Below are 143,573 nucleotides of genomic sequence, written 5' to 3' on the forward strand. Positions count from 1 at the left end.
CTTCTCTGCACTCTTTCTAGAGTCTCAACATATTTTTTTATATCGTGGTAACCAAAACTGGATGGCATATTCCAAGGGTGGCCTTACCAAGGCATTATAAAATGGTATCAACACTTCACGTGATCTCGATTCCATCCCTCTGTTGATGCAGCTTAGAACTGTGTTGGTTTTTTTTAGCAGCTGCCGCACACAACTGGCTCATATTTAAATGATTAATACAATACAATACAATAGCAGAGTTGGAAGGGGCCTTGGAGGTCTTCTAGTCCAACCCCCTGCCTAAGCAGGAAACCCTGTACTGTTTCAGATGAATGGCTATCCAACATCTTAAAGTGTTGGGGCATTCATATCTTCTGGAGGCAAGCTGTTCCATTGATTAATTATTCTGTCAGGAAATTTTCTCCTCAGTTCTAAGTTGCTTCTCTCCTTGATTAGTTTCCACCCATTGCTTCTTGTTCTGCCCTTCTGATTGTCCACTAGGACTTCAAGATCTCTCTCACAGTTACTACTATTGAGCAAGGTACCACCTATACTGTACCTGTGCATTTTGTTTTCCTTACCTAAATGTGGAACCTAATTTTTTCACCATTGAATTTCATTTTGTTAGTTTTGTGGTTATCTGTCCTTGGAAGAGTTGACAGCCGCTATGAGGCTTCAACTGACCCGGGAATGTAGATGCACCATTTGTTGAGATAAAACAACTTGGCCCCTACTCAAAATTAACAAGGGAGGATTCCTTGTGAGTACAAATAGCAAAGTCCTGTTTTCACAACTTCAGCCACCAAGGCAATGTTCTTATCTCAACGAAGGGACGTGCCCTGCCTTCTGATGAACAGGGAATAAAGGAGACCCATGAATTCCTGATACACCTCAAGGTTGTGTGGGAAGTAGACATTAGAAAGAGGCCCACGAGACAGAATGACTGATCCGTGCAGGCCAAGGTAAGGAGGAGTGAAGTCACCAGATATTCTAGTCGTCTTTGGAGCAGCCCGTCCTGTTGAGACAAGGAGGTAGGAGACCATCAACGGAGCCATAGATGATCCCAAGAAGGAAGTCAAGAGGAAGCACGTCATTACTCAAGGGTGGAAGAAAAATAAAACATGACGGCAGACAAAGCGATGTGTCAATTTGTGGGCCTCCCTCCCTGCCCCACGGAAGCTTTCGGCTGGTCTGAAAAGTCTCCCCAAGTCTCGACAGCTTCCTCCAGGCTTACACGAAGAAGACTTCTCTTTCTTGCTTAGATTAGCTCCCATTGTGTGAGACGCTAGCCAGGTTTTCCTGAAAGTGACACAAAAGCCAGGCCAATAATAAGACAGAAGGACGCAATCCTCAGAGGTGGCAAAGCTGTACGGATCACAAAAATTAGATCCTCATGGATTATGACTATATTTCTCTAAAGGTCTCTGTTCATGGAGTCCAAACTGTACATCGGATATTAATACGATTGAGCGAGTCCAGAGGTATTTCACGAGAAGAGTCCTCCACTCCCCTGCTCACAACAGAATCAGTTATGCCACCAGGCTTGAAATTTTGGGCTTAAACAATCTGGAACTACGCTGATTATTGTCTGTCCCAGTGGTGGGTTTCAAAAATTGTTCGAACCTACTCTGTGGGTCTGGCCTCCTTTGTGGGAGTGGCTTGCCACCCATGTGACTGGATATGGAGATGCCGACGACACTTGTCAGAACCACCTTAAATTACCTCACACACAGCACTGGCATGCATAAGAATATGATGTAAACTTGTTTTTTAAAAGGCATCTTTGGTTTGCGTTAAAACAACTTCAACACATGCAATGTTCTGATTGCACCACAAATGCAGTAGTCATCCTTACCTTTCACAGAGGCACTGAGTTTTATAAATATGAGCATGATAGTGTAGAATAATCATATCTAAGGACCAGTGGTGGGTTTCAAAAAATTTTGGAACCTCTTCTGTAAGTGTGGCCTGCTTTCCGGGTCCACTGGTGGAACCTCTTCTAACCAGTTCGGTAGATTTGACGAACCGGTTCTACCGAATAGGTGCGAACTGGTAGGAACCCACCTCTGGTGTGACCTAAGCGTAGTACGCAAAATTGTCTGTTACAATGTCCTACCTGTCAACGACTACTTCAGCTTCAACCGCAATAATACACGGGCAAACTATCGATACAAACTCAAGGTAAACCGCTCCAAACTCGATTGTGGAAAATACGACTTCAGCAACAGAATGGTCAACGCCTGGAATGCTCTACCTGACTCCGTTGTTACATCCTCAAACCCCCCACAGCTTCAACCTTAAAACTGTTTGTTGGTTGCTGGGCTAGAAGACCTCCAAGGTCCCTTCCAAGCCTATTATTCTATGTTTGAACAGTCCTTGCAGAACTGCCTGTAAGGTGATGGTGTGGGTGGGTGGGGGGCTTCTTAGGAATTTAAATATGACTGCAAAACCCATCTGGAACTTTTCTCGCTAACCTTGGCAGGCTTTGCAAGCGAGAAGAGGGGAAATTGCAGCTCCACAGAGGAAGGAAACGTGGAGGTGTTTTTTCTTTTCTCTTTCCCCGTGACTTGTAGAAAAAGCCCAACTGGGTAAAAAACAATGGAGGGGAGAGAAAAAAAACCTGTCCACACCCGGTTGTGATTTATGGGGCTGTAAAAACGAGATATGGAGTTTTGGCTGCAAGTCCTGGTTGGTTGATGAAAGTCTGCCAGAAAATAAGCAAGCTCAGAGGAGAATTCCACAGTCCTCTTCCTCCTCCTCCTGTCTCTTCTAATCATAATGATGTTACCTAGTTTGGTAATGAAACGTTCATTAGAAGACAAGCAAGCTCAGAGAACACCAAGGACCCCACAGTCCTCTTCCTCTTGTCCCTTCTAGTCCTGATAATGTTACCTAGTTGGGTAATGAAATGTCCACCAGAAAACAAGCAAGCTGAGAAAGGGACCCCACAATCCTCCTCCTCCTCCAGAAAACCGAGTCAGCACTGATGATGTTACCTAGTTAGGCTAATGAAATGTCCACAAGAAAACAAGCAAGGTCAGAGAGCACCAAGGACCGCTTAAACTAAAACTAAACTAAAAATAAACTAAAAGTAAACTACTAAAAGTAAACTACTAAAAGTAAACTACTAAAAGTAAACTACTAAAAGTAAACTACTATAAGTAAACAACTAAAACTAAACAAAAACTAAACTAAAATTAAACTAAAACAACTAAACTAAACCTAAACTAAAACAACTAAACTAAAACTAAACTTTCTCTCTAAATATTTCTTTCCTCTACTTGGCATGAAAAAAATGATGCTGTCTGTCTGTCTCTCCCATAAGTATGTCAAAAAAACAGTCTACCCTTACGGACTAATGTGTTTATTGGGCGATGAGGCTCATCTATCCCCAAATTGCTGCGATATACCTCTTCCTCGGAATGAATTCTCCTTCGGGAAACTGGCACTCATCCATCTCCCTGTATCTCTGCCACAAACAATGCAGAGTGCCCTGTCAGAACAAGAATGGTTCTCCCTTCTTCCCATCCTCCTGGCTAGATCTTTTTATTACTATTTGTTTCTTTTCTTATCAGGTTCTTCACTTTCTGACTGATGCAATCCCATTCTGGAAACTTCCCTTTGGGGCTTGATGCGCCAGCAGCCTCCTGGATGAATTTTCTGCCCTCTGATATGCCAGATCTTGCCTCTATCGGAAGCTAGGCTGGCAACGCTTGAAAGATTGGATTATTTTTTTTAAAAAATATGTGTATATATCGGCATATTGTATATACACAGATAGTCCTTGACTTACGACCACAATAGAGCCCAAAATTTCTCTTGTTCAATGAGGCAATGGTTGAGTGAGTTTTTTGCCCCGTTTTACGACATTTCTTGCCACACGTGAATCATTTTGTAGTTAGTAACACGGTTGTTAAGTCAGTCTGGCTTTCCCATTAACTTTGCTTGTCCGGAGAGGGGATCACGTCACCTCCCCCGCCCCCCGCCGGGCTACTGCAATCATAGTAAATACGAATCAGCGGCCTAGCGTTCGAATTTTGATCGCATGACCATGAGGAAGCTACAACAGTCGTAAGTGTGTGAAAACAGAAGTTGCTTTTTTGAGTGCTTTTGTAACTTCAAGCAATCACTAAATGAACTGTTGTGTATCAAGGGAGAGAGAGAGAGAGAGAAACAGAAATAGATCGGATAGGATAAGAGATAGATATAGAGATAGACAGACAGACAGATATGATAAAGTGATAGACAGACAGACCTAGCTAGATATGATAGATAATAGATAGAAATATAATAGAAAGATAGATAATAGATAGACAGATAGAGATAGATAGACAGACAGACAGACAGATAGGATAAAGATAGACAGAGATAGATACATGATAGATATTACAGATTTGATAGATATAATAGATAGATAGATAGATAGATAGATAGATAGATAGATAGATAGATAGATAGATAGATAGATAGATAGATGTGTGCATATTATATAATTAGAGGGATGGATGGATAAAGATAGATAGATAGATAGATAGATAGATAGATAGATAGATAGATAGGAGAGAGACAGAAAGACGGGGGAGAGAGAGAAAGAAAAGAGAAAGGGAGAAACAAGGATAGAGAGAAGATAGAGAGCAAGAGAGATAGGATAAAGAGATATAGACAAACAGAAATAGATAGGATAGGCTAGAATAAGAGATAGATAGAAATAGATAGAAACAGACAGACAGATATGAAAAAGTGATATACAGACAGAGCTAGCTAGATATGATAGGTAGGTAGGTAGGTAGGTAGGTAGGTAGGTAGGTAGGTAGGATAAAGAGATAGACAGACAGATAGATGAGATAGATAGATGGATGGATATAGGATAGATATGATAGAGATAGATGGGTGAAAGATTTGATAGATATGATAGACAGATAGACAGACAGTGATAGAGATACAGTATAGGCATCGATATAGATATAATTCCTGGGTTGGACTAGTTCTGTGTTCTTCAAACTTGGCAAAATTAAGAGGTATGGATCTCAATTCCATGCTCTCTGGGGAATTCATTTTTCAATGCTGTTGTAACTTAAACTGTTTTAAGTTGAGGACTCCCCGTGCACGGGAATGAAGGTAGCTCAACCGAATGCCTAACGCCGCCAGGCAGCCCCATGTTCCCCGCTGCCTGCTGCAAACGGGGCAGAATATGAGCCGCAAAGAGGCGCTGAAGGGGACATCTCCAGCGGCCCATCATTAAACCATGATGTTAGAGGATTAAGAGGAATAATAGCTGACAATGTTGACTTAAGACAGGGCACAATAGAGCCACAATTAACTCCCTGACATCTGGCAGACAGGTTTTCAGGTTTGATCAAGTAATTACATCAACTTCTGTCCCGGTTGTCATCCCGAGGGGCGGGTGTGGGCCAGTGTGTTTTTTAAACAGTGCCTCTAAGTCATCTTCTCATGAAGATTTCTCGTCGTTGACTGCTGAAAAAATTTCAAGAAAGTGATGGGACTAAGTGAGACAGTAGAAATGGATGAGAGAGACAAATCCAGTTTATATCGATCTGTCACATGGTGGCTCAGTGGCTAAGACACTCAGCTTGTCGATCAGAAGATCGGCAGTTCGGCGGTTCAAATCCCTAGCGCCGCGTAACGGAGGGAGCTCCCGTGGTTTGTCCCAGCTTCTGCCAACCTAGCAGTTCGAAAGCACATAAATGCAAGTAGACAAATAGGAACCCCCTTTAGTTGGGAAGGGAACAGTGTTCCGTGCGCCTTCGGAGTTGAGTCATGCCAGTCATATGACCACGGAGACGTCTTCGGACAGCACTGGTTCTTTGGCTTTGAAACAGAGATGAGCACCGCCCTCTAGAGTCGGGAACGACTAGCACATATGTGCAAGGGGAACCTTTACCTATCATAGACAGAGCTTGGTCTAGGTACTAGTTAGCTAGGTACTAGGTTAAAGTATTCGGCTAGAAAGCGAGAGGCCCTGAATTCTAGTCCCGCCTTAGGCACGAAAGCCAACTGGATGACTTTGGGCTACTCACCAGGAGACTGGAAGTTCTAGTCTCATCTTAGTCATGAAAGCCGGCTAGGTGGCTTTGGGCCAATCAGTAGGAGGCTGGGAGTTCTAGTTCTACCTTAGTCATGAAAGGCTAGGTGGCTTTGGGCCAATCACTAGGAAGCCTGGGAGTCCTAGTTCTACCTTAGTCATGAAAGCGGGCTGGGTGGCTTTAGGCCAATCACCAGGAGACTGGAAGTTCTAGTTCTACCTTAGTCATGAAAGCGAGCTGGGTGACTTTGGGGCCAATCACCAGGAGACTGGAAGTTCTAGTTCTACCTTAGTCATGAAAGCGAGCTGGGTGACTTTGGGGCCAATCACCAGGAGACTGGAAGTTCTAGTTCCACCTTAGTCATGAAAGCTGGCTGGGAGGCTTTGGGTCAATCACCAGGAGACTGGAAGTTCTAGTTCTACCTTAGTCATGAAAGCGGGCTGGATGGCTTTGGGCCAATCACCAGGAGACTGGAAGTTCTAGTTCCACCTTAGTCATGAAAGCTGGCAGGGTGGCTTTGGGTCAATCACTAGGAGACTGGAAGTTCTAGTTCTACCTTAGTCATGAAAGCGGGCTGGGCGGCTTTGGGCCAATCACCAGGAGACTGGAAGTTCTAGTTCCACCTTAGTCATGAAAGCTGGCTGGGAGGCTTTGGGTCAATCACCAGGAGACTGGGAGTATAATATATAATGAAATTTGCAGTATGGCAACAAATGATAACAACGGAAATTTAATTTTAAAAAAAGGGATGATCAAAGCAAGCAATGAAAATGAAATATGGGATGGATTTTATAAAATCAGTGTTGGTGGAAGGCAAAGGGAATAAACCTACTCAAGAATATGTTGCTTTGGAGGGGATAAGACATAATTGGAATATATTGTATATCTTTTAGTTGTTATAGACAAAAAATATAAGGGGGGAAAAACAGGGTCACCAGGGAGGAGGAGTGCACTATAATATTAGGTTTTTTCCCTTTTTCTTTCCTTTTTTTTGTATTTATCATGTTTCCCTGAAAATAAGACAGGGTGTTATTTTCTTTTGCCCCCCGAAATAAGCGCTTGGCCTTATTTTCGGGGAGGTCTTACTATTTTTGAGGTGCAGGAGGCAGCAAGCGTGGTCACCTCATGGCTGCTCCTGGGTTGCAATATTTTCAGGGAGGGCCTATTTCAGCTCATGCGCCCCGTTGGGCTTATTCTCTGGGGAGGTCTTATTTTCTGGGAAACAGGGTAGATGTATATGTGCTATATTTGTATTATTTGCATTTTTAAAAAAATGTATTTTTTTTTTTTTAAAGAGAGACGATGGTCAACAAAATCCCTCTCCCTTAGATTTATGGAAGGAGTTTCTCATCTTTTAAAATGCCAGACTTTCTCTCCCAAGATTTGCACCCAGGGAAATTAGGCTGGCCTTTGATCTTCCTTTCAAAACGCCGGGCGCTCCACTTCTTCGCTTCACGGGTCAGGTAAAGCCAGGTGTCAAGGCTGAAGCGAGCTTTTTTTCATCGAGCGTGACAATGTGGGCGATGGAGAGAGTTCATTCGAACCGTCGACAAAGCGATTTAAAGACGGCGAAAACCACACCGGATCTTCTGGTCTGTGGCTTTCCCATCTAAAAAAAAAGAGTGTGTTTTTTTTGTCGTCGCTTAAATGGTACTGTGATAATCGAAACACACACACCACACAAACAATGATCCTGTGAGATTGGACAAGCTTTCAGATCCCTTTGATTACAGATCTCAGAAGGAGATTGACACTCTTGGGAATTCAGGTTATATGTTTATCCTGCCTTTTATTGTTTTTATAAATAACTCAAGGCGGTGAATACATCCAGCATATCTTCCTGACCTTCCTCCTTCTCCTCTTTTCCCCACAACAACAATCCTATGAGGTGGGATGGGCTGAGGGAGAGGGGCTGGCCCAAAGTCACCTAGATGGGTTTCATGCCTTAGTCAGGACTAGAACTCCCAGTCTGTTGGTGATTGGCCCAAAGTCACCCAGCTGGCTTTCATACCTAAGGTGGGATTTGAACTCACCATCTCCTGGTGATTGGTCCAAGTCATCCAGCAGGCTTTCATACCTAAGGTGGGACTAGAACTCACCGTTTCCTGGTGATTGGCCCAAAGTCATCCAGCAGGCTTTCATACCTAAGATGGGACTAGAACTCACCGTTTCCTGGTGATTGGTCCAAAGTCACCCAGCGGGCTTTCATACCTAAGATGGGACTAGAACTCACCCAAAGACACCCAGCCGGCTTTCATACCCAAGGTGGGACTAGAACTCACCGTCTCCTGGTGATTGGTCCAAAGTCACCCAGCTGGCTTTCATACCTAAGGTGGGACTAGAACTCACCGTCTCCTGGTGATTGGCCCAAAGTCACCCAGCTGGCTTTCATACCTAAGGTGGGACTAGAAAAACTGTTGGCTTACCTGAATGGTCGTTCTCTAGGCGCTGCGGAGTGTCCAAGCACGGTTCCACTGCCCCGGGGTGGAGAGCACAGACGCCTTTAGATCCCGCCGTCTCCTGGTGATTGGCCCAAAGTCACCCAGCTGGCTTTCATACCTAAGGTGGGACTAGAACTCACCGTCACCTGGTGATTGGCCCAAAGTCACCCAGCTGGCTTTCATACCTAAGGTGGGACTAGAACTCACCGTCACCTGGTGATTGGCCCAAAGTCACCCAACCAGTTTTCGGGCCCAAGGCAGGACTAGAACTCACCATCTCCCACCTCCTAGCCTGGTACCTTAACCACTAGACCAAACGTCCTCTCGCTTTGGTGGTGATACAGCATTTCCTTAGGTGGAGGCTGGTCTTTCAGGACAATCAACTAATGCCAAATTTTAACTTTAGCCGAAAACTTTAGCAAGTATTCTACACTCCTGGCAAGGGAGCTGTAAGGTTCTGCTGAATATTTGCAGACACAAGCTAATAATAAAATCAAGATGGAAAGGACCAATTCTCATTCCCATGGTTTAGTTTTTTTGCTGCCCTACAGTACTGGAAGGGATGTGGTGGCTCAGTGGCTAAGATGCTGAGTTTGTTGATCAGAAAGGTCGGCAGTTTGGCAGTTCGAATCCCTAGCGTCACGTAACTGAGGGAGCTCCCGTTATTTGTCCCAGCTTTTGCTAACCTAGCAGTTCGAAAGGACGTAAAAATGCAAGTAGAAAAATAGGAACCACCTTTGGTGGGAAGGTAACAGCGTTCCGTGAGCCTTCGGTGTTTAGTCATGCCGGCCATATGACTACAGAAACTTCTTTGGACAGCGCTGGCTCTTCGGCTTTGAAACAGAGATGAGCACGCCCCCTAGAGTCAGGAACGACTAACAGATTTGTGGGACATGTACCTTTACCTTACAGTACTGGGGGAAAAATATCAAGCAGACATGGGAGAGACAAAGGGAAAAAACTGGAAGAGGAAAACAAATTGAAATCTACTTTAGATTTTTTTGGGGGGGGAAGGAAAAGTTATCCCAAATCAACCACAGCTTCTACAAATTCAACCGAAAACTATTTTTTTAATCCTTCTACGAACTTGTCTACCATCCATTCCAACGTCATTCCTTCTTGTCAATAAGGAACCAGCAAGCATCAGACCTGTCTACTCCAGCGAGTGGTTTTATACACAAGTCGTCATCAGCCGGTGTCCCGTGATTTTGTGCGGATTCCTGAAACGCGCAAAATATCTGCGCCCCCGGGAGATCTTTTGCGACGTTGGTTGGGTTTTTGGCATTGAAACGAGGCTGCTTGAGGTGGTTGTTGGAAACCAGCCACCCCTGGAAGGCACAAGGCAGAAGTTCTCAGAAAAAGACCAGATATTTTTGGTGACCATCTATACCCTGCTTTGACACCAGTTCCAGCTCATCAACGTTCATTTAGATGTCGTCCTCCGATGTAATAAACAGCAAGAGTGAAGATTCCAGAAGTGGGGCCGGTTGGCAGAAGGCTTCCACTGGAGTTGGTTTGGTGACTCTAAAAAGATATATATATTGGCAAGCGTAAGGACACTGACTTCAATGGGAAACTTGGGTAGAGGGAATGTAGGTTCATTTCAGAGACACCAGGTAATTAGAGAGGTCTATGGAGATTCTCAGTCATCCTGTTGTGGTTGCCCCAAAGGCATTTTTTTCAAGAGGCAACTGGAGAAGAAAGAAAGAGAGAGACAAAGAAAGAAAGAAAGAAAGAAAGAAAGAAAGAAAGAAGGTAAGTAAGTAAGTAAGTAAGTTGTGGCCCGCCAGCAGCCAACAAACCTGGAAGCAGATTCGGACAGTGAGGAGGTTGGGGAGGAACATGGGCCAGTCCTGGAGTCTGGGGAAGGCTGTGTGTCAGAGGCAGAGAGGGGGGCAGGGCCATCTGCCAGTTATCAGCTGCCTTCAGAGTCAGACATCAGTGAGGCAGAAGAACAGCTGGAGCCTGTTCCCAGTGTGCGCATGCACAGAGTTGCCAGACAAAGGGAAGAGCTAAAGAACAGGGGTCGACTTCAGAGTAAAGCCACAGAGGGACGGTGAATGTTCCCTCCCAGAGGAAATAAAAGAGGAGCGAAAGGGGAGTGGAGTTTGCAGGAGACAATTAGTTCGCTTCATTGGTTCGTGACTCTCCGAGGCTCCTTGCCAAGTTCTGCAGATATCGGCCTGGCAGCTCTCCAAGCCAGATGAGGCCTGTGACTGCAAATCCTCCCTCGAAAGACTTTGCTGGATGTGAATGAGCAGAATTCACAGTCAATTAATAAAAGGGATTTTTTGTCGGGACAATGAGTTTGCTTCATGCTCTTGGGACGCCTTGGTCAGAACAAAAAGAAAGGAAGGGAGGAAGGGAGCGAGGGAGGAAGGGAAGGGAGGAAGGAAAAAAGAAGAAAGAAAGAAAGAAAGAAAGAAAGAAAGAAAGAAAGAAAGAAAGAAAGAAAGAAAGAAAGCCTATGAAGATTCTCAGTCATCCAGGTCCTGGTTGTCCCAAAGGTGCTTTTTCAAGAGGCAGCTATACTTTGCTTTTTTCCTTAAAGACGTTTCGTTTCTCATCCAAGAAGCTTCTTCAGTTCTAATGGAAGAATCCTTCACACTCCACCATTCAGTCAGAACTGAAGATGCTTTTCTTGGATGAGAAGGGAAACGTTGCCAAGCAAAACACAAGGAAGTCCAGTTGCCTCTTGAAAAAGCACCTTTGGGGTCATTGCAGATGGTTTTCTGAAGAGTTGGCATGGCCAAAAATTCCGTTGACGTTCCAAACCAAGAGTGGGGATTCTTCCAAGCTACAGAGGAATGATTGAATCTGTCATTTGCATCTCTATCACTGTCTGGTTTGGCTTCAACCAGACTTCAAGGGATAATTAGAACTGCAGAAAAAAACAATGGCTACCAACCTGCCTTCCATTGAGGACCTGCACGCTGCACGAGTCAAAAAGAGGGCTGTGAAAATATCTACAGATCCCTCGCATCCTGGACATCAATTGTTTCAACTTCTGCCCTCTAAACGAAATTATAGGGCACTGTACACCAGGATAGCTAGACACAAGGACAGTTTTTCTCCGCATGCCATCACTCTGCTAAACAATTAATTCCCACAACATTGTCAAACTATTTACTAAGACTGCATTACTATTCTTCTTCTCATCCTTCTAATACCTATCTCTTCTCACTTATGACTATAACTATGTTGCTTGTATCTTTACAATTTATATTGTTTTATTTGTTTCCTAGTATGATTTGATTGCTTATTAGTAACCTACGACTATCCCTAAGTGTTGTATCTTATGATTCTTGATGAGTGTATTTTATTCTATTTTTCTTTATGTACACTGAGAGCCTATTATGCACCAAAGAGAAATTCCTTGTGGGTCCAATCACTTTTGGCCGATAAAGAATTCTATTCTATTCTAGTGCAGTATATAAAGCGATACACACTTTGGGGTTGAGCAGAGATGCATTTCCAGATAACCTTTGAATCGTGCTGGAAATAAACAGAGTCGAAATTCAATCATCCTGATGAAATTGCTAAGCATAGAAATTGCCGTGGATGGCAATGTGTTGGCATTTTGCTAGCAATGCTGCTGGTTTTATTATCATTTGATATCACTTAACTCCTGGGCTAATCTCTTAGCCAGCATCTCCACCTTCTGGCTGAGATGAAAATATGAAGCCATTCCTAGAAAATAAGAATAATCTCTTCTACAATCAGCAAAATGAGAAACATGCAGGGAGTCCTCGAATTACAAGAGTCCATTTAGTGACAGTTCAAAGTTTCAACGGCACTGGAAAAAGTGACTTACTGTACGACCATTTTTCATGGTTACGACCTTTGAAGCATGCCCACAATCACATGGTCAAAATTCAGGCGCTGGGCGACTGGTTCGCATTTATGACGGTTGTAGTGTCCTGGGGTCACGTGATCCGCATTTGCGACCTTCTGAAAAGCAAAGTCAATGGGGAAGCCAGATTCACTTAACAACTGACTTACTAACTTATCCACTGCAGTGGTTCGCTTATCCACTGGGGCAAGAAAGATTTGTAAAATGGGACAAAACTCACTGAACAAATGTCTCACTGAACAACAGAAATCTTGGGCTCCGTTGTGGTCGTAAATTGAGGACTTCCTGTACGTTCTTTTAAATATTCCGTTCTGTTTTTCCACCTGTAGCTCCTTCTCAACCAGTCCTGTCAAATTCCCATCAATAGGAACCTTGAGAGACAACAGATATGATTACCGGATGACAATTGTTCTTGATTTATGGTCTCACAACTGGGACTAGAATTTCTGTTGTTAAGCGAGTCAAATGCAAAGAAGTTAGTTGTTAAGTGATCCGGGTCCGATTTTGAAATCTTATGCCCCCCCCCCCCATGGTTTTAAGCCAATCACCATGGTTGTTCAGTGAATCAGGAAGTCCTTAAGGGAATCTGGGTTATCCCATCCACTTTGCTCGGGGGAAGCTATTTGAGAAGGTCACAACTGACCATCATTTTGTCCTGGGATGCTACAATCATCATAAATATATGCACTTGTCAAGCCCCTGAATTTTGATCACGTGATTAGGAGGATGTTGCAAGAGTTGTAAGTACGAGGACCAGTTGTAAGTTACTTTTTTTCCATTATTGTTTTTAATAATAATTCAAGGATTATCCAAATGTTAATAATAATTCAAGGATTATCTGAATTTTAATAATAATTCAAGGATTATCCGAATTTTAATAATAATTCAAGGATTATCTGAATTTTAATAATAATTCAAGGATTATCCAAATTTTAATAATAATTCAAGGATTATCCGAATTTTAATAATAATTCAAGGATTATCCGAATTTTAATAATAATTCAAGGATTATCCGAATTTTAATAATAATTCAAGGATTATCCGAATTTTAATAATAATTCAAGGATTATCCGAATTTTAATAATAATTTGAGGATTATCCGAATTTTAATAATAATTCGAGGATTATCTGAATTTTAATAATAATTCGAGGATTATCTGAATTTTAATAATAATTCAAGGATTATCCGAATTTTAATAATAATTCAAGGATTATCCGAATTTTAATAATAATTCAAGGATTATCTGAATTTTAATAATAATTCAATGATTATCCGAATTTTAATAATAATTCAAGGATTATCTGAATTTTAATAATAATTCAAGGATTATCCGAATTTTAATAATAATTCGAGGATTATCCGAATTTTAATAATAATTCAAGGATTATCCGAATTTTAATAATAATTCGAGGATTATCCGAATTTTAATAATAATTCGAGGATTATCCGAATTTTAATAATAATTCGAGGATTATCTGAATTTTAATAATAATTTGAGGGTTATCCGAATTTTAATAATAATTCGAGGATTATCCGAATTTTAATAATAATTTGAGGATTATCCGAATTTTAATAATAATTCAAGGATTATCTGAATTTTAATAATAATTCAAGGATTATCCAAATTTTAATAATAATTCAAGGATTATCTGAAATTTAATAATAATTCAAGGATTATCCAAATTTTAATAATAATTCAAGGATTATCCGAATTTTAATAATAACTCAAGGATTATCTGAATTTTAATAATAATTCAAGGATTATCTGAATTTTGATCGCATGACTATGGAGAGCTTGCAAGAATTCTAAGTGCAAGGACCATTTGTAAGTTACTTTTTTTCCAGTGGTGTTGTAACTTTGAACAATCACTAAATGAACCGTGATAATTCAAGGACTTCCTGCATCCCATTTTGGGGTTGGGTGAAAGGCGTTGTGAAGAGACCAATGAAAGAATGGAAACAATAGACCTCTAGATGTTGACGTGCTCCTTCCTTCTCTTCTGGAGGCTTCTGCCCAGCCTGGTTGACCAGGGATGGCGCTTAACCTCAGCAGCCTGTGACGGTCGGATCCAACCCTGACCTCTTGGTGATGTGCAATTTAGCCACTTCTTCGGCGCAGGTGGGGTGAATCCCAACCGTCCGCATCATTTGAGAATAAGTAGCACCGCATCTGCAGAAGACAAGTGGAGAGCAAAAGAGAAGGAAATGAAGGAAAGGAATCTTTATGTGTTATCTGGTGGAGTTTGTTCCAATCCCAGCCATTTTTCTCCAGAATTAACTTGGTTCCTTCAGTAAGAAAGTCCACCACCTTAAAAGGTTGACTAGAAGACCTCTAGGGCGTGACCCGTCAAAACCGCGTTCCACAAAAGCGCGGTCGACGAAAGCGCGTATGTGACGTCATCACAGCGCGACGAAAAAGATCGAAAAATTGAAATAAAAATTAAATTACAGCAAGCCGATTCACATAAAGGTAAGGGTTAGGTTTAGGTTTAGGGTTAGGTTAAGGGTTAGGGTTAGGTTTAGAGCGTTAGCGTTACGTTTAGCGTTAGGTTAAGGGTTAGCGTTAGGTTTTTCGTTAGGTTTAGGGTTAGGTTAAGGGTTAGGTTTAGGGTTAGGTTTGGGGGCGTTAGGGTAAGGTTTTCGCTTTATTTTTACATTTTTCGATCTTTTTCATCGCGCTGTGATGACGTCACATACGCGCTTTCGTCGACCGCGCTTTTGTCTACCGCGGTTTTGTGGTGGAACCCCTCTAGGGTCCTTTCCATTCCTATGATTCTATGTTCTGTATAGATCTCTTTCCCTTCCTCTCAATTCTCAACCAATGGTCAACCTTGGTTCCCCTTTGCTCCTCTTTTACTCCCTATGGGAGGTTCCATTCACCGTCCACTTGTGGACTTACTCCCAAGTTGACTCCTGTTCTTTAGCTGTTCCCTTTGTCCGGCAACTCTGTGCATGCGCACACTGGGAACAGGCTCCAGCTGTTCTTCTGCCTCACTGATGTCTGACTCTGAAGGCAGCTGATAACTGGCATACGGCTTTGGCCCCTTCTCTGCCTCCGACATAGAGCCCTCATCAGCGCCTTCCCCAGACTCTAGGACTGGCCCACGTTCCTCCCCAACCTCCTCACTGTCTGAATCTGCTGCCAGCTCTCCTGGCGGGCCACAACACCTCTGAATCTTAAAGTAAGAATTGTTTATTGTATCGCTGTTTCCTGATTCTTTTATTGGAATGTTTTTATAACAATCTGAAGAATAGCAAAATGCTGAATTTTTCCCCCCACTCCAAAGCTCTAGTGATTCCCTCTTTGTCAAAAGAGAAACGTAATCAAAACAAGGTTTTAGTCTTCAGCCTTTGAAAGAAAAGCTTCTGGATGATCATTTATTATCCCGAGAATAGGAAAGAAGAAGAAAAAAATAACAAAGGAAACCCCTTTTCCCCTTTGTTACACTTTGAAGAGTCAGCAACAGCTGGTCTGCAAAGCAAATTTTTCATTATTTTTTTTCCAGAACAGGGAAGGGATTAAAAAAAAGGGGGGCAGGTTTTGCCAAGAAGCCTATTTTGTAAACATAAAACCCAAAAGCCGATACGTCCTTTCCAAAGCGGCACTTTTATTAATAAAGGATGCCCCTATTTTTTCGTCGAACTACAGGAAATAAAAAAATAAAAGAAACCCCAAACACCGGATATGATTTAGTCTGGCTAAAATGGCAATCACTATCTTTTTTTATTATCTTGGAAAGATTTGAAAGAGGAGGATTAAGAAACAAGGCAGCTGGAAGAGGGGTAGGATAGGGTGGAACGGGGGGGGGGGGCTGGCATGCTTTAGAATAGAATAGAATAACAGAGTTGGAAGGGACCTTGGAGGTCTTCTAGTCCAACCCCTGCTTAGGCAGGAAACCCTACACCCCTTCAGACAAATAACTGTCCAATCTCTTCTTAAAAACCTCCAGTGTTGGAGCATTCACAACTTCTGGAGGCAAGTTGTTCCACTGATGAATTGTTTTCACTGTCAGGAAATTTCCCTTTAGTTCTAAGTTGCTTCTCTCCTTGATTAGTTTCCACCCATTGCTTCTTGTCCTGCCCTCAGGTGCTTTGGAGAATAGCTTGACTCTCTGTTCTTTGGGGCAACTCCTGAGATATTGGGAGACTGCTATCATGCCTCCCCTAGTCTTTCTTTTCATTAAACTAGACATACCCAGTTCCTGCAACCGTTCTTCATATGTTTTAGCCACCAGTCCTCTAATTCTCTTTGTGGCTCTTCTCTGCACTCTTTCTAGAGTCTCAACATCTAAACTTAAACTTACTTGATTCCAAGAGCGAAGCCTTGGATAACTTCACCTGCATTTGGGCCAATGAAATGAAGGCCCAGGATCCGCTGATCTTTTTCACGCAGGCACACCATCTGCAAAGAATTCACAAAGAACACGGAGTTTCCAACTAGCTGGGATTAGAGAGAATTAATAGAGTAGAATAGAATAGAAACAGAACAGTAACATTAAAATAAGAATAGAATAGAGAATAGAATAGAATTAGAATAGAACAGAATATAGAATAAGAATAGATAATAGAATAGAATTAGAGTAGAACAGAATAGAATATAGAATAAGAATAGAATAGCCTATAGAATAGCCTATAGAATAGAATTAGAATAAGAATAGAATAGATTTAGAATAAGAATAGAGAATAGAATAGAATTAGAATAGAACAGAATAGAATATAGAATAAGAATAGAATATTGAATAAGAATAGAACAGAATTAGAATAAGAATAGAATAGAGAATAGAATAGAGAATAGAATAGAATTAGAATTAGAATAGACTAGAGAAGAGAGAATAGAATAGAACAGAATTAGAATAGAATAAGAATAGAATATAGAATATAGAATAGAATAGAATAAGAATAGAATAAGAATAGAATAGATGAGACAAGGAGGAGGAGGAGAGATTGTAATATTTGTCTCCTTTGGGGAGGAAGGAAGATGGAAGGGTCAGGAAAAAAGCTTTGAGGCACCATGTGTGAGTAGGCAGCAATATACATTTTCTAAATAAATAAAATAAATAAATAAAAGAAAAAGGTGCTTTATGTTTTTTATTTTTAAGAAAACCCTTGTACGATCCCAGAGACCATAAGCCCCTTGAACTGAAGGAAACATTATGAAGGCCAACTTACTTTTATGTAACACTGAGTAGCATCTCTTTCGGCCACAACAAATTCCAAGGGTTTATAAAATGCGTGGTATACCTGAAAGAAAGTTGTTATTCCATTACAAAGGCTAAAAATGCATTGAGATTGGGAATAATAACAGAAATTTGCAGATCTGAATCTTTCTCTCTTAATTCTCTCTCTCTCTCTTTTTCTTTCTCTCTCTAAATCTTTCTTTTTTTCTCTCTCTCTGTCCGTTTTCTCTCTCTCAGTCTCTCTCTATCTCTGTTTTCTCTCTCTCTCAATCACCCGCTTTCTCAATCTCTCTCAATCTCTCTATTTTCTCTCTCTCAATCTCTCTCTCTTTCTCTCAATCTGTCTCTCTCTCTCAATCTGTCTCTCTGTTTTCTCTCTCTCAATCTCTCTCAAGTTCTCTCTCAGTTTTCTCTCAATCTTTCTCTCTCAGTTTTCTCTCAATCTCTCTGTCTGTCTGTCTGTCTGTCTCTCACTCTCTCAGCTTCTCACAATCTCTGTTTCAATCTCTCTCTGTCTCATTCTACATTATTCCACCAACCTCTATGTTATCTGGACTGTATCGGTGGACAGCAGCTTCTTCTGAGATGCCAACGCTACCATATTCTAGGGGGGTGAACACAGTTGTAGGCACCTACAGGTAGAAGTTGAAACCACACCGTTAGTTATTAACCAAAGAGGTTGGGTCTTCCAGCATCTTGCATTTTCAGCAATGTAAGCCTGCAGGATCTACTACCATGTTTTCCCGAAAATAAGACAGGGTCTTATTTTCTTTGGACCTCCGAAATAAGAGCTTGGCTTTATTTTCAGGGAGGTCATATCATTTTTGAGGTGCAGGAGGCAGCGAGTATGGTCACCTCATGGCTGCTGCTTTGTTGCAATATTTTGGGGGAGGGCTTATTTTTGGGGAAACAAGGTATTTCCAGATACGGGTAAATCCTCACATTTCGACCACAATCGAGCCCAAAACTTCCACTGCTAATCAAGGCCGTTGCCAAGAGGATTTTGTCCCCTTTCAAGACGGTTCTTGCCACGAATCTGGCTTCCCCCTTGGCTTGTCAGAAGGTCGCAAAAGGGGATCATGTGACCCCCTGCAACCGTCATAAATATGAGTCAGTTGCCAAGTGTCTGAATACTGATCACTTGATAGAATAGTTAGACCATGTATAATTGACAGACTAGATTTTATCATACATTTTATCTGTTACTTATTATTTTATTCTAGAATTGTATATTTATTGAGTGTTTTTATTTGGTCGATGACTGTAATAAAATTTCTGAAAAATTGTTACAGATCATGTAACAATGGGGATGTAAGTGTGAAAAATGGTCACAAGACACTTTTTTCAGTGCTGTTGTAACTTTGAATGGTCAGTAAATGAACTGTTTTAAATCAAGGACTACCTGTAATTTCCTTAAGGTAAAGGTAAAGGTTCCCCTCGCACATGTGTGCCAATCGTTCCCGACTCTAGGGGGCAGTGCTCATCTCCGTTTCAAAGCCGAAGAGCCAGCGCTGTCCAAAGACGTCTCTGTGGTCATGTGGCCGAAGGCGCATGGAACATTGTTCCCTTCCCACCAAAGGTGGTTCCTATTTTTCTACTTGCATTTTTTAATGTGCTTTCAAACTGCTAGGTTGGCAGAATCTGGGACAAGGAGCTCACTCCATTATGCAGCACTAGGGATTCGAACCGCCGACCTTTCTGATTGACAAGCTCAGCGTCTTAGCCATTGAGCCACCGCATTCCCTCATATAAGATCCTTGGGGATCCTTTTTAATCATAAAAAAAATATTTTCACCCCCAAAATGAAGGGAACGCTTCCTGGTCCCCTCAGCCGCCATTTTGTCAACGACCAAATCCTACTCACATTGTCATAATCCATGAGTTCAGTAGAGAGGCCGAACAACCGTTGAGCCAATAACTTTCCTGAGGCAATTGCAGTGGGCGTTAGTTCAGGGCGGCCCTTTGAAGGAATGAGAACATTAGAAGAAGATATTTTTACAAATATATTTTTCTTTAAAGAAATTGATGTCTCAAGATTTCACCAACCATTTGGGTTAACTATTTGTCATTTTAGGACTTCCCTTTTCTAAATTCATTTCCCATGGTCCATTCTTTAAAAAAAAAAATTTAAAAATTCTAGGTAATCGATCCTAGGTAGAGGCAGATATTTCTCTCTCTGGGCACTCAGAATATATCTGCGGAACAAAACTCCGTATCGGTGACAAGTAGGGCATCCGGCCATTAAAACACTCTGCTATTGTAGTCAGTTGCCCAGACACTATCCTGTAAGGAATTATGATGATGATGATAATAATCTGCAGGTAGTCTTGGGAGTGGTGCGGTGGCCTAGAGGTGGAGTTCTCGCCTCACAATCGGGAGGCTGTGAGTTCGATCCTAGGTAGAGGCAGATATTTTTCTCTCTGGGCACAATGAGAATGTATTTACCGAACAAAACTCCGCCCTGGTGACAAGAAAGGCATCTGGCCATTAAAACACTCTGCTAGCTCCATTCAGTTGCCCAGACCCCCCCCCCCCGCAAGGGATTACAGGGTCGCTAAAAGAAAATGATGACATAAGCCTAAATGCTGAGTGGTGTGGTGGCCTAGGGGTGGAGCACTCGCCTCACATTCAGGAGGCTGTGAGTTCGATCCTAGGTAGATATTTCTCTCTTTGGGTACAATGAGAATATATATATATATCTGCTGAACAAGACTCTGCCCTGGCGACAGGAAAGGCATCTGGCCATTAAAAAACATTCTGCTAGCTCTATTGAGTTGCCCAAGACTCCACCCCGCAAGGGATTATGGGGTCATTAAAAGAAGGAAAGGCAAAAAGGATGCCCCTCGGTCTGACAATGGCCTTAGGCAAATATTGCAATATGGATTCATGCCAATCCACACCGTATGTCAGTGACTATCTGATACGCCTTGTTATGATCTCTCAAACATCATTCCTGTCGGTAGAATAAATAGGTTTTAACAGAAGAGAGGATGAATGGGAAGATTAAAAGAGAAAGATCTCTTTTAATCAGAAGAGAAGGGATGAACTGTGGGGCTTTTGGTGCTCTCTCTCCACAGAAAATTCCCTGGGACATTCAAAGCATTTATACCTCAGTGATGTCCCCAATTGCAAAAATATGGGGGATCGAAGTGGCTTCAGCTGGATCTACAAGGATTTTCCCCGTTTCCGGATTGGTTTTCACACCCACGCGCTCCAGTTTAAGGGCTGCAGTGTCCGGAGCTCGGCCTTTAGGGAAGGGGAAGCAAAAAGGAGAGGAAAGGAAAAGAGAAAGGGGACAGGAGAGGAGGAGGGAAAGAGGAGGAGCAGGAGTTAAAGGAGAAGGAAGAGGAGCAAAGGCAGGAGGAGAAGCAGGAGGAGGAGGAGAATGTGGAGAAGGAAGAGGAGAAAGAGGAAAAAGAGGAGTAGAAGGAAAAGCAGGAAGAGGAGTAGTAGAAAGAGAAAGCAGAGGGGGGGAAAGAGGAGGAGTTAAAGGAGGAGTAGAAGGTGAAGCAGGACGAGGAGGAGAAGGAGGAGGTGGTAGAAGAGGAGGAGGAGTTAAAGGAGAAGGAGTAGTAGAAGGGGCAGCAGGAAGAAGAGGAGGATAGAAAGGAGGAGGAGGAGGAGAGGAAAAGAATGTGGAGAAGGAAGAGGAGAAAGAGGAAAAAGAATAGAAGGAAAAGCAGGAGAAGGAAGAGTAGTAGTAGTAGGAGAAAGAGGAAGAAGAGGAAGTGGTGGTGGAAGAGGAGGACAAGTAGGAAAGAGAGAGAGACAGAATTATGGTTAAATCCCAACTATCCGATCCGGTCAGAGTTTGCAAGTTTGCAAATTTTACACACTTACTTATTATAACAAAACCACAACGAGAAACAGAATGACTTACAAAGTAATGGCAACCCCACCACTACCAATGGCTCTGCAGATTGTTATTTCTAATTTTACAATAATATCACCCTTTAATATGTTTATTTATTCAAGACATTCATACCGCTGCCCGAGTCCATTGTGACTTTGGGCAGCATTGAAAATCCATTAATCAAAACCCCCAAAGAAAAACAGCACACCCCATTAAAACTAACACAATTAAACAGAGATTGATTCATCCATTAAAATCGATTGCATCCCATCAATCTGGAACTCAACTTAACTTGACCTATGGACCAGCAAAGTCAAGGCTAACTGAGAACATGATAAATACCACCCTGGGTTGTAGATTATTGGCAGGCTGTAAATCTCACAACAATAATATTAGTTGTATATTTGTGTGTGGATGGGAGAGGCAACCCCATAGAATGCCACTGCCAGTTATTTGTGGAACAACCTAATCAAGAGATTGATTGATTGAATTCTCTTAGCCAGGATTGTCTTGCTCCAATATTATAATTGCTTTAAAAAAAATAAAATTCAACGCTTAAATTACAGTGACTATATTTTTTTTGGGGGGGGGGATAATCACTCTTTTCAGTGTCATTGTAAGTTCAAACAGTCATTAAACAAACGGTTATAAATCAAGAACTACCGTTGTATGCTATCTGAAGTCACGTATGGGGGGATCAGTGGTCGTATAATTATACTGAAATAAATAAATTTTTAGTTGCAAAGCAAAGTTGCAATCATGAACAATGATTATTGTTATTTTACCCTTGTGAATTGTTTTCGCATTAACCCCATTTTCAGGTTTGCAAAATTTCTTGAGTTTGAGCTCTTCCCTGTGTCAACCCTGAAGCAAACATGGCTGAGGCTATTTTGAAGGCTTCAGGGTTGCCACAGTGCAAAAAAGGGAGAGGGACCATAGTTAGATGGGGGTTTGTAGCCAAAACAAAATTGTTTCCTGTGGGAACCAAGGACATTCCATCTGGTGGGTGGAGAAAGGAGGAGCACATTGTTGTTGTTTTTTAAATTGTGCCAATATGATATCTCCAATAAAATTGGTTTTTTTTAAAAGTATTATTATTATTCTTATTGATTTTCTATTAAATACATTTCTTAGTGTTGTCGGAGTATTTAATTTGCTTAACAATACAAATTACAAATTAATCTTCACCCCCTTTTTTCCAACCATTGGCAAAATAAATTCCATGTTTGATAATATTCTACATCAGGGGTGTCAAACTCAATTGCATTGAGAGCCGCATCAGGGTTGTGTTTGATGTCCGGGGGGCGGGGGCGTGGCCAGAGGGGCATGGCTAACTCAGTGTTATTTGTGTCAAGAGCGCTTGTGGTGGCCAGAGTGCTCTGGGCTCCCCAGCTCCATTTTCGGCTGCGACAGCCTCCTGCAACCCTCTGCCAGTGAAAACGGAACTCGGCCGAGCCGCATGGAGCCCTCTTGAGCTCCACTTTTGCTGGCAAAGGCACCACAGGCCAGTCATTCACTGTTTCCAGGGTGGCCCCGCAGGCCAGATCTAAGCACCCCGTAGGGCAGATCCAGCCCATGGGCCTTGAGTTTGACACCCCTGTTCTACATCCTTTTTCTGCTTAATTTTCAAATCTCCATCTATTCCTTTTTTGCACAATTGCGTATCTTCTTAACCATTTCTTCATCTCGTGGCACATCTTCATCTTTCCGGTATTGTACAAATAAAATTGTTCTTCCGAAGGAACTTATCTGCCTCGGAGTTCTTCTTTCTATGGCGGTGTTACATGGAACCCTGACCCCCTGCACATAAGGAGTGACTAGCTTGTGTTGGGAAAAAAAACCAGTAATAAGGGATATAGAACCATATATAGAATAGCAGAGTTGGAAGGGGCCTTGGAGGTCCTCTAGTCCAACCCCCTGCCTAGGCAGGAAACCCTATACCGTTTCAGACAAATGGTGATCCATCATCTTTTTAAAAACTTCCAATGTTGGAGCATCCACAACTTCTGGAGGCTAACTGTCCCACTGGTTAATTGTTCTCACTGTCAGGAAATTTCTCCTCCGTTCTAAGTTGCTTCTCTCCTTGATAAATTTCCATCCATTGATTCTTGTTCTGCCCTCAGGTGCTTTGGAGAACAGTTTGACCCCCTCTTCTTTGGGGAAATCCCTGAAATATTGGAACACTGCTATGTCACCCCTGGTCCTTCTTTTCATTAAACTAGGCATACTCAGTTCCTGCAACCGTTCTTTGTATGTTTTAGCCTCCAGTTCCCTAATCTTCTTTGTTACTCTTCTCTGCATTCTTTCTAGAGTCTCCACATCCTTTTTACATCATGGCGACCAAAACTGAATGCCGTATTCCAAGTGTGGCCTTACCAAGGACTTAAAAAGTGGTATTAACACTTGACGTGATCTTGATTCTATCCCTCTGTTGATGCAGCCTAGAACTGTGTTGGCTTTTGTGGCAGCTGCTGCACACAGCTGGCTCCTATTTAAATGGTTCTCCACCAGGATTCCAAGATCCCTCTCACAATTACACACAGTTACACATCACAGGATGTGTGTTCATCTTGTGTGTGTGTCTATGTGCTCACAGTTTAAAGATCTTGGATGTCAACGCAGGAAACTATTAAGCCGAGGGAGGTCGAGGATTGTATGATGGATAAACAAACAGCGCAGCCGGACAGCACATCTGTTGCAACTACACAGCAAACACATTCACACACCCAGAGCCAAACTCCGAAAGAAAACAAGAGTTGTCCCATCTGAATGGCTGGCCAGAGACCTTTGTGGGTTCATTTCAGACGGAGAACGGATGCTTCCTTTGGAAGCAATGATGGATCCTTTCGGCACTTGGTTATCTGTCTCTCTCCCCCCCCTACTCCCCCCCACACAAAGGATGCTCTTCCTTTCTATGCCCCCTACGCTATCAGTCACCAAAAATAATCACAAAGCTTATCTCAGCTCGGATGTGAAACAACTTCCTACCACTGCTCTGTGTGTATGCGTGAGGAAGATGGCTAACAGGCAGCTCAGAGGATGGGGGCGATTTTTGAGTTTCCCATTCCTGGCCCTTGTTGGAAAAATTAACACATGATGTTGCATCTGATGCTTCTTCATTTTTTTTTAAAAAAAAAGTTTTTGGGGAGGAAAATTTGGTTGGTTTTGAAGGCTCTTTTTGCAAAACAGGTTTGGTATGGAATGTCTCCAGAGAAGCACAACAGCTGAGCCTGTTGAGGATCTTACCAGAAACTTAATAGTAAAGAGAATGTATATTGGATTATTCATGTAATAACCACAGCTAGAATTGTATCGGCACAAAACTGGAAAAGTGCAGAGGGGAATGGGATTAGGAAAATATGAGAATGTGCAGAAATGAATGAATTAACACTGGCAATTAAAGAGAAAGAACAAACTGGTTATGATGTGATACGGGGAAAAATTTATCGATGGTTAGAGGATAAATATAAAAATTAGATATAAAAGTAGATGAGCAAAATATAGAAAATAGTTAATAGAGTTAATAGAGTTAAGCAAACTAAGAAGAGGATGTAAAGTATCAGATTTGTTTTAAGCATAAATATCATTTTGCAACATTTCTACATCATTAAACACCTATTGGATTCCTTTTATCTGTACATATACAGGGCGGGGCATAACCTTTTCCTAGGGGGTCACAGCAAGATCGACAGCAGTTTACAACTTCCGCGACACCTCATTTTAAAGCCCATAAAAAACTGAATTGAATGAGCTATTAAATGTTAAATTTGCTTTAAGAATGGCTGGAAAATTCGATTCGGAAGAACAAAGGATCATTGACAGAATAAAATGCATTGCCTTTCGAGAGGCTCGCGATGCTGGAGCGACGTTTATCAATCGAAAATGGATTGCAAACAAATTGAAACGTCATCCGGATTGGGTTACTGATAATTGGAACAAAACAGCCCAAGAATGTTTCACAAAATTTGGAGAAGGGCGTCCTCTGCAACTGTCCCAAGAAAGCAAAGCCATCATTGCAACTGGCAGTCGCAAACAACGAAAAGGAAACCGAAAAGTGGCCCAAGAAATCCTTCAAATTCGTGGAAAACGAGTTGATCAAAGGACAATCGGCCGATATCGAGAACGAGAAGGTTTGAAGCCATTCCACGTCATTTGCAAACCATTGAAAACTCAAACACACGTTCAAGATCGGCTTTGGTTGTGCGATTGGTTGTCTGAATGGACCGAGGAAGATTTTCTTCATTTGGCGCCATCTGACGAATTCTTCGTTTATGCCATTCGAAAACCGAATTTCCAGAACGATCGAATTTGAGCTAAAGACGTCGACGACATCGCCAAACATGAACGATATCGACAAATCGTTCGCAATCCGACTTGCATCGGGATTTTCGTCATTTTCACAGCCAAGAAACTGCATTGGGTTTTGAAGGATAAAGGGGAATCCTGGGATGGCAGTTATTTCCGTGAGAAAATTTTATTGGAGAATGTCATTCCATTTCTCAGTGATCCAGACAATGTCTTGGTGGTTGGTGAGGCTGTCTTTCTTCATGACAAAGCTCCTTGCATGCGTGCAAATGCGACTCAGCAATTGTTAAAGGACAACAATGTCGAATTTTGGGGCAATGACGTCTGGCCGGGAAATTCGCCAGATCTCAATCCGGCAGAGAACATTGGGGCCATAATTAAGGATGAAGTGGAAGCTCTGATGATTCAGGAGCAAGGTCAAAATCGATATTCGGTTGAAACTTTGAGAATGAATTTGGAAACTGTGTTGAAAAATCTGGAAAATCGAACGGAACTGTTTGAAGATTTGTTGTGTTCTTATCCACCTCGTTTGAATGCTGTTCGAAGGGCTAATGGTGGTCATACTGACTATTAAATCGTGTCAATAAACTCAGTTTTTGATGGGCTTTCGAATGGTGTATGAATTATTTGTGTTGTTATTACAAGTGTTGCTGTGACCCCCTAGGAAAAGGTTATGCCCCGCCCTGTATACCTTTATATATCTATATATGTCAATTTTTACACATTTTTCTCTTTCCATGTATTTTATTTCTATACATCTTATATCCTTCTATGTACATATATTTCTCTCACACTTCTTATTCCGTACTAGTTTATATACAATCTATCTTACATTTCCCCCCTCTTGTTAATTCTGCAGTTTTGTGATTATTTTCTAATTTCTTAATCTCCCCTCCCCCTTTATTGCTTTCTTATTCTTTGCATCTTTCCTCTAGCCATAAATTGTACCATAAATTCCATACTGAGTAGTACTCGGATTCTTCTTTGTCTTTTATTTCCTTTGTGAATCTGTCCATTTTACTGCATTCAAATACTTTGTGTGTGTGTGTGTGTGTGTGTGTGTGTGTGTGTGTAAATTTATTTTGTGTAAACACAAATACTTTTTTTAATCATGTTTTCTTCTGTTGGTGTCTTTTTGTTTTTCCAGTTCTGTGCGTATATTATTCTTGCTGCCGTTATTACATGTAGTATTTGATTTTTTTTCCTCATAGTTCTCTGTAATTATTCCTGATAAAAATAGTTCTGGTTTTAATTCTATTGGTTGTGTAATTATCTCTTTCAGCCAGTTTTTTTTATTTTTATCCAATTTTTTTTTTTTTTTGCTGTTGTACACATCCACCACATATGGTAAAAAGTTCTGTGTGCTTGGTTACATTTCCAGCATGCTGGTGAACTTTCCAGAAACATAATCAGATTATTTAAAGTGTTGCTATTAAGCTAAGAATATAAATAATGAATATGATTGTAAACTGCTCCTAACTGTTATTGCACAAACATTTGAACCCAGATGACACACTGTTTAATGGAAGATGGATTATTTGTACTAAAATAAAATAAATAAATTTGGGGGAGAGGGGGAAGTTTGCAAGCTAAACATTTAAACTCTGGATTCCAGGCTCAGTCCAGATTTGGTCTGCCTGAAAGGAAAAAGCCAGATTCAAAACGATTTGTTCTCAGGTATGGGCTTCTGAAAGTAATACAGGTATCACAGAGTTTTATCTTTACAGTGATGGAATACTATTGAAGGTCTACTGGACTGAGGACGAGTTATCCTGGATAAAATCCATCTATGGATTTATGAGCTGTGGGGGCGCAGCAGTTAGCAGGCTACTTCTGCTGACTGCCGGCTGACTGCAATTTGGCAGATCGAATCTCACCAGGCTCAAGGTTGTCTCGTCCTTCTGAGGTGGGTAAAATGAGGACCCAGATTGTTGGGGGACAAGAGGCTGACTCTGTAAACCACTTAAAGCACTGTGAAACAGTACACAAGTCTAAATATTTCCTTCCTTTCTTCCTTCCTTCCTTCCTTCCTTCCTTCCTTCCTTCCTTCCTTCCTTCCTTCCTTCCTTCCCAGTCGCTTTTAATGCAGTATTGCAGGCTAACTCTGCCCACTGCCAGATGTTTGATCCTAACTGGTTCAAAGTTGACTCAGCCTTCCATCCTTACAAGGTGGGTAAAAAGAGGATCCAGATTGTTGGGAGCAAGAGGCTGACTCTGTAAACTGCTTAGAGAGGGCTGTAAAAGTACTATGAAGCAGTATATAAGTCTAAGAATGCTATTGCTATTGAACAGTTTCCACCCCGAACGCCATCACTCTGCTAAACAAATTCCCTCAACACTATTCACTAAGGCTGCATTACTATTACTATTAGTCTTCTCATCGTTCCTATCACCCATCTCCTCCCACTTATGACCACATGACTGTTTATTGCTTATATCCTTATGATTTATTTTGATATTGTTTCCTGATTGCTTATTTGTACCTAGCATTAAGTGTTGTACCTTATGATTCTTGACGAATGTATTTTGTCTTTTTATGTACATTGAGAGCATATGCACCCAAGACAAATTCCTTGTCTCCACACTTGGCCAATAAAGAATTCTATTCTATTCTATTCTATTCATTATTTTATACTCTACTGTACTCTCTTCTCTTCTTTTATTTTCTCTTCTATTCTATTCATTCCTATTTTATTCTATTCTACTCTATTTACTCTACTCTATTCAGTTCAGTTCTGTTCTGTTTTGCTCTGTTTTGTTCTGTTCTACTCTACTCTATTGCTATCTAAGTGTTTGCTTAGAGTCAATGCCAACTTGATAGAACGTGATCCATCATTCCATGATTCAATCAGCCCGACAACTCCATGTGTGCTCTTCAGATCTGGTCCTAAGCTTCTTGAAAACAAGCCCTTCTCTCCAAACCCCACAAAGCATGAAGCTTATCAGCCTAGAAGCATTCCGTAACTCTACGAAGGGGATTCCAAACCTCCCTGCAATTGACAGAGCCTGTTTCAACTCCCCAGGTTTGTTGTTGAAGTGGCTTAAGGAGGCTCAGCGGGAGTCCTATCTTCCACCACTCTCCGCAAGCTGTCCCTTTTCACTCAAGGTTTGTGACGGACACATCTGGAGGCAGGAAGTGCTTTCCCAGTTTCCCCGGGACACCGCGCAGACACCTGGCAGTCGATGTGCGGGTAGAGAATGAAAACACCCAAGATAAACAAAACCCAAGAGTGAATCCCACATCAATTAGGCAGCTTTAGCCCTTAACTAGCATAATCCTTTAGTCCCTTGGGGTGGAGTGCCTAGACTTCAGCTCTGGATTTCAAGCAAGCAGGGATGGGAAAGCTGGTTTGAGACGGCTGGAATGAAAAACTCCTTGCTAATGAGCACAAATAAAAGAGCGGGAATCTGAAAACATTGGTTGTGTTTGCATTCCTGAGTAAGCTATGGCTCTTCAAGACTGTAGCTTTGCAGGGAGTGAGTTAAGTAAGCCAACACATATCTCCCAAGCTATAAACATCTGGCGCCTGCAGCTGGTGGGGGAAGCTAGGATAGAACCAAGTCAAGCCAATGATTTGGAGGGCAGCTAATAAACCTAGATGGCTTGGTCACAAGCCAGTGTAGGAAGAAATAGCAAGAGCCCTTAGACTTTTATACCGCTTCATAGTCCCTTTACAACTCTCTCGAAGCAGTTTACAGAGTCAGCCTATTGCCCTCGACAATCTGAGTCCTCATTTTATCCACCTCGGAAGGACGGAAGGCTGAGTCCACCTTGAACCGGTCAGGATCGAACTCCTGGCAGAGGGGCAGAGTTAGCCTGCAATGCTGCATTCCAGCCACTGTGCACCATGGATGGATGGATGGATGGATGGATGGATGGATGGATGGAAGGAAAGAAGGAAGGAAGGAAGGAAGGAAGGAAGGAAGGAAGGAAGGAAGGAGAGGAGCCAAGGTGGTGCAGTGGTTAGAGTGTAGTACTGCAGGCTACTTCAGCTGCCTGCTAGCTCCAGTTCGGCAGTTCAAATCCCACCAGGCTCAAGGTTGACTCAGCCTTCCATCCTTCCAAGGTGGGTAAAATGAGGACCCAGATTGTTGGGGCCAAGAGGATGACTCTGTAAAGCTGCTTAGAGAGGGCTGTAAAGCACTGTGAAGTGGTATATAAGTCTAAGTGCTGTTGCTATCTTTCTATTTTCCTTCCTTCCTTCCTTCCTTCCTTCCTTCCTTCCTTCCTTCCTTCCTTCCTTCCTATTGGAATGCAGCATTGCAGGCTAACTCTGCCCACAGTCAGGAGTTCAAATCCCATCAGGCTCAAGGTGGACTCAGCCTTCCATCCTTCTGAGGTGGGTAAAATGAGGGCCCAAATTGTTGGGGGCAAGAGGCTGACTCTGTAAACCCCTTAGAGAGGGCTGTAAAGGATTGTGAAGCAGTATGTAAGTCCAAGTATTATTGCTATTCCTTCCTTCCTTAACAATAACAAAAGCACTTAGACTTATATACTGCTTCACAGTTCTTTACAGCCCTCTCTAAACAGTTCCCCCCCCCCCAAGGTCGCAAAAAGGGGATTATGTGACCCCGGGACCCTGCAACCGTCATAAATATGAGTCAGTTGCCAAGCATCAGAATTTTGATTACGTGACCGTGACAAACGGTCGTAAGTTTGAAAAATGATCCTAAGTTACTTTCCCCCCCCCCATGAGGTCATAACTTCGGTTACTACACAAAGGGTTGTAAAACGAGAACTACCTGGGTGCGGCACCCAAGAGATGATTCATTCAAAGCGCAAATCCAAGCTAGCAAGCTCTGACTTCGCAGCTGCTCACCTGAGCCAAGCCGTTTCTGAAGGTATTACAGGTAGGGATGTGCTTACCTATTGCCCACATCACCGTATCAAACTCGTCCGATTTTTCTTTGCCGGAGTCCGCAAATTTCCACGTCACCCTCAGCCGGCCATTGTCCAGCTTCTTGACTTTAGTGGGGCTGCATTTCTTTAGAAACCGGGTGCCGGAAGCTTCCATGTGGCTAGTCACCAGATTAGCCATTTGCTAAGAAGAGACAATGGGGACACAAGTTTTAATCTGCGGAAAGCCTTCACGGCAAGGTGTGTGGGTGGGTGTCTGTGGCTTATATATCCTCCTCCACCTCTTTTAACGACCCCATAATCCCTTGCGGGGTGGAGTCTGGACAACTGAATGGAGTTTAGTATTTACTGGCCAGATGCCCTTCTTGTCACCACCGTGGAGTTTTGTTCAGCAGAACTATTCTCATGGTGCCCAGAGAGAGAACTATCTCTCTCTACCTAGGATCCCAGCCAGAGGTGGGATTTGGAGGTTCTCCAAACTAGACATAACGTTAGCTACGGGTTTTCCCCGAACCCAGGCCAACTCACAGCAGCCCACCCCTGAAGCTACCTGGTCAAATCCTCGAAGCGGGATGGTTCTGATGATCACGGTAGTGTCCAATCCGAGGCCGGTGAGAAAGCCGGCACACTCGAGGGAAACATCTAGCAAGCGTCGGGATCAAGGAGAAATAATTCCGCTTGACTTTATTACTATTATTATTTTTAAAAAACGGGAATACGAAAAATAGCAAGATTTACAAAGAAAATCTGCAAATGTTCGATTTGCATCTGGGTAGACCGAAATCACGACTCATCTGAGGACACAGATAAGCCTCCAAGTGGCCTCAAGGACTCTCTAAAAAGGATGCAAATGACCAGCTGTCTGCAAGGAATATAAATCCTCCAAGTGGCCTCAAGGACTCTCTAAAAAGGATGCAAATGACCAGCTGTCTGCAAGGAATATAAATCCTCCAAGTGGTCTCAAGGACTCTCTAAAAAGGATGCAAATGACCAGCTGTCTGCAAGGAATATAAATCCTCCAAGTGGCCTCAATGACTCTCTAAAAGGATGCAAATGACCAGCTGCCTGCAAGGAGTATCAATCCTTCCATTCCCCCACCACCCAGCCAGAGCTGAAGAAGCTTCTTGGATGAGAAGCGAAATGTCTTCAAAAGAAAAAAACAAGGAAATCTGGTTCCCTCCTGAAAAAAAGCACCTTTGGGACAACCATGACCTGGAGGACTGAGAATCTCTGCAGACTTTTAGCTATGCAATTTGGGGTGAAGACCCTTGGAATGGTGCGGGAATAAGGAATGGATTTCCAGAGAAAAAAATTGCAGACTACAGGAACCATTTGCACCACTCAGGTGACCCTGAGGACACAGACAAACCTCCAAGTGGCCTCAATGACTCTCTAAAAGGATGCAAATGACCAGCTGCCTGCAAAGAATATAAATCCTTCCATTCCCCACTATTCTGTCAGAACTGAAGAAGCTTCTTGGATGAGAAGTGAAACCTCTTCAAAAGAAAAAAAACAAGAAAACCCAGTTGCCTGCACAATAGCAATAGCAGTTAGACTTATATACCGCTTCATAGGGCTTTCAGCCCTCTCTAAGCGGTTTACAGAGTCAGCATATCGCCCCCACAGTCTGGGTCCTCATTTCACCCACCTCGGAAGGATGGAAGGCTGAGTCAACCTTGAGCCGGTGAGATATGAACCGCTGAACTGCAGATAACAGTCAGCTGAAGTGGCCTGCAGTACTGCACCCTACCACTGCACCACCTGCAGCTTAGTTTAAAAGATACAGCTGGCACCAACAACCAACCTATGGAAGGAAGAGAGAGAGAGAGAGAAAAAGAAATTGAAAATCAAATTAAGTTGGCGCCTGCGGTCAGAATTGGAACGATGGACTTCTTTCTTTTTCAAACAGTTTTTATTAAATTTCAGAAAGGGATCGGAGGCAACGGTCCAGGTAATCCTACTTGAGAGACCGCCTGCTGCCAATTACCTCCCACAGACCCATTAGATCTCACAGGGTTGGCCTCCTCCGGGTGCCATCTACCAGCCAATGCCACCTGGCTTTACCCGGGGGAGGGCCTTCTCTGTGGCAGCTCTGGCCCTCTGGAATGAACTCCCCACAGGGATTCGGACCCTCACCTCTCTCCAGGCCTTCCGAAAAGCCGTCAAAACCTGGCTTTGCCGGCAGGCCTGGGGGTGATGAGTTCCCTCCCCTCTCAACATGTATGGTTGTGCGACTGTTGTCTACTTTTATTATTTGTATTTTGTTTTTTTATGTTCCCCTTTTTCCCCCTTGAATTGTTCGCTGCCCTGAGTCCTCCCGGAGAAGGGCGGCATACAAATAATAAAATTCTAATTCTAATTTATGACCATAATTGAGCCCAAAATTTCCAATGCTAAGTAAGATAGTTGTTAAGTGAGGTCTACTATGAGGCACAGCAAAAAATCACTTAGTCACAAAGTCAGACTTAGAACAATGAATCAGTGGAACTCCTTGCCTCCAGAGGTTGTGGCTGCTCCATCACTGGAAGTTTTCAAAAATAGACTGGATAGCCATTTGACCGGATGGTATAAGGTCTCCTGCCTTGAGCAGGGGGTTGGACTAGAAGACCTCTGAGGCCCCATCCAGCCCTATGATTCTACATTCTTCCTCAGTTTGCCTGCCTTGGAAACCAAGATTATCTTAGCCCTTCAGTATCACCTCAAGCTATTTTCCAAAACACCCGAAGGCCAGACAAGGAATAAGGGATGGAAACTGACCAAGGAGAGATTCAACCTGGAAACAAGGAGGAATTTTCTGATTGTGAGAACAATCAACCCATGGAACAGAAACTGCCTTTGGAAGTTGTGGGAGCTTCATCATTGGAGGCTTTCAAGAAGAAACCGGACTGCCATCTGTCAGAAATGGTGTAGGGTCTCCTACTTGGGGGGGGGGGGGGTTGGACTAGATGACTTACAAAGTCCCTTCCAACTCTATTAATCTGAATCTAACTCAGTCGATCAAAGGCCTGGAGATTAAAACATATGACGAACGGTTGCAGGAACTGGGCATGGGAAGGACCGGGGAGACAGGAGAGCAGCCTTCCAATATTTGAGGGGCTGCCACAGAGAGTGGGGGGGGGGGGTCAAGCTATTCTCCAAAGCACCCGAAGGCCAGACAAGGAACAATGGATGGAAACTGAAGCAGGAGAGATTCAACCTGGAAATAAGGAGGCGTTTTTTGACAGTGAGAACAATTAACCCATGGAACGGAAGTTGCCTTCAGAAGTTATGGGAGCTTCATCACTGGCCTGCCATCTGTCAGAAACAGTTTAGGGTCTCCTATTTGGGCGGGGGGGGGGGGGTTGGACTAGATGACCTCCAAGGTCCCTTCCAACTCTGTTATTCTGTTATTATTCTGTTATTCAGAAGTTGTGGGAGCATCATCACTGGAAGCTTTCAAGAAGATACTGGGCTGCCATTTGTCAGAAACGGTTTAGGGTCTTCTGCTTGATCGGGGGGCTGGACTAGAAGACCTCCAAGGTCCCTTCCAACTCTGTTCATCTGTAAACCTCAAAGGCTGTTCTCTTGAAGACACTTCTGGTATCTCTCTCTTGCTTTGAGCAGTGGGTTGGACTAGAAGACCTCTTGAGGCTCCATCCAAGCAGCACAAAAAAGTCCTCTCTGAAAGCTATTTTCTCTCTCTCTTTCAATTCATAAACATTTTGAATACAGTGTATTGTCAGGGCATATCATTTACAAAAAACAACAACAAAGAAAGAACAAAAAGAAATATTAATACATATACCAATAACGATTATAATAGAATAATTTTTACTAGACTTGTCTTTATATCAGCTTGCTTGTAATTCTATTAATTATATGAGCTTGTTTGCAATTATAAACCATCTTTATATTTAATTCATACATAGCAGTAATCTTTCTTCATGTAATTTCTACCTCTTATCTCTAACCACTCGTAAAATCTATTCCATGTTAAGCACTATTCTGTGTCTCCTTTGTCCTTTATTTTTAATGTCCATCTCTGCACACCAATATTGGGCAAATACAATATTGCTGTTGTCAATACACGCAAAACTAAACATGTAGTCCAGGGGTGGGTTTCAACCGGTCCATGGCGGTCCGCGCGGACCGGTTGGTCGGTGAACCCGGAAGTAAGTAACTTCCGGGAACGCCGAAGGGCCCACCTGCCCGCCCGCGCTCCTCACTGGTCTTTGAAGGCTTCTGCGCTTCCACGCAGGCACATGGCACATACAGCGCCTGCGCAATTCTCCGCAAGCAGCTGGAGCATCACGCAGGCGCTAAGACGCATGTGTGAACTGCGCCCGTGCACGAGGACGCCGCCGGTCCCGTTCCAACAGTACCGGTTGGAACGGGATGAGCGACCCACCACTGATGTAGTCCCTATAACATAGATTTCTGGGATTATACCCAACAAAAGTTATTTCTGGTCTGAAACCTATTCTGGCGATCCAGAATTTCAGCAGTCAAATGGTTAAAAGGAGAAGGGAAAGAAAATCACATGGGATGCTAGAAGGACCCATTAAGAGCACACCCTAAAGGCAGATAAAAGGACCATCGAGGTCTGAAGCCTTGGGGCAAGCTGGAGCCTGTCGAAATAAATAATTAAAATAAAACTCCTCTCTTTTTCCTAAAGAGCGAAAGAAAACAAGAGAAATGCAGGAGAAAGAATTCCTTTTGCAAACAAAACATTTTTTTTTTAAAAAAAACCCTCCACGCAGCTCCCTTGGCAGCAGAAAACGGAGGCGAGGGGAAGCATCTTCGGATACAGTCCCATCTCCACCCCCCCACTCTCTCATGATGGACTACGGATGATTTGCAAGCAGGATTCCACACCCCTCAAACCCCCTTCCCAGAGATCTAACCCCACCCCACCCCCCACCCCTTTGCCAAAAGAAAAAAAAATGGAAGGAATGTGCCAAGACCGTGTGCCCAAAGTGACAGCTCCTCCAGAAGACAAATTTAAACGCGGGTGGCCAACTCGGCCGAGACAATGCCGATGTCATCGCTAATCCTTACAGGTACTAATAATGTAATTCCATTTCAGGGGAGGAGGAGGAGGAGGCGAGCATGATGTGCTCTCTCAAGGGAGGCTATGGGCTGTCATCCCTAGGGGGGTGGGTGGGGGAGGAATGTGCCTGCAGGTTATTTATCTGAAGCCATCCACGCGAAATGTTCAGCAGGCGTCCGATCAGCACAGAGCTAGTAAGGGACCTTGGAGGTCTTCTAGTCCAATCTCCTGGGGCACCAGGATGAGATTATACCTGGAGTCTGCAAGGGGAGCCTATCCTAGGAGGTTCACATGGAACCAGAATCAGACTAGAGCTGGAATCAGAGTAGAGTAGAGTAGAATGGAATAGAATAGAATAGAATAGAACAGAATAGAATAGCAATAGAGTAGAGTAGAGTAGAATAGAATAGAATGGAATAGAATAGCAATAGAGAGGAGAATAGAATAGAATAGCAATAGAGTAGAGTAGAATAGAACAGAATAGAAAAGCAGTAGAGGAGAGGAGAGGAGAGGAGAGTAGAATAGCAATAGAGTAGAGTAGAATAGAATGGAATGGAATAGAATAACAAGAGAGATGATAATAGAATAGCATAGCAGTAGAGTAGAGTAGAATAGAACAGAACGGAATAGAATAGCAATAGAGTTGAGTAGAATAGAATAAAATAGAATGGAATAGAATAGCAATAGAGAGGAGAATAGAATTGAATAGCAATAGAGTATAATAGAATAGAATAGAATAGCAATAGACTAGAGTAGAATACAATAGAATGGAATAGAATAGCAATAGAGAGGAGAATAGAATAGAATAGCAAGAGTAGAATAAAATAGAATAGAATAGAAAAGCAGTAGAGGAGAGGAGAGTAGAATAGAATAGCAATATAATAGAGTAGAGTAGAGTAGAATAGCAATAGAGTAGAATAGCAATAGAGTAGAATAGCAAGAGTAGAATAGAATAGCAATAGAATAGCAATAGAGGAGAGGAGAGTTGAATAAGGAAATAATAGAATAAAATAGAATAGAATAGAATGTAGAATAACAAGAGTTGGAAGAGGCTAAAACATATAAAGAACGATTGCTGGAACTGGGTATGTTTAGCCTAATGAATAGAAGGACTAGGCATGATAGCAGCCTTCCAATATTTGAGGGGCTGCCCCAAAGAAGAGGGAGTCAAGCTATTTTCCAACACACCTGATGGTAGAACAAGAAGCAACAGATGGAAACTAATCAAGGAGAGAAGCAACCTAGAACTAAGGAGAAATTTCCTGACAGTTAGAACAAATAATCAGTGGAAGAACTTGCCTCCAGAAGTTGTGAATGCTCCAACACCGGAAGTCTTTAAGAAGATGTTGGATAACCCTTTGTCTGAAGTGTAGGGTTTCCTGCCTGAGCAAGGGAGTTGGACTAGAAGACCTCCAAGGTCCCTTCCGCCTCTGTTATTCTGCTATGTCTATCATTCTCAGGCTCTATTTGACTATGATTGCAAATGCTGAGCCACAGCCGAAGGACACCTTCATATGACAAAACCTGGAGTAAGTCTCTCTCTTCTAGACAGCCCATTGATCAACATCAGCCAGGCCATTTGCAAGGCAATAATCCATACAGATTAAAAACAAAACGCCAAAGGAGGACTGAAAAAGGGGCGGGGGGAAGACCCCCTAAATGCAGACTCCCAGCGTCTCTCTCCCCCCCACTCACCCCCCCCCCCCCAATCGGTGGTTGACAAAGCACAGCGCTGCTACTGTACCCCTTCGGGCTTATTTTGACTAAGCTGAAGAATGCAAAGTATAAATAACAGGGAACTTCTACTATGACACTGTTACAACATGCAACAGAAGAGAAGGGGGCTGGAGCCCATTTTCAGAGAAATCTCTCAACGGCGTAAAACTATTTGTTCAGCTTTTTTGCAAACACACATAACAGGATGCCCAGCCTGATTTCTCTGGGATACACTAGGCCAGGGCCTCCAAGCTATTTTCAATTCAGAACAGAGCTGGAAGGGACCTTGGAGGTCTTCTAGTCCAGCCCCCTGCTCCAGCAGGAAAACCCATACCATTTCAGACAAGGGGCTGTCCAATCTCTTCTTAAAAGCCTCCAGTGATGGAGCATCCACACCTTCTGGAGGCCAGCTGTTCCACTGGTTCATTGTCCTCACTGTTAGGAAATCTCTCCTCAATTGCAGGTTGCTTCTCTCCTTGATTAGTTTCCATCCATTGTTTCTTGTCTTGTTTTCTGGAGAATAATTTGAGTCCTCTTCTTTGGTGCAGCCCCTCAAATACTAGATTACCTCAAATACTCTCATATGACCCCTAATTCTTCTGTTCTCTAGACTGGCCATGTCCAAATCCTGCAACGGTTCTTCATATGTTTTAGTTTCTAGGCCTTTAATCATCCTAGTTGCTCTTCTCTGCATTTTTTCCACAGCATCTTTTTTTTTTTGAGACCATAAACTGGATGAAGCATTCCAGGTATGGTCTTACTAAGGCAGGAGAGGGAGAAGGGGAGGGAGAGGAATGGGGAAAGGAATGAGCAAATAAAGTAAATGAGAAGGGAAGGAAATAGATGGGGAAGGGAGGGAAAGAGAAGGAAAGGGAAGGAAAGGAAGGAAATGAGAAGGGAAGGAAGTAAATGAGAAGTAAATGAGAAGGGAAGGGAAGTAAATAGATGGGGAAGGGAAGGGAAGGAAGGAAATGAGAAGGGAAGGGAAGTAGATGGGGAAGGGAAGGGAAGAAAGGAAGTATATGAGAAGGGAAGGGAAATAAATCAATGGGGAAAAGAAGGAAAGGAAGTAAATTCGAAGGGAAGGGAAGTAAAAAGATGGGGAAGGGAAGGAAATGAGAAGAGAAGGGAAGTAAAGAGATGGGAAAAGGAAGGAAGGAAAGAAAGTAAATGAGAAAGGAAGGGAAGTAAATAGATGGGAAAGGGAAGGAAAGGAAGGGAAGTAAATAGATGGAGAAGGGAGGGAAAGGAAGGAAATGAGAAAGGAAGGGAAGTAAATAGATGGGGAAGGGAAGGAAAGGAAAGAAATGAGAAGGGAAGGAAAGTAGATGGGGAAGGGAAGGGAAGAAAGTAAATGAGAAAGGAAGGGAAGTAAATAGATGGGAAAGGGAAGGAAAGGAAGGGAAGTAAATAGATGGGAAAGGGAAGGAAAGGAAGGGAAGTAAATAGATGGGGAAGGGAAGGAAATGAGAAGAGAAGGGAAGTAAAGAGATGGGAAAAGGAAGAAAAGAAAGTAAATGAGAAAGGAAGGGAAGTAAATAAATGGGTAAGGGGAGGAAAGGAAGTAAATTAGAAGGGAAGTAAATTAGTGGGGAAGGGAAGGAAGTAAATAGGAAGGGAAGGGAAGAAAGGAAGTAAATGAGAAGGGAGGGAAGCCCCATTCCTGCTTCATGCATTTAACCCAGCCAGGCTAGATGGATACTAAGGGTATTTTCCTCCATAATAGCAAAGATATCACCACATTGGAAGGAAGACTATTCACTAACACAAACTGTTGCTGCCCTCTCGTGGTCCACGCAAGTGCAACAAGCCTCACACACTCAAGAGTGCCTAGTGATACGACATCACAGGCTTTGGAGAAAGACGTGCCGCAAAGGATAATTCTAGTTAGCAGCCAAATATTAGATGAGGCAGCTCGAAGCAGCCTGCATAACAATGGCAATCACGTAAAATCCCCCCCCTGCCCAGACAGGGCTAGATAGAAAAGACGTACGTTTTTCCAGGGGATCTTTTAAGCCAGAAAATGTCGTCGCTTGTAATTCCCAACTCTTGAGCTCCTGCGACCTGAAAATAGGAAGAAACAGAATTATGGGGCTGGAAGGGACCTTGGAGGTCTTCTAGTCCAACCCTCTGTTCAAAGCGGATCTTGTTATCATCCCGGTCAAATGGTTGTCTGGTCTATTTTTGAAAACCTGCAGCAATTTGAAAGCATGTAAAAAAAATGGCCACATGACTATGGGGACGTCTTCGGACAGCGCTGGCTCTTTGGCTTTGAAACGGAGATGAGCACCGCCCCCTAGAGTCAGGAACGACTAGTGCAGGGGTCGGCAAACTTAAACACTCAAAGAGCCACTTGGACCCATTTCCCACAGAAAAGAAAACACCGGGAGCCACAAAGGTCCTAACCGGAAGCTCCCTGTTCAATTCTGGAGCTGACCGGAAGTTCAGTTCCCTCACCATAGAGTCTCCTCCTAGCGCGGCGAACTTTTTCCTCTACCTGTCATAACCGAAAGCCCTATCAATTGTGGAGACAACCAGAAACACCTCCCCTTGCCATCGTCTTCTCCTGGCGCAATGTGCTTCTCCCCCCTCACCCCCCACCGGAAGCTCCTCTCAAAATTGTGGTGCCAACCGGTGACGGAGCCGCAGCAGAGGGAGGAAAGAGCCACATGCGGCTCCAGAGTCGCAGTTTGCTGACTCCTGGAGTAGGACATACGTGTGAGAGGAACCTTTACCTTTACATTAATGATACTGTTTTTTTAACCTCCAATCCTTCCATCTAACTATTACTTTATATAAAAGGAGTCCAGACATCAGGGGAGAAGTCCTTCTGTAAATCAAACTTTCACGACAGATCAGCCAAAAAGCTGCCCGGAAGTTAACTCATGTTAATGCCAAGTATTAAAGAAACTTAAGGTTACCTCTGTGGGGTATCTTGGTCTGCCACCAGTAGCAAGAACTATGTGATCTGCCGTGAGCAGCGTCTAGGAATAATTAAAGAGAAAAGAAAAAACAGGAAGAAGAATTCAGACCAAGCATCTTTAGGCCATCCGGGGTCTTCATGTCACACTGGGAAAATATAGTTCTCTCCCAAAGTATAATATCATATCATGGCAATTATGGGTTACATAATGGCAATAGCACTTAGACTTCTATACCGCTTCACAGTGCTTTTACAGCCCTCTCTAAGCGGGTTACAGAGTCAGCCTCTTGCCCCCAACAATCTGGGTCCTCGTTTTACCCACCTCGGAAGGATGGAAGGCTGAGTCAACCTTGAGCACGTGTCGCAGAGCCAAAAATCAGCAGGCTGGTGGGAGGCGTGCAGACATGCGCGATGGAGAGATCTGGGTGACAGCTCGCATGCCCGCAGAGAGGGCTCTGCGTACCACCTGTGGCACATGCGCCATAGGTTCATCACGGGGTTAGAGACTTCTTACCTCCTTGTTTCCTTTTGCTACCCCACGGATGGTGTGGGCATCCACAAAGCTCCCTTTCAGATTGAAGTATTTCACCTTTCTGGAGGAGGAGATGAAAGAAGAGATAAAGGAGAATGGAAGAGGAAGAATGGGAGAAAAAAGAGGAGGAAGTGGAAGAAAGGATAGATGAGATGGAGGAGGAGATGAAAGAAGAGATAAAGGAGAATGGAGGAGGAAAAATAGGAGAAAAGAGGAGGAAGTGGAAGAAGGGATAGATGAGATGGAGAAGGAGATGAAAGAAGAGATAAAGGAGAATGGAGGAGGAAAAATAGGAGAAAAGAGGAGGAAGTGGAAGAAGGGATAGATGAGATGGAGAAGGAGATGAAAGAAGAGATAAAGGAGAATGGAGGAGGAAGAATAGGAGAAAAGAGAGGAGGAAGTGGAAGAAGGGATAGATGAGATGGAGAAGATGAAAGAAGAGATAAAGGAGAATGGAGGAGGAAGAATAGGAGAAAAGAGAGGAGGAAGTGGAAGAAGGGATAGATGAGATGGAGGAGAAGGAGGAAAAGAGTGGAGAAGCAGAAGGAAGAGAAGGAGGTGAAGGAGGAGGAGGAGATGGAATGAGAAGGAGAAAGAATAGGAGAAGAGTGGAGCAGCAGAAGGAAAAGGAGGAAAAGGAAGAAAGGGTAGAGGAGGAGGAGGAAGAATAGGAGAAGAGAAAGGCGGAGGAAGGGGCAGATGAGATGGAGGAGGAGGAATAGGAGAAAAGTGGAGAAGGAGGAGAAAGAGAAAATGGAAAAAGGGATAGCGAAGGAAGAGGAATAAGAAGAGGGTGGGGAAGGAGGAGGAAAAGGGGAAGGAGAACATGGAAGAAGAGACGGAGGAAGAGGATGAGATAGGGGGGAGAAAGAGGAAATGAGAAGGAGGAGGAAAACGAGAAGATAAATGCAGTAAGAGCAGTAGTAATAATAGATATAAGTCCACTCAACTCCTATATCAAATTCCTTTGCAAGCCAGTTACATCACCTTCTCTGCGTTTTACTCTCAATTAAGCATTTGATGAAAGGATCTGGGAAAGGCAGATTTTACTTCCCTTGTTTAATTATATCAAAGCTTCCTCAGGGGATGTAAGCTGTTCCAAGTTAAGCTGCCTTTTGCCATTGACTGGTGGGGATTGTGTCAATGCCGATGCTATTCAGATGTTTTTGGGACTGCACCCAAGGCGCCCATCACCCTGGGTGCTATCTTAGCTTCCTTTGCTACGATTACGATCATTGGGACATGATGAGAAATTAAGATAAACAAATGATTCTTTAAAAGAAACAAAACAGAGATAGAACTAAAACTACAAGTAAATCACGAGAAACTAAGATCCGCAATAGTAGACTTAGAATGAATGAGCTGGAAGGGACCTTGGAGGTCTTCTAATCCAGCCTCCTGCTCAAGCAGGAGAACCAATACCAGGGGTCAGCAACCTGTGGCTCTGGAGCTGCACGTGGCTCTTTCATCCCTCTGCTGTGGCTCCCTGTTGCTCAAAATATGCATCACAATCATCAATCACCTGCTGGCATGCAATTTATTGAGTTTTTCGACCCCCAGTAGGCCAACCATGGATAAACCCCAAAAAAGAAACTTTTCAGAAGAAAACAGAATGTTTTTTTTAATTGAAAATTTTGAAAAAAAAAAAAAACTTTTACAAATATTTACTTCCCTCCCTCTACCCTCCCCACCCAAACCCCACCCTTCCCAACCTTCCCTCCCCCGACTTCCCAGAACCAATACAGGGTATAAATCTTTAACAAAAATATTCTAAAATAAACTTAAAAGTAAGAAGTTAATATCCTCTATCATTTGAGCTTTAACTCCTCTTTGCTAGGCTAACTCTAAACAGATTATGTCATTCCTTGTTGCCTCAGTCATAAGCTATCTGGAATTTCTTAGTCCCATATTTATTTCGAGTATAGTCAATCCATCTTCTCCACTCCAATTTATATCTCTCATTGGAATGGTCCTTGAGATATGCTGATACTTTAGCCATCTCTGCTAAGTTTGTTACTTTTAATGTCCATTCTTGAATAGTAGGCAAATCTTCCTTCTTCCAGTATTGCGCCACCAGCAGTCTTGCTGTGGTTATTAAATGCAAAATCAGGTTAGTCTCTATAACTGTACAATCAGTAATTATACCTAACAAAAATAGGAAGAAAACAGAATGTTTAATTCAGCTACATAGGCTAGTTCTGTGGCCGCTCAGGAAATAGTCAGGCACGGGAAGGGTTTTTGTGGCTCCCTGTGTTTTTTCTGTGGGAAACAGGTCCAAATGGCTCTTTTGAGTGTTTAGGTTGCCAACCCCTGACCTATACCATTTCAGATAAGTGACTGTCCGCTCTCTTTTTTAAAAAAAAGCTGAAACAAGTAAACGAGGATTTGGGTGTGCAAAATTACCAGAGGAAGCCAGGGGTCCCGAAGCAAGATACAACTGGGAAGAAACTGATCCTCTCATGGGTGAGAGAAAGCAATGTTCCCCTGAACCTTTTACTCCACGTTTACACTGACTTTTTCAAAAATTAAATCGAATGCTTGGAAGCACAGGAGAGAAAGAGGCACTTACTTATCTTGCAACTGTAATCTGTGTCCCCAGTTCAAGGATTTGACGTAGTTTTGAACTCCTTTGGACATCACAGACCTGGGGGGAGGGGGACAAAGACAGACAGAGAAAATGTAGAAATTGGGTGGATTTAAGGGATTTAAAACAGGGGTGAAATCCTCCCGGTTCAGCCAAATTGGTAGGGGCGATTATCCTTGGTTCTGTGAACTGGTAGTAAAAAAAAAATAGCTTCCAACAATTCCGTAGATCAGCGTTGAGCCACGTGATCGGCAGAAACTTTCCCCCCGCTTTTTAAACCGATGTGTGTTTGTGTGTGTTTAAAAACACAATTACTATATATGTATACTTTTTTTCTCTCTCTTTTTTTTTTAAAAAAGGAGGAAGATATATGTTAAAATTAAATATGTATATTGAAAAGGAATTATAAATACCATCAACATAAAATGGAGCTCGCTCAGAAGCTAAAATACACCAAGCAAATGAGATGGAGAGAGTGAAGTAGAGGAGAGAGGTAAAGGGAAGAAGAGAGGGATAGGAGAGAGGGGAAGAGGGGAAGAGGAGGAGAGAAAGAAGGAGTGGAAAGAGGGGAAGGAGAGAGGTAAGGGAAGAAGAGTGGGATAGGAGAGAGGGTAGGGGGGAAGAGGAAGAGAGAAAGGAGTGGAAAGGGGAGAGAGGCGAAGGAGAGAGGAAGGGGGAGAAGAGAAGGATGACAGAGGGAAGAAAGGAGGTACGGAGGAGGAGGAGGAGAGAGGGAGAAGAAGTGATGGACAAAGTATAAATATGGTGTATGGGGAGCAGAAGAGCCAATAATCATTTTGGGGAGTTGATGGTAAGATGAATTGATGTAAACATTTAATCATTAACCAGAATGCTGGCTGGGGAATTCTGGCAGTTGAAGTCCGGACATCTTCAAGTTGCCAAGGTTGGGAAATCCTGCAGTAGAAGACAATGACAACAGAGATGGTGAATCTTTTGGGCACCGAGTGCCCAAACCGGAACACGCGTGTGTGCATGCCGGCCATCTGGTCTTTGTGATTGCCAGAGCATTGGACACCCAAAGACCATCTGCCTGTGCCTGTTATTTGGCTGGTTGTGGGGCTGTTTTTCAGGGCCCCTTTCAGGCTGTTTATCGGGCTGTTTCCAGGCCTTTCTTCGGGCCATTTTCAGCCTGTTTTTTGGGGCCATTTTCAGTGCCGAAAAACAGGAGAAAAACAGTCGAGAAATGGCCCAGAAAACGCCCCATTTTGGGGGGCGTTTTTGGCTGTTTTCAGGCCGTTTGCCAATGTGTCGCTATCACGGTCCTCCAGCCTTTCTTTTCTAGGCTCTTTTGAAGGGCTTATGCACAGGTAAGTTGCAAAAAACACACAGTAGAGTTGTCTTATACCAGTCGTGACTGATACGGTGGGGTACGTTCCAGCCATAATGTTGAGCATCTCGGACCGAATGTCCCAGGAGAGCCGCTTGGTGCATCAACTTCTTCGGAATGCAACCCACGTTCACACACGTCCCACCAAGCCCCCATTTGGTTCCTGGAGAAGACAAAAAGCCACACCCTCATTCATTGGGGGAACCTCTTCGCACGTCCTGAGCAATGTCCCATTACTGTTCTAACCGAGGCTTCCCGAGAGCACAAAGCAAACTCCTGGTCCCGACAAAAACCCCTTTTATGAATTGACTGTGAGTTCTGCTCATTCACATCCAGCAAAGTCTTTCGAGGGAGGATTTACAGTCACAGACCTTCTCTGGCTTGGAGAGCTGCCAAGCCGAGATCTGCAAAACTTGGCAAGGAGCCTTGGAGAGTCATGAACCAATGAAGCGAACTAATTGTCTCCTGCAAACTCCACTCCACTTTTGCTCCTCTTCTATTTCCTCTGGGAGGGGCCATTCATCATCCACCTATGGCCTCACTCCCAAGTCGACCTGTTTTCTTTAGCTGTTCCCTTCGTCTGGCAACTCACAGTCTTTCAAGGTAGTTCATAATTATTGACCTTTATCAGGCTTGGAGAGTGGACAGGCCAATATTGGCCGCTATACTTGGCAAGAATGCAGGCATGAACTAATGATCTCCTGCAAACTCCACTCCCCTTGCACTCCTCTTTTATTTCCTCTGGGAGGGGCCATTCATTGTCCACCTGTGGCCTTATTCCCAAGCCAACCCCTGTTCTTTAGCTGTTCCCTTCGTCTGGCAGCTCTGCGCATGCACACACTGGGAACAGGCTCCAGCTGTTCTTCTGCCTCACTGATGTCTGACTCCGAAGGCAGCTGATAACTGTCAGATGGCCCTGGCCCCCGCAGAGCCCTCCTCCGAGCCTTCCCCAGACTCCAGGACTGGCCCATGTTCTCCCCAACCTCCTCACTGTCTGAATCTGCTGCCAGCTCCATTTGCTGCTGGTGGGCTATACCATTTACATCCAACTATGCTGTCTCTTGCATTTATGAACTTCGAGAAGCAAGCAAAGTCAAGGGGGAAACCCGGTTCACTTAACAACTGTGTTGCTAACTTCGCCACCGCAATGATTCACTTCCTCTAGGCTTGATTACTGCAATGCGCTTTACATGGGGCTGCCCTTGAAGAGTGTTCGGAGACTACAGTTGGTCCAGAATGCGGCCACGCGAGCGATATCGGGTGTACCTAGATACACCCATGTTACACCTATCCTCCGCGAGCTGCACTGGCTTCCCATTGGTCTCCGGACGCGCTTCAAGGTGCTGGTTATGACCTTTAAAGCCCTACATGGCTTGGGACCTGGATATCTGGGGGACCACCTCCTGCCACATACCTCCCAACGACCCATAAAATCTCACAGGCTGGGCCTCCTCCGGGTGCCGTCACAATGCCGGTTGACCACCACTCGGGGGAGGTCTTTCTCTGTAGCTGCTCCAGCCCTGTGGAATGATCTCCCCGCAGAGATCCGGACCCTTCCCACTCTCTCGGCCTTCCGTAAGGCCACTAAAACCTGACTGTTCCGGCAGGCCTGGGGCTGTTGACCCCAAAATACGGTCCAGCCCCATCTAGAACTGAGTGCATGGTGTGTTGTTTTTAAATCTATCTTTTCTTTTCCTTATATTTCTGTTTTGATTTTATTCTGTATTGTCAGCCGCCCGGAGTCCTGCGGGATTGGGCGGCATATAAATGTTATTAATTTCAAATTCAAAATTCAAACTTAACAAATGCAACAAGAAAAGTCTTAAAATGGGGTTTTAATGTTTTCAAATTGGGTTTTTATTTATTAATTTATTTATTTATTAATTTTGTATGCCGCCCACTCTCGGAAATTTTCAAGCAAAACTCACTTAACAAATTTTTCACTGAGCAACAGAAATTTTAAGCTCAACTGTGATCATAAGTGGAGCCCTATCTATACCTACATCACTCTAAATCGGAGGCATCCCACCTTGAGTAACTTTTCAGATTTGTGGACTTCAATTCCCACAATTCCCCCAGCCAGCCTTAGACATTTCAAGTCACAACAAGGACAGATTCGTTCGCTTGCTTCTTACCTCTTGGGGAAGGATCCACATAATCCAGGACAGCTACCTTTTTTCCAAACTGGGCAGCTTAAACGAAGAGAAATCAAAGTTACAGGTGTGTTTGAAGAAAGGGATACAGTCATAGCGATGCTCTTCAAACTGGCCCAAAGACAATTGAAGCTGTACATAAGCATCTTCTATTTGTTGCGTCCCCCAAATTCTCTTGTCGAGGGGCGGTTTCCAACATTTTTTTTTTTGCAATTTGATCTATTTGCTATTAACCAGTAGGAGGCAGTGTGGTAACGCTTTGGGCCTTGCGTTCCCATGCACAAGAATAAAAACTGGTCCCACAGTGCCTCTAGTGGTTAGCAGCAAATGTAACAATTCTGGGAGACCAACCAGTTTGCCAAAGTAGCAACAACACGCTTTAATGTTGGACGGTGTAATAACAGGAAAACAGTCCGAGTTTCACTCCACCCCATGGCATTACGCTAAAACAGTCAGCGATGTCACCATAGGAATGATAAGCAACAGCATGTTCTTGTTGCAGAAAATGACAGGCTTTAGACTTCTCAGGATACAGGAAAAGTTTATTTGGCAGCCAGGTTCAGAAAGCTAGCCCATGGCTAGCATTGCAAGTTCTGAACAACCTTCATTATCGAAGCACGCGTTCTTATACATTCTCAAAGGCAGCGTAATACGGAAACATTTAACTCATTTCTTAGTGGTTACCTTGAAGAGAAAGCCTTATAAGGAGACGGGGGTCTTACTTCTCCTTTTGCTATGGAGTATGTGTCATTAACGAACTTTAATTGAATCTTGGATTTTTGACATAGGTTTTGACATAGGGACATCTTGTGGTTAGGGACTTGCTTCCTGTTCTTTTGCAAGTTCCGACTCTGTCTATGTGGCTTTTAATATAGAGGTAAAGGGGCCCTAAGAGGCTGTCCAGCCTGATCCAGTAGGTTTCACACTTAATGTCCAAATCTCACTTTACGTCCTGCTTTATTCTGATCTCGGCTTCTCCAAAAAGCATGAAGAAGAGTCCTGGTTGCGACAAAATCCCTTTTATTAAACGAATGTGAATTCCTCTCATTCCCATTCAGCCAAGGCCTGGCAAAGTCTTTCAAAGGAATATTTATGAGCACAGACCTTATCTAGCTTGGAAAGCTGCCCTGTCAATATTTTCCAAACGTAGGGCTGTGGAAGGAAAGGCTGGGCACAGAGTCTCTGAGATTCACGGACAGATCTTCACACTCCTGAAACGAATGAACGAACGAATTGTTTCCTGCAAAAGCCCCCTCCCCTTTCGTTCCTCTTTTATTTCCTTTGGGAGGGGCCATTCACCGTCCACCTGTGGCTTTACTCTCACGTCAACCCTGATTTCTTAATAGTTCTTTTCTTCTGGTAGCTCTGCGCATGCGCACACTGGGAAGAGGCTCCAACTGTTCCTCTGCCTCACTGATGTCTGACTCTGAAGGCAGCTGATAACTGTCGGATGGCCCTGGCCCCCTTTCTGCTTCTGATGCAGAGCCCTCATCAGAGCCTTCCCCACCCTCCAGGAGTGGCCCAGGTTCCTCCCCAACCTCCTCACTGTCTGACTCTGCTGCCAGCTCTGCTGGCCACTGGGGGGCCACAACACAGCGTAGCCGATAGCTCAAGAGAGACCCTCCCTAGTTTCTTGGCCTGTAAAGGAGACAGCTGTAATGGTCCAAAGATGCTTGAGAGAGATTCTTGGCAAAGAGATGCTGTCAAGGGAATTACTCAGATAAGGGACTGCTTAGCTCACAGCTGGATAAAAATGGAGAAAAATGCTCAGAAGGGACCCTCCCTACTTTCTCAAGCGGTAGAGGAGATGGGGAAGAATTGTCCTTTGAGACTTGCAAGATTTTGCAAACAAACGAAGAAGTAAAATTAACTTCTCTAGTTATATTTCCTATCTAAGCATAGGAAGTTAGCACCCACCCCTCACCTAGAAGAATGAAATACCCTGGGAAATATTGAAAAGGCGGAATATTATATTTTCCCTGGATAAGAAATGGAAAACGTGTTTTTAGGCAGGAAACAGACTCATTTTTAATAGCACTACCTTTCTCAATGGGCCAGTAGGGGCCCTGAGCTACTCTACATAACAAAGGTGGGAGTGGCCGTCCACAGGAATTTACCACATGGCATCTGGGAAGAAGTAATGCTCAACCAAACTTGGACTCAAAACACAGCCTAGAGAGTTGCCCCTGCAGGGCCCCAGGGAGTCTGACAACCCATCAGAATACGAGATGAAGATCAAAATAAATTTTCCAAACAAACAAGTCAAATGAACTTCTCTAAGTTATATTTCCCACCTAAGGATGACAATTCCGCACCACAAATCCCATCTACGAACCTTCTTTAGCGCAAGCCAAGCCACCAGAGCCTCCTCCGATAACAAGAAGGTCATATTCATTCTTCCCTGTTTAAAAGAAAGAAAACGTTTCAAAACGGTAGATATTATTCAATGTCACCTTCAGATGGAAGTCCGTGAAGTCCACAGTAAGGGAAATGAATTGTCACATCATAAACTTATTTCTGCATTTTTAAGGCAACAGTATTCCAGAGAGAAGGATAATAGGGAAGAGCTTTAAAACATCTATCTATCTATCTATCTATCTATCTATCTATCTATCTATCTATCTATCTATCTATCTATCTATCATCTATCTTATCTATCTATCATCTATCTGTCTATCATCTATCTATCTAATGCAGTGATGGCGAACCTATGACACGCGTGTCAGTGCTGACACGCGTAGCCATTTCGGGTGACACGCACATGCTCCCCAAACTTGTTTCAGCGGCAGCTCTCAGCCTGGGCGGCAGCGTCACGCAGGCTGTGGAAGGAGGAGGAGGAGGAGGAGGAGGAGGGAACCAACCAAAGAGAGGCTTTTACCGGGTCTGCGCCCCACAGCCAGGATCGTCCTGGCGCCTCAAGCCGCGTTTCTTCCTGCAAAGCCCTTCGGGCAACCCGAGAGTTCCGCTTGACGCCAGAAGGGCTTTGCAGGAAGAAACGCGGCTTGAGGCGCCAGGACGGTCCTGGCTGTGGGGCGCAGACTCGGTAAAAGCCTCTCTTTGGTTGGTTCCCTCCTCCTCCTCCTCCTCCCCCTCCTTCCACAGCCTGTGTGACGCTGCCGCCCAGGCTGAGAGCTGCCGCTGCCGCTGCTGCACAACTGAGGGAGGGAGAGGGAAAGCAGAGGTAGCCTCAAATTCCACCGTTGGGACAGGGGAAAGGGCTTGTCCCTCAAGAGTGGGGGGGGATAGAGGTGGGAAGAAGGGGCCCGGCCTGTCCCCAGCGCCCCCCACAGACGGATTACGGATCGAACGCTTCTCTCTCTGCAGCCTTTTTCTGCAAGTCCCAGCTACTCAGCGGGGCGTCATCATTTCCGGCGGGTTGCAGTTTTCCAGCTCAGATATCAGGATCCGCCGGGATTAAGTGGGAGAAAACGCCGCTGGCCGAGCGGAACAAACACATCCAAAGGTTAATCTTATTTTACGAAAACACAACTTCCAAAAGTCGATCGTGGCCTCCGTCAAGAAGCTCTTCCCCCACCCCCCACCCATTCTGGGGTCTTGGTGTCCCTCGGCTAAGATCCACCCCGGAAAGCAGAACGGGGGCAGCCCTCCTGTAATTCTGGCTGGGTTAAAGAGCAGGGATGGAGGAGCCATATCACACCTTCATTCAAAGGGTGGGGAGGGGGAGGACCAATAAAGTCCCCCCCTTGGGGTGTCTGAAGTCCCAGCTGAAGCAGCCGAAGGAAAAAGGATAAGCATCCGTCGCTGCCCAATGGCGCTTGGGGTAACCCCGCTGGGCAGAGCCAGTCGAGGCTCATCCTGCAAATGAGGGTTTCCTTTGGGGAGGGCCAGGTGGTTTCAAGCACCCCAAACAGCCAATCTCTCTCTCTCCGTCCCCCTTCCTTTGCTCCTGGGGCTGCAGAACTTTCCATGGGCTCAACAGTAATTGAGTAAAATTCTAAGCCACTGCAGTAGCTGCTTTTTGGTTTTATTTTTTTTTAAATATTTATCAGTCTCTCTTTTAGTTGAAGAGTTGAAGTCCACAAGGCTTAAAGCTGTCAGGTTTGAAGACCCCTGGGGTTTTTTTCCTAAAGGGTTAGGGGTGCAAGGTTCTTGTAACTTGACAGCTTTAAGACTTGCACGCTTCAATGCCAGAGTTTCTGAGCCAACATTTTGGTTGCTAAGCAGGACCGTTGGTAAGTGATACTGATAATAATATCAAGGGCAACATACGAAATCGACTGATGAACAAAGAAGTTACTAAGCAGCTATGTTAAATAATTTGTTTTTGGTTTATTAAATACAATTATATTGCAATTATATATTTTTGTAGTTTAAACTATAAATTGCGCAAAATTATGTTTTTGTCGAAGTGACACACAACGCGAGTTATGCTCGATTTTTTGCCGATTTTTGACACACCACGCCAAAAAGGTTGCCCATCACTGATCTAATGTATCATCTATCTATCTATCCATCCATCCATCATCTATCTATCTATGTTATCTATCTTATCTATCTCTATTTCTATCTATCTATCTATCTATCTATCTATCTATCTATCTATCTATCCATCTATCTATCTATCATCTATCTATCATCTATCTATCTATCATCTATCTATCTTTCTTTCTATCATCTATCTATCATCCATCTTATCTATCTATCTTATCTATCTTACCTATCTATCTATCTTACCTATCTATCTATCTATCTATCTATCTATCTATCTATCTATCTATCTATCTATCTTTCTATCATCTATTTATCTATCTATCTCATCTGATATCTATTTTATCTATCTGTCTGTCTGTCTGTCTATCTATCTATCTATCTATCATCTATCTATCTATCTATCTATCTATCTCATCTGATATCTAATCTATCTATCTATCTATCTATCTATCTATCTATCTATCTATCTATCTATCATCTATCTATCTATCTATCTATCTATCTATCTATCTATCTATCTCTATCATCTACCTATCAACTATCTTTCCATCTATCTATTTATACACAAACACACACAGAAAAATGTGATTATAGCTAAAAAAAATCCCCAGCAACCAGCGTGAATTAAATCTTATTTAACTTTAGAGTTTTCCTAAATTCTTCACTTTTAAAGTGGTAGTCAGAGCCATCTTCCCCGCTTTAAAATGCCCCAGATCTTCAGAAAGCCCTATTTCACTTTTTTAACTGTTTTGCTCTAATAATTCTGATCCCAAACAATTCTGGGTTTCTTTCATTATCATCTCTGAAAGGGTGGAAGTCTGCCAAACACCTTTTGCTCTTCTTCCTTTTGGCATATCTAAAACATCAGGCCGAACAAATGAGAGAAGAGAGATAAGTCACACAAATATTTATTGTTTCAGCCTGTGAATCCCAACTCTGTTGCAAGAGCAGAAAGCGTCACACCCTCTAGCCAGCAGGAATGGATAGAGAAACCAGAAGAAATCACAGCCCCTCTGTGTCCACATTTTGATCACATGACTGCTGGCATACGACAATGGTCAGAAGTGCGAGGACCCCCTGTAAGTCACTTTTTTCAGAGCCCTTGTAACTTCAAACACTCACTAAATGAATAATTGTAAGTCAAGGATTCCCTCCATTCGTGGTGTCAGGGTTCCAAATAACACCCAAGATTAAATCAGAGTCCAAGGCAAAGTATTGCTCAAAGTCCCAATTTATGAAGAAAGCCATGTTGGCACATCTGGGGAAACCAGAATCTGAAAGCTTCCCCACCCAGTTGAAAGTTCAAGATATTTTCCCCACACCCACAAGTCCATCACATGGTCAAATCTCAAAGGGGGAGAGAAAGAAGGACTGGAAAGAGGAGAGAGGAGAAGGAGAGAGGTAAGGGAAGAAGAGAGGGATAGGAGAGAGGGCGGGGTGGGGAAGAAAGAATGAGTGGAAAGGGGAGGTAGGAGAAGGAGAGAGGAAAGGGAAGTAAAGGACGATGGAGGGAAGAAAGGAGGTAGGGAGGAGGAGGAGAGAGAGAGAAGAAGTGATGGACAAAGTACAAATACGGTGTATGGAGAGCAGAAGAGCCAATAATTGCTTTGGGGAGTTGATGGTAAGATGAATTGATGTAAATATTTAATAATATAATACGATGTTGGTTATGTAATAGTATACATGTGGTTATTTGTTATGAAAATGAAAAAAATAAAAAAAAACTTTATATATTTAAAAAAACAACTATGGCAAGAAAGGTCATACAATGGGGCAAATCTCACTTAACAAATGTCTCGCTTAGCAACAGAAATGTTGGGCTCGACTGGGGTCGTACGTCAAAGGACTTCCTTGTACTTATTTGGGGTGGGGGTGGGGGAACTGAAAAGCTGTGGTCTCCTCATCTGCCCACCGGGAGAACCATCCCAAAGATCAACGAGTATTTATAAACATGAGGTCCCCATTCTGGTGTCTGAGCTATATAATCTTAATTATTAACTGCAATCCGGCCTCCGCATTGCCTGCATTCCACACTGCGAGGTTGGAGACCATCCAGTTCCCACCCATTTGTCCCCATCATCGTGTTTCTGGACAGCTGCCCGACTTGCTCAACAAACCGAAAACGTCCTGACAGAAGTCAACAAGGGAAGATTTTTCGGTCTGTCGAAGCCCTGAGGTGCCCTGCCGAGAACTAGAAACTGGTCCTTTCCCGCTAGGCTCTTCAACCAGGCGAGGAGAAGGTAAGGAACCTTGCGGAAGGTTCAGCATTCCAGATCCCACGTTAATCGGTCGGCAGGAAGCACGGTTTGAGGCCAGAAGGGTTGACGATCTACAGCAGCGGCCACCCAATTTGTAGGAACCGTGGAGAAAGGTTTTTCCACGGACCGGAGGGGACGTGGTATTTCACACTGCCTGCATCCCATGGATGGGGCCTTGTTTGTCTGCATGGACCGGTTTTTGGTATTCCACAGAATCAGTGGTTGGGGAATCTAAGCTTAGAGCCGTGATGGAGAACCTATGACACAGATGTCACAGGCGGCATGCGGAGACACTCTCTGTGGGCATATGAGCTGTCGCCTCAGTTCAATTCCACTGTGCATGTGCGTGTCCTTCCCGCCGGCCAGCAGATGGCCAGGTCTCTGCCGCGCATGCGCAAGGGGGGCGGGGTACACGGAGGAGATGTATGTCCATGCGTGGGGAGGCAGGGGGTTGCACGGACGTGCAGGGTTGGTGGTGGCGCCACCCACACTCTGTTTTTGGTCCCAGGAGGCTTCAGGGAGGCCTGCTAGACCCAAAACAGGGTGCGGGGTGTGTGTGTGTCACAGGTACATGCATGGGGGAGGGTATGTACGCATGCACAGGGGTGGGGTACGGGGTTGGTGTCGTGTGTGCATTGCATTAGGGGTGTGGGCCCTAAAATAGAATAGAATAGAATATGGAATGGAATAGGAATAGAGTAGAATAAAATAGAATAAAAATATGAAAACATAGAATAAAATAGAATAAAATGGAATGGAATATGGAATGGAATAAGAATAGGAATAGAGTAGAATAGAATAGAAATATGAAAACATAGAATAGAACAGAATAAAATAGAATATGGAATGGAATGGGATAGGAATAGAGTAGAATAGAATAGAAATATGAAACATAGAATAGAATAGAATATGGAATGGATGGAATGGAACAGGAATAGGAGTTGAGTAGAGTAGAATAGAATATGGAATGGAACAGGAATAAAGTAGAGTATAATAGAATAAAGTAGAATAGAATAGTATATGGAATGGAATAGGAATAAGAATAGAGTAGAATAGAACAAGAATATGAAAACATAGAATAGAAGAATAGAAATATGAAAACATAGAACAGAATAGAATAAAATAGAATAGAATATGGAATGGAATAGGAATAGAGTAGAAGAGAAGAGAATAAAAATATGAAAACAGAATAGAAATATGAAAACATAGAATGGAATATGGAATGGAATAAGAATAGGAATAGAGTAGAATAGAATAGAAATATGAAAACAGAATAGAACAGAATAGAATAAAATAGAATAGAATATGGAATAGGAATAGAGTAGAATAGAATAAAAATATGAAAACAGAATAGAATAGAAATATGAAAACATAGAATAGAGTAGAATAGAATATGGAATGGGAATGGAATGGATGGAATGGAACAGGAATAGGAGTTTAGTAGAGTAGAATAGAATATGGAATGGAACAGGAATAAAGTAGTGTATAATAGAATAGAATATGGAATGGAATATGGAATGGAATAGGAATAAGAATAGAACAAGAATATGAAAACATAGAAGAATAGAAATATGAAAACATATAGAATAGAATAGAATCGGGAATGGGAATGGAGTGGATGTAATGGAACAGGAGCAGAGTAGAATAGAATAGAATATAGAACAGAATAGGATTGGAATAGGAATAGAATAACTTTATTGTCACTTTGCATGTACACGAATCGGCCTACATCAAAATATTTCGCTGCCTACAGCTCTCAAAGGGTCACCCCCTCCAATATACGCTACATAAACATGACAAAATAAATAAATACAAAATTATGCATTTGACCCACATACATTATATGACACAGAGAAACAACACAGTCTAGTTCGGATGTACACATGTACATGGTGAGAAAGACAAATCTTGCAAGTAACTGGAAATGCACAAGGTGCATGAAACAGGACTTCCAGTTACCTCCCTGGGTGCCAGCCTGTATTTCCCCGGAAGCCAGTACTGCAAAGCACCAAGTAGCCTTTTTGGGATCGTGACAAGTTCTGGGAAGCTTTGGCAACTTTTGAGCAAAAACAAACAAACACACAAACCCCAAGGCCGAGGAACAGAAATAAGGCTGAGCGTGCCTTTTGCAACTGGGGCTGGGGATTGCAATGCCCATCTCCCGCAGCCAGGCGTGCTGGCTTGTTCCCGCACCCCCAATGTGCCAAGGGCACCCCAAGAATCCACCCCACTTCGATTTTTATGGGCTCTTTTGCAAAGCAAAGGAAGGGAGGGAAAAACAAATAGGCATCAAAGCAGACTGGTTTTTTGCACCTCGTCTCTCCCTTTTGCGCCCCAACCTTTCTCCAGAAGAGGGAGAAAAAAAGGCTGCAGCGGGCAAGAATGCAACCGGTGCAGACTTGCCAGGCAAAGCTCGACCTGTTGAACCTCTGCCTGTGTGCAAGCACAAATGCCTTCTGCTAGCTCTGCTGGAAATGAGAGACCCCCTCCCTCCACCCCAGAAAGCCTCTTTCCCCCTCCCCAGCCCACCTACAAGCACCCCCCCCCCAATTTTGCTTTTGGGGGGGCTCTACCTGCTGAAAGAGCCCGCGCCGTACAGCGGAGCCAGGGTTCAACCCGGAAGCGCCCTTGCCAGAGCGCCGCCATATTGTACGGCAGCTCCACGCCTCGCCTCAGGACCCTGAAGGGCGCGCAGTCCTTTTTTAAAAAAGAAAGGAGACTAAAAGAAGTGCCTGACGGCTCCTCCCGGCGCCTGATAAATGACCGCTTTTTCCTCTCGCGGAGAAAGAGAAAGCGAGGCGGGGAGAGAAAGGGAGATCTCGCCCTCCTCCTCGTGGCTGGAAAAGCAGAGCTTTCCGAGCAAGGCGGGGCGAGATGAAAGACAGGCATTTGGATAGGCACCCATACCAGAGATGCTCATTTTGATCTGCGAGGCTGGGGATGGGGGGGAGGAGGAGGAGCCTCTGCTGCTCGCAGGGGCGTGGTATTTTTCCTCTGCATCTCATTAATATAGGTACAGTATTAATATTTATTATATTTACAATATGCATGCCTAATATAATCAAAATCTAAGCAATATGGGTCCTAGATTCTTATCTATTAATGCTGATCTGATTCTTGCATTCTAGTCTTTAATTTTGGACGTTGTTGCAGCCTTATGGGCTAGTTTTAAAAGATGTTTGGCCCTCCGTCCAAGAAGTCGAATGCATTGATCCGAAAAAAGATTGCAGATTCGTTTTCCGCCCCCTGGATCGCAGGCATCCAACTGGTGCAGTTTTCCTTGGCATCAATGCACTGGCTAGGGGGAAATTAAACTGGGCAGGAATCTTTCCATAGATCACACTGGAAAATAATTGACATTTTAAAGTTGCATGGGTTAAGATCTGCCGATGACGCTTTACTTCTCAACTTTTTTTTTGGGGGGGGGGATTTATTTAAAACTAGCTGATGACCCCGTGTTGCCCGGGTATTTATAGACGTAGAAGCATTTGTATGACAGGGGCCTTTCTTCCCCCTATCCATCGTCCCTGTCCTCTCCCTTCCCCCTCCCATGCGCTCCTCTTTCCTGCCCTGGCTACATTCTGGCACTTTTCCCCGAAGCGTTTGTCTGTCAGGAGGCCATTGAGAGGGAACTTTCTTCCCCCTAGTCCCGTGCCCATCATCCCTGCCCTCTCCCTTCCCCCCTCCCATGCGCTCCTTTTCCTGCCTCTCCCTTCTCCCTCCCATGACATTACAAACAATTGCTGCTCTAGGGCACCGCACCCGCTCTCCTTAACGGGCCAGGCATTCCAGAGTTATGCTGGAACACACACAAACCACACACAGCAGGGGTGTCTTACCGCCCCCCAACCCCAGTTTCTGTTTCCAGAGGGTAAGTCATTTGCGTCCCAAATTTGGTTGAAATTGCTCAAGGCGCTCCAATTCCAGTTATGCTGGAACATACATACATACATACATACATACATACATACATACAGCCTTTTTATATGGTTAAAAATGAAATAAAATAATTGAATTAAATTAAGATATTCAACTGTTTTATTAATAGGGATTCATCTGCTGAAAATTCAAAATAGACATCCCTGCAAGTATGGTTTTCCTGTCATTGCTGTCCATGTTATAGGAATAAGGGACCTGTTAAATGCTGACCTGTTAAAAATATAACGGAGATTTGACAGATGGAGAGAGAGGGAGGGAGGGAGGGAGGGAAGGAGGGAGAGAGAGAGAGAGAGAGAGAGAGGGGCTTTTTTTTTTTTTTGGTTTTGTTTACTGCAATTCTTAAAAGCTTGCTTGACAAGTATCACAACCCCAAAATTGGGGAAAAAAATGTAGCAGGCTAAAAGGAAGAATAAGTATCATTCAAGAAAGTTGTTACAGTGTGGTTATAAGGGGCTGTAACAGTGTGGTGTTGTTTTGGAATTCGGTGTTTTGCTTTTGCATGCTTGGTGCTTGATAAAATATTTTAAAATCCAGAAGTCTGGGGCCTGGCTAATAAACCTCCTAGGAATAATGTTGAGACAACATTCCGAAAGCAAAATGGACGATATTTTGTGGTGTGATGGGCACCTATGAGTATCAGAATAAAATTTTGGCTGGTGGTGAGATTCTAGAAAGAGTGCAGAGAAGAGCAACCAGGATGATGAGGGGACTGGAGGCTAAAACATACAATGAATGGTTGCAGGAACTGGGCATGGCTATTCTAGTGAAGAGAAGGACCAGGGGAGACATGATAGCAGTCTTCCAATATTTGAGGGGCTGCCACAGAGGGGAGAAGGATCAAGCTATTTTCCAAAGCACCTGAAGGCCAGACCAGGAATAATGGATGGAAACTGAATAAGGAAAGATTCAAATTGGAAATAAGGAGAATTTTTCTGACCATGAGAACAATCAACCCATGGAATAGAAGTTTCCTTTGGACGTTGTGGGAGCTTCATCCCTAAAGGCCTTCAAGAAGAGACTGGATTGCCATTTGTCATAAATGGTGTAGGGTCTCCTGCTTGGGCAGGAGGTTGGACTAGATGACCTCCAAGGTCCCTTCCAACTCTGTGGGAAGACTAGTTGATAGCTGTTGGGAAAATGATTCACCCCTAAATATAGGTAGGCCTCGACTTATAACAGTTCATTTAGTGACTGAAGTTACAACAGCACTGAAAAAAGTGACCCATCAACGTTTTTCACACTTACGACCATTGCAGCCTCCCCATGGTCACGTGATCAAAATTCTGAGGCTTGGCAATGGATTCACATTTATGACGGTTGACGTGTCCTGGAATCACGCAATCCCCTTTTGCGACCTTCGGACAAGCCAAAATCAAGCAGGAAGCCAGATTCATTTCACAACCTGAACAACAACGGCAATTAATCACTTAGCAATGGTGGCAAGAAGGGTTTGTAAAATGAGGCGAAACTCACTTAACCACTGTCTCGCTTAGCGACAGACATGTCGGGCACGAGGATGCTGCAACGGTTGTATGTATGAAAAACGATCAGAAATCACTTTTTTCAGTGTAACTTCAAATGGTCACTAAATGAATCATCGTAAACCGAGGACTATCTGTAAAAGGTCTCCTACCTTAAGCTGGGGGTTGGACTAGAAGATCTCCGAGGTCCCTTCCCAGCCCTATGACCCTATGCAAATCTGTTTGGATTACAGGTAAATCTGTTGAAATCTTCTGAAACAACCGATATTTGCAGCCTGAGATGCTTGCTTTTCTCTGCTTCATCTTCAAGCTAGCTTAACAAGGTGAAATACTGTACGATCCCTGTTTACTGAAAAACGTGTAGCAGCTTTCAACACGTCAGCATTTAAAACTCTCCCGAGGGAGCCATAATTAGGGGATGTGCAGATGGCAAGTGCACCAATGATCTCCCCAGGGAAGACATAATTATGTTCTCAGAATAGATCCCTTGATCTTGGGGGCAGGGCGGGGGAAACCCTGATCCTAAGAAATCAGGTAGAGTAGAGAAAGATTTGGTCGGGAGCACAGCCCAATGTGGAATTGTTAGGAACACACAGATGAAAAAAAAACCCAAGCAGCGAAAATGTGTATGGTCTCTAGGTGGCAGCGCAAGGTTCAGTTTTCCGCGGGCTTGTGGCCCTCTAGTGTTGGCTTGGTAGATTTGCAGCTTATTTGTGGTAGTCCTAATACCAGAATGTATCTCTGGAGTGGCTCCATCTTAGATAGGTTAACAGAGTTGGAAGGGACCTTGTATGTCATCTAGTCCACCACCACCCCTGGCCCAAACAGGAGACCCTACACAATTTCTGACAGATGCCAGTCCAGTCTCTTCTTGAAAGCCTCCACTGATGAAGCTCCCATAACTTCTGAAGGCAACTTCTGTTCCATGGGTTGATTGTTCTCACAGTCAGAAAATGTCTCCTTATTTCCAGTTTGAATGTCTCCTTGTTCAGTTTCCATCCATTATTCCTTCTCTGGCCTTCGGGTGCTTTGGAGGATAGCTTGACCCCCCCCTCTCTCTGGCAGCCTCTCAAATATTGGAAGGCTGCTATCCTGTCTCCTCTGGTCCTTCTCTTCACTAGACTAGCCATGCCCAGTTCCTGCAACCATTCATTGTATGTTTTAGCCTCCAGTCCTCTCATCATCGTGGTTGCTCTTCTCTGCACTTTTTCTAGAGTCTCAACATCTTTTTTTATAGTGTGGTGATCAAAACTGGATGCAGTACTCTAAGTGTGGCCTTACTAAGGCTTTATAGAGTGGCATTAGTACCTCCCTTGATCTTGATTGTATCCCTCTATTAATGCATCTTAGGATTGCCTTGGCTGTTTTGGCTGCTGCTGCACACTGCAGGCTCCTTCCTTAGTTTTGGAGTGTTCTCCAGTAATCTAGTAAGGAGATCTGGAGATCTGCAGGTGAGCTGTTTCAAAGGAAGGGAGACGCCTTGGGGAAGGACCTGTTTGGGAGGTGCCTTCTGAGCTTCCGTGGGAAACAGGAGGTTGCTTTTGATGGTTCTTAAAGTATGCAGTGACTGGTTATAAGATAGGGGGATGTTTTTATCATTGGATAGAAAACAAATATAGACAAAAAGAAACAGAAAATTGTATAATTTGGAAAAGAAGGTAGAAGTATAAGGGGAAGAGTTGAATTAAAAGGCAATTGAAATGTCAAGGTAAAGGCAAGAGAAAGATAGATTTAAAAGGATGTAACTGTTAAATACAGTGACACAAAGATTGTACCCAGATGACACACCGCAAGATTAATGCTGTAATAAGAGCGTAAATATACATGACTGACTCCAAATTCTGGTATGTTGTTGGTGCGCAGCTCATCCCGGAGACCTTCGCCTCGATTTCAAAATCTTTCAAAATCTTTCTGCCCTGTTCAGTCCTTGCACCCAGGAGAAATTATCTACCGCATTCCCCCCAAAATAAGACAGGGTCTTATTTTCTTTTGACCCCCCCCCCGAAATAAGCGCTTGCCCTTATTTTCGGGGAAGTCTTATTATTTTTGAGGTGCAGGAGGCGGCGAGTGGGATCACCTCATGGCTGCTGCTGTGTTGCGCGTCGCTGGGCCTGGCTCTCTTTCTGCGGTGGCCATTAGCGGGACAGAAGGGGAGCAGTGGCCGGGGTTACCATTGGGTAAGGGCATTTGGGGTGCATGGGGCATGTTCCCCCTTCCCTGTCCCCCCCTTCTCCGTCCTCGCCTCACCTGGTGGTGTTTGCCCAGCAACCAAGAAGAGTATATGAGGGGGACTGGCTGCACATGCATTTAAATATTTTCAGAGAGGGCTTATTTTGGGGGGAAGGCTTATTTTAGTGCATGTGCTTAAAAGCCCAATTGTGTATATTATCTGGGGAGGTTTTATTTTTTGTGAAAACGGGGTATAATTTTTTCCTTTCTGCGAAACTAGTCCTGCCTGTTATGATAATAGCGCTGACTGTGAGAGAAAGGGGAAAAATATAAACAGCCCGTAGCATTTTCTCAAGGAATCCGACAGGTTTGAACACGCTTTCGTTGTATGTGTTTCTTCATGCGTGCATTGGATATTCTCGAGCTACAGAGATGTAATGTGGTGTAGAGGTGAGCATTCAACAGTTTCATGCTGTCTTTGTGAATTAGGCAAGGCTCTAGTCCCTATGATCGTGCTCGAAAAAATAGAAAAGCATTGGATGCCCGTCTCCAGGTGTGTGGACTTCAAATCCCAGAGTTCCACAACCTGCTGGGCCATGGGTAAGAGGTAATTCTAGGAATAGAAGTCCATTTAGATTGATTGATCAGAGAAAATCAATCAATCAATCAATCAATCAGAGAGCCAGTTTGGTCCAGTGATTAAGGCACCAGGCTAGAAGCCTGGTGATGATAACTTCTTAGTCCCACTTTAGATATGAAAGCTGCCTGGGTGATTTTGAGCTAATTACCAGGAGATGGTGAGTTCTAGTCCTGCATGAAAGCCAGCTGGGTGACAGTCCTGTGAGAGTCCCTCTCTCTTTGCCCAAACCTACCTTACAGGGTGGTTGTTGTGGGGGAAATAGGAGAAGATGTTCTGACCCAGGCTTCCCGAGAGCATGAAGCAAACTTCTTGTCTTGACAAAAACCCCTTTTATTAATTGATTCTGAATTCTGCTCATTCACATCCAGCAAAGTCTTTCAAGGGAGGATTTACAGTCACAGACCTTCTCTGGCTTGGAGAGCTGCCAGGCCGATCTCTGCAAAACTTGGCAAGGAGTCTCAGAGAGTCATGAACCAATGAAGCGAATGAATTGTCTCCTGCAAACTCCATTCCCCCTTCGCTCCTCTTTTATTTCCTCTGGGAGGGGCCATTCATCGTCCACCTGTGGACTTACTCCCAAGTCGACCCCTGTTCTTTAGCTATTCCCTTCGTCTGGCAACTCTGTGCATGCGCACACTGGGAACAGGCTCCAGCTGTTCTTCTGCCTCACTGATGTCTGACTCTGAAGGCAGCTGATAACTGCCATACGGCCGTGCCCCCCTTTCTGCCTCTGACACGGAGCCCTCATCAGAGCCTTCCCCAGACTCCAGGACTGGCCCATGTTCCTCCCCGACCTCCTCACTGTCCGAATCTGCTGCCAGCTGTGCTGGCAGGCCACAACAGGAAGCAAGCGTATTAGATATGTTCACCACATTGAATTAGTTAACATGCAAATAAAGGGGGGGGGTTGATCATAAATAAGTCCACCTCAGAGCACCTGTCTCTGCTTTGAGGGTTTCGGGCACATGGAGTCAGCTCTGAGCTGTGGTTAACGCACACCTGACCGAGCCCCGTAACCAAGGAACCAGCTCCCCGTCAGAAGAGACCGAGGAGTGAGTGCTGTGGAGCTGTTCAAGGTCGCACTAAGAAACAGGGCAGCACCAGTGCCAAGTGGAGGAGGGGAGGACAATCTGGGAGAGGAGGAGGAGGAGGAGGAGGAGGAGGAGGGGGAAGGGGGTCAAAGCAAATTGGGGCCCTCCCTCAACCCAGCCGCCTTCCAGGGATGTGATCCAGCGAGGAACCACACACAAGCCACGTTCCTCCCCGCTTGGCTCCACCAGGAAGAACTCGCCTTTCCACCAAGAGACGCTTCATCCTCCTCTCCTCATCCTTTTTGGAAAGGTACCCATTTTTTCCTCCCCCCCTCCTCTTCTGCAGCCCTCAGGTCTGAGGAGGGAGGGAAGGGGGGCTTTCTCCGTTGCAGTTGTGTGTCTGTGTGCGTTGCAACACGCAACACACACACACACACACGTATTTCTGAGGGCTGAAAAGAGCGAAGAAGAAAAAAGAAAGAAAGAAAGCTTTTGTCTCGCTTTGCTGCCCTGTTTATCACCCACGGGGGTGGGGGTGTGGGGAGAACTGGAGGAATTAAGAAGAGAGGCATTTCAGAATAGCAGATCTGGGAAGGGAGTTAGAGGGGGGCCGGAAGGGGGGGAGGTTAGAGGCAGAAATGCCACAAAAAAAGCGGAGTTTTAAATCATGGGCGCTGTGGTCTTCTGTACTGAGCTGCAAATCGGGGGGGGGGGGGGGGGGGAGACGGGAAGCGTTTTGCCCAAGAAAAGACGGAATATGCCAAGTTGGTTGGATGTTGGTAGAGACTTTAAAAAGAGCTGATTGGGGTCAATTTCGGGAAGTCATCCAATGTGGGGTGGGGGAACTCTCCCCTCTCTCTCCCCCTCACTCCCCTTCTCCCTCACTCTTTCTCCCTCTCTCTCTTTCTCTCTCCCTCTCTTTTTCTCCCTCTCTTTCCCTCTCCCCACTGACCCTCTCTCTCCCTCTCCCCCTCTTCCTCTCTCTGTTTTCCTGCCTCTTCCCCTCGCCCCTTCTCTCTCCCTCCCTATCTCCCTCTCTCTCTCTCTATCCCTCACTTTCTCCCTTTCTCTCTTTCCCTCTCTCTCCTCACTGTCCCCCCTCCCTCTTTCTCCCCCTCTTCCACTCTCTCTCTTCCTGCCTCTCCCCACTCTCCCCTTCTATCTCCCTCCCTATCTCCCTCCTTCTCCCTTCTCTCTTTCTCCCTCTCTCTCCCTTCTCTCTTCCTCCCTCCTCCTCCCTCTCTTCCTCCCTCTCTCTCTTTCCTCTCTCTTTTTGGAAGAAGGCAGGAGCTGAATGGCATGGCCTTGGTCCTTTGCGAAGGGCTCCTTGGCTGGGCTGAACGCTTCTGCTCTTCAAATGGTTTTAAGCTCCCTCCTGTTCTAGAGGTGCTCCTTTCTAGAGTTTCCCTTCTGGAAATAATGTTGTCTCCTTTTCAATGGTTTTAGCCCGATCTGTTTGTTTAAAAGATGCCGGTTACATAAATTGCACATTAAGGGGGTGGGGAGGGTTTGGAGGGAAGGATTTGCTTAAAAGAACAGGAAAGACGATAGGAAAGGTTATTTGAAGGGAGGGAGGGGGTATTTGTAGATAGGTAGGTAAGAAGGAAGGAAGGAAGGAAGGAAGGAAGGAAGGAAGGACGGAAGGAAGGAAAAGAAGGAAGGAAAAGAAGGAAGGAAAAGAAGGAAGGAAGATTTGCTTAGAAGAATAGGAAAGAAGGAAGAGTTATTTGAAGGGAATGAGGGAGAGATGGAAGGAAGGAAGAAAAGGAAGGAAAATTTGCTTAAAATAATAGGAAAGAAGGAGGAGTTATTTGAAGGGAACGAGGGAGAGGTGGAAGGAAGGAAGGAAAAGAAGGAAGGAAGGAAGGAAGATTTGCTTAGAAGAATAGGAAAGAAGGAAGGGTTATTTGAAGGGAATGAGGGAGAGGTGGAATGAGGAAAGAAAAGAAAGAAGGAAGGAAGGAAACTAGCAAGCAAGCTCATTTGCAGGTGAATTATTCTGCTCACCAGAATAGTGAAGCCTAACCGAACCTAATGGTGCTATTTTTTTCCCTCCAGATATTTAGACTATTTGCAGATTAGGAGGTTAAACGCATGACTCTTCCATACATGGTTGCAGAGAGTGGACTTGGTTCCCTTAATTTTTAATTCTTGCAACATAAGCAACATTTCGAAGCGAACATGCGTGACACCCGATCCTCCATTTGCGTCAGTTCCCCCCCTCCCCCTGTAATCAGATTAGGATAGTAAAAGAAAGAGATATACTCGGAAATTAGTTTCGCTGGATCAACTGAGACCTTTTCCCAAATAAGAGTATTTAGGGTTATGGCCTTAATTTCTCCTTTTTCCTGATATGCAGTTTTTAGTGGGGTGGGGAGACACACCTCCTATGTTTCATTTCAAGATATGGAGAAACCCACTTAAACATTCCTGAAAATGAGAGGAACATGACTAACGTTTTTTCTTGGGTCAGATAAGGTTAAGAGTCAAGTGGAACTCTGAGATTTGGTTTAAAAATCCTCCAGCTTCTTGGTTTAGTTTACAATCCTGACATTTCTTAAAGAGTTTTTTCCATTGACCCTACTTGCATTCTTCCAAGCATGGCTGGCTGAGGAATTCTGGGAGTTGAAATCCACCCATTTTAAAGATGCCAAGGTGGAGAAATAATTACTTAATCCGCCTGCATCGAGGGCACAGGAAATATTGAATACAAAAAAATGTGTTTTTGTGTGGATAAGGGATTTGGGGGTTCAAGGAGCATGTTGATTGATTAAGTGATTGATTGATTTGGGTGACTTTGGTAGGTGTTATGAAAAAAGGGAGGAGGGAGAGAGAGAGAAGGAAAGAAAAAGAGGGAAGAAAGAGAGTGAGGGAAAGAGAGGAAAAGAGGGGAAGAGGGGAAATAGAGAAAAGAGTGGGAGAAAGAAGGAGAGGGAGCGGAGAAGGAGAAAGAGAGAGTGGGAAGTAAGACAGAGGGAAAAGGAGAAAAAGAAAGAGTGGGTAAGAGGGAGATAGGGAAGGAAGAAAGTGAAAAGTGGGGAAATGAGGAAGAGGGGGTAGAGAGAGAGACAAACAAAAAGAGGGGGAAAGAGAGAGAAAGAGGAGGGAAGTAAGAGAGAAAGACGGAAAGAAGGGGAAGAGGGTAGGAAAGAAAAAGGGGGAAAGGGGGGGAAAGAGGGAGAAGGAAATAAAGAAAGTGGGGGAGAGAGAGGGGAAGAAGAGAGAGAAGGAAAGAAAGAAATAAAAGAGGGGAAAGAGAGAGAAAGATGAGGGAAGTAAGAGAAAGAAAGAGGGAAAGAGAGAAGGGGAAGAAAAAGAGAAAGAAGGGGGAAAGAGGAAAACGAGGGGGAAAGAGAAGGAAAGAGAGAGAGGGAGAAGAGAGAGAGAAGGAAAGAAAGAAAGAAAGGACAAAGAGAGAGAAAGAGGAGGGAAGTAAGAGAAAGAAAGAGTGAAAAAGGAACAAGAGAGAGAAAGTGACTGGGAAACAGAGAGCGAGAACTACATTTTAATTTGTGCACATTTGCAGATATTGACTTTCTGATAATCTTTAGCAAGGCAACACTCTGCAGGGGAAAAATAAATTAATTTTGCAAAGCTTTCTGCATAAAAAAAAAACACGGAAGTGCCGCTGTGAACTTTGTGTAGCCTGCCAGAATCTGCTGACATGGCAAAGTCCATCAGTTTAGTCAGAGAAACAAAAAAACCCCAAACAAACAAAAACTTTTCTGAAACGCTGGAAACCTTATATGGACTTTTTGCTGGAAGAAGGAAAAAAGAGAGGCAACGATTTATCGATAAAAAGATGTGGATTAAGGGAAGGGATGAAGAGCCTGTAATGATGTAAAAAAGATGCAGAGACTGTAGAAAGAGTGCAGAGAAGAGCAACCAAGAAGATTAGGGGACTGGAGGCTAAAGTATATAAAGAAAAGTTGCAGGAATTGGTATATGTCTAAATTAATGAAAAGAAGGACTAGGGGAGACATCATAGCAGTCTTCCAATATCTCAGGGGCTACCACAAAGAAGAGGGAGTCAAGCTATTCTCCAAAGCACCTGAGGGTGGAACAAGAAGCAATGGGTGGAAACTAATCAAGGAGAGAAGCAACTTAGAACTAAGGAGACATTTCCTGACAGTGAGAACAATTAATCAGTGGAACAGAAGTTGCCTCCAGAAGTTATGAATGCTCCAACACTAGAGGTTTTTAAGAAGAGATTAATTTGTCTGAAATGGTGTAGGGTTTCCTGTCTGAGCTGGGGGTTGGACTAGAAGGCCTCCGAGGTCCCTTTCAACTGTGTTATTCTATTCTATTCTATTCTGTTATTCTATTCTGCTGCCACAAAGAAGAGGGAGTCAAGCTATTCTCCAAAGCACCTGAGGGCAGGACAAGAAGCAATGGGTGGAAACTAATCAAGGAGAGAAGCAACCTAGAACTAAAGGAGAAATTTCCTGCACAAAGCCCATTGTGTGGTGAAGCCCACTCTGGGCAGGTAGCACGCCTCCCCAGTGCAGAATTGGGCCCCCACCTCTGTGTCCCCAGGGGAGAAGGGAGAAGGCGGATCCTCACTCCAGCCGCGATGCCAGCAGCAGCTGCTAGCTAGAGCTTCCACCGAAAACAACAACAGAGTAATCTGGGTTAGGGGAAAACAGCAGGGCTGGTACCCAAGGGAAAGAAATTAGGCTAGAGAAGAGAAAGCCTTAGCAACTCCGAGTGGGGACCTCCAAAACCAGCCACATCTAAGTCACAGGAGCCCAGCAATACAGGTAACCTCGTCTTACCACCGTTTGTTGAGTGATGGCCGTTGCGACAATGAAAAAAGTGACTTATTGTTCTAACCTCGGCTTCCCCAAAAAGCACAAAGCAGATTCCTGGTCCGGACAAAACCCCTTTTATTAAACAAATGTGAATTCCCCTCATTCACATTCAGCCAAGGTCTGGCAAGCAGTCTTTCAAAGGAGGATTTATGACTACAGACCTTAAATAGCTTGGAAAGCTGCCACGTCAATATTTTCCAAATGAGGGACTGTGCAAGGAAAGACTGGGCACAGAGTCTTTGAGATTCACGGACAGATCTTCACACTCCTGAAAGGAAGGAATGAACAAATTGTTTCCTGCAAAAGCCCCCTCCCCTTTCGCTCCTCTTATATTTCCTATGGGAGGGGCCATTCACCTTCCACCTGTGGCCTTACTCCCAAGTTGACCATGATTTCTCAGCTGTTCCCTTCCTCTTGCAACTTTGTGCATGCGCACACTGGGAACAGGCTCCCGCTGTTCTTCTGCCTCACTGATGTCCGACTCTGAAGGCAGCTGATAATTGTCAGACGGCTCTGGCCCCCTCCCTGCCTCCAACACCGAGCCCTCATCAGAGCTTTCCCCAGACTCCAGGACTGGCCCATGTTTCTCCCCAACCTCCTCACTGTCCGACTCTGCTGCCACTGGCGGGCCACAACACTTATGACTGATTTTCATGCCTATGACAGTTGCAGCCTCTCGATGCTCCCGGGAACAAAATTCAGATGCTTGGCAACCGACTCGCACTTATGATGGTCACAGTGTGTGCGCATGCATGCGTGTGATGCAATCCCCTTTTTCAACCTTCTGAAAAACAAAGCGCCCGGAAAAAGCCAGATTCACTGCACAAATGTGTTAGTCACTGGAGCGATTCATTTAACAACCGTGGCAAGATAGGTTGTAAAACAGGACACACTCCTTTGTCTCGCTTAGGAACGGAAATGTTGGCCTCAATTGTAGTTGCAGGTAGAGGACTTACCTGGTATAGATTTCAAAAAAAAGGGGGGGGAGGAGGTTATTGATAACGGTTGAACATTAAATGTCAACTCGGTCAAAAGTCTAGGAAAATCTGGAATGACCAGTTTGGTTTCTGAGTGTAAAAGTCGGCCCTTGATAGCGGTCTCTTTGATTATATCTACCAGGAGCAACCTTACGCATCCAATATTTTAATCTTTAAATGACCCAACTCAGCATTCTACTTCTTGCAGGTTTCCCAAAGCAGGGTATAACTCTAATTTTTTTTATTTTTTTTTTTAAAAACCTTTCCTAGTTTTTCTTACCGTATATACTCGAGTATAGGCCGACCCGAATATAAGCCGAGGCACCTAATTTTACCACAAAAAACTGGAAAAGTTATTGACTCGAGTATAAGCCTAGGGTGGGAAATGCAGCAGCTACCGGTAAATTTCAAAAATAAAAATAGATACCAATAATGTTTTTGAATATTTATTTCAAAGAAAAACAGTAAACTAGCGGTGTATTCAATGAAATACTTCACTCACCTCATGATGCTGATGTCCCGCTGTGATGATGATGTCCCGTGCAGCCGCGGGAGCGATGTCCCGCCTCCTATGACACACGGCACAGTGATTCCTATCATTGGATCACTGTACCAGAGGAGGTGGGACATCGCTATGTGGCTGCTTGCCATAACAAGGAGGAGGTGGGACATCGTTGCAGAGTGGCAGGAGGGGGAGGAAGGGGAATCGTAAGACAGCCCTGCATTACATTAGAACGTGAGGAGGGGGGATGGTGCGGTGCGCGCTGCGCGGCAAACTGACACAGAGGGAGGGGAAACTCACAGGGGCACTGGGCCATTCACGAGTGTCACCCAGCGGCATGGCCCCGCCCCTTTTTCCCCTCCATTTCGGGCAAATTTTTCACTGACTCGAGTATAAGCCGAGGCGGCTTTTTTCAGCCCAAAAAGTGGGCTGAAAAACTAGGCTTATACTCGAGTATATACAGTACTTAGTGGCTTGCTTCATCTTATTAACTAGAGAGTCTAATGCTCTTTTAGACAATGGGGTGTGGTGGGGAAGGATTTCGTTAAGCACATGAAGAGTTGGTACAATAATACAATTGCAGAGTTAGGGTCTAGTCCAACCCCCTGCCTAGGCAAGAAACTCTATACCGTTTCAGACAAATGGCTATCCAACATCTTCTTAAAGACTTCCAGTGTTCCTGGATACATCTAGTTTAATGAAAAGAAGGACCAGGGGTGACATGACAGCAGTCTTCCAATATCTCAGGGGTTGCCAAAAAGAAGAGGCAGTCAAACTATTCTCCAAAGCACCTGAGGGCAGGACAAGAAGCAATGGGTGGAAACTAATTAAGGAGAGAAGCAACTTAGAACTGAGGAGAAATTTCCTGACAGTGAGAACAATTAATCAGTGGAACAGAAGTTGCCTTCAGAAGTTGTGAATGCTCCAAGGCTGGAAGTCTTTAAGAAGATGTTGGATAGCCATTTGTCTGAAGTGGTGTAGGGTTTCCTGCCTAGGCAGGGGTTTGGACTAGAAGACCTCCGAGGTCCCTTCCAACTCTGTTATTCTACTCTATTCTACTCTATTCTATTCTACTCTACTCTACTCTACTCTATTCCAAGGACTGGGAGCACAGATATGAATTCTAGTCCCTTCCCCTGTTTATTATTATTTATTTATTTATTATTTAGTTAGTTAGTTTGTCAAACACATACAAGATAACAGGTATAAGTATAAACATGGACATGAACAAGGGAAATGGGTGCAAATAAATGGGGACAGTAGGACAGGGACGGAAAGCACGTTGGTGCGCTTATGCAACTCCCCCCCTTTATGGACCTCTTAAGAATGGGGTGAGGTCCACGGTGCACAGTTTGAGATTGACACCGTGAGGGGTTGAGGACGTAACAATGGAGTTGGGTAGAGCATTCCAGGTGTTGACCACTCTGTTGCTGAAGTCGTATTTTCTGCAATCGAGTTTGGAGCAGTTTACCTTGAGTTTGTATCGATTGTTCGCCAGTGTGTTATTGTGGTTGAAGCTGAAGTAATAATTGACAGGTAGGACGGTTGAAGCAGACAATGTTGAATTCTAGTCCTCTCCCCAGAATTTGCAGAAACTCTTGGTGCTCTCTCAGCCCGAGAGAGACAGTGTGGGGTAGTAGTGAAGAATTTGGATGAGGTCTGGGGAGACCCAGATTTCAATAGAGGATCTAACTAGCTCAGGGTTGAACTGTGGAGTCCTTGGTGCGCTCCGATCTTAGTTGTTTTCTTGCAGACGTTTTATTACCCTTGCAGGTAACATCATCAGTGGTAAAGGGGAATCATGTTTGCAGAGTGAAGGAGAAGGGGAGAAGCAGGAGTATTATGGGGTTCCTATGTGCTCTTTGAGCTTGGCTGTTTCATTGCAGACATTTCGTGACCTAACTAGGTAACATCCTCAGTGCTAGAAGGAATCATGTATGCAGTGAAGGAGAAGTGGAGAAGGTGGAAGACTGTGGGGTTCTTAGTGCTCTCTGAACTTGGCTGTTTTCTTGTAGATGTTTCATGGTAAGGTCCCCCTTGCACATATGTGCTAGTCATTCCCGACTCTAAGGGGCAGTGCTCATCTACGTTTCAAAGCCGAAGAGCCAGCGCTGTCCAAAGACGTCTCCGTGGTCATGTGGCCGGCATGACCCAATGCCGAAGGCGCATGGAACACTGTTACCTTCCCACCAAAGGTGGTTCCCATTTTTGTACTTGCATTTTTACGTCATTTCGAACTGCTAGGTTGGGAGAAGCTAGGACAAGGAATGGGAGCTCACTCCGTTACACGGCGCTAGGGATTCGAACTGCTGACCTTTCTGATCGACAGGCTCAGCGTCTTAGCCACTGAGCCACCGCGTCCCTAGCGTTTCATGACCTAACTAGGTAACACCATCAGCGTTAACACCATCAGTGCTAGAAGGAGTGGGAATTGCTCTCTGCTTATACCAAAATACAGTACCCCAATCAAGGAACCGCCCACTGAAGTCAACCACGAGCTTAATCAAGAAACCACCAAGAACATCCCACCAACCCTGACAGGGAGCAGCAAACCCCACTCCTTTCTAGCCCTGATGATGTTACCTAGTTTGATAATGAAATGTCTGCAACCGTTATGTGGCGTGGAAATGGAAGTAGCCTCCAGAAATGAAGGCAACTCAGATGACGTGGTCCTTGCCGCTTCTGCCAACGTGGTTTGGGAAACTCAACCTCCGCGGAAGGACCTGAATAAAGAGATGGGTGAACAAATGCCCGCTGTGTTGCAAGGCCACATCTCCATAGCAACTTTAATTATGTTCTGGATTAAAAATGTGCTCTGCATAACAGCATGAATTTTAATGAGAAGGGGTAGAAATGTGCTGGCTGATTCTTTCTCTACCCTGCATCAAGCCAGGCATCATCTTATGCCAAGCAACCAAAGAGGAGCAGGAATACACTACAGTGTAAGTGTCCACCCTGTTGGATTTCCTGATCTCTGCAACCTTGCTTTTAAAATGTGGTTAATTTGGATGTTTAGAATTCGGGGGGGGGGGGTAGAAATTGGGGCAAACAAACGCCCTCCCGAGATTCGCAACAATGCAGCTATCTCAAAGACTAAAAGTGTGTTCTATAGTTACGTTCACTTTTTTCTGGGATTTTTTCCTCCTCCTCTGGGGTTTAGTTCACATGCTTGCAGACCGCCAAAAAGTTGTCAAGACTCTTTTTGACAAGTTTTTATTTCAATAGTAAAATAGCCTGCTGAGTGGCTTGTGAGTAGGGTCAGCTTTTCCTCTACAGACAAATATGTGTGTTTGTGTATATATGGATGCATATAGATAATAGGCAGACAGACAGATTCGATATAGATAGATAGATTCAGTATAGAGATAGATAGATAGATAGATAGATAGATAGATGGATGGATGGATGGATGGATGGATGGATGGATGGATGGATGGATGGATGGATGGATGGAAGGATGGATGGATGGATGGAAGGATGGATGGATGGATGGATGGATGATAGAGATAGATAGATGATAGAGATACATATATATGATAGAGATTGAGAGAGGGAGAGAGATGGATTCAATATAGATAGATAAAGAGAGAGACAGACAGAGATATAGTAGATAGCTAGATAGATTCAGTATAGAAATAGATAGATAGATAGATAGATAGATAGATAGATAGATAGATAGATAGATAGATAGATAGATGATAGATAGATAAATGATAGAGATAGCTAGATAGCTAGATACAGCTCTGCACATGCGCACATTGGGAACTGGCTCCAGCTGTTCTTCTCTCCGACTCCAAAGGCAGCTGATAACTGGCATACAGCCCTGTGCCCCTCTCTGCCTCCAACACAGAGCCCTCATCAGAGCCTTCCCCAGACTCCAGGACTGGCCCAGGTTCCTCCCCAACCTCCTCACTGTCCGAATCTGCTGCCAACTCCGCTGGCCGCTGGTGGGCCACAACATCTCTGTCACTTTAAGGGATTCTCTGCTTTTATCTCTCTCTCTCTCTCTCTCTCGTTCCAGATGTTGGAAAATTGGATTTTGACCATCCTTATTTCGTTAGGCGTTGGCTCCGTTCTGGTCCTGGTGGCCACGATTATGCTCGTGAAGCATAACGTCCATGCCAAAATCTTCTGGAACGAGCTGGTTTTAGAGAAGATCACCAACTTCGTCATGGATCAAAGCAAAGAGCAGAGGATTTTAAATTCGGTCTCGTACAACGCCATCAAGGGTGATCCGGAGAGTGTTTTGAATTGCATCGATAAGTACTGTGGCCAGTATGAGTGGGCCATGAATGTCGGAGACGAGAAAGGTAATTGACATTTCGCCTTCTTTTTAAGATATTTATTTAAAAAGAAGTCAGAAGAGATGGGGATATTCCAGGGGTGAAATTCAGCAGAGAACTGAAATTCTGGAGAACTGGTAGCGGAAATTTTGAGTAGTTCAGAGGACCTGGCAAATGACACCTCTGGCTGGCCCCAGAGTGGGGGAGGAATAGAGATTTTGCAGTATCCTTCCCCAGGAGTGGGGAGGGAATGGAGATTTTGCAATATTCTTCCCTTGGAGTGGGGAGGAAATGGGGATTTTGCAGTATCCTTCACCCAGGAGTGGGGAGGAAGGGGATTTTGCAGTATCCTTCCCTTGGAGTGGTGAGGAAATGGAGATTTTGCAGTATCTTTCACCCAGGAGTGGGGAGGAAATGGAGATTTTGCAGTATCTTTCACCCAGGAGTGGGGAGGAAATGGGGATTTTGCAGTATCCTTCTCCCGGGAGTGTGGAGGGAATGGAGATTTTGCAGTATCCTTCCCCAGGAGTGGGGAGGGAATGGAGATTTTGCAGTATCCTTCCCCAGGAGTGGGGAGGGAATGGAGATTTTGCGTATCCTTCCCTGCTATGCCCACCAAGCCATGCCCACAGAACCAGTAGTAAAAAATGTTGAATTTCACCACTGGTGTATTCCTATCTAAGAACATGATCCCGAGAGATTCTGTTTTTGATTAGCCTTCTATTTAACCAGTTCCCTTCTCTTTTGAACTAGTTAAAAGGAGAACCAGAAATATATAGTTCTGTAATCAAGAAACAGGTGAGGAGCTGTTCGAAAAGGTGATATATATAAACGTCTTGGCAATGTTTCGTCGAGGTCTCACTCGCCATCTTCAGGCTGGCTTTTGGGCTTAAAACGTGGTCGGAGCTGCTGTCTTTCTATAAATCCTGGAGTATGTGTGTGTGCAGTGCTGGCTTTGTTTCAGTAAGTGGAATGATTGGTCATGTGGTTGTATCATGATTGGTAGATTGGTGCTGATTGGTGCTGGCTGTGTGTCCGTTGTTGTTTCATGTTGTAACGGCCTGGGTGGTGGGTGGGGCTTGTTTGTTGACTAGGGCTGGTTTCCAGATGTCTGGTAGGCGGGAGGTATCATCAGGTTTATTCATGTTGTGAGGGTGTTTCTCTATTTCGATAGCTTCCATAATTATTCTCTTGTTGAAGTTTCAGTTTTGGAGATTAATTTGGTTCCTTTAAAATTAATTTCATGTGCTGTAGCTTAAGTCATGATATAGCCACACATCCAATCAATTCACTTGCTGAAACGGAGCCAGCACTCCACCCCACCCCCCAAAGTTTGTAGAGGGATGGCAGCTCCGACCACGCTATAAGCCAAAAACTCCAGCCTGAAGACGGCGAGTGAGACCTCGCCGAAACGTTGCCAAGACAATCTCAATCTTACATGGGAAAAGACCCGAATACAACAAGACCAGCATACCTACACCCGTGAAAATCTACGAAAGTATATATGTATGTATGTATGTATGTATGTATGTATGTGTATGTATGTATGTATGTATGTATGTATGTGTATATATATATATATATATATATATATATATATATATACACACACACACACAAATATACATATATATTGTATATAAAATTCATATATATATATATATATATATATATATATATATATATACACACACACACACACACACACACACACACACACAATATATATACATATATATATGTGTGTGTGTGTGTGTGTGTGTAGTATTTGTGCTGATAAATTAATAAAGGGAGACTAGTATAGATCTATTTCAAGCTATTTAGCTCTCATCAGCTAGCCATACCCTTACTTGGATTCGAACCTGGGCTGTATTGCATATTAGGCAGATGTATTAACCACTAAGCCACAGGCTCTGATCCGTTATCAGTTATACACACACACACACACACACACACACACGTCTGTTTGTGTGCGTGTGTATGTATATGTATATACAGGTAGTCCTTGACTTACAACAATTCACTTAGTGAAGGGGCAGCAACCGGTAGCTCTGGAGCTGCATGTGGCTCTTTCATCCCTCTGGTGCGTCTCCTTGTCGCCAGTCGGCACCACAATTTTGAGAAGAACTTTCGGTTAGGATGGTGGGAGGGGAGCAGGGCGCTTCAGGAGGAGACTTTATGGCAAGGGGCGGGGTTTTCCAGTCAGCTCCACAATTGATAGGGCTTTTGGTTAGGACACATAGAGGAAAAAGGATGTCATGCTAGGTCTATGGTGGGGGAACCGCATTTCCGGTCGGCTCCAGAATTGAAGCGGAGTGGGTGGGTGTTAGGGCCTGTTATCTAAGGGATCTTAATAGCTCTTTGAATGTTTAAGGTTTCCTGGCTTAGTGACTTTTCGAAGTTAGAACAGCACTGAAATAAAGTGACTTCTGACCATTTTTTTACATGTCCGACTATTGCAGCATTCAGATGCTTGACAAACCGACTCATATTTACAAGGTTTGCAGTGTCCCAGGGTGACGTGATCCCCTTTTGCCACCTTCTGACAAGCAAAGTCAGTGGGGAAACCTGTGAGTTTCCCTACATGAAGAGTCCCGAGGATCCCATGGACACCCCTGAGGTCTTCACTTAACTGCAATCCCTCCCTTTCGTTTTTGTCCTCCCAGGGATCATTCTAGACAAAACTGTGGAGGAAGCCGAGCCGACTGTCGCTCTGGAGATGGGAACCTACTGCGGCTATTCAGCCATCAGGATCGCTCGCCTTTTGAAGCCAAACGCTCGCCTCCTCACCATCGAATTCAACCCCGAGTTTGCAGCCATCGCAAAAGAGATCATTGAAATTGCGGGACTCAGCGATAAGGTCTGGATGCGATAGCAGTAGCAGTTAGACTTCTATAATGCTTCACGGTGCTTTACAGCCCCCTCTAAGCGGTTTCCCCCTCCCCGATTTTATGTGAGCCGCCCTGAGTCCCCTCAGGGAAAAGGGCGGCCTACAAATATTAATAAAATCTAAATCTAAAATCTAGAGAGTCAGCATATTGTCCCCAACAATCTGGGTCCTCATTTTACCCACCTCGGAAGGATGGAAGGCTGAGTCAACCTTGAGCCTGGTGAGATTTGAACTCCTGGCTGTGGGCAGAGTTAGCCTGCAATACTGCATTCTAATAGGAAGGAAGGAAGGAAGGAAGGAAGGAAGGAAGGAAGGGAGGGAGGGAGGGAGGGAGGGAGGGAGGGAGGAATAGCAATAGCACTTAGATTTCTATACCGCTTCACAGTGCTTTTATGACCCTTTCTAAGTCATTTACAGAGTCAGCCTCTTGGCCACAACAATCTGGGTCCTCATTTAACTGACCTCAGAAGGAGGGAATGCTGAGTCTGGGATCTGAGAATCCCTGGTGGCCTTCTTGCAGATGTTTCATGACCCAGCTAGGTAACATCATCAGTGCTAGAAGGGAGTGGAGAGGACAGTAAGGCCATTGATGTTTTCTGAGCTTGGTGGTTTTCTTGCCGATATTTCATGACTCAACTAGGTAATGTCATCAGTGTACAAAGGAGAGACCAAACCCAGGTTCCTCCTAGCACTGATGATGCTACTTAGTTGGGTCACGAAATGTCCGCAAGAAAACCACCAAGCTCAGAGAACACCAATAGTCCTACTGTCCTCTCCACTCCTAGCACTAATGATGTTATGGAGTTTGGTCGTGAAACGTTTGCAAGCTCAGAGAGCCCTAGGGACTCCTCATTTTGTCTTTCTCTTTGTAGGACACTAGTCCTCATCATTGGCTACTTTAATTTCCCAAAACGCAGTAGTCTGGCCATTGGGAATAACTGTGGGAATAGCACCCAGACTTGATTTCCCACCATATCAAGAACCAAAAGAATGAGGAGGAAAACTGAGGCAGATCCCAGTCAAAGGATCCTTTGGGATGGGGGCTTGGGGGTGGCGGTGGCGGTTTGTGCTCCAATCAGTTCATTGCTTCTGCTTGTAGGTGACCATCATTGAAGGCCATTCGCAGGACGTTATCCCTCAGCTGAAGAAGAAATACGAGGTGGAAACTTTGGATTTTGTCTTTCTTGACCACTGGAAAGAAAGATACGCCCCAGACACCATTCTCCTTGAAGTAAGTTAATTTTATGTTTAGAAATCTTGAGGGTTTGGACCTCTGTTTCTCCCCCCCTGCCCCCATGAATACATTTTGCATTTTTGCAACCTTATTCAAGATTTTGAGAACTTGCTGTTTTCTCCTTCTTGGGCAGGTGTTGTGTGGCCCACCGGCAGCACTGCTGGCAGACGTTTCAGAGAGTGAGGAGGTTGGGGAGGAACCTGGGCCAGTTCTGGGGAAGGCTCTGACGAGGCCTCTGTGTCGGAGGCAGAGGGGCGTGGGCAGGGCTGTCTGTTCTTCCTCTTCACGCAGCCTCCAAAGGGAGCTGCGCCTTTGGTTGGTGGGAAATGTCAGGTGGCCCTGGCTCTATCTCTGTGTCAGAGCCTTCTCCAGACTCCAGAACTGGCCCAAGTTCCTCTCCATCCTCCTCTACATGGGGCAGCCCTTGAAGAGCATTTGGAGACTTCAGCTCGTCCAGAATGCAGCCGCGCGAGCGACTGTGGGTGCACCTCGGTACACCCACGTTACACCTATCCTCCGCGAGCTGCACTGGTTACCGATTGGTCTCCAGATACGTTTTAAGGTGCTAGTCGTCACTTATAAAGCCCTTCATGGTATTGGACCTGGGTACTTGAGAGACCGCCTGCTGCCAATTACCTCCCATAGACCCATTAGATCACACAGATTAGGCCTCCTCCGGGTTCCGTCTACTAGCCAATGTCATCTGGCCACTACCCAGGGGAGGGCCTTTTCTGTAGCGGCTCCGGCCCTTTGGAATGAGCTCCCTGCAGAGATTCGGACCCTCACCTCTCTCCAGGCCTTCTGAAAAGCCATTAAAACCTGGCTGTGTCGGCAGGCCTGGGGCCGATGAGTTCCCTTCCCCTCTCGAATCGTGTGGCTGTTGGTTGTTTTAAATGCCCTGTACTTTTTGTTGTAGTTTTTGTGTTTCCCTTCCCCTCCTTGGGTTTGTGCGCCGCCCTGAGTCCCGCCGGGAATAGAGCGGCATATAAATAAAATGAACCTTGAACCTTGAACCTCTGCCACTAGCTTCACTGGCAGATTCTCAGTCATCCATGGTGGTCCCAAAGGCGTTTCGCTTCTCATCCAAGAAACTTCTTCAGTTCTGAACTGAAGATGTTTCTGGGATGAGAAGTGAAAGGTCTTCAAGGAAAAAACCAAGAAAGTCCAGTTGCCTTTTGAAGAAAGCACCATTAGGACATTAGAGAAGTCTAGAAATTAAGGTAAAGGTTCCTCTCGCACATATGTGCTAGTTAGTCATTCCCGACTCTAGGGGGCGGTGCTCATCTCCGTCTCAACACCGAAGAGCCAGCGCTGTCCGAAGACAGACCCCTCCGTGGTCATGTGGATGGCATGACTCAACGCCGGAGGCGCACAGAACGCTCCTCCCTTCCCACCAAAGGTGGTCCCTATTTTCCTACTTGCATTTTTTACCTGCTTTCGAACTGCTAGGTTGGCAGAAGCTGGGACAAGTCACAGGAGCTCACTCCGTTACGTGGCGCTAGGGATTTGAACTGCCGAACTTTCTGATCGACAAGCTCGGCGTCTTGGCCACTGAGCTACCGTGTCCCTCGTCTAGAAATTAGAGGCGTCTAATTCCACTACCCCTCTTTCTCCTCTTCCCAGGAATGTGGCCTCCTGCGCAAAGGCTCCATCCTTCTCGCCGACAACATCATCTACCCAGGAGCTCCAGAGTTCATTAAATACATTCGGAGTAACAGCCGCTACGATTGTACCAGCTACCCTACCTTTTTGGAATATATGAAGGTGGAGGATGCCATGGAAAAGGCCATATATATGGGATAAGTGGTGGGGAGAGACAGGGAGGGAGAACTTACTAGGGTTCTACCCATGTACATGCGAGCCTACGCAATTTAGTGCTTTAGTTTTGATTTTGCCAATGGGAGCTTTTTTTGCAGGCTTCAGAGCTGGCGGTAGATCAGGATTTAGGTATCCAGAGCCAAGACAACTCAAGAGCGACTTCTTCTACCAGATGTTTCTCGGTTTTAGCAACTTTAAGATGGGACCTGCACACCCAGCATGCTGGGGAGGTCGACGTCTGTAAAAGCTGGCTGGGGAATTCTGGGAGTTGAAGTCCCTCCCATCTTAAAGTTGCAGAACGCTACCTTCGACAATCCCTTTCGTTATAGTTTCATGCTGTCTTGAGCGGTATTTTTATTTCTTCTCTGCTTAAAATGATTTCAAAATGCACAGTTCGGGACCCTGCGGCTAGCCCAAAAGGAGAAGTCACCTGGCTTGATCTCTAGGGGTGAAGATCTGTTCTTGGGCTCTGCAGGGATTTTTTTTTTCAGAAATACCAAATTTGGTTGCTAGGGGACAGACAAATTATCTCCAAATAACCCAAGAATTGGTTGTTGTTGTTTTTTTCGTGGGGGACACAGGAAAAAATCATCTCCACCTTTGCTGTGTTCTTCAAATGCTGTTAGGACAATCCGTGGAAAGGCTAAAGTGATGTCTTCATAAAAAGAACCCATCTCAGCAGTGATGCTGTGCGTATAATAAATCCAACATTGCAGTCAGGGCTAAAATCCACATCCTGTCTCTTTGGTCTTGTAATAAATGTGCTTCTTTTGTTTGGTGGAACTTTATTTTCCCCCTTGGAAAAGGGATGAGAAAAAGCGAAGACCCAGATAAGCAGGGATTAACACCAGACAAACGATCAAGGAGAAAACAATTCCTATTCAAGGAAGTACCAAGGAGAAAAGTATACCCTGGCCAACAATCCCAGGGCAAAGTGCTATATATAAACAGAGAGTAAACCACACATTCCCTTACACTGATGATGTTATCTAGTCAGGTAATGAAATGTCTGTCAGCAAACAGCCAAGCTAAGAGAGCACCAAGAACGCCATACTGCAACTCATCCTGTGCATTCTAGGTGTTGTAGTCCTACCTGTTCTAGAGGGCCCTGGTTATTGGAAAACTGAACCATTTCAGTTAGGGCTTCCTTTTTAGAGATTCAGCTATGATTGCTCAGTATAAAATTATTATATACACCTCAAAGTAACATATATTCTCCACAAGGTTCTTTTTGTAACTAATTTTTCAGATTTATACATAAAATAGGTAGTTTCCTCCTCCATCACTGCCAGGAACCTCCTTGTAACACTAAGAAAGCATTGCTTTTGAAATGAATGCATTTCCATTTTATCCTTAGCTTCTCTAAATTATTGGAAATCTTTACTCTTCATCCTCTCCTGCTCTCTTCCAATTTCCTTGCATCCAACTTTCCCTCCCCAAAATAAATTAGAGGCAGAATTGCAATGTATGGCTGTGAAGGTTGGACCATAAGAAAGGCTGAGTGCCAAAGAATGGAGGCCTTTGAACTCTGGTGCTGGAGAAGACTCCTGAGAGTCCCTTGGACTGCAAGGCCATCCAACCGGTCAGTCCTAGAGGAGATCAACCCTGACTGCTCTTTGGAAGGCCGGATCCTGAAGAGGAAACTCAAACACTTTGGCCACCTAATGAGAAGGATTCCATGACAGGACTCCTACAGCAGACTTTTAAAATCTGCCAAGGATCAGCTCTTAATTTTAAGTCCCAGATTTTCTCTCTTGAAACAACCTCTTGGGAGAAGAAAAACACTTTTCCAATTATTATTTTATCTTTTTGCAAAAACTCACGTCATACAAAACTCACGTTATACAATCGAGCCACTTTCTTAAAACCAAGAATTCTGCGTCACCATTTTGGATGACCGCCTTAGATGGTGGCCAAAGGAAGAAAAGCAAGTTTAGAGGAAATATCAGTTGAAAGGAAGAGCCACACTATTCTTGAATAATCCTCGGAGATGATGAGGCATGGAGAGAGAGGGGGTGGGGGTGGGGGAAGCATCAGAGCGGTAAAAAGTAACAGGGCAAAATAGCAGCTTTTGCCAGACCTTTAACCCCAAGAGTTAGAAAACCAGTTTTACGCCGAGTCAGAACAAAACACACTTCTAAATCATTTCCATCTTGGTTTTAAAATTTATAGCATCTCAGTCCTTTTTGTACTGAACCTCAGATCACTCCTCCATTAAAATATCATCCAACACAGAGGGGGAACTGGAGACCACAATCTGCTTGCTCTTGCTAAGAGACATCCAGAGGTGGTATTCAGCCAGTTCGCACCGTTTCAGCCGAACCGGTAGCGCCGACGATCAGTTGGCCCTGCTTTCTAGCTCATCTCAATCGCGCGGCACAGGTGATTCCCCCCTCCTTCCTCGCTGTTTTACTTACCGTCGCTGACTTGTACGGTAAGCAGCTGAGCTTCTAAATACTCCATTGTCAGCGCATTGTCAACCCGTCACTGGAGACATCAGAGGGTATAATGATTTGCAGGGAAGGCCTTGAGAGAGTGGTCCAAGAGACACTACCTAAGGAACTGTCAGATAAGAGAATGCATAGCCCACAGCTGTATAATGGAAGGAACAAGAAGACCAGAAAGAACCCTCCCTAGTTTCTTGGGTTGTGTCGGAGGGGTGGGGTGGGGAAGAACTGTAATTCCAGATATTCAAGATTCTGCTGATGTAGCTTTACAATAAGGCAGATTTAATTTAACTGGCTTGGTTTCCTGTCTGATCTACTTAGTAAGGCTGATAGAGGGATTCCCATAAATTAAACCAAGTGGTAAACTGGATTCAGCTGGATATCAGAACCAACCACAACCTAATATCAAATGAACCGTACAATATGCCTCCATCCTTCCAGCTGCGGGGACCATGATAGGCTCCAAATGAAAAGATGGCGAGAACAGTAAAAGAGAAAATGAAAAAAAGAGAATGCTTAATTTCCACCCCTTGTTACGGTAGCAGCATCATGGCCGTGTATTAGCACTCTTGCAAAGAAAGGAGAAGGTATTTTTTGATGTATATTTTAGAGAAAGTTGAAAATGATTCTGTTAAAAGGTAAAGGAATATAAAGCAGATTTATTTGATTAAAGCTAAAATATATATACACATGTTGCTGTTTCTGGTAACTCTGAATGGACTTTTGCCGACTAAGATTTAATAATGGAAGTTTTAAAGAATTTGTTTATTGACAAGAGATATGTAAAGAAGAGATACTTTGTTATTGTATCAGGGAAGGTGATACGTTATTGAAATTGTTTGTATTTGTCTTGATGAAGGGTGAAGTCATTTGTATATCTTTTTTTCTTATGTCCATCCATCCATCCATTTGTTGCTCCATCAGTCATTCTATCTATCTATCTATCTATCTATCTATCTATCTATCTATCTATCTATCTATCTATCTCTATCTATCTATCTATCTATCTATCTATCTATCTATCTATCTATCTATCTATCATCTATCTATCTATCTAATCTATCTATCTCTACCTACATACCTATCATCTATCCATCCATTTATCTTTTAGCACTTTTTAAATGTGTCTGTTTTCCTTTTTACATTTGTATTAGTTTGTATTAGTTTATCTTTGTATTTGTAAACTCTAATAAAATTTATTACTTAATGAAAAAAGGAAGGAGAAGTATTTCCCTTCCCCCTCCAACAAAATCCTGGCTGAGTAAGATAAGAGTCAGAAGGTCAATAATGGGAATAAATATTATTTTGTGAATGCCATGAACATTATCTATCTATCTATCTATCTATCTATCTATCTATCTATCTATCTATCTATCTATCTATCTAATCTACCTACCTACCTACCTATGCCTATCTACCTACTTACCTACATATCTACCTATTTATCTATATCTATCATCTACCTATCTCCTTTGGACTGCAAGGGTATCCAGTCCTAGAGGAGATCAACCCTGACTGCTCTTTAGAAGGCCAGATCCTGAAAATACTCAAATACTGTGGCCACCTAATGAGAAGAGCCTAATGTTGGGAAGAGCCTCATGCTGGTCAAGACTGAGGGCAAAAGAAGAAGGGGATGGCAGAGAATGAGGGAGCTGGATGGAGTCACTGAAGCAGTCGGCCTGAGCTTCAATGGACTCCGGGGGATGGTAGAGGACAGGACGGCCTGGAGGAACATTGTCCCTGGGGTTGTGATGGGTCAGACATGACTTTGCAACTAACAACAACCTACCTATTTACCTACATATATGTATGTGTATATGTATCCATCCATCCATCCATCCATCCATCCATCCATCCATCCATCCATCCATCCATCCATCCATCCAAGTATCAGCCTACCTACATCTACCTAAGTACCTACCTACCTACCTACCTACCTACCTACCTACCTACCTACCTCTATCTATCTATCTATCTATCTATCTATCTATCTATCTATCTATCTATCTATCTATCTATCTATGTCCCCCCCTCTCCCTCCCTCCCTCCCTTATCATTCTTTATCTATCATCTATCTATCATATCCAGTGCTGGGATTCAGTGAGTTCGCACCACTTCGGGAGAACTGGTTGTTAAGTTTCTGAGCAGTTTGGTGAACTGGTTGTTGGAAGAAATCATTAGGGCAGAGAACTGGTTGTTAAAATTATTTGAATCCCACCACTGATCATATCTATCATCATTATCTATGTGTATATTACACACATGGATAGTACACGTGTATTATCTCTCTACCTTCTACCTACCTACATCTACCTCTATCTATCTATCTATCTATCTATCTATCTATCTATCTATCTATCTATCTATCTATCTATCTATCTATCTATCTATCTATCTATCTATCATCTGCATCTACCTATCCCCCCTCTCTCTACCTACCTACCTACCTACCTACCTACCTATCTGCCAAGCTCTGATTTTGCAAAGAAAGCCAAAAAACAAAACCCAGAGACGAGACACATTTGTTCCAGGCATCATTTATTGAAAACACACCAAACTGTTAAACCTACACACCTGGTTTTCATCAAGCATTCTACTCGTCAGGGTTACGGAAATTTCCTAGAATAATATTAATACATTCGGGTTACGTTAAACATTGGTTGTGTGAAAGCAAACTCCATCCCCCGCTCCCTCCAGTCCTCGAACCAAACCGATCTCTTTTGTTGTACAGTACAAATAACAAACGCATAAAAGGAACCTTACATCCCCAGCCTAAAACTACCGCATTGGTCTTGGGAAGGTTACAGAACGACAAGGGTCGGTTTCACTTGAGGGTCAGGGGCTCTTCCCTACCCTTCACCTCATCCCCAATCCCCCCCAACAAGAAAAAAATTTAAGGCACATGATTGTTACAAACACATTGATCAGGGGTTCGATGTTTGGTTTTCCCACAGTACCTGAACTTAACGTTGGGCACGAAGGGTGAACACACTCGTATCATGATTCCACCCTCAAAGTGGGTTTTGCAAGAAAAATGTTGCTCGCACCGAAACCATTTCTCTCTTCTTGCCCAAGCGATGATCTCCTTTCCTCCCTCCCTCCTAAAGATTCATCTGGCGGTTTAAAAATGAAACGTAAAAACATTTTACAGGCTTATCCCCGTCCGAGACCATTTCCCCCCCTCCCCAAGATTGTCCCCCATGAAATGCAAAATGGGTTGGCACATGTCTGCGGTGGAAACAACACCATTTAGAGCCCCGTTTGCATGCAACTGGCTTTGTGCTAACCTGGCGCTCACTTAACCTGTGTAGCAGAAAGGGGCGGTAGAGTCCTGATCACGAGCCACTGAACTGTACCACTTTTAGACTGAAGTTGACGCTCGGCATTAAGCTGTTCGCGCCGTTATGCGAACAAATACACAACAAGCGAACCCCCCCCCAAAATAATAATAATGTTCAGCACATGGTAAGCTGGCACAGCAAGGCACCAGATGGACTACACCTGTTGTTGAAATTAGTCTTGCAATTATACCGTGTTTCCCTGAAAATAAGACAGGGTCTTATTTTCTTTTGATCCCTGAAATAAACACTTGGCCTTATTTTTGGGGAGATCTTATTATTTTTGAGGTGCAGGAAGCCCCCTTAACCTCGGCCCACAGATCAGCTGATCCAGAGAGAGACGGAATTTCTGTCTCTGTTTCTGGCACACTCTTGCCAGCCCTAGCGTCACTGGGCGGGCTGCTTTTTGTGTGGCCGCCACTAAGAGAAGGAGTGCGGGAACTAGGGTTTGTGGGAGTGGCCTCCGTGAAGTCGTTCTGCATGTATGACATGTGTATGTGGGGAACATGGGACATGTCCCCCCCTTCCCCGCCCAGGAAATGGTGGGGACCGGCTGCGCACGTGTTTAAATATTTTCGGGGAGGGCTTATTTTCGGTCTTATTTTCTTTGACCCCTGAAATAAGCGCTTGGCCTTATTTTCGGGGAGGTCTCATTATTTTTGAGGTGCAGGAGGCGGCGAGGGTGGTCACCTCATGGCTGCTGCTGTGCTGCAATATTTTCAGGGAGGGCTTATTTTCGGGGAGGGATTATTTTAGCTCATGCGCTCAAAAGCCCCGATTGGGCTTATTATCCGGGGAGTCTTATTTTCGGGGAAACAGGGTAGGCAGTCTTCGACTTACGACTGGCCATTTAGCAACTGCCCAAAGAGCTACTTATAAACCCAGTTTGGAGGTTTCAATGGCCTTTCTCCCATGGTCGATCGCGGGATCCCCCATTCACGTCCATTCACAGCTGCCCACAGTCCTTTGCGACTTTCAACATTGTGCTACTTCTGATTTCTGACAAAACACATCTGTTGGGCAAAATGGGCTCCTTGGATGACTGCTGCAAAAGGTTGCAAAACGTGGAGACCCACTTAACAAAGGACTTGATTTATGACCCAAATGCAGGGTTCAATTATGGCCGTTAAGTAGAGAACTATCTATAAAGGTAGTTCTGTCTAGTTGGGTATGTCTAGTTTAATGAAAAGAAGGACTAGGGGTGACATGATAGCAGTCTTCCAATATCTCAGGGGTGCCCCAAAGAAGAGGGAGTCAAACTATTCTCCAAGGCACCTGAGAACAGAACAAGAAGTAATGGGTGGAAACTAATCAAGGAGAGAAGCAACTTAGAACTGAGGAGAAATTTCCTGACAGTGAGAACAATTCCTAATCAGTGGAACAATTTGCCTCCATAAGTTGTGAATGCCCCAACCCTGGAAGGTTTTAAGATGATGTTGGATAGCCATTTGTCTGAAACGCTATAGGGTTTCCTGCCTAGGCAGCGGGTTGGACTAGAAGACCTCCAAGGTCCCTTCCAACTCTGCTATTGTATTGTAAGGTAGTCCCCGACTTACAACAGTTCATTTAGTGATGGGTTCAAAGTTTACAACAGTACTGAAAAAAGTGACAAACAACCATTTTTCACACTTAATGACTGTTGCAGCATCCCTGTGGTCACAGGACCAAAATCAAGATGCCTGGCCTCTGTCTCACATTAATGACAGTTGCTTTTTTCCAGAGAAAGCTGGATTCACTGAACAATTGAGTTACTAGCTTCACAACTGCAGTGAAAGAAAGGTTGTAAAACGGGGGGGAAATTCCCTTAATGAAAGCCTCACTGAGCAAACTGAAATTTGGGGCCCAATTGTGGTCGTAAACCGAGGACTATCTGTTATTTTCAATTTTATTGGCGTATGCAACAGCGTTTGTGCCTTACATTCTAATTTTTCCTCACGAGCACGGACGGACCAACCTACATATTTTTTATTTCTTCCACAATTTTTTAAAAAGGAAAACAAGTCCGATTAAAAAAAAATCAAGCTGAACTGCACGACTAATCCAATTAAAGACGCAGAGACCAAATCCTAGTCATTAAAAAACAAAGCAACGTGGAATGGAGATTTTGTAAAAAGAAGAGGCACGTCTGAATTTCCTATTGGGAGGTATATAAGTATGTCTCTGTGTTTTGTAATCCAGTGCATCTCAACTTTAGCAACTTATATGACACATGGACTTCAATTCCTAGAATTCACGCTCCCTGGGGAATTCTGGGAGTTGAAGTCCACGCACCGTAAAGTTGGGAAAGATTCTTCTAATCTACGTTGCTTGAATCTCACCTCTCCTGCCACAGTTGCCTATCCAAAACCCCAACTTTTCCAGAAATTTGCAACTCTTGGTTGCTACTCGCCCCAAGAACGCAAACGCTACACACCAGGGGGAAAATCAGACACAGAAGGTGCATTGCAGCGGGAGGAACATTGGCCACACAATGTTTGCTTATTGAAAAAAAAAGACAAAGAAATGCACAAGAAAAAAAATGCATGCACATTTTCATGCAGGCCAGTTTTTTTTTTAAAAAATGTTTTACTTATTTTTATTTTATTTTTCCCAGGTTGGAGTTGCAAAGAAGAAAGCAGGAAATGAAGAAAATTAGCCAGGCCAGAATTGATAAGGGACATGCTTTCTTTTCCTCTGTTAATTCCTTTCCGATGCCATCTGGCTGTGTTAAGTAACACCATCCGCCCCATAACTCTGATCTTTCGTCTACCACCTCTATCTGTTCACACACGTTCCTAGTCTTGAGCTCTAAGGAAGGCTATTTTGGTTGGCAATGCCACCGTGAATCCCACGGCGAGAGAACTCTTTGATATAGTCAGAAACACAATGCATTTTGGCAGATCTGGTCCAAGGATTTAGACATGGATCTCCACATGGGAAGAGATCCATTCTCAGCACCTACAGTATATCACAGAAGTGAGGATACCCCCCTCCCCACGTTTTGTAAATATTTAAGTATTTAATTTAAGTATTTAATAAATTTATAGGCTGCCCAATCCCGAAGGAGTATGAGTATTTACTCATTAATATTGAAGACTTTAATGGCTGTGTGTTGCGTTATTTTGAGGGGACAGCACATTTACACTGTTATACAAGCTGAATACTTACTACTTTATATTGTAGCCAAGTGTCACTTCTTCAGTGTTGTCACATGCAAAGATAATACTTAAATATTTACAAAATGTGAGGCGGTGTACTCACTTCTATGGTATACTGGTATCTAAAGGTAGTTGAACCCAATGCTGGCTACAGAAGACACGCGTGGATTCACATCGATGGCCTGCATTGATGTTTTTTCCGATCGATCTTGTCAAAGTGCGAACCCAGAAGGGCGTCTGATATATATATATATATAAAGCTGTACAAGATATAGATTCTTTTGCAATCGTATAAATGAAAACTCAAAGTGTGAAGGAGCACCCTGGAGCAAAAAGTGCAAAACGGAAGCTGAGGGGTCCCTTTGCGCGTGGAACCTCTGAAGCAAAACAACCGTTTCCAAATTGGATGTCTACTTCGGATCGGACCGTTTGATCGCCTGGGAAGGCTTTCAAACCAAACTGACAATTGGATTAAGGTAAAGGTAAAGGTTCCCTTCGCACATCTGTGCTAGTCGTTTCCAACTCTAGGGGGCGGTGCTCATCTCTGTTTCAAAGCCAAAGACCCAGCACTGTCCGAAGATGTCTCCGTGGTCATGTGGCCGGCATGACTAAACGCCGAAGGAGCACGGAACGCTGTTACCTTCCCAGCAAAGGTGGTTCCTATTTTTCTACTTGCTTTTGAACGGCTAGGTTGGCAGAAGCTGGGACAAGTAACGGGATCTCACTCCGTTACGCAGTGCTAGGGATTCGAACCGCTGAACTGCCGACCTTTCCGATCCACAAGCTCAGCATCTTAGTCACTGAGCCACTGCAATTGGATTACTACGGGGTCATTTTCTTTTTGCCCATAATAACGTTCCAGATCAGATCCACGCGAGGACTGAATTTAAAATAATAATAATAATAGCGGATTGAGCGACCTGAACTGCATCAACAATGGGAGTCCATCAACAGAATGCGATAAACTTGGAACAGGTCTTCAAACGGGGATCGTGTCTCATCTGTCCACCCTTTTGAGTGCTGAACTGAATTCCCTTCTCTGTCCAATCTAACACTTCGCTTACAGACATTTGCCTTCCTGATCACAGCTTTTTTAAAAAAAAAAATCTGCAGAGACTACTTCAGCCTTTTTGAGGATCTATGGCAACTGAAGGCCCAGATCCAGCATGCTTAGGATGGCCCGGTGGCTCAGAGCCACTTTCTAAGCCTAGGAAGAGCTTTGAACAAATCTGAAGACACCACTAGGACTTCAACGTCATCTAGGACTTCCTCCTCTTTTCCAAGGGGATGTGGGGCAGCGGGGGGAGGGAGGAGAGAGACTCAAGAAACAAAGTAGAAAAGCAGGGTTCAACTCAACGTTGACTCACGGCTCAAAGCAAGCAACAGCTCCAAGTTTGTGGAGATACCTTGGGCTGACCAAAAGTCCAAACTCACTGCAAGCTACTTCATCCATTAGCAACGGAAGCAAGTCTAGGTATGATATAGACCTCACCACCATCTTGAATGATATTACTCCAAACTTTCTGAGCTTGGTTGTTTTCTTGCATTACCCAACTAGGTAACATCGTCAATCATCAACATCTTTTAACCACCCCATAACCCCTTGCGGGGGTGGAGTCTGTGCTACTGAATGGAGTGTTACTGGCCAGATGCCTTTCCTGTTGCCAATGCAGAGTTTTATTTGGCAAATAAATTTCCATTGTGCCCAGAGAGAAATATCTGCCTCTACCTAGGATTGAACTCACAGCCTCCCGATCGTGAGGCGAGAGCTCCACCTCTAGGCCACCGCGCCGCTCAGGTAACATCATCAATGCTGAGTGCTAACCTCATGAGCACTGATGATGTCACTTTGTTTCGGTAATGGAACGTCTGCAAGGGAAAAAACCACAGAGCAGCGAGCACTGCTCATTTCAACCCAGAGCTAAAAAACATTCTCCTTTATTGGTATTTCTCCAAAACTTTGTGGACAAACAGAATCTAGAGAGGGTCCACGCAGCTCACCCTGGATCCCTTACCCCCAAATGAGACAGTGAAGACAACGGATGCTCTTATTTCACAGATACTCAGAGTTCAATAATGCAGAGACAAAGTCTTAGCAATGGTGTGAATGGCCTTTCACCATTAGTATTTTCCACCTAGGAAGTATTTTTTTAAAAACCCACCCTTTTCTGTCTTTTGGAACATCTGCATGCTAGATGGCTCTTAATTTTTGGGAGGGGGGTGGTAGACAAAGTGAGGTATGTATCCCCCCCTCCATTCCTGATGTGTTCTAGTCTCTATGCAGCCTATATTTCTGATGTTCTCCTCTGTCTCTTTTCTTTGCAATCTGTTAACTGTTAAAATTTTTTACACCTGTCGTACAATGAGATGCTACCAGGAATGTCTCCTAGGGACCACGTGTTCTGACCCAGGCTTCCTTAACAAGCATGAAGCATTCTTGGTCTCGGAAAAAAACCCTCTTATTTACACGACTGGGAATTTCTTTCATTCACAGTCAGCAAGGCTTAGCAAACAGTCTTTCAGAGGAATGTTTATCCACACGAACCTTATCTCGCTTGGAGAGCTGCCAGATAACCAGTTTCCCAATGCAGGGCAAGGCAAAACTTGGCACAGGGTCTCTCATAGTCACAAACAGAACTTTCCACTCTTGACATGACTGAAGGAACAAATTGTTTCCTGCAAAAGCCCCCTCCCCATTAGCTCCCCTTTTGTTTCCTATGGTAGGGGCCAGTCACCACCAAGGTGTGGCTTTACTCTTAAGTCGACCCTGCTTTCTTAGTTGTTCTTGTCTTCTGGCAACTCTGCGCAGGCGCACACTGGGAACAGGCTCCAGCTGTTCCTCTGCCTCACTGCTATCTAACTCCAAAGGCAGCTGATCACTGCCAGACAGCCTTGGCTTCCTCTCTGCCTTCGACTCAGAGCCCTCGTCCGAGACTTCTCCGGACTCCAGGACTGGCCCATGTTCCTCCCCAAACTCCTCACTGTCCGACTCTGCTGCCAGCTCCGCAGGCCGCTGGTGGGCCACAACACCACAAACATCTGGAAAAAAAAGAGAAACCTACAGAAAATAAAATCAAAACTACCAGAGGGCAAGGGGAAGATGTTGCATTCTGTGCAACCTTTTTACAGTCATAAGGGGGAATAAAACGGTTCCTTCTATTTTTTTCTGCTTTATCTCCACCATCCTTTGACTTCCTTCCTGCCATAAATGATCAGAAATGCTGAGCGATGGCTGGTTTATTTTTATTTGTTTTTTTTTTTAAAAAATGCTACCCAGAGTTTTCTCGGAAATGTCACTGGGCTCATGCAAGCTTCAAAATAAAAAATAACCGTAGCAACCGAATGAGGGTCAAATAGATCGTCCTTGACTTAACAACTGTTCCTCTAGTAACCGTTTAAAGTTATAACGGCATTGGGAGAAAAGTGACCAGTGATTATTTCCCCCCATGTTTAAAGGCAAACGGTAAAGGTTCCCATCACACATATGTGCTAGTCGTTCCCAACTCTAGGGGGCGATGCTCATCTCTGTTTCAAAGCCGAAGAGCCAGCGCTGTCTGAAGATGCCTCCGTGGTCATGTGGTCGGCATGACTAAACACTGAAGGTGCACGGAACGCTGTTACCTTCCCACCAAAGGTGGTTCCTGTTTTTCTACTTGCACTTTTTACATGCTTTTGAATTGCTAGGTTGACAGAAGCTGGGATAAGTCACGGGAGCTCACTCCATTATGCGGCGCTAGGGATTTGAACCACCAAACTGCCAACCTTTCTGATCGACGAACTCAGCGTCTTAGCCACTGAGCCACCGCGTCCCGTAAAATAGGGCAAAAACTCCCATTAACAACTGACTTGCTCAGCGACAGAAATCTGGGGCTCAATTGCAGTCATTAAGTCGAGGACTACCTGTATAGATTTTTTTTTAAGCCCTAACTCTAGAGAGGAAGGAAATGGCCAGTTTGACTTAAAGCCCCTTCCCTCCCATCAGCCTAAAAGTGAGCCGACTCAATTTTGCTTAAAAAAATCATGCAGATGACATATCCACCCCTTTTTATATATTTTATAAGAAACCAACGCAAAGGAAAACGCAACCGAGGTACCCTCCCCCTCCCGATTTTTTGTATACAAAAAAGAAAGAAGGGGGGGGAAAAAAAAAAGAGGAGACGTATATCCGAGTTTCAAAGATGGTATAAAAATGCACAGCTTCCATTAAAGAAAGGCGTTTTTCCAGCTATCAAGAGTAGAAATATGAAAGGGGGGAGGGGAAAAAGCACCGTTCGAAGAAGTTTTGAGTCGTCATGGATCTGTACGGAAAAGCTGGACGCTGGCGAAGGATCGTAATATATATATATATTTTTTTACAGTCGTTGAAAACAAGCAACTTGGAATCGAGATGTCGAAGGGGAAGAAGTCCCAGCGGTCATTAATGTCTCTGTTTTATCATTCAGATTGCTAAAACAGCACCGGCTGATTTCCCTGAATTGAAAAGGAAATTTAAAAAAAAACAACAACACTTCTCTTTGCTACAAAGGTTATTTTAAGTTTGGCAACCTAGTTTTTTTTCCTGCACAACAATATATAGAGATATAGATATTTATTTATATATGTCATTCATGTCAAATTTTATTTCTCTCTCTCTCTCTCTTTTATATTCCAGAAGATACAAAGCTCTTGAGGCTTCCTGCCCACCGAATCCCACCCCAGTCGCCTACCCCTCGTTAATATTGTCTTTTCCCTTGCCCCGTTTTTTTCAAATGGATTTTAATTATTATAATATATTTTTTTACAAAAATGTGAGATGCTTCGACGAATACAGGAATTTTTGTTGCGTTTTATTCTCCCTCCCGCTGTCCTCCCACTTACCCCTCCCCAACCCCTTTTCCATGTTTAAATTACAAAGGACACAGCAGACACTGGGGAAAAAAATCTCTCAAATGAATCTTGCTGGATTAAAACGAACAAACAAGAAATGTGCTTTCCAAAAACCACACCGTTCCAGTAAATATGGCAACCAAATAATTTTTTAGCCCCCATGAAAGAGGGAAGCCATCGGAATCTCAAAAATGAAAATGAAAACAATGAAAATCCAGCTTTTCTTTTCCAATCGCAGACTTAAACCCTAAGAAATTAACATGGTTAAAAACTCAAAAGACCACTACCGATAGTCCTTGACTTACAACTATCCGTTTTGTGACTGTTTGAAGTTGCATTGACTCCTGACTGTTTCACGCACTTATGACTGCTGGCGCATCTCCACGGTTGTGGGGTCAAAATTACGGATTGTTGGCTCGTAGTTATGACGGTTGCAGTATCCCGGGGTCAAGTGATTTCCTTATGTGACCTCCCGACAAGCAAAATCAATGCGGAAGCCAGATTCACTTCAGAACAGCGGTGATCCGCTTAATGGCGGTGGCAGAGAGGTTGTAAAATGGGGCAAACTTCGCTTGGCTTAGCCATTTAGTGCTCGGGTTGGGGTCATAAGTCAAGGACTACCTCTATAAACCCCGTACGGGAACAGGCCATGATTGTATGCCTCGATTGAATCCTGGGTGGCAATGAAACCAGCTTTTACCCACGAATGTCGGTTTTCTCGAGTATACAACCCTAATTGCAGACTAAAAGTGCAACTAACTCTTTTAGTTCGATGGGATTTACTATCAGGTCTCTGGGATGAGCTAAGACCTAAGCCTTTATTATATCCATATATGGATATTTTTGCGTTTTTCCCTTTTGTTTTTAAAACTATATATATAGTTAAAAGCCAAGTGAAAAGAAAACACGGGAGATGGAAGGGAGAGGTTTCTGATGAAAACGACAGAAAGCATGGAGGGAGTTGGGTTTGACTTGACCCTAAAGAAAGTCTGTTTTTCAAATCAAGAGTGCTGTCCGTGGTAGATGGTATAAGGTAAAGAGGTTCAGGATGTGGGGGCGGAATTGGACCTTAGAACTGATTGGAAATTAAGAAAGACATTGTCCACCGGGAAAAATCAGCTGAGTTGAGATTCCTGTTAGTTTCTTTTTCACCGCTTGCACGTCGGTTCCCATCCAAAATCAGGGCAGAAGTCAGAAAGGGGAGATGAACCGTACGCCAAGAATAAGAAGAGAGAAGCACCGTGGGAATCACCTTAACTTGGAAAGCAGATTGGAGCTCACGTTAATGTTGTCTTGATTATTGTTGCCTCCAAGGCCTGACAGGCCCACCATTGTTCTGACTTCGGTTTCCCTTTCTTTCTTTTCTTCCAAAACCCTTCAACTCAGCACAACCTCTGGGTTTCCCCTCCGAGGATCAAAACTTCAACAATGGCCCACCCAAAAGAGAGAAAAAAAAAGGGGGAGAGGGTTTGAAAAGAAAAATCCCATCGCCCTCAATCTCGGTTTTCTCTTTTAAAAATTCACAGGAAGGAAAGAAAGGAAGAAGAAAGGAAAGAAAGAAAAGAAGGAAAGAGAGAGGAGAGGGAGAGAAGCAATGAAGAAAGGAAAGCAGGGAAGGGAGAGAAGGAAGGAAGGAAAGAGGGAGAGGAAGGGATGAAGAAAAGAAAGGAGGGAAGGGAGAGAAGGAAGGAAGGAAGGAAAGAGGGAGGAGAGGGAGAGAAGGAAGGAAGCAATGAAGAAAGGAAAGGAGGGAAGGGAGAGAATGAAGGAAGGAAAGAAGAGGAGAGAAAGAAGGAAGAGGAGGGAGAAAAGGAAAGAAGGAAGGAAAGGAGAGAGAAAGAAAGAAAGGAAGAGAGAGAAAGAAAGGAAGGAAGGAGGGAAGGAAGGAAGGGAGAAAAAAGTGCCTTTTTAAATAACAACTATACTTATCGTATCAATTATCCTGGAGATTTTCATTGAGGACACCTTTTTGGTTCTTTTCTTTTTCTCTTTTTGTCCCCACCTCCCCTTTCCTCTTCTCTCGACCTTCATCTCCCAACTCAACACCATCTACGTTGAAGTCCACCAAGAACCGAATCCAGCTGGCCTTAACTTGCCCTTCTCTTCCAGAATTATTGATTCCTCCTGCTGGGAGGTGGAGAGAGATCTGTTTTTCCGTTTTGCCTTCTTCTTCTTCTTCTTCTTTTTTCTTTCTTTCTTTTTTCCTGGATGGGAAGCTGAGGTTTTTCTCCCAGAGCAGGAGGGTCGAGTGAGCCCTCCAGATCCTAGTGGGCGGATGGACGTTCTCCTCAACCTTCAAGTCTGCAGCTTTGGCTGTGGTCTCACCGATTCTGCATTCAGAATGGCAGTGATGGGAAATGCAAACCTTTGTGTCCGTGTGTTGGTGTTTGTCTGTGTGTGTGTGTGTGTGTGTGAGTGTGTGTTTGTTGAGTCTTCTTTGAGTCGAGGGGAAACAAGGACAACAAGAATCGTAAAACAAGCGGCTGGATTTTAGCCCTGCAAGAAAGAAGAATCAAAGGAGGTTAATTTCAAAAAATGGAGGCGGTGAGGTAGGTTTTGCAGCTGACAGATGGGAAGAGGGGGAGAATACCAGGCCCCTCCCCACCCAAAACCAGCACATAGGGCAGTGACGGAGAACCTTTTCTTCACTAGGTGCCCAAAACAGAATGTGTGTGTGTGTTTGTGCCCGTGCTGGAAACCCGAAGGGCAGCCGGTCAGTATGCACCGGAAAAGTAGGCCGTTTTGGGGGCCTTTTTCAGGCTGTTTTTTTGGGCCCAGAAAACAACCTGAAAATGGCCCCAAAACTGCCCCCAAAACGTCATGAAAACTGGCCCTTAAAACAACTTGTTTTGGGGCTGGTTTTAGCCATTGTTCAGGCTGTTTTCCAGCATTCTGGTGCCTGCGAAGACCAGTTGGCCAGCACATATGTGTCTGCTAAAAACCAGAAGAGCAGCAGGCAACAGTGCGCATGCCCACAGAGAGGGCTGTGTGTGCACCTCTGGCACACATTCCATAGGCTTGCCATCACAGACACAGGTTATCCTCCCCGTCTTCAAGCAATGATCCCAGCCCCTAATCCCATCCTCCGTGGTGAGACAGGCAGTTTACAGGGTCAGCCTTTTGCAAACCCCAACAATCTGGGTCTTCATTTGACCCACCTCGGAATGAGGGAAGTATGAGTCAACCTTGAGCTGTTCAGGATTGAATTCATGGCAGTGGGCAGAATTAGCCTGCAATACTGCATTCTAACCACAGTGCACCATGCATGGATGGACAGATGGGAAGGAGGGAGGGAGGGAGGACAATAGCAATAGCACTTATATACCATTTCACAGTGCTTTCCAGCCCTCTCTAAGGGGTTTTATAGAGTCAGCCTCTTGCTCCCAACAATCTGGCTCTTCATTTTACCCACCTTGGAAGGAGGGAAGGCTGAGTCAACCTTGAGCTGCTCAGAATCGAACTCCTGGCAGTCAGCAGAGTTAGCTTGCAATACTGTATTTTAACCACTGTGCACCATGGACGGATGGATGGAAGGGATGGAGGGAGGAAGAAAGGAAGGAAGGACAGTAGCAATAGCACTTATATACCACTTCACAGTGCTTTCCAGCCCTCTCTAAGGCATTTTATAGTGTCAGCCTCTTGCCCCCAACAATCTGGATCCTCATTTGACTCACCTCAGAAGGACAGAAGGCTGAGCCAACCTTGAGGTGGTCAGGATTGAACTGCTGGCTGTGGACAGAGTCAGACTGCAATGTTGCATTCTAACTACTGCAAATGATGGATGGATGGATGGATGGATGGATGAATGGATGGATGGATAAGATGGAGGGAGGAAGATAGCAATAGCGCTTAAGACTTATATACCACTTTACAGTGCTTTTACAGCCTTCTCTAAGTGGTTTACAGTCAGCCTCTTGCCCCTTCCTCATTTTACCCACCTTGGAAGGATGGAAGGCTGAATCAACCTTGAGCCAGTCAGGATCAAACTCCTGGCTGTGAGCAGAGTCAGACTGCAATGTTGCATTCTAACCATTGTGCACGATGGATGGATGGAAGGTAGGAAGGAGGGAAGGAATAGCAATAGCACTTAGACTTATATACCACTTTTCAGTGCTTTGCAACGCTCTCTAAGTGGCTTACAGAGTCAACATTTTGCCCTCAACCATCTGGCTCCTCATTTTACCAACCTCGGAAGGATGGAAGGCTGAGTCAACCTTGAGGCTCCTCAGGGGCCACCCTGGGCCACCCAAAATCTCTCAACTGCCTTCTTTACACCTGCCTGTATCTCGAATGGAGCCAGATCAACAGAGAGACAGAGACAGAGAGAAAATAAGCCACGATGCAAAGTCATGCAGAAACGGAGACAAGTTAATCACCCTTGTCCAACGATTGTGGAAAAAAAATGAACCTACCATGCATGCACATTGTTAGACCCAGGAGTCAACAGGCTGGGGCTTAGTATCTCGTGTGTCCACCAGAGTCACCGAAGGCCTGTTGCTCCTAGCAAGCGTTTTCCTATTTGTGTCATTCTGCAGCGAGGCGTTAAAAAGAAAAAAGGCAAAACACAACAGGGTTAAAACGATCAAACGGACCGGCAAAACACACCTGTCCGAGAAAGCATTAGTGCCGAGACAGGGAATCAGGGAGGAAAGAAAAGTAGAGGATTTGAGGGTGGTCCACGGCAAACCTCCGCCGTAATCGGGAAGGCAGAGCAAGACCAGAGAGCAAGCAGGCACAGGGTTGACACTCAAAACTATCGCTTTATGAGCCCAAGGGAGGGAGGGAGGGAGCCCTCGACTTACGACCACAACGGAGCCCCCCGTTTTCTGTTCTCGCTAAGTGAGACCTTTGCCCAAAGGGAGCGTCGGCCCAGTTCACGACCTTTTCTTGCCGCGGTTTGCTAAGTGCATCATGTCCGGAGTTATTAAGTTAGTCACACAGGCTGTTAGGCGAATCTGGCTTGTCGGAAGGCCGCAAAAAGGGAATGGCTTCACACACACACACACACACACACACACACACACACACACATAGACGAGTCAGTTGCCAAGCATCTGAATGTTGATTGTGTTGTGTCGAGGACTATCTGTACTCCAGGACAGATGCTGGACAATGAATGATGTTAAACTCATGGCTGCTGCCGTGTTTTTTTAAAGGCATTTTCTGCCCTCCCCAGGCTCCAGAGGCTTTATAGGAGCCTGGGGAGGGCGAAAAGAGCCTCCCTGCCCGCCCGGAGGCCCTCCAGAGGCTTCAGGAGCTTCCCTGAAGCCTCTGGAGTGCAAAAAAAACAGCCCTATGGGCAAACCGGAAGTTCGGGAACAGACTTCCGGTTTGCTCGTAGGGTTGGTTCAAGCCATCCGGAGGCTTCAGGGACCTTCAGGAGGCTTTCCTGAAGCCTCCGGAGGACTAAAAAGGGCCCTATGAGCAAACTACTGAAGGTCCCTGAAGCCTTCCGGAAGGCCTCCGGGGGGGGGGGGGGGGCAGGGAAGGCTGTTTTCGCCCTCCCCAGGCTCCTATAAAGTCTCTGGAGTCTGGAGAGGGCGAAAAAAGCATGCAAAACATGGGGGGGAGCGCCTCTCATGCGCGCATGCGCACTGGGGGGGTTGTCGTTGCATTATAGGTGTGGCACGCCCGCGCACGACCTCCACTGCACTCCCCCCCTTACGGCATGCGAGCCAAAAAAGGTTAACCATCGCTGTGCTAGAGGGAATAATATATGTATAAAGTATGTGGGGGTTTTTTTTTTTGATGTACCTTTTTTAATGTTTTGATCGTTGTTATGTTTTTTATTTTTAGTCTTCTTGGATTTTTTTTTTTTTTGAGTTTTGTCCCTTGTATTTTAACTTTGTTTCGAACAAAATAAGAACATGTCTTAAAAAAAGAGTTGTGCCTGTCTTACAAAGGGAAACACCTTCCTTGCTACCCTGAGATTGTCAGAAGTATCTTCCTCTCCAATGTCATTGCAACTCATAGTGACGGTTGCTTGGAAGCGGACACACCTCGGCCTTACTCCATCCTGCAAATGCAGGGCAGGACGGTCTCCAAAGGGAGCTTGTTGTGGCCGGTCAGATGCCGGCCACTCCAGCAGCCAAATCAGAGGAGGAGGAGGAGGTGTGGGAGTCAGGGTCAGCATCAAGGCAACCTGAGAGCTGCAAGGGGGAAGAGGGAACAGACTGGCAGAGAGAGAGAGAGAGACACAGAGAGAGAGAGAGGGAGGGAGGGAGGGAGGGAGGGAGAGAGACAGACAGACAGAGAGAGAGCGAGAGAGAGCGAGACAGAGACAGAGACAGAGAGAGAGAGAGAGAGAGAGAGACAGCAGTCAAATCAGCGGAGGAGGAGGTGTAGGAGTCAGGGGTCAGCATCAAGGCAACCTGAGAGCTGCAAGGGGGAAGAGGGAATGGACTGGCAGAGAGAGACAGAGACAGAGAGAGAGAGAGAGAGAGAGACAGACAGACAGACAGAGACAGAGAGACAGAGGCAGAGCCTGGATTGTCTGTCAGCCCTCAGATGGAGAGTCAATTGACATGTGGATACACAGAAGGCAGAGGAGAGGAGAGCAGTGGAAATCTATGGGCTGGTCCTTCAGCTGGAAGAGCCACTGCTGCTAGTGAAGCCCCACCCTAACTCTGGGGATAAAAGGCAGGGGGCGGAGATGAATAGAAGTGGCAGACAACTATTCATCTCCCTGCCGGACAGACTTGTTAGCCTGTGGTGAGAGAGAAACTTTTTGCTGGGGCTGCCGCCATGCCTAGTAAAGGAATTATTGATTTAACTACAGAGAGTTTGTCATGGTTGGGAAGCTGGGTCAGAACGGAGCTGCTTACTTTTAGGGGTTCTTTCTCCGATGCGTCTCCCATGTGGTCGTTGGTTTTGTATTTCCGCTCCTTGTCCCGGTGATCGATGGTGGAGTAGCCATCTGTGAAGAACAGAAGCTGGTTGGAAAGAGAGCAGTTGCCGGGCCAGAAAGGAGTGCACAAGAGACTCAGGTAGACATCTCCTTAGTTCACATGAGTATAAGGGGTGAAGGCGTAGTTAAGCATAGTCAGACTGTCAAGGTTCTGCTACTGTTACTACCATTGAAAAGACTTTGAGAGTGGATGACAGCTATTCTGCTAAGTAAACTTCTGGAGAATACGTCAAACTCCAGAATGAGTGACAGGCTTGATTACAGTACCAATGTCAACCCTGAAGCTTTCCTGACTGAGGTCACTTTGAGACTTCAGTGCTGACACACTGGAGCTGAAAGATAGGGAGGGGGAGTATAGAGAAAGTTGGGGTATTGTAGTCAAAACAAAATACTTTCTCTTGGGAACCAAGGTCATTCCTGCAAGTGCTCGGAAGGAGGTGACTGGAGTCACCTACCGTGTTCCCCCCAGAATAAGACAGGGTATTATTTTCTTTTGACTCCCAAAATAAGCACTTGGCCATATTTTTGGGGAGGTCTTATTATTTTTGAGATGTAGAAGGTGGCAAGTGTGGTTACCTCATGGCTGCTGCTGTGTTGCAATATTTTCAGGGAGGACTTATATTGGGGAGGGCTTATTTTTGGGGAAGGGCTTATTTTAGCGCATGTGCTCAAAAGCCAGATTGGGCTTATTATCCAGGGAGGTCTTATTTTTGAGGAAACAGGGTAGCAACTGGACTGTATTCTGATTGGACCGTGTGACTGGTTGTTTTGAGAAAGTGAAAAACTCCTGCTTTTAATTAGCGTGAAAACCGCAGAAATGTTCAGAGTCGGTTTTCACCAAGTCTGTGCCAATATGACATATCCAATAAACCCATTCTTTGAGGAATCTGCCTGCCTCAGAGTTTTGTTTGCTCTGAGTATGTTACTTGGAACCCTGATAGTGACTGGAGTAGGTTTTATCCACCATTACCTGGTCCAAGCTCATCCATTGGAATCATATCCCGGCTTCCGGTCTTCTCGTTATCTATAAATAAGAGGAAGAAATAGAACACAGTTTATGTGGGATTCAAGTCCAGGATATCATGCTTGAAGAAGTATGAATTCTCTAAGCCAATAGGAGAGCTTAAGCCAATGTCCAAGGCAGTGCTTTCCAAACTTGGCGACTTTAAGATAGGTGAACTTTAACTCCCAGAATTCCTCAGGCAGCATGATTTAAGAGGGCTGGACTTCAACTCCCAGAATTCCCCAGATAACATGCGTTAAGATGGGTGGCCTTCAACACCCAGAATTGCTAAGCCAATATGCTACGATAAATCGGTTTGCCCAGTGGAAGTTAACAAACAATCAATCAGACTTGAAACTTTTATTAGTAGATAGATTCCACCATAACATTTGCAGAATGTGACATTGTTTAGATGTTTCCACTGCTGTGAGTTTAATTTTACCTTTCAGGTTATGAGATTCCTCCCCCCCCTGTTTTTATGATTTAGGGCAGAGGTCCCCAACGACTGGTCCACAGTTCTGTCCCAAGGACCGGCCCATAGATTTCCACTGCTCTCCTCTCCCTTCTGCACATCCATGTGTCAGGCACTGGAGCCAGCTGTTCCTCCTCTTCCTCATCAGCCACCTCCCATCCTGGGAGCTGTTGACTCTCGATCTGAGGGCTGATGGACACACCAGGCTCCATCCCCTCTTTCTCCCTCCCTCTCTCCCTCCCCCTCTCTCTCTGACAGCTTCATTTCCTCTCCCCACTCGGAGTTCTCAGGATGCCCTGATGCTGACCCTGACTCAAACACCTTCTCCTCCTTCTCTGATTTGGCTGCTGAAGGGGCTGGCAGCTGGCAGGCCGCAACACCAGGCTATGGCCTATTTGCAACTGGGCAGTGCGCGTGGTGGGCTGGCATGCACGCGTGCCGCTTGACTCGCATGAGCAGTGGGTTCGTGCGTGCACAGCTCGACTCGCACAAACGGTGGGCAGCATGCACGCATGTGCTGACCCGTTGCTCACGTGGCCCAGTTCCCTCTCCCCCACCCCAGCCAGGCCGCCAAGCCGCAACGTCTGGGGGGGGTCACTGATTTAGGGAACAGCCTAGAACGCATTGCCCCTAAGGTGAAATCGGAATGCAATGAAATAAGTAGAATCTCATCCCACTTGGAGCCAGTCATAAATAAGCCCTCGGAAAGGAGCTCAGACAAACCTTGGCTTTTATCCACCAGCGGCAAAGTGCTATCATCATATCCAGATTTACAAGAGGTACTTTTGGATCCCTTCATTGTTGCGGAGGCAGTCTAGGACGTTAAAAAAAAAGGTGATTATCAGTGGTTTGCGTGCGACAGAGCAGAAAGCAAAAATCCATGCTGAAAAATGATGGTAAAATACGTCATTTCCCCAACAAATCCTTCTCCCCTCTCTGACTACCTATATACCTGGATTCCCTATGACAAGATAATATTTTCCATACACCTGAGAATACAGAATATAAATGCAGATCTACTTTTATCTAGTCCAGTGATCTTGATGGATTGAATCTCCTTCACACGGGGAGTTCATTTTTGTAAAATTATTTTGCAGTATATTCTTTATTTATTGTTTGCAGTATAGTCTTGTAAGCTAAAATTCCTATCTATTCTTTTTTATGTATTTGTTTTTTATTGTATCCTGCCTTTATTGTTTTTACAAATAACTCAAGGGGGTGAATATATCCAACACACCTTCCTCCTTCTATTTTCCCCATAACCATCATCCTGTGAGGTGGTTTGGGTTGAGACAGAGTGATTGTCCCAAAGTCTCCCAGCCAGCTTTCATGCTTAACTAAGGTAGAATTAGAACTCACTATCACCTGGTGATCGGCCCAAAGTCAACCAAATGGGTTTCCTGGCTAGGATAGAACTAGAACTCACTGTCACCTGATGATTGCCCCAAAGTCAACCACCTAGGTTTCATGGCTAAGATAGATCTAGAACTCACCATCACCTGGTGATTGGCCCAAAGTCAACCAAATGGGTTTCATGGCTAAGGTGGAACTAGAACTCACCATCACCTGGTGATTGGCCCAAAGTCAACCAGCTGGGTTTCATGGCTAAAGTGGAACTAGAACTTACTATCATGTGGTAATTGGCCCAAAGTCACCCAGTTGGGTTTCATGGTTAAAGTGAAACTAGAACTCACTATCACCTGGTGATCATCCCAAAGTCACCCAGCTGGGTTTAATGGCTAAGAATAGAACTAGAACTCACTATCACCTGGTGATTGGCCTAAAGTCATCCAGCTAGGTTTCATGGCTAAGCTGGAATTAGACATCATCATCTCCTGGAGATTGCCCCAAAGTCAACCAGATGGGTTTCATGGCTAAGATGGAACTAGAACTCACTGTCACCTGGTGATTGGCCCAAAGTCAACCAGTCAGCTTTCATGCCTAAGGTGGGACTTGAACTCACGGTCTCCTGCTTTCTAGCTTGGTGCCTTAACCACTAGGCCAAGCTGGTTCTCAGTTCTTACTAGCAGTTCTCCGCTAGAAACTGCATGGGCTTTCTTACCTGGAAATGAGATTTATTCCAGCCTTCCTTCTGCAAAGCATTCCTTAACTCTTTGTAGCTCCAGGTCATTTGAAGCACGTGAGAAGCTGCTTTCGTCTCTCTGGAGGACTGGCTGATTTTGAAGAGGTGGGAGAGGGGAAAACCACAGAGACAGAAAGAAAGCCAACAAACGTCAAATGCAGAAGAACTGGTCAGCCAGCCTCTTAACGTAGCTGCAAAATTATTGCAAAGAAGCTGCTCTTGGATATTGCAGGACATAAAAAGGTAAAGGTTCCCCTCGCACATATGTGCTAGTTGTTCCCGACTCTAGGGGGCAGTGCTCATATCCATTTCAAAGCCGAAGAGCCAGCGCTGTCCAAAGTCGTTAAAAGACGCTTGCTCCTGCAGAGGAAAGCCATGGCAAAGCTAGACAGCATCCTAAAAAGAAGAGACAGCGCCAAAGAATGGAGGCCTTTGGACTCTGGTGCTGGAGAAAACTCCTGCGAGTCCCTTGGACTGCAAGGCGATCCAACCAGTCAGTCCTAGAGGAGATCAACCCTGACTGCTCTTTAGAAGGCCAGATCCTGAAGAGGAAACTCAAAGACTTTGGCCACCTAATGAGAAGGAAGGACTCCCTGGAGAAGAGCCTCATGCTGGGAATGATGTTGCTCTATCAGTCATGCTATCATCTATCTATCTATCTATCTATCTATCTATCTATCTATCTATCTATCTATCTATCTATCTATCTATCTATCTATCTATCTAATCTCCCTACATACCTACCTATCATCCACCCATTCACCATCTATCTAACTTTTAGCATTTTTAAAATGTATCTCTTTTCCTTTTTACATATGTTTATCTTTGTTTTTGTAAACTCTAATAAAATTTATTACTTAACAAAAAAAGGAAAGAGAAAGTACTTCCCTTCCCTCTCCAACAAGATCCTGGCTGAGTAAGATAAGAGTCAGAAGGTCAATGATGATTGGGAAAAAAATCCTTTTATTTTGTGAATGTCATTATCTATCTATCATCTATCTATCTATCTATCTATCTATCTATCTATCTATCTATCTATCTATCTATCTATCTATCTATCTATCTACCTACCTACCTACCTACCTACCTACCTACCTACCTACCTACTTATCCCTAACTATCTACTTACTTATGTATCTACCTATTTATCTGTATCTATCATCTATCTATCTCCCTTGGACTGCAAGGTATCCAGTTCTAGAGGAGATCAACCCTGACTGCTCTTTAGAAGGCCAGATCCTGAAGAAGAAACTCAAAGACTTTAGCCACCTAATGAGAAGGAAGGATTCCCTGGAGAAGAGCCTCGTGGTGGGAATGATGGAGGGCAAAAGAAGAAGGGGACAGCAGAGAAGGAGGTGGCTGGATGAAGTCACCGAAGCAGTCGGCATGAGCTTAAATGGACTCCAGAGGATTGTAAAGGACAGGAAGACCTGGAGGAACGTTGTCCATGAGGCCACGATGAGTCGGACACGACTTCACAACTAACAACAACAAAACACAAACACACACACACTCTTTTCTCTAACGATTTCCTTGAGTCATTAATTTTGGATGCTATTTGGAACCTGGCACTTTATTTTATTAACAATCCCCTCCCTGCTTTTTCGGCATCTCTGAATATTCACAAAGGACAAGCATCTTCTCTTTTGCCAATAAATGTCTGGATTTGCTTAAATGATGAGACTTGATGCTTGCATGCTCAATGCTGAAACAGCCAGCCGGGGGATTTTGTCCCGGGATTGACTGATGGGTTTTGTCAGATTGATTTTACCTCGGTGTCCACTCCAGCTTATGGCAGATTTAAAGATGCGTGGTGATGGCATCTGTTTTTAAATGCTCATCTCAAAGATGAGGGGGCCCTCTGTTCTGAGATGCAAAAGACGGGTGAGATTTGGGAGTTTCTTGCTTCAGGACCATCCATCTTACAAACTCGGGACGTTGCAAATCAATGGCTTCAAAAGCTGACGAAGTTAACAGAGATGGCTAAATGGGCTGCTTTAATTTAAGAGAAGAATGCAACCAACTTCGTTTCTACTTGGAAACCACTGCTGGGCTTTGTTCTTGAGGTAGGAAAAAAATTGAGAGTTTGCTTTTGTTTTTTGCTGGTCAGGCAGGTTTGCTGTTATAGGAATGGCTAGTATATATTATTGTGCAAAAATAAAAAGTCGAGGCTGTATGGAGATTCATAAAACGTTATTGTATTACGCTATGTTATAGAATATAGAACCTTATTCTAGATAGATGATAGATTAGATAGATAGATAGATAGATAGATAGATAGATAGATAGATAGATAGATAGATAGATGGACGATCGGTAGATTGAAAGATAGTTGATAGGTAGATGATAGAAAAATAGAAGAGATAAATAGATTGAAAGATAGTTGATAGATAGATGGATGATAGATAGATAGATAGATAGATAGATAGATAGATGATAGATAAGATCAAAAGTTAGATGATAGCTAGAAAGAAAGATAAATAGATAATGATAGATAGATGATAGATAGGTGGATGGATGGATGGATGGATGGATAGATGGATGGATAGATCCTATCACACTATTACACTAAAAAGAGTTGGAAGTCAATGCTCTTTTTCCCGTCTCCCTCTTTCCCTACACTTTTTCCTCTTCCCCTTTTCTTCCCTTACTTTCCCATTATTTCCATTTTCTTTGCATTTTATACTTTCATAAACTAATAAAATGTGGCAGGCATGACTAAACGCCGAAGGCGCATGGGGCACTGTTCTCTTCCCACCAAAGGTGGTTCCTATTTTTCCATTTGCATTTTTTACATGCTTTCGAACTGCTAGGTTGGCAGAAGCTGGGACAAGGAATGGGGGTTCACTAACGTTACACAGCGCTAGAGATTCAAACTGCTGAACTGCCAATCTTTCCGATCAACAAGCTTAGCGTGTTAGCCACTGAGCCACCACGTCCCCTAGTTCTAGAGTAGATGATGTAATTAAAAGTCATCTTCTTACACCTTGATATTTTTGTACATTACTGGAAATGTATGTATGTATGTATGTATGTATGTATGTATGTATGTATGTATGTATGTATTGTGTCACAACCCCTGGTGTGCCCAAATATGGGAGGGAGCATACTGCTTCCCTTTTCTGTCTATCGGCTCACTCTGGGAGCCATCCAGGCAGAAAGCCATTTTTTTTAATGTTATATATATATTGCAGATGCCAACCTGGATTTGCTGATAGCAACCAGCTTCTGAATGCCTTGTGTCTGGATCAGGGACCTGGCATTTTCAGAACTGTCGGTAATGATTTCGTGGATAGTGTTCAGGACCGCAACTATTGTGTCCTCTTCAAGGTTTTTGGACGATCGCTGTTGTCGGCTTGGCAGATTTCTTACCAGTTCTCCCATGGCGTAGCTACCTGAAAACAGAAGGCGCCTCTGGTTATTGCAAACTAATTTTATCCCTGAAAAATAAGGCAGCTGTAGTTAAAGGTAGAACCTATATGGGTAGTCCTCGACTAATGACCATTGTTGAGCACCTGTATGAAGTTACAACAGTGCTGAAACAAGGGGCTTACAATTGAATGTTGCACATATGCCCTCATGCCGGTAGCCGTGTCCCCGGAATTAAACAGCAAAATGTGGGTGTTGGCAACTGGCATGTAATTTGCTGAATCCTGAAGTCATGTGACCTTCCCAAATGGATTCCTACCATGCAAAGTCAACAGGGGAAGCTGGGTTCGCTTAACGCCTATGTGATTTGCTTAATGACCATGGCAAAAAAGGCCATCAAATCAGATTATTTCATAATTGCAAAGTCAACGGTGGAAGCTGGATTCGCTTAACGCCTACGTGATTTGCTTAATGACTATGGTAAAAAAGGCCATCAATTTGGATTATTTCATGATTGCATCACTTAGCAACACAGGTTTTGGTTCCAACTGTCAGAAGTGGAGGACTACCTGCAGCCCTCGACTTGCGAGACCACAATGGAGCCCAAAATACCTGTTGTTAAGCAAGACATTGGTTCAGTGAGCCTTGCCCCCATTTTGCAATCTTTCTTACCCCACTTGGTAAGTGAATCATGGCAGTTGGTAAGTTAGTCACCCGGTTGTTAAGTGAATCAGACTTTCCTCTTGACTTTGCTTGTCAGACGGTCACAAAAGGGGATCGCGTGACCCTGGGACACAGCAACGGTCATAAGTATGAACCAGTTGCCAAGGGTCTGAATTTTGATCCAATGATCACAAGAGGGGACTTCCAAAGTCATAACTATGAAAAACGGTCTTAAGTCACTTTTTTTCAGTGCTGTTGTAACTTTGGACGGTCGTTAAACGAACCGTCGTAGGTCGAGGACTATCTGTCCTTGCAACCTGGAAAGGCCTCCGGAAAATGTCCGTGATGCTTAGAACCCGTTTGTTATGACCCAGAACTTTAAAACCGATTCCAGGAATCCCGCCAATCCAGCTTCACGTTTCTGAGATCTACCCGGGAGTTTGTGTTTGGCATGTCGTTCATATTATATTGTAACATTATATTGTAATGTTAACCTTTGTTGTTCGGTTTGGGGGATTTTAATTCTCTTCTAAATTTCACTGCAGTTAGCCCAATTAAACTACACGAGTCCTTGTGGAATACTAGCCATTATAAAGCATTTATTTCAGAGGCAACAGCGGCGGGCTGCTTCAACGTTTGATTTAAAAGGAAGACGGGCCGCTCCAGTGCGGATGTTAAGAGAGGCATTCCGATGGCAAACACAACGTGGGCAAGGCCAGGACACAGCTAGGACCAGATTCAAAAGTTTTAGGGTTCAAATGGGTGCCTTAAAAGTTAAACCCACCTTTTCATTCCCACTCATTCTAGGGCAGGGCTCCCCAACCTTTCGGATCTCGGGGACCACTAAATTCATCATTTTAAACCCCGCAGACCACTAATATGACCAGCTGGGTGGGTGTGGCTAGGCGGTCACGTGACTGGGTGGGTGTGGTGACCAACTCAGTGTCACCCACGTCAAAGGGCGCCTCGCTGGTCTCTACTCACCCCTCCCTTCCCAGCCACTCCTCGCCTGCCCGCCCGGGCTCCTTAGCCCCCCCCCCCCCACAGAAAGCAGTGGCTGGAGCTAATCGGCCACCATGAGAAAAGAGTTGGCAAAACAGCTCAGTCCAAATTGGATCTGACTGAGAAGGAGGCTCACCAGAAGCACCTCACTGAGGACTACCAGCATAGGCTTTCCAAACAGAGGGAAGACCTGTGGGAGTGCAAGGCCAGGTGCCGGCGCCTGGAGGCTCAGCGGGCTGAGATGGTCGGCCAGTTCCAGGCCATGGTGCAGTCCCAGTGGAACGAGGCCCTCTGGCTCTTCCCCACCAGCGGTGCTTCCCTCCAGCCTTCGCCCAAAGCCCCCCACCAGGAGGCCGAAGCAGACCCCAAGTCGGAATTTCTGCCCCCCCTCTGACCTAAGACCCCGAAGGGGGAGATTCTTTCCAGCAACACAAGCGTTCATTGCACGTATCCATCCCAGGGCCCGTAGTTTGAGGACCCCCGATTTAGTGCAATATAAAAAATGCAAATAATTTTTCCGCGGTCCACCCAAATTTTCTCACCAGTTGGTGACCACTGTTCTACAGGGAATCTAGCAACCAAGAAAGGGCAGTGATGGGAGTTGCCAGTCCCAATTGTGTTCGCTAAGTGAGGACTAGCTGTACAGGTGGTCCTTCACTTACGACAGTTCGTTTAGTGACTGTTCAAAGTTACAAAAAAAGGGACATGACCGCTTTTTACACTCGCAACCATTGTGGTGTCCCTAAAGTCACATGATCAAAATTCGGACACTTGGCAACTCCTTCATTTTCATGATGGGTCCTGAGGTCATTTGATCCCCTTTTTCTGAGTTTCTGAGAAACGAACTCGATGGGGAAGCCAGATTCGCTTAACAACCACGTCTTTCACTTAACAACTGCAGTGATTGACTTTGCAGCCGGGGCAAGAAAGGTTGTAAAATGGATCTTCATCATCTAAGCATGAGCAATAAATCAGTTGAATTGGAACGCAGCCTTCTGTAGTGGCCGGCCAGCGGCCAGCAGAGCTGGGAGCAGATTCAGACAGTGAGGAGGTTGGGGAGGAAGAGGGGCCAGTCCTGGAGTCTGGGGAAGGCTCTGATGAGGGCTCTGTGTCGGAGGCAGAGAGCGGGCCAGGGCTATATGCCAGTTATCAGCTGCCTTCGGAGTCAGAGATCATTGGGGCAAAAGAACAGCTGGAGCCTCTTCCCAGTGTGCACATGTGCAGAGCTGCCAGACGAAGGGAACATCTAAAGAACAAAGTTTGACTTGGGAGTAAGGCCACAGGTGGACAATGAATGGCCCCTCCCAGAGGAAATAAAAGAGGAGCAAAGGGGGAGTGGAGTTTGCAGGAGTTCATTAGTTTATTCCTGTATTCTTGCCAAGTATTGCGGCATCTGATAGATATCTGGCCACTTTCCAAGCCTGATAAAGGTCTGTAATTCTGAACTATCTTGAAAGATTTTGCGAGAGGAAATACTTTGCTGGAGAGGAATTCACTGCAAATTAAATAAAAGGGGTTAATCGGGATGAGGACTTGGCTTCGTGCTGTTGGGGAAGCCTAGGTTAGAACACCTTCCGTCTTTCGCAGACGGCAGTTGCCTTCCAGAACTCACCTATGAGATCCTTGTTACGGCGATCCATGGAGAGATTTCTCAGGGCTATGGATACCGCCCTCACCACCTTATCCGAATCCGACTGGAGGAGCTCCACCAGGACGGGAAGTCCTCGTTCCTTTCGTACCGTTGCCCGGATGTATGTAGACCACTATTACAAGAAGGAAGGGAGAAGATAAAAAACAGCCACTTGGAAGGGTTATGTCGTGGTCCGTTGGCTGCCGCTCCCCCCCCATCAGCCGAATCAGAGGAGGAGGAGGAGGCGTGGGAGTCAGGGGTCAGCATCAGGGCAACCTGAGAGCTCCGAGGGGGAAGAGGGAATCGGGCTGTCAGAGGAGGAACAGCTGGCTCCAGTCCATGACGTGTGAATACACAGAAGGTAGAGGAGAGGAGAGCAGTGGAAATCTATGGGCCGGTCCTTGGGACAGAAGAGCCACCGCTGCTAGTGAAGTCCCACCCTAGCTGTGGGGATAAAAGGCAGGGGGCAGAGATGAACAGATGTGGGCAGACAACTATCCATCTCCCTGCTGGACAGACTTGTTAGCCTGCGCTGAGAGAGAAACTTTTTGCCAGGGCTGCCGGCGTTCCTAATAAAGGAATCTTTTGAGTTCACTTCAGAGGGTTTGTGTGTTTGGGGAGCTGGATCAGAACAGGTTACCAGACTCCTTGCAGAAACTTAAGTAGCTGGGTTAATCTGTATTCTGGAAGAAACAAAAGCCACGATAGCAGTGTGGAACTTCTAAAGACCAGACCTTGGGAAAATGTATCTCCTGGGACAGACTATGGCTTAATGCCTTACTTCTACATGCAAAGTTGTGGTTCTCCTAGCAAAATTGATCAATGGTTGGGAGAGTGATTCACTTCTGTCTGAAATGAGTCATTTTCCGAGGGTGCCAGGGAATGCTAATGGACTTCTTCTCCTAGGCCTTGTTGTCTAGATGTCTTGGCGTGTAGAGAGTAAGGAAGACGCTCCTGACAGAGATAATTATCCAGATCCATTACCCAAGTGACAAGCAGAGAATGTGGTTTATGACCAGAACACAAAGAGGTTATGCGCAAGCCATTGGGGCCGAGACTTCCCTAATTCACATGAGTACTAGGAGGGAAAGGGGAGTGAAACACATTCAGACTTACAAAACTCTTGTTAATTATCACCAATATCAATACAAGGAATTTTAGCCTTAATTTGTTGGGCTGGTGGTCATCGATTTTGCAACGTCTCAAACTTGGAAACTTTAAACCATGGGGACTTCGACTCCCAGAATTCCTCAGTCACAGCAGGCTGGGGGAATTCTGGGGGGTTCCACCACAAAACCGCGCTTGACTAAACCGTGTCCGACTAAACCGCGTAGCTGATGTCATCAACAGGGCGACAACAGCGCGGAGACAGAAGCACGCTGTAAACCCTAAACCTAAAATTAACCCCTAAACCTAACCCCCCTAAACCTAATCCTAAACCTAACCCTTAACCTAACCCTAACCCTAACCCTAACCCTTAACCTAATCCTAACCCTTAACCTAACCCTAAACCTAACCCTTAACCTAACCCTAAACCTAACCCTAAACCTAACCCTAACCCTAACCCTTAACCTAACCCTAAAGCTAACCCTAAAGCTAACCCTTACCTTAAGTTGAATTGGCTTGCTTTCAAAGCGCTATTTAAAGCGCCCTTCTTTCTCCGCGCTGGCTGTTGTTGCCCTGTTGATGACGTCAGCGACGCGGTTTAATCGGGCGCGGTTTAGTCGAGCGCGGTTTTGACGGGTCACGATTCTGGGGATCGAAGTTCCCCATGTTTGAAAGTTCCCAAGTTTTGAGAAATATTTGCATTCATGAAAACGGAGAGACTGTTTACTATGAAAAATAGCCAAGACACACACAGGGGTTTCACTCACTGTCCAGTTTCCGGCACTGAGATTCTGCAGCGCGCCGGCTGCTGCCTCCAAAGTATTGAAATTCTGGCTTTCGGTGAGGATGGAAAGGTAAAGCCGCACAACCTCCGGCTGGTAAAGCAATTCAAAGCCTAAAAATGATATTAAAAAAAACAGGATATAACGTTTAAGTTGCAACTCCACCTTCAGCGAGAGCAATGGCGTTAGTTTATTTGTGTGAAACCACCATTTACTATACTACCCCAAAGTTTGCTTCTCTTCCAAGAAGCTTCTTCAGTTCTGACTGGATGGTGGAGGATGGAAGGGTTTATATTTTTTGTAGTTATCTGGTTATTGGTATTCTTCCTGAGAATTATTGAGACCACTTGGAGGTTGATCTGTGCCCTCAGGCTCACCTGAAGTGTGCAAATGAGTGTGGATCCTTTTTGGAGCTGTCTAAAAAACTGTGTTGTAAATTGACTGAACATCCCTCTCTCAACAGAGGGGGAGGAGAATACGACATCCCTTCTCTTCTGTTTAGAACACAGTCCTTTCAGCAGTTCCAAAAATGTTCCACATCCATTTGCATTATTCTGAGGGCACAGATAAATCTCCAAGTGGTTTCAACGTCTCTCAGAAAGAATGCCAATGACCAGATGATTGCAAGGAATATAAATCCTTCCATCCTCCACCTGTTCTGACCTCGGCTTCCCCAAAAAGCACGAGGCGGAGTCCTGGTCCCGACAACGCCCCTTTTATTAAACAAATGTGAATTCCTCTCATTCCCATTCAGCCAAGGCCTGGCAAACAGTCTTTCAAAGGAATATTTATGACCACAGACCTTATCTAGCTTGGAAAGCTGCCATGTCAATATTTTCCAAATGAGGGGCTGTGCAAGGAAAGGCTGGGCACAGAGTCTCTGAGATTCATGGACAGATCTTCACACTCCTGAAATGAATGACCGGACGAATTGTTTCCTGCAAAAGCCCCCTCCCCTTTTGCTCCTCTTTTATGTCCTATGAAAGGGGCCAATCACCTTCCACCTGTGGCTTTACCCCCAAGTCGACCCTGATTTCTGAGTTGTTCTTTTCTTCTGGCAGCTCTGCGCATGCGCACACTGGGAACAGGCTCTACCTATTCCTCTGCCTCATTGTTGTCTAGCTCTATAGGCACCTGATCACTCCAGATGGCCTCGGCCCCCTCTTTGCCCTCCTCAGAGCCTTCCCCAGCCTCCAGGACTGGCCCATGTTCCTCCCCAACCCTCCTCACTGTCCGACTCTGCTGCCAGCTCCGCAGGCCACTGGCGGGCCACAAGATCACCATTCAGTCAGAACTGAAGAAGCTTGGATGAGAAGTGAAACATTTTCAAGGAAGATGAAACATCTTCTCAGACCAAGAAGGCCAGGGTAAATCACAAGAAAACACTTCAAGAAATTGCAGCTTCCTGCAATAACACCGGAGGAACTGCAAAAAATTTATTGATATCACTGTACCAGGAGACATCAGAGTCAAAGAACAATTACTGTAAAAAAAACCATGAAATATCGTGACCTGGACATCAAAACTACGTGATTACAGACGAAACATGTGACAGTGATACCCATTGTCAGCGGGGTACTTGGTGCTATGTCCACAAATTTTACAAAATACATCAAGAAATTGCATTTTCCTGCAATAACACCAGCGGAGCATCATACATTTTAAGAAGGTACTTGGTTGATACCTAGGATGTTGGCAGCAACCCCTATCAACCATCCATGCCGGTCAATAATATTTGCGATACATTTTTAAATGTTCAGATGACTGAGTTTTATGTTTAATACATAAGAGATTTACTACTACTATTAATGATAATGATAATAATAATATTTTAAGAAAGTTACCTAGGATGCTGGCAGCAACCCTTATCAACCATCCATGCCAGTCAATGATATTTGTGATACATTTTAAAATGTTCAGTTGACTAAGTTTCATGTTTAATAAATAAAAGAGATAGACTACTAATACTAATAATGATTTATAATGCATTTGCTTCTGAAATCCTTCCTTGCGTGGCCACTAGATGGCCATCAAGGAACCTGGAAAACATGGAGCCTTCCCTGCAAGGTCAGAGGAGAAAGAAGGAACTTGGGAAACGTGAGCCAAAATGCAAAATGAAGGACCGATGGCAACCAACATTAAAACACCCCCCTCCCCCAAAAATATTCCGACACGGAGACACAGACAGGGAAATGCCATGGGTTGGAAAAATGCCCCTTCCGAATGAAGCCCTCGTGTAGATTCTCAGCCTGGCAAGCTGAATTCGTAAACCTCAGTTCGTCATGGATTCCAGTCAGAATATAAGGTCCTTGGCAAAGATGTTAAATGACAAAATCCCTCCTGCAGAGAGAACATTGTCCTTGGAAAGCCAATCAAATGGTGTAGATCTTCCTTCCTTCCTTCCTTCCCTCACTATCATTTTCCCTTCCTTTCCTATTTCTTTCTTCCTTCCTTCCTTATCATTTTTCTTCCCTTCCTATTTCTTCCTTCCTTCCTTCCTTCCTTCCTTCCTTCCTTCCTTCCTGCCTGCCTTCCTTCCTTCCTTCCTGCCTTCCTTCCTTCCTTCCGTCACTATCATTTTTCTTCCCTTCCCTTCCTATTCCTTCCTTCCTTCTTTCCTGCCTGCCTTCCTGCCTTCCCTCACTATCATTTTCCTTCCCTTCCTATTTCTTCCTTCCTTCCCTATTTCTTCCTTCCTTCCCTCCCTCTCATTTCTTTCTTTCCTCCCTTCCCATTCCTTCCCCTTACTTCCTTCCCTCTTCATTTCTTTCTCTTTCTCTCCCTCCCTTCTTATTCCTTCTTTCCCTCCCTCCCTTTCATTTCCCCCTTCCCTTTGCTCCCTTTCATTTCTTTCCTTCCTTCTCCTTCTCTTCCTCCTCTTTTTTTCTCTCTCCCTGCTTCCCCCTCTCTTTCCTCTTTCTTCCTCTCCCTCTCTCCCCCTTCTTCCCTCCCTCAAAAATGCCAAGCATTCTTTTCTTTCCCTCTTTCTTCAAAAGCCAACCATTGTCCTCCTCCCTCCCTCCCTCCCTCCCTCCCTCCCTCCCTCCCAAGGAAGCTATCCGGATAGTCTGCCTGACTACAACTGTGAGGGATTTTAAGGGACATGTGATGGCTTTTTGGGGAGCGTACAAAAGAGCCGAAAGGAACCGTCCCCCTTATTTTTGATGTTCGGGAACGAAGGCCACTCTTTGGAAAGATGAAAAGGAGCAGGAAGCAGCTGCTGGCCGCCTCAATGTTCTTTTTTTTTCATGGAAGGCAATGATCAGATAAAATATAAAAACAGAATCAGGGTTTTTTCCCCTCCTCTCCTCCTTCCCCACATGCAGGGTATGGAACGCAGACCCTTTTGTTTGAATTTTCCAGCAACCCTCCGCGCGGTCGAATAGCAGCAAATTGGCAGGAATGGAGACGCTTCTGTGGCCTAATCACCGTCTCCTGACACATTTCTGACGGAGAAAATACAATCACGAGCGCACAATTGGCTCAGGGCTCAGGCAGATTCCCAATTATACGATGCACGGAGGTAGCGGGGAGCCGGCTGTGTTCCCAGGGTTTTTGCACAGGCCCTTCAAGTTTGCTTTGCAGCACATGCTTTTTGCCAACCCTTCCGCTTTTTAGCCACATCGCTGACTGCGCCAATCAAAGACGTTGAAGGGCAGTTGCAATTAATTGGGAGGAAAAGCTCCGACCAGAGGAGTGGGTGAGGTGGCCTAGAGGGGGAGCTCTCGCCTCACAATCATGAGGCTGTGAGTTCCATCCTAGGTAGAGGCAGATATTTCTCTCTCTGGGCACAATGAGAATAGATCTGCCGAACAAAACTCCGCAATGGCAACAGGATGGGCATCCGGCCAGTAAACACTCTGCTAGCTCCATTCAGTTGCCCAGATGCAACCCCACAAGGGATTATAGGGGTCATTAAAAGAGGATGATGACAGGTCCTGGGGTATGAGTGGTGAGGTGGCCTAGAGGGGGAGCTCTTGCCTCACAATCAGGAGGCTGTGAGTTCCATCCTAGGTAGAGGCAGATATTTTGCTCTCGGGGCACGATGAGAATACTATCTGCTAAATATAACTCCACATTGGTGACACGAAGGGCATCCGGCCAGTAAATTCCATTCAGTTGCCCAGAGATGAGAAGCCCTGACAAGATGAGTGATGCGGTAGCTTAGATGGGGAGCTCTCATCTCACAATCAGGAAGCTGTGAGTTCGATCCTAGATAGAAGCAGATATTTCGTTCTCTCTGGGCATGATGAGAATATTACCTGTGAATTCAATCCTAGGTAGAGGCTAATATTTCTCTCTCTCTGGGCATGATGAGAATGTCAGGCCTGTAATTCTATCCCTTTTAGGATCTTTGGCCTGCCACACTCTCTCTTATTTCATTATTCTGTTTCATTAGTGTAGTAATTGGGAGGGGGAATAAAAAGGAGTAGAATTGTGGAATGTGTTGTTGTCATTCTTTTCTAGAAGCCCAAGGTCATCTTTTGTCTCCACACCTCTGCACCTGACCAGAACCAGCTGGGTGGAGACGCCAGCGTGGAAGAAGAAGATTGGACCATGTGATGGATTTGTGGGTGTGGGGACAAGGTCATGAGCTTTCAACTGGGTGGGAATCCTAGGTGATTTCCAGAATTGGGATTCCACAGATGTGCCAAGATGTCTGATTTATTAAATCGGAACTTTAAGGATCGTTTTGCCTTGGACTCTGATTTAATTCTACATGATACTTGGAACCCTGACAGAGAATATTATCTGCTGAATATCTTCTCCAGGGAGTCCTTCCTTCTCATGAGGTGGCCAAAGTCTTTGAGTTTCCTCTTCAGGATCTGGCCTTCTAAAGAGAAGTCAGGGTTGACCAATCTAACCCTGGTTCAACTTGGCCCCCTCTTTTTCCATCTTCTTTTTCAGCGTGTCGTGTCCAATCCCACACAGAGACACCCCAGCGGCTGTGAAAACAGATTTCTTTCCATCTCCTCCCCCTCCTATCTTCAAAAGCTCCCAGCAGTTCCTGGTGATAACGAGTCCCTCCGTAGAGGTTGCAGCTTTGATGTCTCTGCTAACAGAGGTCTCCGAATGGAATTAATTCATTACATGGAAAAAGCCCCAACCACAGGGCTGCTGGCTACAAGTCTTAGAAGCAAGGGGACCTGGGCAGGCCCACCTTATATGGTTTGGAACAGTGGTTACCAACTGGTGGTCCACGAGAGAATGTTGGTGGTCTGCAGAAAAATTATTTGCATTGTTTACATTGCATTCAATCAGGGCTCCTCAAACTACGCCCCCTGAGATGGATACATGCAATGAACGCTTGTGTTGCTGCAGAGAGTCTCCCCCTTCAGGGTCTTTTTGTGTGGGTCGGAGGGGGGCAGAAATTCCAACTTGGGGTCTGCCTCCTGGTGCAGGGCTTTGGGCAAAAGCTAGAGGGAAGCGTTGCTGGTGACAAAGAGCCAGAGGGCCTCATTCCAGCGGGACTGCATCATGGCTTGGAACTGGCTGACCAACTCAGCCTGCTGAGCCTCCAGGCGCCGGTACCTGGCCTTGTATTTCTGCAAGATCTTCCCTGTGCTTGGAAAGCCTATGCTCCTAGTCCTCAGTGAGGTGCTTCTGGTGAACCTCCTTCTTGGTCAAATCCAATTTGAACTGAGCTGTTTTGCCAACCCTTTTCTCATGGTGGCTGCTTAGCTCCAGCAATTGCTTCCTGTCCTCCTCCTTCTCCTCTTCCTCTGCCTCACAAACTTTTCCCCCTTCTTGAACTAATGATGCTACCTAGTTGGGTAATCAAATGTCTGCAAGAAAACCACCAAGCTCAGAGAGCACCAAGGACTTCACAGGTTATTCTGAGTTCCGACAAAAGTCACACATGTGGGCTACAACATTTGCAGCTCCAAATAGCCTCCTCTCCTTTTCGCCTTTGCCGCTCCCTCCCTTCTCTTCCACGCACCGTAAATTGGCAGTCACAAAGATTTAAAAACCAGGGAGGCAGAAGAATGATCCCGTCCTCTTTCTCTCCCGCTTTCCCTTTTTGCTGTGATTTTTAAACACTTAAAAAGAAAAAAACAACCCCACATGATCAGAACATCAAAATATGTTCCTGCTTCAGAGAGTTCCAAAGAGCGTGGTGGACTTTGGAAAATATTTTTTTTTTTAAAAAAGGTTTTTTCTTTATGTTTTAAATCTTAACAAGCAGCTCAGGCAAGCAGCTCGTTTGCAAGCTAAAATGTGCCCCCCTCCCTCTCTCCAAAGCCTCTCAAGGTCTTTCGCTTCCCCCCTCCCAACTTTACCCAAATGATAAATATGGATGTTGCAACTGCATTAACAGTGGCGTTGCGCCCCAGCCATCCAGATACAAGAGAGAAAAGCTTTAGAAGCTATTTGAAGTGCCTGCATGTCACAAAAAAAGGCCATCTGGATGGGTAGAGCCGCAATTCTACTAAATTGGTCCTGTAGACCAGCTCAAGATGCAGGCATGTATGCTTGGAGGGCTAAGGCCAACTCTTACCAGGTAGATCAGACAGGTAACACGACCAGTCGAACTAGCTCTACCTATTTGTAAATCTCCATAACAGAAGAACGGAGTTGGAAAGGATCTTAGAGGTCTTCTAGTCCAACCCTCTGCTCAAGCAGGAGACGCTATACCCGGGGTGTTAAACTCAAGGCCCTGGAGCCAGATACAGCCATGGGCCGCTTAGATCTGGCTCTGCAAACAGCAAAGGACTGGTCTGCGGTTTCTCTGCCAGTGAAAAGGGAGCTCGGGAGGGCTGCATGCGACCCCCCTGAGCTCCGTTTTCGCTGGCGGAGGGTTGCAGGAAGCGGTTGCAGCTGAAATATGGAGCCCAGGAGCCCGTTATCGCTGGGAGAGCTCTCAGGCTGCCACAGGCACTCCTGACAGGAATGACATTGAGCTGGCCATGCCCCCTGCCCCCCTCCGAGATGAAACACAAACCTTCCTCAATGAAATCAAGTTTGACACCCCTGCTCTATGCCACCCTAGACAAATATCTGTCCAATTTCTTCTTGAAAACCACCAGTGATGGAGCATTCACAACTTCTGAACACTGCTATCATGTCACCCGTAGTCCTTCCGAGGTGGCGCAGTGGTTAAATGCAGTACTGCAGGCTACTTCAGCTGACTGCAGTTCCGCTTTTCAAATCTCACCGGCTCAGGGTTGACTCAGCCTTCCATCCTTCCGAGGTGGGTAAAATGAGGACCCGGATTGTTGTTGGGGGCAATATGCTGACTCTGTAAACCGCTTAGAGAGGGCTGAAAGCCCTATGAAGTGGCATATGTCTAACTGCTATTGCTATTGCTATTCTTTTCATCAGATGTACCCAACTCTTCATGTGTTTAACAAAATCATTAGCAAAATCTTGCAAGTCTTAAAATATAAATCTCCTGTGAAATTAGGAAGGGTCTCTTTTGAGCTTCTGCCTAGTATACAGCTACGGGCTAGGTTGTCTCTTATCTAACAATTCCCTTGGCAGTATCTCTCGACTCAGTCTCCCAAAGTCTTTCTCACATAGCATTACAGCTTAAGACCTCTGATTCCATCTTTTTTTGGTAGGTCAGTTGTCTTATTTGTTTATTTATCCATCAGATCTGTATGCTGCCCAACGATTCTGGATGGTAGAAGGCACGGAAAGCTCTTCGTAAATTTAAAGAGCCACTCCCAAAACCAGGGGTCGGCAACCTTAAACACTCAAAGAGCCACAAAGATCCTAACCGGAAGCCCCCCGTTCAATTCTGGAGCAACCGGAAATAGGTTCCCCCATCATAGACTCTCCTCCTAGTGTGGCATCCTTTTTTCTCTGCTGACCAGAATTCTGGTTCCTCCCACAATAGAGTCTTCTCCTAGCATGGCGTCCTTTTTGCTCTCCCAACCGGAATTCCGGTTCCCCCACCATAGAGTCTTCTCCTAGCGCAGCGTCCTTTTTCCTCTACCTGTCCTAACTGAAAGCCCTATCAATTGTGGAGCCGACCGGCGACAGGGAGCCGCAGCAGAGGGATGAAAGAGCCACATGCAGCTCCAGAGCCACGGGTTGCTGACCCCTGGCCTAAAGCCATTAAACTGGGCTGTACACATTTTAGCAATAATAATTTAAACGCGGCAAAGGACCTCCCCAAAACAAATTCCATTATGAAGTCATGTGGGAAGGAAAGGAGCATGCTCTTTGATCTCCAACATCCACCCAATTGAACCAACCAATTAAGAGGGAGTTAAATTTAGCCCCAAAGAAACCCAGTCATGCACAGGGTGAAACGAGCGCCTCTCTGTCTTCTGACATCTATGACCAAAACGTAGCCTTAGCAACAAGACACAGTCTTAGCGAGCAAAGAAATAACCACAGAGACTAAATGCCTAGCGAGCTCTCATTTCTCATTTCTATTTTCTGTGGCTATTTTCTTGCTCGCTAAGAGTAGGGGTTACTTGTAGAATGGTTTAAAAAAGTCAGAAATATATAACATATTTTGAAGAGTTTAAATATGATGGGATTATAACAGCCTACAGTTAGTGTTTTTCAAATTTCATTTCCTTCTGATTTTACTGTCCTTTAGTGTAAAGGTAAAGATAAAGATTCCCCTTGCACATCTGTGCTAGTCGTTCCTGACTCTAGGGGGCGCTGCTTATCTCTGTTTCAAAACCAAAGAGCCAGCACTGTCCAAAGACATCTCCGTGGTCATGTGGCCGGCATGACTCAACGCCGAAGGCACACGGAACACTGTTACCTTCCCACCAAAGGCGGTTCCTATTTTTCTCCTTGCATTTTTTACCTGCTTTCAAACTGCTAGGTTGGCAGAAGCTGGGACAAGTCACGGGAGCTCACTCCATTATGCGGCGCTAGGGATTTGAACCGCTGAACTGCCGGCTTTTCTGATTGACAAGCTCAGCGTCTTAGCCACTGAGTCACCACGTCCCTGAGTCCTTTAGTGAGATAGGTGTAGTTAGTAGATTCACTAATTGTGTCTCCTGTGGTGTATCCAGCCATAATTATGTATCATGGCTTAGTATGTGGGGTAACCTCAGCCAATCAGAGCCAAGGTGGCGCAGTGGTTAAATGCAGCACTGCAGGCTACTGCTAGATCAGCAGGTCAGCGGTTCAAATCTCACCGGCTCAGGGTTGACTCAGCTTTCCATCCTTCCGAGGTGGGTAAAATGAGGACCCAGATTGTTGGGGGCAATATGCTGACTCTCTGTAAACCGCTTAGAGAGGCCTGAAAGGCCTATGAAGCGATATATAAGTCTACTGCTATTGCTATTGCTATATTACTTATCAGTTAAGCCATGCTTAAGCAGAACATGGCTAAGGTGATGTATGAACCCAGCCAAGAATTCAAAATAATAACAACAACAGCAGCAGCATTTAGACTTATATACCGCTTTACAGTGCTTTACAGCCCTCTCTAAGCGCTTTACAGAGTCAGCCTCTTGCCCCCAACAATCTGGGTCTTCATTTTACCCACTTCGGAAGGAAGGAAGGCTGAGTCCACCTTGAATCAGTGAGACTCGAACTGCCGAACTATTGGCAGCTGGCAGTCAGTAGCCATGATGTTGTAATATAGTTGCAGAGTCACTCTGAACCACACAGGAGAAAACAAACTCCTAGAACGCCATAACATCTTGATAGTGCATAACATAACATTCTGATATGTGCCCTACCATTGACGTCCAGGATTTAACCATATATAGACTGAGCAGTAGATTAGAAATTGTACTTTTACAGGCTGTTTTTACTCACATGCTATTGCTCCTCCTGCCTTTGTCCTATCTCAATAAAAGGGGCTCTCAGACTCCAATCTGGGTCGCTCCATCCCGAGAAAGGTTGTCTCCTGTCTTTTCTCAACATTGGCCTAATGGGCGAACCACGGGAACTTCACACCATACAGCATTCTAACCCCTGCACCATCGCGGCTCATAATATTACATAAATTCAAAGGATATGATTCCTGGTTTTTTAAATCAGCAGAGGCAAAGCTACGGTGGATAAATGGAGCTGTCAACCATATGGTGATGCCATCGTTGTACAAGGACTTCAAAAAGAGCCATTATAGACAGGAGAGAGGGAAGCAGAAGGGAGGAAAAGAGAATGAGAGAGGGAAGGTGTGGAAAGAGAGGAGAGGGAGGGAGCAAGAGGAAATAGAGAGGAGAAAGATGGCAGAGAGAAGAAAGGGAGGGAGGAGGAGAGAGGGAGAGGAGAAAGGTTGAAGATGAAACAGACTATAATATGGTGTATGGAAAGCAGAAGAGCAAATGAAAGTTGATGTGGCTTGATGGTGAGAATAATTGATATAATATTGAATATCTTAAAAAAGTGTTTGTTAAGATGAAATGGTATACTTTGGATTATATGCATGTTAAAAAAATAAAACTAAAAAACTCTTTACAAAAAAAAGCCCTTATATTATTAGGATTGTTGGAAAACTTTCATCATGTTTGGTATCATTTCTCCAGGTCAAAAGACAGCTTTTTTGCCCCATGTGACCTGCAACAGAGCAACTGTAAGAAAATCTTTCAACTCTTTTGAGTGATTTTGAGACATTTGGTCTAGAAGAAATATGAACTAAGATCAGCTCTTGGCTGAAGGTTAGAGATGTTCCTTCAAGAACTATAAACCAGGATTCGTTTTTTGGTTCAAGGTTGGAGATGTTCCTTCAAGAACTATGAACCAGGATCAGTTTCTTGGTTAGAGATGATCTTTCAAGTAATATGAATCAAGATCAGCTTTTTGGTTCAAGGTTGGAGAAGTTCCTTCAAGAACTAGGAACCAGGATCAGTTTCTTGATTAGAGATGTTCCTTCAAGTAATGTGAATCAAGATTAGCTTCTTGGATCAAAGTTAGATATGTTCCTTCAAGAAATATAAACCAGGATCAGCTTCTTGGCACAAGCTAAGAGATGTTACCGGCCTAGGAACACTTCAAAAGGAAAGGAATAGAAATCAAGGTCCTTCCTGGAAGCACCAATGACATTTATGGATGGATGAAACTCATTTTAGGGCGAGTCCAGAAGAATCCTGAAGATCTCCAACCAGATTTTCCCTAGGGAACCGAGTCTAGGCCTCCTCTGGAGTTTTCAGCTGTTTCTCCAGCCTAGGAAGTCCAGTCCTCTGGCCAGGTGCCAGGGGAAGGGAATTCTCCTGCCTCAGCTGTTTGAGAAGAACCGGGCCCTCCATGTCAGCAAAAAAATATATGCTGTGCCAGCCAAAAGCAAGCCTATTTTTGTGAAATGGGGCCTCCTCTTTTGTGCCAATATTGGCCACTCCCTCCTGCTTACAAATGACCTCTCTGCTCCTTTTGGGGGAATGGATCCTTTGTTTGTAATGTTAAAATGTACGCCGGAGTGACTGGCTTTTTTTTACAACGGTATATTTTATTTTGTTTTTATTTCATTTACCATATTTTTCGGACTATAAGATACACCGGTGTATAAGACGCACCAAGATTTCAAAGAAGTAAGTAAGAAAAACAAGTTTTTGTCCTCCCCGACCCCCAGGAGCACTCTGCAGGCTTCAGCAGGGCTGGGGGAAGGCAAACATGCCCCCATTTTTGCAAAAAAACAGCCCATTTTTCACCTGTTTTTTTTGCAAAAATTGGGGCTTTTTTGCCTTCCCGCAGCCCTGCTGAAGCCTGCAGAGTGCTTCTGGGGGTTGGGGGAAGGCAAAAATGCCTCAATTTTTGAGAAAAACAGCTAGTTTTTCACAAAAATGGGATGCAGGGTGGGACTTCGGGAGGCCCAAAATGGCTGTGTTCAGTCTATAAGATGCACCAACATTTCCATGCTCTTAATGGGGGAAAAAGGTGCATCTTATATGCCGAAAAATATGGTATTTGTAGGTAAGTAGCCAATTCTCACTACACATTGCCCTTCCTTAATGAGTTGTATTTGTTTAATGGTATTAGTGCTCTCATAACGAGGTGATGACAAAGTTTAGAGTATCTTGATGATCTCTTGATGTGTCTGAATTCTACCATATATCCCATCTGTTCATTTTCCATTCTTTATGAGAATCACCAATTATGAAATATTGTATGCAGAATTTAAGGTACAGCTACTGTGTTTCCTCAAAAATAAGACAGGGTCTTATTTTCTTTTGACCCCCAAAATAAGCGCTTGGCCTTATTTTTGGGGAGGTCTATTTATTTTTGAGGTGCAGGAGGTGGCGAGTGTGGTCACCTCATGGCTGCTGCTGTGTTGCAATATTTTGGGGAGGGCTTATTTTTGGGGAGGGCTTATTTTAGTGCATGTGCTCAAAAGCCCAATTGGGCTTAATATCCAGGGAGGTCTTATTTTCAGGGAAACATGGTAAAACTTTTTTGACTTCAATCACTCAGAAATAACACTTAAACATTTATATTCCATCACTCACATTTTAATTTATTTATGCAAATAATTTCACTGTAGGGAGACATTTTACAGTATCTTAACTGATCAGAATAGATGTGAGATGATATCAAGGCACTGGTTTGAACAACTATGTAACAGAAGGTAGAGGATGAAGTGATTCCTTGGATTGTTCCCTGCAATCCAAGGAGTCATATCACTTCTGCAATGAAGAAGATCAGCCTTTAATTTTTCTCCTTCCTGACTGAAATCCTTCCTGATTATTTTTCCTATTGTAATTTTAGGAAGTGTTACCAGATAAAATGAATAAAATCTGCCAAAAAGTTAAAAGAACAAAAAGGAGGAATAGGAAGGGTAGGAGAAAAAAGAAAGAAAGAAAAACTGAAAAGGAAAAATGAAGATAGCAAAGAAAAATATAAAGAATGAACATTCTCCGTCGTCACAACAAGCCTAGACAATTTTAACAACTTAAATATAACCAACATCCTCTTCATCCCTTAGCTCACCTCCTGTCTATAAAGAAATCCTTAAAACCTCCTTGAGATGTGTACATAGGAAATACTACATGTGCTGACAGCAGCGAGAATTGTATTTTGCACAATATTGGAAAAATGAAGATACTGCTACAGATGAAAAGATAATTAGAAAAATCTTAAGAGAGTGCGGCGATGGATAGATTGACATTAAAAATAAAAGACAAGGAAGAAACAAAGTATTTTATAACATGGGACTTTTTTGATCGGTGGTGGGATAAAAGAGGTAGAAATCAGAAGATAAAAAGATTATTGTTGTGTAAAAGTAAATGATGAAAGATTATTATTACTATACTAGCTGATAACTCGGCATTGTCTGGGTATTTATTTATAGGGGGAAAATGTATAGGGACCAAACGTAATTTCTAATGTTGGATTTTCCCCTTTACCACAAGGGAATTGCCTTGTGGAATACTGTGAAGCCGTTACCATGGCAACTCCACCATGCAATAGAAGCCATTTTACTGCAGTACAGTAGAAGCCATTTTAAGGCACAACAGGCTGCATCTTAACAGAACACACACACCGAAGGATGTTAGGTGTGTCTTACAACCACAGTATTTTTTTCGAGAGAGTAAGTCATCTGTGTACCAAGTTTGGTTGAAATTGTTCAAGGTGATCCAGAGTTATGCACACACACACAAACATTTTTTATTAAGATTTTTTTTATTTTTGAATAAACACAAACAGACAAAACACAAAAAACCCACAAAACCATCTTCCATTACAAATTGTAGACAGTGTATTGGTTACAAAAACTTCCCTGCATCCCTTCCACAGTCATCACCTAAAATTCATATCAAATCATATATATATTTATATATATTACTATCATACCTCAACCTTAATTTGACTATAATTGTTTTTACGTTCTTTTATATAAAATATTCCAGATTTAAAGCAAAACCACTTAATGGCATTCCATTAGCTTTTCCCAATATCATCCAGTAACATTACATCTTTATAACATGTTCTAAATAAAAATTGTTTATATTTAATAACAGAGTTTCTAAACCTCCTTTCGGAGTCACCATTTGCAATTTATATCAAATTTCCTCTTATCAAACCAATACATATATATGCATTATTATCATTATCAATCAATTATTTAACTGTATCCATTATAACTTCATTTTATACATAATGCTCAAAATTTAACTAAATTTGACTTAATTTTTTATTATAAGCTTTCATTACATCACCTGTGTCTTTCCAGTAATAGTGCAGTCTTATGCCTCTTGCCATTTGTGGCATTAGTATTTTGGTTATTTCCTTAGTAAGTTTTGTATGGACTTCTCTTCGCAACTTATTGCTTATTGCATATCTCGTATAAGCTCGAAACCCTCCATCTGCTTCTTCGATCAGCTTATCTTTGGTTATCACTAGTGCTTCTGACAAATTTCTCTCCTTAGTTCCATCAATTCTTCTCTCTTTTCTTCTTCTATACTTTGAAATTTGGGGTAGAGCTCCAGTCCATCTATCTCCCCTTTCCATATTCCAGTCTTTCCATTTCCAACCATGCTCAGTTCACTGTCAGTATCAACAATTTTCTTGTCTCTTTGTTTATTTTTTCCTTCAGTTTTAGAACTCTGACCTCCACTTTCTTCATTTGATGAACATCCTCAATTTTTCCATCAATTTTACTATTCTACAATCTATGTTCTCCAATCTCTTCTCAATTTTCTCTGTTACTTCTAATAATTTTTGAATTTCAAACATAATCTTTTGCTATGTTTACGGTTTCTTTTTCATGTTGTGCCATTCTTCGAACTTGTAAAACACTGCCACTTCTGGCATTCAAACTTTTTATTAAATTTAAAGCAAGTTCATTTATAATCTTTCAAGACAAGGCTTTGTTTTCACTCCACTCCAGCTGCCAACAAAGCTCCCGAAGAGCACCCGTACAAACAACCCATGCTCCTCTCCACCATCAACCTCTGTAAACAAGCTGAGAAATCTTGAAATGCAAAGTCAAATGATCAAAGAGAAAAAAGAAAAGACAATATTTCCAAGACTTTCAAGCCTCCAGCTCCAAGTGGCAGTGTTACTTCTTTTCCTTCTGTTATTACAGCCCTCTTTGTATTCCTTTTATATCTTCTTTATATTCCGGGCTTAAAGAAAACAAAATTCTTAAATGGAGCAAAAAAAAAAAAAAAAAACCCCACCATTCAATCCAGCATTATAAAAATAAGGAAAAAGATTTTAATCCATAGGTATATATATATATATAAAAAGAATATAAAAAGTAGTAGAAGAAAAACTAATCCCTTCAATTTAAAGAATAGGAACATTTGCAAAAGTTTCATCTGTAAAGAATTTTTTTTAAAAAGGATAACACACTGTGTAATGTAGCTTAATTTCGCCCCTTGTTCTCTTCTATTTTCAAATTTAATTTAGCTTTAATTTTTTGGGGGGGGCAGTCTCTTTTATAATAATAAGATTTCCTCACCAGATGGACACACTTTCTCTTTCCATTTTCCTCCTGTTCCAGAGCTGTCCCAACTTCAGCAGCTTCAATGGCTGCGCTTCTGTCTCCGGCAAAAAGAGATTCTCCTGGATCAATCAAGGACTTTGCAGGGTCCCTGAGATCAGCAGGACGCACTCTTCCCTGTCACAATCTCTTCGGGACGGTTTAGGTCCAAAAGGACCGTTCAGTGGCAAAAGTATCGACTGCGATCTTGGAGCTTCGAGATCGCATGTTGTGTTGTTGCGACGGCAGTTCCTCCTTCCCACACACAGACATTTTTATATATAGAGATAAGCAAACATTACCATTATCATTATAATCATTACTATTATTATTATCATCTCAATTATTATGATTTTGTAATAATGGACTCAGACAATACACTGTTGACTATGCATTTATATATATATATATATTGAAGGGAAAAAATGTACAAGGCAACGATTGTATAGTTACAGTGAGAATAAACCATGCCACGCAACCAGAGCTGGGAAGCATGTGAAGCCCGTTCCCAGTGGTGTGTGTGTGTGTGTGTGTGTGTGTGTGTATGTGTGTGTCATTTTTTATTATCAGAGAAAGAAGAAAGAAGAAGCAATCCAATTCTAGTTTTATTTATCAAGCAAGAAAAGGAAGGTCAGTTGTTCTGGTGATTGTGGAGTTGCAAATCCCCAGCGTTAAGCTAATAACCCACCAGGTTGTCTCCTCTCTCTGTGAATAAAAATATTCTATCCGGGTAGCCATTTTTCCCCCCTCACACACACAAAAAGAAATCCGCAATACACCTGGGCTTTTTGCATAAAAATGACATTAAAGGGACTTTTGATTTATGGTTTTGATGATTAGACAGGATAGATGAGAGAAAGAAGAAGAAGAATTGGATGTAACTTTAGAGAGAGAGGTTAAAAGGTATTTGCACTTATAACTGCTTCAAAGAATATTGGAAGCTGTTTCTTTATATATTTCTCTCTTTCTTGTCTATTTTTCCTTCCACTTTTTCTTTTCTTGCACTTTTTTCTTCCTTCCATTCTTCTTCTCTCCCTCCCTCCCTTATTTCTCCTTCTTCCTTATTCATTTCTTTCCTCCCTTCCCTTCCCTTCCCATCCCTTCCTTCTCTCCATCCCTTTCATTTCTTTCCTTTCCCTTCCCCTTCCTTCCTTCCTTCCCTCCTTCTCCTCTTCCTTCCTATCCCCCATTCCTCTCCCCCCTTCCTTCCCTCCCTCCCCCTCCCTCCCTTCCTTAGCCAAATTAATATAATTGATTAATTTTGATCTTCTCATTTAAAAGTTCCAATAACACACACATACACAACCACACACAAACACAAAGTTCTACAATTCTCTTCTTGAGAGACTCCTAGCCCTGCACTGAGCCGCCACACTTAATCTTGAAATAATTTCCAAACGGCAGGAAAAGGAACATCTGTAAAGATTTAGCAGGAAAACATTTAACGCCAACAAAGCATCCATCAAGAGGAAGATCCAGCTCCCTCGGGAAGTCCATAACACTGAGAAAGATAGAAGGAAAGAGAAGAGGACAAGCAGAACAAAATTGAAGGGACTCAATTGCAGCGGTGATGGGAGCATCATCATCATCATCAAATACTGTTAGGGACAGATTGTCATGGAGAACATTTATCTACGGGTTCGCTACCATTGACAATGACTTCGAGACACATAATCCGTCATAATCCATCATGCAGTTGTCCTTTTCAAGGGTGGGATGAGCATAGATTCATATTCTATTTAACTCACCCTGGACAGCTTAATCAAGCCTAAGAGATACTCAACACACCTCAATCAGAGAGAAAATTGCTGGTATTTTCCCCACGCCTGTTTACAATTCCCCATTCCCTATGCCTGGAACCAATTAGCTGGCTATTAATTAAGAGGTCAGAAGTGCAACATGTTTTTTTTTTAAAAAAAAGGAAAAGTAGATATATATTTTTAAATGCTAGGCTCCCTCCCCACCCAAGAGATTTTGCAAACCTTCAAACCAGAATGCTGAAGTCATCTGAAATGTTGAGCCTCCCGTATCAGATTTAAGCAATCTCCTAAGATTTCCGCTGTTTCAAATTTTTTAAATTTATTTTTCACATGCTAGCCATTCCGTGCGGTTGCACAACATCCTAAAGGTAAAGGTTTCCCTCACACATATGTGCTAGTCGTTCCCAACTCTAGGGGGCGGTGCTCATCCTTGTTTCAAAGCCGAAGAGCCAGCGCTGTCTGAAGACGTCTCTGTGGCCAGCATGACTCAACGCCGAAGGCTCACGGAACGCTGTGACCTTCCCACCAAAGGTGGTTCCTATTTTTCTACTTGCATTTTTTACATGTTTTCGAACTGCTAGGTTGGCAGAAGCTGGGACAAGTAATGGGAGCTCACTCCGTTATGTGGTGCTAGGGATTCGAACCGCCAAACTGCCAACTTTTCTGATTGACAAGCTCAGGGTCTTAGCCACTGAGCTCCCGCGTTTCACCCTGCACAATGTCCTAGAGGCCTGCAAAATTCTTCCTCCACCCACCTTCATATTCTCGGTTTGTGCTTCTTTAGTCATACTAGGTAGGGCAATCAAGCATTCCGGGGAAATTTACACCCTGGAATTGGGAGAGGGCGATGTTCGTGAACGCTTGGATAGGCAGGAAGAATGATAATTTCCTCTCCAAGTCATGTCCGCCCCACCCAAATGCATCTCTTAGTGCAAGTATGAACCATTCTATTTTGGCGGATGCTGAGGGGAAGCCATCTATTGTGTTTGAGATAAATGAAGAACAGAAATTTGTCGTGTCGTGAACAGGGAGGTAGAATAAGTTTAGCTCACGAAAGATCTGCAAAAAAGAAGAAGAAGGAAAGGGCTTTTCTATTTAAAATAATAAAGTATTACTTATTTGGGAAGGATAAAAGGATTAGGAAAAGAAGGGGAAAGGGTAAATTAGGGGAAAGGGAGGAGGAAGAAAGGAAGGGTAAGGAAGGGAAGGGAGGGTGGGTGGAGGAAGAAAGGAAGTAAGGAAAAGAGAGAGGCAGGAAAAAAGGAAGGAAGGGAGAAGAAAAGAAAAAAAAGAAGGGCAGCAAAGAAAAAGGAAGGGAAGAAAAGGGAAGGGAGGAAGGAAGGAAAATACAGAAGCAGGAAAAAGGGAAGGAAGGAAGAAGAAAAGAAGTGCAGCAAAGAGAAGGGAAGGGAAGGGAGGGAGGGAGGAAGGAAAATCAGAATGAGAGGGAGGTGGGACGGAGAAAAAAGAGGAAAAAGAGGGAAGGAAAAGACAGAGAGGAAAAAAGGAAGGAAGAAGATAAGAAAAAGGAAGGACAGCAAAGAGAAGGAAAGGGAAGGGGGAGGGAGGGACGAAAAGATAGAGAATGAGAGGGAGGGAGAAAGGAAAAAACAGAGAAAAGTAGAAGGAAAGACAGAGGAAGGGAAGAAAGGAAGGAAGGAAGGAAGGAAGAAAAGAAAGAAAGAAGGAAGGAAGGAAGGAAGGAAGGAAGAAAAAGATGGAAGTGTTAGAGTTCTCAGTGCAAGTATAAATTTTTCTATTTTGGCGGATGCCGAAATAAAGCCATGTATTATTTTTCAGCTAAATGAAGAGGATAAATTTGTCGTGTCGCAAACCGGGAGGTAAAGTAAGTTTAGCTCATGAAAGATCTGCAAAAAAAAAGAAGAGGGAAAGGGCTTTTTCTATTAAAAATAATCAAGTTCTACTGACATAAGGCAAGAGTGATAAGGGATTAGGAGCCCTTTGTATATTATGAGCATCATACAGGATGATGATGAACAAGCGCTTAGAAAACTATAGAAGGATGAAGCCCTAAGCAGCCCCGGCGGGAATTCTCAACCTTGACACAGAAAGAAACTTCCTTCCAGGCGGGGGAGGCCAGCTAGGTCTTCTGGATTAGGGTTAAATGAGGTCTTCAGAGGAGCACTGCCAATCAGGTCTATTGGACAATGAGTGGGGGCTTAAATCCAGGGGTGGGATTGAAAAAATGTTAGCAACCGGTTCTCGGCCCAGTTGCTGGGTGGGTGTGGCCATGGTGGGCATGGCCTACTCGGCCTCCTGCACCACGACCGGTGGGGGGGGGGAGGGAGCTTTCACCCTCCCCAGGCTCCAGAAGCTTTCTCAAGTCTCCGGGAGGGCAAAAGCAGCTCTAACCTCGTGATGGTGAATCTATGTCACGCGTGGCCACAGGTGGCGGGCAGAGCCATTTCTAACGGCACGCGACCCGTTGCCCTGTGAGATCCAGCGCACTGGCCTTGAATTTCAGCTGTTTTCTCCCTCTGGAGGCTTCCCTGAAGCCTCCGGAGGGCGAAACCACTGCCCAACACACAAACCGGAAGTTCAGGGAAGGAAAGGGAAGGAACGAAGGAAGAAAGGAAGGAAGGGTAGTCAAAGGAAGGGAGGGAGGAAGGAAGGAAAAGACAGAGAAAAGAGAGAAGGAAAAGACAGAGGGAGGAAGAAAAGGAGGGAAGAGAGAAAGGGAGGGAGGAAGGAAAGATAGAATGAGAGGGAGGGAGGAAAAGACAGAGAAAAGAGGGAAGGAAAAAGAGAGAGGAAGAAAAGAAAGTAAAGGAAGGAAGGAAAAGCAGGAAGGAAGGAAGGAAGGAAGGAAGGAAGGGAGGGAGGGAGGGAGGGACAGAATGAGAGCATAGGGAGGGACAGAGGAAGGAAGGAAAGATAGAGAAAAAAAGGAAAACAACAACAGTCCATACAACAAAAATAAAAAAAATGGCATAAGGAGGGACTGGCAACTTTCTTGAAAGAAAAAAAAAAACTGAACACTTGGGCAGAAAACAAGACAAAACCACTGTTGGAAGGAAGGACAACTATGCTGAAAAAAATTCCAAGAGGACTTCTTTCTGGTAGGGTGCAAAATGAATGTCCACAATTCAGTAGAGGGATCCAATCAAACCCAGATCAATGATGTGACCCAGTTATGTCAATTCAATCAACTTGGTTTGAGCACGGAGATACTTGAGGCTCAGTAGGGATGGGCAGGTAAGGATTTCAGGACCTCGGACAGCTACAGGTCAGAGATGTGCTTCTTGAAGCCAAGGCTGAATCCTGGACCTTCTCTTCTGTACATAAATTGTGTTTTTATATGTGTCTTCAAAACCTTGGATCTTTCCCCAGAAACCCTTCAAAGGACTATAATTTTTTTAATGGGAAAGAATGGCTGATTTTGAAGAGTATCACATGTTCATATTAAGATGCTGGAATTCAGAACGAAACGATTCTGCTTACAGATAGTTCTCGGCTTACGACCATACTGTTTAAACCACGGTTTGAAGTTACAATGGCCTACAGGTGACCTATGATTCATTTACATGGGTTGCTGGGTCTTGTGGACACGTAACCATGTTTCTTAACCTTCCTGTTCTGACCGAGGCTTCCCAAGAGCATGAAGCAAACTCCTTGTCCCAACAAAAAGAACCCTTTATTATTAGCTGTGAATTCTCATTCGCATCCAGCAAAGTCTTTCGAGGAAGGATTTACAGTCACAGACCTTATCTGGCTTGGAGAGCTGCCAGGCCAGTATCTGCCAAACTTGGCAACGAGTCTCGGAGTGTCACAATTAAGCGAACATATTGTCTCCTGCAAACTCCACTCCCCCCTTTGCTCCATTTATTTCCTCTGGGAGGGGCCATTCATCGTCCACCTGTGGCCTTACTCCCAAGTCAACCTCTGTTCTTTAGCTGTTCCGTCCCATGGCACTCTGCCCATGCGCACACTGGGAACAGACTCCAGCTGTTCTTCTGCCTCACTGATGTCTGACTCCGTAGGCAGCTGACAGCTGTCAGACAGCCCTGGCCCCCTCTCTGCCTCCGACACAGAGCCCTCATCAGAGCCTTCCCCAGACTCCAGGACTGGCCCAGGTTCCTCCCCCAACCTCCTCACTGTCTGAATCTGCTGCCAGCTATGCCAGGGGGTGGTGGGCACAACACTTCCTTCCTTCCTTCCGACAAGCAAAGTCATTGGTGAAGCAGGTTATTTAAGTCAATAAATGGTTTAAAATGGTTATAAAATTGGATCTCATCATGCAATGCAATGATTTGTTTAAAAACCACATCACGTCACCAATTGTAGTTGTAGGTCGAGAACTTCCTGCATTCTTTTTCATTACCGTCCTTTCATGAATAGGAGGTACAACACTTGCGAAATGGCCAGACAAGAATATGCAGAAATGAAGATTTTTTTTCTTCTTTGCCCTTCATGTTTTGCAACTATTCAACTTCCAGAATTCAATTTTTCGGGGAGGGGATTTGGTTCTTCTTCAATAACAGGAACAAAACGTCCTTTAAAACCGACAGCTGCTTAAAGAGCCTATAGTGCTGCTTATATTTTCAAGAATGCCACTGCGATTAAAGCCTCGCGGAGAATAAATTTGACTTTTCAGAAGGAAGGAGAAAGAAAATAAAAGTACGCCTACCGCTTTGAACTCCTCAAGGTTATAATCGATATTGGATCAATTTGACTCAGCCCTCCTTTTTTTTTTTAATAGGCACATTTCGTGCAAAAGGATCCTGACAGGTTTTTGAACTTCAGAAACAAAGCTTTCCTGCAAAATGGATTAACATATCTTTCTGATTGTGAACAAGAACAACTGCAGCAAGAATGGTCATAAAATGGGGCAAAACTTATTTCATAAATGTCTCACTTAACAACAGAAATTTTGGGGTCAATTGTGGTCGTAAGTCGAGGACTACCTATATTCCAGAGCTGTTGTCACCCAGGCTTCCTTAAAAGGCGAGAAGCAGAGTCTTGGTCCCATGCAAAACTCCTTTATTTACACGACTGTGAATTCCTTTCATTCACAGTACGCAAGGCTTGGCAAACAATCTTTCAGAGGAATGTTTATCAACACGAACCTTATCTCGCTTGGAGAGCTGCCAGATAACTAGTTTCCAAACGCAGGGCAAAGCAATACTTGGGACAGAATCTCTTATAGTCAAACAGAACTTCTACTTTCAAAATGATCAAAGGAACAAATTGTTTCCTGCAAAAGCCCCCTCCCCATTCCCTCCTCTTTGCTTCCTCTGGGAGGGGCCAATCACCTCCAAGGTGTGGCTTTACTCTGATCGACCCTGCTTTCTTAATTGTTCTTGTCTTCTGGCAGCTCTGCGCATGCGCACACTGGGAACAGGCTCCAGCTGTTCCTCTGCATCACTGCTGTCTGGCTCCCTCTCTGCCTCCGACGCACAGCCCTCGTCTGCGCTTTCCTCAGCTCCCAGGACTGGCCCGTGTTCCTCCCAACCTCCTCACTGTCTGACTCTGTTGCCAGCTCTTCTGCTGCCGCGGGCCACAACAAGATCTTCACACCGTTTTTGAAGGACCCAAGCAGAGCATTTTTTTTACCAATCTTAACTAAGCAGCGGATACAATGCACAATCCTTCATTATTCATTTCAGCCTTTCCACAAAAGATTCTTTGAACGATTACCTCTATTATTTCCATTTGTTTCAAAAAATATCCTGCCTTAAAGTACACCTGAATGTGGAAAAAAAAAATTTAATATACAATGGTTGGCTTCCAACATACACACACAGCAGGCCACGATATCACTCAAATCAAATCCATTTCCTCATTTAGACCTTTTCGGTCTTGACATGTGGCTCGGCCTGGGCTGGCAATTAATCTCATCTGAAAAAGATTAAAACGCCATGTCACCGAGCTGGCCTTGCCATTAATAGATCAGTAACCATGATTTTATTCTTCTCTTGTTTGACGGGACAAATTCCGCCAACACATTATAATTAAGGAAGCCACACAGACATTTACAAGGTGGGGGGGAAAGCAATTAGAAATAGAAGAAATCTTTTATAGCACTACATTACGAAATATATCCCGAAACCAACCATCAGGCTCAAAATAAAAAAGTGACACACTAAGATTCTTTCAGGCTGAGTTATTCCATTTTTTCATACCTTTTGACAACATCATGCCGAAGTGAACACTCAATTATCTGCATCTACAATATAGGGAGCTATTAGGAAGGCACTGTCTTCACCCTCTTTCTCTCACATTTAATATCTGGGTGGAGTTTGTCCCTTATTCCTCTGGAAGGCAGCTCCTGTTCTGACCCAGCCTTAGCAGAAGCAAGAAACAGACTCCTTGCCACAAAAAAAAATCCCTCTTTCTTTACCTCTTGTGAATTAATTGCATTCACACATCAAAAAGTCCAGGCAAGAGTCCTTCAAGGAGTTAATGGCAATACAGACCTTATCAGTTCCTTGCGATAACCGTGAGCTCCCAGCTGAAAGGGTGCAAATTAGTTCTGGCAAGCAGTCTTTAATGCATGAAGCAAAAACTCCAGAAATACGATCTGTTGTCTCCTATGACCACCACTCCCCTTTCCTTCTATTTATTCCCCCCAAGGGACCATTCAGCAGCCACGTGTGCTTTGCTTCCCAGTCGACTCCTTGTCCTCCGTTGCTCACCTCTTCTAACTGCTCTGCACATGCATCTGGAACAGGCCCCAGCTGTTCTTCCTCCTCACTCATAACAGCCTCCAAAGGCAGGCTGCTTCTCCGGTGGCTGGGAAATGTCGGACGGGCCCTGGCTCTATCCATCAGAGCCTTCTCCAGACTCCAGCACTGGGACAAGTTCCTCCCCAATTCCTCACCATCCAGTCTGCTGCCAACTCCGCTGGCAGCTGGTGGCCACAACAGCTCCTCCCTCCTGGAAATCCACCTCCTCACTATATTCCATCATATTGTGTGCGGACTCAATTCCCAGAATTCCTCAGTCACCATGGGTCAGGACCCAAACCAAGAATGACAGGTGGTGATTCTTCCAAGCTAAGTTCTTTTATTGTTTACCACCTATAGACAAAATCTTGCAGGCTAAACACTCAACTATCTGCCTCTAACATATACTCATGGAACTGGTAGGGAGAGGCTGTCTTCACCTCTTTCTCTCACGCATAACATCACAAGCCGAGTTGCCTCTTACCCCTTTGGAACATACCCATCCCTCCTGGGGATTCACCTCTCCTGTCAAGTCCATCAAACCCACCACTCTTCTAGATATTTTCACTCGCTTCTTTTCAAGTCTATCTTTAAAAAAGACATTCTCCGTGGCTTCAACTTTTCCTCAAATCTAGACATGATGCATATAAATTCAACCGGTATCGTATTTCCAGGTTTTTCCCTGTAGGCAGGAACAATTCCCTCGGGTGAGCTCAAAAGATATCCAAGGACTTCCAAATAAAAAATAAACATTTTGGCAACTACTCTGAGAAAAAAAAATCCAACCAAGGCTGTTTTCCCCCTCAAAACAACCTTTGTATCTTTCTCCGTGCCCCTCAATATTCTTACCCAGTCTTCCCAAGAGCCTGGTCCCAACAAAAACCCCTTTTATTAATTGATTGTGAATTCTGCTCATTCACCTCCAGCAAAGTCTTTCGAGGGAGGATTTACAGTCACAGACCTGATCTCCCTTGGAGAGCTGCCAGGCCGAGATCTGCAAATTTGGCAAGGAGTCTCCAAACCAATTACGCAAACTAATGGTCCTCCTGCAAACTCCACTCCCTTCGCTCCTCTTTATTTCCTCTGGAGGGGCCATTCATCGTCCACCTGTGGCTTTAACTCCCAGTCAACCCCTGTTCTTTAGCTGGTTCCCTTCATCTGGCCACTCTGCGCATGCGCACACTGGAACAGACTCCAGCTGTTCATCTGCCTCACTGATGTCTGAAGGCAGTTGATAACTGGCATACGGCCCTGATCCCCTCTCTGCCTCCAACAGAGAGCCCTCCTCAGACTCCAGGACTGGCGCCCATGTTCTTTCCCCAACCTCCTCACTGTCCGAGTCTGCTGCTAGCTCTACTAGCGACCCACAAAACTCAGTCTACTTGTATTAGGCTCAAAATAGTGCCGGTGAGAGAGACCTTGGAGTCCTGGTGGACGATCCCTTAAACATGAGCCAACCAAAAACAGCCAATGGAATCCTTGTTGTATAAACGAGGCATAGAATCAAAATCAAGTGAAGTGTTAGTCCTACTTTGTAAAGCCCTAGTAAGGCCACACCTGGAATGCTGCATCCAGTTTTGGTCACCACGTTACAAAAAAAGATGTTGAGACTTTGGAAAAAGTGCAGAGAAGAGCAACTAGGAAGATCAAAGGCCTGGAGACTAAAACATACGAGGAACGGTTGCAGGAACTGGGTAGTCTACAGAAAAGAAGGACTAGAGGGGGACATGATAGTAGTATTCCAGTATTTGAGGGGCTGCCACAAAGAGGAGAGGATCAATTTATTTTCCAAACCACCAGAAGGCAAGAGGCAAGACAAGAAATAATGGATGGAAACTAATCAAGGAGATAAGCAACCTGGAATTAAGGAGAAACTTCCTAACAGTGAGAACAATTAATCAGTGGAACAGCTTGCCACCAGAAGTTGTGGGCGCTTCATCTCTGGAGGTTTTAAGAAGAGGCTGGGCAACCATTTGTCTCAAATGGTATAGGGTCTCCTGCTCGAGGAGGGGGTTGGACTAGAAGACCTCTACGATCCCTTCCAACTCAGTTATTCTGAACAACTTGCCTCCAGAAGTTGTGGATGCTTCATCTCTGGAGGTTTTTAAGAAGAGACTGCAAAGCCACTTGTCTGGAATGGTATCGAGCAGGGATGGGTTCTAGCCGGCTTGACTGCCAGTTTGCTTTTATGCGCGCTGGATGCGCAGGCATGCACAGTTCAATTAAAATTGTTCTGCGCATTTGCAAGACTTAAAAACAAGATGGCAGCCCCAATGGTGCCAACCGGAGAACTGGCCTGTATCACTACCGGTTCCCAGCGACCCATGCCACCATACCACTACTGGTTGGGCACAACTGGGCCGAACCGGTAGGAACCCACCTTTGGTATAGAGTCTCCTGCTCCTTAAGCAGGGGGTTGGACTAGAAGACCTCCACGGTCCCTTCCAGCTCTATTCTGATCGATGTGGCCCCCTCTTTCTGGTTAGTGGTCCTGTTTCCAGGTAAATGTCCTTTTGCAACCACGAAATTGGATATTATGACCCTCCTCTTCTGCAGCACTCCTTACGGACGCACAATTTACTCTTTGCTGATTTCTGAATTACCTTTTGCTGATTCGGATCGCTTAGGTAATCCAGTGTATCGAAGTTCCGGTCGACATCCCCGTTCTTCTTTCCTAAGCAGGAGACACAGGAAATGACTGAATCAATATGATTTGGGGGGGTCAGTAATCAACCAAACCCATTTCTATGCCATCCCCAATTGGGACAAACTGAATGCAAAGCTTAAAATCACGTCCCTTCTCACCCCCCAATCCCCCATTATCTGTACATGCGTTTTCTCCCTATGGAAGCTTGGGACATATATTACTGGACATGCAAATGAAGTTTCATGAATGAGGAGAAACGACAAACAAGTGGTGGGAAGTATGATTGACTGGCATACAGGTAGTCCTCAACGCCCGACCCGCAATCAGGGCCAGGATTTCTGTTGTTAAGTGAGTTGCATTCATTTGATGACCTTTTTTTGGCACAGTTGTTAAGCGAATCACTGTGGGTGTTAAGCGAATCCTGAACAGCAACAGCACTTAGATTTATATGCCATTTGCAGTGCTTTTACAGCCCTCTCTAAGGGGTTTACAGAGTCAGCCTCTTGCCCCCAACAATCTGGGTCCTCATTTTACCCACCTCGAAGGACGGAAGGACGAGACAACCTTGACTAGTGAGATTCGAATTGCCAATTTGCAAGCAGCCAACAGTTAGCAGGAGTAGCCTGAAATTCTGCACTCTAACCACTGTGCAGGAGGAAGGGAGGAAGGGAGGGAGGGAGGGAGGGAGGGAGGGAGGGAGGGAAGGAAGGAAGAAGGAAGGAAGGAAGGAAGGAAGGAAAGAAGGATAATAGCACTAACACTAGTATATAAGTCTTATATACAGTACCACATCATGGTACTTTCCAGCCCTCTTCTAAGGGGTTTACAGAGTCAGCCTCTTGCCCCCAACAATCTGGTCCTCATTTTACCCACCTCGGAAGGACGGAAGGACGAGACAACCTTGACTAGTGAGATTCGAATTGCCAAATTGCAAGCAGGCCAACAGTTAGCAGGAGTAGCCTGAAATTCTGCATTCTAACCACTGTGCAGGGAGGAAGGGAGGGAGGGAGGGAGGGAGGGAGGGAGAGAGGGAGGGAGGGAAGGAAGGAAGGAAGGAAGGAAGGAAGGAAGGAAGGAAGGAAAGAAGGACAATAGCACTAACCCTAGTATATAAGTCTTATATACAGTACCACATCACGGTACTTTCCAGCCCTCTCTAAGGGTTTACAGAGTCAGCCTCTTGCCCCCAACAATCTGGGTCCTCATTTTACAACCTCGGAAGGACGGAAGGCTGAGTCAACTTTGAGCCTGGTGAGATTTGAACTGCCAAATTGCAAGCAGCCAGCAGTTAGAAGGTATAGCCTGAAATTCTGCAATCTAACAACTGTGCAGGCAGCCAGGGAGAGAGGGAGGGAGGGAGGGGAGGGAGGGAAGAAAAGAAGGAAGGACGGAAGGAAGGAAAGAAGGAAGGAAGGAAGGAAGGAAGGACAATAGCACTAACACTAGTATATAAGTCTTATATACAGTACCACATCACGGTACTTTCCAGCCCTCTCTAAGCGGTTTACAGAGTCAGTCTCTTGCCCCCAACAATCTGGGTCCTCATTTACCGACCTCAGAAGGACGGAAGGACGAGACAACCTTGAATTGACTTTGGGCCAATCACCGGGAGACTGGGAGTTCTAGTCCTGCCTTAGCCATTAAAACCAGCTGAGTGACTTTGGGCCAATTTCTCTCAGCCCAACCCACCTCAGAGGCTTTTTGCTGTGGGGAAAATAGAAGGAGGAAGGTGTGTGTAGGATGCATTCACCGCCTGAGTGATTTGTAAAAATAATAAAGGCAGGATATAAACAAGCAAAGAAGCCAACCATATTCTAGCTATCTGGCCTGATTCTAGAATTTTCTAGAAGTCTGACAAGAGGAATTCATTTCTTTCCATGCCTCTAAGTCAGCGAGAGTCCAAGTGCAATAAAAATGTGATAAAAACATATTTAAAAGCCTTTCCTGTTCGGACTCAGGCTTCCTTAGAAAGCAAGAAGCAAAGTCTTGATCCCTGCACAACCTCTTTTATTTCCACAACTGGGAACTCCTTTCATTCACAGTCAGCCAGGCTTAGCAAACAGTCTTTCAGAGGAATGTTTATCCACACGCACCTTATCTCACTTGGAGCGCTGCCAGATAACTAGTTTCTAGACACAGGGCAAGGCAAACCCAGCACAGAGTCTCTTATAGTCACAAACAGAACTTTCCACTCTTGAACCGACTGAAGGAATTGATTCCTGCAAAAGCCCCCTCCCCATTCGCTCCTCTTTGTTTTCTATGGGAGGAGCCAATCACCTCCAAGGTGTGGCTTTACTCCCAAGTCGACCCTGATTTCTTGGTTGTTCTTGTCTTCTGGCAGCTCTGCGCATGCGCGCACTGGGAACAGGCTCCAGCTGTTCTTCTGCCTCATTGCTGTCTGATCTGAGCTTTCCTCAACCCCCAAGGAGTGGCCCATGTTCCTCCCCAACCTCGTCACTGTCCGAATCTGCTGCCAGATACAATGGAACCTGTGAGCCACAACATTCCTATCAAATCTGAACAGGTGACAAGTCATTCCGAAAGAAAATCCAGGTTTTTTCAACTTTAGAAAGTTATGCACCTCAGGCAACAGAGTGAGGCATTTCCACAGACACAAGGTCAGCAGGATTTGGTTGCGTTTCTCATTTCTTTTTTTAAAAAAACTTACCAGGAGGGAAAAAAAAAATCTCAGCAAGGGAAATAAGTAAAAATAAATAAAGAAACTTAAAAAAAAATACCCTTCCTGAGGTTCCACGAATTCAGGCGTATTACCAATACAAAGCAGCTTTTAAATGGTTCAGCAGTTTTTTATCTCCAGCGCTCAGAAATGTATACCTCAGGGAAAATTCTCGCTAGGAATTTTTTTTTGTTCAATGCGTTTCGTGAACAACCTTTAAAAACTTCTTCAAAAGCCAGCTTGGCGGGGTTGGAAGATTGCCATAAGGAAACAACAGCATGGAAGGGAAGGCTAATCTTGATTCCCCTCTCCACTTCCCCACTCGCAAATCAACAAGGTTAATAATAGTAATAATAAAAATGATTTGAAGTGTGGATTGTGCAAAAAGGCAGAAGAAGCGGTAGGTCACATGCTCAGCTCCAGCGAGAAGGTTGCACAAAGTGATTAGGAACAATGACCTACATACCTGTCACTCAATGGGAACCACCGTAAGAATGGGCATGGGCCAGTCATGAAAGGAGGAGGAGGAGAAGGAGGAGGAGGGAGGAGGAGGAGGAGAAGGGGGAGGAGAAGGAGAAGGAGAAGGAGAAGAAGAAGAAGAAGAAGAAGAAGAAGAAGAAGAAGAAGAAGAAGAAGAAGAAGAAGAAGAAGAAGAAAGTTTTATAATAGAGAACAGAAATGGAAAAAGAGAATTCTTCTCATATTGAAGAAAGAGGAGGAGGAGGGCGGGGGCGGAGGAGGAAACATCTTGTCACATTTTTGGCTGGGTCCATCTCTTCTGAAACTGGCTCTTTCTTCCCCTGAAAATCAACCCAAATTCATCCCAGCCTCTTGCATTTCCTAGCCATGGAGAAAACAAGCAGGATATGAAAAATAAGAATAAAATGAAGAATGAGACATGCACCCAGGGGAAAGCAAAGCAAGAGACCCAACCTTTATTTCTCCCAGCTTTCATCCTTATGTTGAAGGGAGGAAGAAGAGAGAAATCTGGCCCAGTGGAGGAAGAAAAAAAAAGGAGAGAGAAAAGAACAGAAATGTGGACAGGAAGACAAGAGAAGGAAGAAGAAAACTCACCTTGGTTGAACCATTCCTCTAATAACCAGAAAAGCAGCCCAAGGGGGTGAAAATGAAAACAAACAAAACGTTTTCAAAAGGAAGGACTAAACCAAAAGGAAAAATCAGACAAGAACTTTTGCAAAGCGAGGTTTAAAACCTGGAGCGGAGACAGCGAAATTTCTGACGTTTTTTGAGATGGGAAGGGCACCACAGCTCCCCCCCCTTCCCAGAAAGATGCTCAGGCCCTCCAGCTCTCCTTCTGGAGTTCGCTTGGTCTGAACATCCCAAAGTGTGTGTCTTCTCTTGGGAGGGAACAAAAGAGTTATCTCTGACACAATGGGATTGGGGAGGAGATCCTTCTGTGAGCTTGGTGGTTTTCTTGCAGATGTTTCAATGACCAAACTAGGTAATGTCACCAGTGATAGTACTTCTAACTTCTGTTTCTCTATTCTGCTCTGCTCTAATTCTATTCTACTCTCTTTATTTTATTTATTTATTAAACAAATTTATATAGTCAACCAGCACAAACATAGGTCATTCTATCCTGTCCTGTCCTATTCTATATCTTATCCTGTCCTGTCCTATATGTTATCCTGTCCTGTCCTGTCCTGTATCTTATCCTGTCCCGTCCTGTATCTTATTCTGTCCTGTCCTATAGGTTATCCTGTCCTGTCCTGGATCTTATCCTGTCCTGTCCTATATGTTATCCTGTCCTGTCCTATATCTTATCCTGTCCTGTATCTTATCCTGTCCTGTATCTTATCCTGTCCTGTCCTGTCCTATATGTTATCCTGTCCTGTCCTATATCTTATCCTGTCCTGTATTTTATCCTGTCCTATCCTATATCTTATCCTGCCCTTCCTGACCTTCCCTTCCCTGTCCTGTCCTCTACCCTCTCCTCTCCTAATCTGAATACCCTCACATTCTCTCTTGACTAACAATGGGCAATCGGGTATCTGCATTTGCACGTCAGCCGAGATCATCACTAAAGACTTCTCGGTCCGAAGAGCCGAGCAGCTGTCCAGAAAGGTGTGAGGTTATCAAAGACCACACATTCGCTGGGATCCGATACCGCACAACCTGCATCGTATTACACTTCGGGATAAGCCACGCGCTGGCCTGGTTCAGCACAGATTAACTTAAAATGGCATTCCAGGAAAGGACCCTGACTCGGCGTACAGACGCATCTCCCAGCCTGTATTGTCCCACGGGACACATGTCGCAAAGCAGGTGCAGGGAAATGCCTGAAGATTGGATTACTTCTGCTCACCCCTTACTTAGCCGGCTCATGAAACGTCTGCAAGCGAACCATCGCGCTCA

At 44.4% G+C, this 143,573-nt stretch overlaps 3 protein-coding genes across 9 annotated transcripts in view; 1 reads left to right on the top strand and 2 right to left on the bottom strand.

The window, feature by feature from the left end:
- Nucleotides 1–9,434: 9,434 nt before the first annotated feature.
- TXNRD2 (thioredoxin reductase 2) lies at nt 9,435–56,397 on the bottom strand. Of its 5 annotated transcripts, XM_032228876.1 has the most exons (19): nt 56,080–56,392; nt 49,132–49,197; nt 46,779–46,835; nt 44,662–44,806; nt 43,281–43,355; nt 40,694–40,772; nt 40,178–40,240; nt 39,250–39,320; nt 32,296–32,315; nt 31,062–31,153; nt 30,521–30,695; nt 20,605–20,741; nt 19,360–19,455; nt 18,035–18,127; nt 17,488–17,559; nt 16,623–16,720; nt 14,287–14,488; nt 12,279–12,415; nt 9,435–9,988 (listed from the first exon to the last, which is right to left on the bottom strand). In XM_032228876.1, exons 1-17 carry the CDS (start codon nt 56,150–56,152, stop codon nt 14,365–14,367), a joined length of 1,536 nt encoding a protein of 511 aa, XP_032084767.1. In that variant the 5' UTR covers nt 56,153–56,392; the 3' UTR covers nt 9,435–9,988; nt 12,279–12,415; nt 14,287–14,364. The 5 variants fall into 5 exon arrangements, with proteins under 5 accessions (XP_032084767.1, XP_032084766.1, XP_032084771.1 ...); XM_032228875.1 differs by lacking the exon at nt 12,279–12,415; XM_032228880.1 differs by lacking the exons at nt 12,279–12,415; nt 56,080–56,392 and adding an exon at nt 49,558–49,576.
- COMT (catechol-O-methyltransferase) lies at nt 53,354–80,589 on the top strand. 3 transcript variants are annotated; one of them, XM_032228881.1, is made up of 5 exons: nt 53,354–53,488; nt 73,078–73,366; nt 76,006–76,199; nt 77,329–77,460; nt 79,087–80,589. In XM_032228881.1, exons 2-5 carry the CDS (start codon nt 73,078–73,080, stop codon nt 79,264–79,266), a joined length of 795 nt encoding a protein of 264 aa, XP_032084772.1. In that variant the 5' UTR covers nt 53,354–53,488; the 3' UTR covers nt 79,267–80,589. The 3 variants fall into 3 exon arrangements, with proteins under 3 accessions (XP_032084772.1, XP_032084774.1, XP_032084773.1); XM_032228883.1 differs by lacking the exon at nt 53,354–53,488 and adding an exon at nt 56,499–56,519; XM_032228882.1 differs by lacking the exon at nt 53,354–53,488 and adding an exon at nt 62,936–63,076.
- Nucleotides 80,590–97,494: 16,905 nt separating this feature from the next.
- Nucleotides 97,495–143,573, bottom strand: part of ARVCF (ARVCF delta catenin family member) — a 294,054-nt gene continuing 247,975 nt past the window's right edge. Inside the window, 10 exon segments of the mRNA XM_032228821.1 lie at nt 97,495–97,598; nt 99,894–99,985; nt 100,947–101,000; nt 102,175–102,265; nt 103,514–103,625; nt 106,737–106,929; nt 110,181–110,331; nt 112,073–112,200; nt 138,477–138,503; nt 138,506–138,547. Of these exon segments, the coding sequence (XP_032084712.1) occupies nt 97,497–97,598; nt 99,894–99,985; nt 100,947–101,000; nt 102,175–102,265; nt 103,514–103,625; nt 106,737–106,929; nt 110,181–110,331; nt 112,073–112,200; nt 138,477–138,503; nt 138,506–138,547 (992 nt within the window). The 3' untranslated portion in view covers nt 97,495–97,496.

Source organism: Thamnophis elegans, chromosome 13 (genome assembly GCF_009769535.1).
Source record: "Thamnophis elegans isolate rThaEle1 chromosome 13, rThaEle1.pri, whole genome shotgun sequence".
NCBI lineage: Eukaryota > Metazoa > Chordata > Lepidosauria > Squamata > Colubridae > Thamnophis > Thamnophis elegans.

Excerpts from the sequence above, each read along its gene's own strand:
- COMT (XM_032228881.1), top strand. The coding sequence starts at position 73,078 with ATGTTGGAAAATTGGATTTTGACCATCCTTATTTCGTTAGGCGTTGGC. Across the intron at positions 73,367-76,005 it reads GAATGTCGGAGACGAGAAAG|GGATCATTCTAGACAAAACT; the intron begins GTAATTGACATT and ends TTGTCCTCCCAG. Across the intron at positions 76,200-77,328 it reads TTGCGGGACTCAGCGATAAG|GTGACCATCATTGAAGGCCA; the intron begins GTCTGGATGCGA and ends TTCTGCTTGTAG.
- TXNRD2 (XM_032228878.1), bottom strand. The coding sequence starts at position 56,395 with ATGCCTGTCTTTCATCTCGCCCCGCCTTGCTCGGAAAGCTCTGCTTTT. Across the intron at positions 46,836-49,131 it reads CTTGGCTTGCGCTAAAGAAG|CTGCCCAGTTTGGAAAAAAG; the intron begins GTTCGTAGATGG and ends TCTTCGTTTAAG. Across the intron at positions 32,316-39,249 it reads AAAAGATCCCCTGGAAAAAC|GTTGGTTGTTGGTGCCAGCT; the intron begins GTACGTCTTTTC and ends TTCCTTCCATAG.